Source organism: Aythya marila (genome assembly GCF_965140915.1).
Source record: "Aythya marila genome assembly, chromosome: W".
Taxonomy (NCBI): Eukaryota; Metazoa; Chordata; class Aves; order Anseriformes; family Anatidae; genus Aythya; species Aythya marila.
The window spans coordinates 7362797-7506975 of NC_139081.1; the positions used below are offsets into that span (position 1 = coordinate 7362797).

The 144179-nt window shown below is 43.8% G+C and overlaps 1 protein-coding gene across 1 annotated transcript; it reads left to right on the forward strand.

Annotated features, from left to right (window-relative positions):
• Window positions 1-4881: 4881 nt before the first annotated feature.
• On the forward strand, window positions 4882-89821 carry LOC309889532 (polycomb group RING finger protein 3-like; the record flags this gene model as incomplete). The annotated part of the gene is made up of 8 exons (XM_082782381.1): window positions 4882-5008; window positions 6399-6495; window positions 13622-13677; window positions 15451-15561; window positions 16509-16594; window positions 69653-69790; window positions 75850-75930; window positions 89774-89821. Exons 1-8 carry the CDS (start codon window positions 4900-4902, stop codon window positions 89819-89821), a joined length of 726 nt encoding a protein of 241 aa, XP_082638507.1. The 5' UTR covers window positions 4882-4899.
• Window positions 89822-144179: the final 54358 nt, after the last annotated feature.

Consider the following 144179-nt stretch of genomic DNA (forward strand, 5'->3'; position numbering starts at 1 on the left):
TTTAGCAGTGGATAAAATTAAAGAGCAAGACTCACAGTGAAACAGCACCAGCTACACATGCTAAAAGTTTCAGAAGGAAATGGCAAGTGCTGGTAGTGGGTGACTCCCTACTGAAACGCACCGAGGCGTTCACTGATATGCAGTGAAGTATGCTGCTTGCCAGGAACCAAGGTCTGGGATGTTGCAGAGACACTGCCACAATTGGTAAAAAGTGCAGACTACTATTTCCTACTTCTTTTCCATATGGACACCAATGATATGGTACAGCATAGCCTGGGAAAGATCAAGCAGGACTTCAGGGTCCTGTGGGCACAAGTGAAGGGGATGGGGGCCCAGGTGGTCTTCTCTGTCTTACCAGTCAGAGACAGGGATTTGGGCAGAAGTCAGTGCATCATGCAGATTAACACCTGGCTATGTGGTGTCACGGAATTAGATTTTATACAACACTAATCTAGCAGCAATTTATTATATACCTTTATAGCAAACAGCAAAGTTAGATTACATGATTTTTAACAGCACTTAATCAGTATCTAAGCGTTAGTTAATTAACACAATGATCTAAAGAACTTGCTACAATAAAAACAGCCACTTAGTTAAAGATTCGAGAATGGCAAGGTTCACCTGAGACTTATTGCAGGGTCCTGGGGTGTTTCTAAATCCAGTTGCATGCAATAGATAGAATTAAATCTGACCAAGGATGTCAAAGGCAACAAGAAAAGCTTCTATAATTATGTCAGTGATAAAACTCGATGTGATTGACTTGCTGAGGCAATTGGCTCCAGGGCAGATGTGTTCTGCAGCGGAGCAGGGGATCTCGGCATGCAGGGGGTACTCCTATATCGAGGCCCCTTCGAGGCAGCCAAGGGAGGCTTGGGCTGAGCCAGGAGCAGTGGCAGGCCATTTAAATTGGGCATTACCGCCATTTTACAGTCACTCACCAAGGCTCCGGGGCAGATGCGTTCTGCAGCAGAGCAGGAGATTGCAGCGTGCAGGGGGGTTCCTACATTGAGGCCCCTTTGAGGCAGCCACAGGAGCCATCAGGACCTGGCAGCCCTCGCGAGGGTGGCTGATGAGGCTTGGGTGGAGACAGGAGTGCCCCCCCACCCCCGCCCTGATGTACAAAGGCAGCCCCTAGGGAATGCAGGCAAACAGGGCATGGTGTGCCAGTCAGGGTATGGCGTGGCAGCACCTGCAGTCAGGGTTCAAGGTGGGTCATTTTGTATTCTGGGAGAAGCAGAGGAAGGGCATTCTACTTTAATAGAAATGGTGTTCACCCACCGAGTCTGCTGGTCTGAGGCTGAAACACAGATGGGAGGGCTGCAACCTATAGGCAGATGTCTATACCCAAACAGACCTCCCGAGTATCGAAAGAGCTGCCCTGATCCTCAGTTCCAGGGAACTCCAGTCTCTGGAAGTCTCCCTAGGCCCTGAAGGTAGAGATGGGTGTCATGGGTGCAAGTGTGTCCAGCTGGATGAGCTCTTCAAACAGGTGGTTCTGTTGCAAGAAGGAGCTCACCAGGCAACGTAGCATCCAGGAATCTGAGCGGGAGATTGATAAATGGTATTATGTGCTGACACGGTCCGAGCAACAGCCCTGCCTTAAGTCCTGGCAAGGGGAAGGTAAACAAGCTTGCAGCCCTGAACGAGCACATATGAAAGACTCGCAGGACAAGGGAGAGTCGACCCTTGTCTCTGATTGGAGCCAGAGGAGGAGTCTCCCCCTTGCCCCTGAAGTGCCCTTGCACAATAGAGTTGACGTCCTAAGGCAGGAGAGAGGAGGCTCCAAGAGAACTAGTAAAGACCTCAGAAAGGCCAACCACGCAAAGTTGGCTCAGTCTACCACCTGCATCAGAACCAGTGCCACAAAAAAAGTACGAAGGGCGTTAGTCGTTGGAGACTCCTCTCTGAGAGGCACTGAGGCTCCCATTTTCTGTCCGGACAATCTCTCCAGAGAGATTTGCTGCCTGCCTAGGGTCCATATTTGTGATATTATGAAGAGGCTACCAAGTCTGGTGGGTCCCAAAGACTACCACCCCTTTCTACTTTTTCACGTAGGATCAAATGATGCTGCACCAAGGAAACTTCAAAATAAAAAAAGACCCTCTGGGTGTGACTCTCCGGGTGCGACCTTCAAGACGACTCCTTATCCACTGAATGGTCCACCCTTCAAATACATCTCTCTCCAATTTGGAGACCAGGATGTCATGTGGGACTGTGTCAAAGGCCTTACAGAAGTCCAGATAGATGACATTGGTCGGTCTTCCCTTGTGAACTGATGCAGTCACTCCATCATAGAAGGCCACCAAGTTGGTCAGGCACGATTTGCCCTTGGTGAAGCCATGCTGGCTGTCTCTTTGTCTTGCATGTGCCTTGACATTGCTTCCAGGAGGATCTGTTCCATGATCTTTTCCAGGCACAGAGGTGAAGCTCACCTGTCTGTAGTTCCCTGGGTCTTCCTTTCTACTCTTTTTGAAAACGAGAGTGATGTTTCCCTTTTCCAGTCACCAGGGACTTCACCTGACTGCCAGGACTTTTCAAATACGATGGAGAGAGGCTTGGCATCTGCATCAGCCAATTCCTTCAGGATGCTGGGATGCATGTCATCAAGCCCCATAAATTTGAATTCCTTTGGTCAGTTTGGTTGGGTTAGCTATCCCGGTTGTTTCCCCTCCCAGACTCTTGTGGCTATTTCCCCTCCCAACCCCATGCTCACCTGCAGCCTACCCTCTGTGTGTGTGTGAGATGGGGGCAAGGAGGGGAAGAAAGTCTTGAGGCTATGCAAGTACTGTTCAGCAGTAGCCAAAACATTGGTCTGTTATCAACACTGTTTTAGTGACAAATGCGATGCACCATGTAGGCTGCTATGAAGAAAGTTAACTCCATCCCAGCTAGATCCAGTACAATTAGGAGGAAAAAATAGTTAATGGATGATTATTTAATTCACTTTGCAATATGCGCTTTCCTCTTATATGATATAAACCTGATAAATTCCTAAATACATTTTTTCTAAAGTATTTTTAATTGTTGCTCCTAATTTTAATGTCTCATTTAAGGTGGTAATTTGAGTCCTCTCATTTCTTCTTTATATGTTTCAGTAGTTTGTGTGTTTTGTTTTTTTTTTAGAATTATTTTCTCTTTTCCTCTTTAAACAAAACAGCTCAAATGGGAATAACCTCATGGTTGGCTCAGAACTTCTGATTTCAGATGTTACTTTAAAGAGAAAGGATAAAGGTGACTTAATAGTACTTTGAATGTTAAATCAATGTTCACTTTGCAGATTAAAAACAAAAACAAAGTTGCGAAGCACATCAGTTGGTTAGTATCTCTAGTCTAATCTAAATCTCTATTAGGTTGGTTAGTATCTGTAGTCTAATCAAACTTACATCTTTATAATGTACCATTTTGCTGCAAGTTTCTTCTTGTCTTTCTAAACAGTTACAAATATATCTGGCATTGCTTCTTCTAAAACAGCATTTTAAAGCATTTCTTTGTTTCATTAAGGCATGCATTTTGTAGCCTGTTTTCAGTAACAGTGATAAGCAATGTTGTCAAAAAATATTTTTAAAAAGCTATTTCATTTTTAAATTCCAAATGCCTTCTCTTTAATGGTGGTTGTAGCACCCTTTAATCTGTAAGGGAGGGAAAAAAAAGGTCTGTACTTCACATTTTTTAATAAAACAGGGTGTAGCTCTACTGGTGGGACAACAGTTTTAGTTTGTCATGTTTTCTTTATTTAATTTGATTTTTACCTTTTCAGAAACCCTTTTAATTTTACTTTTCAGATCCCTTTTTCAGATATGAATTAAAAATCATGCTCTAACCATATAGAGATGCCAAAACTTAGTGTGGTTAGACCTCTGTGGGAAGATGTCAGGGACTGCCATGTTCTGGATATAACCATCTCTGCAACAGACCCACCATATGTCAAAGATGAGTCCATCAGCAAGGTTTGTGGCACCTCTGTGAATATATCTTTAAGAAAGGGCAGAAAGCACTACAGAAAGAGAAGTTGGGAACAAAGAGTAAGAAAACAGAGGCAACACCAAAATCAGAGAAGGAGGAGGAGTTGCTTGCTCCATGGCACTGGAGCAGATATTCCCTGCGGTTTGTGGATAACCCATGCCAGAACAGATGGATATTCCTGAAGGAACTGCTGCCTGTGGAGAACTCATACCAGAGTAGAGGAAAAGCATGAGGAAGAAGGAATAGCAGAGAGAAACCATTACTGGTTGTAACTCCCCACTCCGTTTCCCACGTGCCACTCAGGAGGGTAGAAGAGTCTGGAGTGAAGGAGTGAAGTTAGATAAAGGAAAGGGGGATGAGGAAAGGTGTTGTTTTAATGTTTGTCTTTTTGTTTCCCACTACCTGACTTAGTAATTACAATTTTATTTTTGTTGGCTATAAAGTTAATTTTCCACAAGTTGAGTCTGTTTTGCCTGCAGTGGTAATTGGTAAGCAATCTCCTTGTCTTTATTCAAACCACAAGCTTTCTTGTTCCCATTCTTCCTATTTCCCCACCCGTCCTGTTGAGGAGGGGGAATGAATGAGCAGCTGTGTGGAAGGTTGGCTGTTAGTCAAGACTAACCCACCACATTTGGTAAGTAGGAGAGCAGTATTAGTAATGTACTAGGAGTCTTCCATTCTGAAATCTTGACATGTAAAATAGTGTAGATTTCAATTATTTCACCATTAATTTTTATCATCCTTTAAAAGTTTGGTACTCATTCAAAATATGTGCATGAGTATACAAGAACCTGAAGCTCTCTGCATAAGCATATGATTAATGTGAATTATAGTTAATAATTCATTCCAAAACTACTTTTACGTCATTGGTACATCTGAGTTCCTATCTAATGTGTGGGTGATTTATTTTTATTATTTTTTTTACAGATACCAAAGATGATGACTAGAAAGATTAAGCTTTGGGACATTAATGCCCACATAACATGTCAATTGTGCAATGGATACCTGATTGATGCTACCACTGTAACAGAATGCTTACATACTTGTAAGTAGGAATATAATTCTGTGAATAAGCTAAAATTGTTTTTGTACTTGATATACTAGATGTTTTAACAGTTTGTAGTTGAAGTTTCAAAATTTACTGTTTTTCAACCAGAATAATGCAAGCTTTGCTATGCACTTACAATTTTTCAATAAAGCAATATATATTGTCTCATGAGACAAATAGGGAGAGGAAACTTTAAAACATATATATAATCAACAGCAATGTATATTCAGGAATGTAGTTTTCCTGTTGAATACTAGAAGAAATGTGGCATGCTCTACAGAGATTATACATGTATGGTGTTTCAGATTTGCCAGAGATCATTTTTTCCACTGCATTTGATTTATAGATGCTGTTCATCAGCTTTAATGTATTTGCTTTTCTTTTTTAGCTCATTCTTGAGCTCCTTCTCCCTGTGCTCCAAATCTAAAGTTCCTCAGTGTTCTGTTTGGAGTAAAGCATTTAGAAACCTAATCTAGGAGTTGCTTTGTTAGGTCCCAAATCCTGTAAGGCTGCCGTTAAGTATTGCATTTGGTCTTGCTAGAGGGTCACTTTTTCATTGTTCTAAAATGTACTTATTTATTTATTTGCAACCCTAAAACATGCACTGCAAGCATGTTTCACATAGGCCATGCCATTTCTCTAGTTTGTATATAGCAATGAATTTTTAGAGCAAACCTACAGGGCTTTCTTGAGAAGCCAGGGAGGTTTTACTGCCCTCTTCTTTTTCTTTTCTTTGCTTTGCTTTGCTTTTCCTTGTGGATTATGTCTTATGAATTTATGTTTTCAGAAAGTTTTATTGCTTTTGGTTTCATCCTTAGACTTATGGTATTAATTCTGAGGAGACACATAGCCTCATGTTATGAGTGGAAGGGTAGGGGACAGCTTTTTCAAAAACAGATGTTGAAAAAGTGTTTCCCCATTTGTATCTTTTTACTTTGTCTGTGACAAACTGAGCTGACGTGCTGAGCTGAGTTTAGGAGGTTGGTATCTTCTTATTCTGAACTGGAGGATCTGCTGTTGGCAAGTGATTGTGTTTTTTACAAGATGAGTTTGGTTCTTCTGTTTATGTGGTTCAGACAGGTTTGGGCCTCACCCTTGCAACTGGATCTGCTAGAATATTCCACTGGAGTAGATTCCAATGCTCACTCCCTGGGCTTAGTGAGTAAAGCTGCTAGGGTTGGTCCAATGGAGAGTGTCCAGAGAAGGGCTACTAAGATGGTGAAGGGCCTAGAGGGGAAGACATAGGAGGAGGAGGAGCGGTTGAGGTCACAAATTAACTTCATGATTACAGTGCCATGTGGTTCTTAAACTGTATATAGCAAGCTTCTTTTTCTTCAAACTACATCTTGTTTTATTTTTTCTTGTTTATTAATGTTCTTGTTATTAGTCTGTAGAAGCTGCTTGGTGAAGTATTTGGAGGAAAACAACACCTGTCCAACATGTAGGATAGTTATACACCAGAGCCATCCATTACAGTATATCGGGTAAGTGTGCAGTATGAAAGTGTAAAGCACAACCAGTTACTCTCTGGACTGTATAAACCTCTCAAATATAGCAAAGTTTCTCTTTAGATATTTTAAAATTTGCTTATCAGAATTTTAAATATATATAAAGAAGGTTGATTAGAGGATAAAATATTTATATAAAGGAGGTAAGGTATTGAATTTTTCTGTGAATTTGCAGTTCTTCTAAAGTAAATCAGACAAACACAATAGACTTTATTGTTTAATTCCTGAGAGAAGTTTAATGAGATTTAGTCACTTTTAGTGACTTTTAGTTTTGTATGCCTGGATCATAGAAGTTACAAATATGGAACATATACTTGAATTACACTTTTCCAAAATCTTTAGAAAAATAACTGTCAGTTGGACAGTGGTTTTCAGTGACATAGAGGGTATGTTCAAAGACCGTAAATACATAGCATTATTGTTGATTTAGTCTTTCAAAGAACTGTTTAGTTCATAGGTACAGATGAGAAATATGGCAGCAGAAAAGTTAGACTAGTGGCTTCAACCTCTTAAATGGAACAATCTCTGAATATAAGGTTTGTGCCTACTTCTTTTCATTCCCACATAGAACTCCCTTACTGCATGACCTAACATGATTGGGGTGTTATATCTTAATTTCCTTCTTTTTCAGTGTATTTTGTGTTTATTTGTACATTACCTTTATTTTTCTTCAATGATTTCCTCTTATTTTAAATATTTCAAAGATATCAGTCAAATGTTTATACCACCTGTTGTGGTTTAACCCGGCCGGCGGCTAAACACCACGCAGCCGTTCGGTCCCCCTCCCCCTCCCTCTCTGGGACGGGGGAGAGAAATGGAAAGTGAAGCCCGTGAGTTGAGATAAAGACAGTTTAATAAGACAGGAAAATAATAATAACAACAACAATAAAATAATAACAAAATAATAATAATAATAATAATAATAATAATAATAATAACAACAACAACAACAATAACAATAATAATAATAATAACAACAATAACAATAATAATAATAATACAATGGAGATAATAGGAAAATAATAATAATATGTACAAACAAGTGATGCACAATGCAATTGCTCACCACCTGCTGACCGATGCCCAGCCTAACCCCGAGCAGTCCAGCCCCCTCCCCCCGGCTAGCCACCCCTATATATTGTTTAGCATGACGTCAGATGGTATGGAATACCCCTTTGGCTAGTTTGGGTCACCTGTCCTGGGTCTGTCCCCTCCCAGCTCTTACTGCACCCCCAGCCTGCCTGTTGGCAGGACAGAGCAAAAGGCTGAGATGTCCTTGGCTTGGTGTAAGCACTGCTCTGCAAGAATTAAAACATCGGGGTGTTATCAGCACTCTTCTCATCCTAAGCCAAAACACAGCATTCCACCAGCTACTAGGAAGAAAATTAATTCTGTTCTAACTGAAACCAGGACACCACCTGACTTGGCTGGATCTGCACTAGAGATTTGTACAATTTCAACTTCCACTGATATAAATGTATTGAGATAGTGTGTTCACAATAGCTGCTGCATGTTGAATAGACTTGTTTACCTCAATGCAGTTTCTTTTTGTTTGTGACACTGCTTCAAATGTGCCTGTCTTGGTTCTAGTGCAGCTTTTGAAGGAATGGTTGCAGAAAATTAATTTGATTCTCTCCACTTTCACTGACAATTCTGGATGTCCTATAAAAACTTTCCGAATTGCTCAAAACTAAGTCCCCTTCAGGAGTCTGAAATAAGATTTTCCTTATACCTTTTGAGAATGACATAGAGACTATACTAAAGTGTATTCTGAAGTATGACAAAACAGCGATGACAAATCCATGCCAGTAGGCAAGAAGAAACAAATGGCATGAAAACCACACAGTGTGGTTGTCCTCTGTAAAGCTACAGGAATGCTTCCGTGTATTGATTCAGAAGGCTGTTTTCAATGCTAAGAGAGGCCTGAGAACTTGACCTCTAATTGAAAAGTTAGAAGTGGATTTGACAGTTGTTTATGGACACTGAATGTACAGTATTGTCTGTTTAAAAATTGATCCCATTCTTTATTCTATTTTTTTTTCTCTATTGCTTTGAAAAATAAGGATGTCCTCCTAGGGGAAGTATTTTCCTGAGGCAGTTACAAAACACTGCCCCTTCAAGATAAAAACAGATAGCCTTTGTGCAACCTCTTTTGGAAGTTGGTGTTTTTTCAGTAGAGAATTAATAGGGAGGAACTTTGTATTATGTTGTAGTTACAAAAATCTGTGATCTAATTCATCCCCATTGTATTGGGTTTAAATGGCAAGATTTTTTTTTTTTTTTTTTTTTTTTTGGGGGGGGGTGGGGCTGCAGGGTGGCCTCTGTGAGAAGAGACCAGAAACTGCCCCATGTTAGATAAGAACCAGTTCCAGCCAGCTCAAAAAGGGACCTGACACTGAGCAATGGTGGTTGTGCCTCTGTGATAGCATATTTAAGAAAGGCTAAGAAACAGTGCACAGCAGCTGTGAGAGGAACAATCCTGCAGACAAGGTCTGTGAAGAAGGAAGGGGAAGAGGCGCTCCAGGCACCAGAGCTGAGATTGTTGGAACATGGTGACGCAGGTTGTTCCCCTGCTTCCCATGGTGTACCATGTCACTGCAGCCCATGGAGGACCCCACACTGGAGCAGGTGGATATTGCCTGAAGAAAGATGCAGCCCATAGACAGCCCATGCAGGAGCAATTTGGGCCTGGGCAGCTGCAGCCTGTGGAGAGGATCACACACAGAATCACACACAGAATTTCTAGGTTGGAAGAGACCTCAAGATCATCGAGTCCAACCTCTAACCTAACGCTAGCAGTCCCCACTAAACCATATCCCTAAGCTCCACATCTAAATGTCTTTTGAAGACTTCCAGGGATGGTGACTCCACCACTTCCCTGGGCAGCCTGTTCCAATGCCTAACAACCCTTTCAGTAAAGTTCTTCCTAATATCCAACCTAAAACTCCCCTGGCGCAACTTAAGCCCATTCCCCCTCGTCCTGTCACCAGGCACGTGGGAGAACAGACCAACCCCCACCTCGCTACAGCCTCCCTTGAGGTACCTATAGAGAGCAATAAGGTTGCCCCTGAGCCTCCTCTTCTCCAGGCTGAACAAGCCCAGCTCCCTCAGCCGCTCCTCGTAGGACTTGTTCTCCAGGCCTCTCACCAGCTTCGTCGCCCTTCTCTGCACCCGCTCAAGCACCACGATGTCCTTCTTGTAGCGAGGGGCCCAAAACTGAACACAGTACTCGAGGTGCGGCCTCACCAGAGCCGAGTACAGGGGGACAATCACCTCCCTAGCCCTGCTGGTCACACTGTTTCTGATACAAGCCAGGATGCCGTTGGCCTTCTTGGCCACCTGAGCACACTGCTGGCTCATATTCAACCAACTATCCACCATTACTCCCAGGTCCTTCTCTGCCTGGCAGCTCTCCAACCACTCATCTCCCAGCCTGTAGCTGTGCTTGGGGTTATTGCGCCCCTGGTGCAGGACCCAGCACTTGGCCTTGTTGAACTTCATACAGTTGGCCTCAGCCCATCGGTGCAGCCTATCCAGGTCCTCCTGCAGAGCTTTCCTACCCTCAAGCAGATCGACACACGCACCTAACTTGGTGTCATCTGCAAACTTACTGAGGGTGCACTCGATGCCCTCGTCCAGATCATCAATGAAGATATTAAAGAGGACCGGCCCCAGCACCGAGCCCTGGGGGACGCCACTAGTGACTGGCCTCCAACTGGACTTGACTCCATTCACCACGACTCTTTGGGCCCGGCTATCCAGCCAGTTTCTAACCCAACGAAGCGTGCGCCAGTCCATGGACAAGCAGGTTGTCTAGCAGGAACTGCAGCCCCTGGGGTATCCAAGCTGGAGCAGTCCATTCCTGAAGGACTGCACCACATGGTACGGACCCATGCTGGAGAAGTTCTTGAAGAACTGCAGTCTGTGGGAAGCCCATGTAGGATCAGTTCAGGAAGGACTGCATCCCATGGGAGGTACCCCATGCTGGAATAGGGGAAGAGCATGACAATGAAGGACTATGTAGTGGGTTTACGTGGTAAGATTTTGGTAGTAGGGGGCTGCAGGGGTGGCCTCTGTGAGAAGAATCCAGAAGCTGCTCCATGTTAGATAAGAGCCAGTTTCAGCCATCTCCAAAGGGACCCGCCACTTGCTAAAGCCAAGACAATAAGTGATATTGGTTGCACTTCTGTGAGAGTAGATTTAAGAAAGGGGAAAAAACTGCTGCTCTACAGCAGATGGGAGAATGAGGAGTGAGAACTGCAGACACCAAGTTCAGTGAAGAAGGAGGGGGAGGAAGTGTTCCAGTCACCAGAGCTGAATTTCCCCTGGGGCCTGTGGAGAGGACCATGGTGAAGCAGATTGTCCCCCTGCAGCCCATGGTGTACCACAGCAGAGCAGATTTCTATACTGCAGCCTGTGGAGGAGCCCACGGTGGAGCAGATGTATATGACCTGAAGGAGGCTATAGCCTGTGGAGAATTCCCACAGGAGCAGACTCTGGATCAAACCTGTAGCCCATGGAAAGAAGCCCACACAAGAGCAGGTGATCTGGCAGGAGCTGCTGCCCGTGGGGGACCCATGTTGGATCAGTTTGGTCCTGATGGATAGACCCTGTGGTACGGACCTATATTTGGAGCAGTTCTCGAAGAGCTGTTGCCTATAGGAAGCCCATGCAGGATCTGTTCGGGAAGGACTGCGTCCCGTGGGAGGGACCCCACATTGGAGCAGGGGAAGAGACTGACCATGAAGGAGTGGCGAAGGAGAAGACTGACTGCAACCCCCATTTCCCTGTTCCCCTGCACCACTTGGGGGGAGGAGGTGGAAGAGGGTGGATGGGGGGGAAGGTGTTTTCAGTTTTTCTTTGTTTCTCACTTCTCTAGCTTGCTAGTAATAGGTAATAAATTTCTCTCGTCTCCCTATGCTGAGTCTGTTTTGCCCGTGATGATAATTGTTGAGTCACGTCCCTGTCCTTATCTCAACCCTTGAGCCCTTCTCATCGTATTTTCTCCCCCTTTTCCTTTGAGGAAGGAGAGTGAGAGAGCGGTTGTAGTGGAGCTCAGCTGCCTAGCAGTGTAAAACTACCACAGAGTGGCAGAGACAAAGCATTATGGACTGACACCAATCCCCATTCTCCTTTCCCCTGCACCCCTCGGGGGGGAAGAGGAAGAAGAGGGTGGATGGGGGGAAGGTGTTTTTAGTTTGCTTTTAGTTCTCACTGCTCTGATCTGTTGATAATAGGCATTAAATTAATTTAATCTCCCTTTTGCTGAGTCTGTTTTTGCTTGTGATGGTAATTAATGAGCAATCTCCCTGTCCTTATCTCAACCCACGATTTTTTCCATCATATTTTCTCCCTCTGTCCTGCTGAGGAGGGGGAGTGAGACAGTAGCTGCATGGTGCTCGGCTACCTACCGGTGTTTAAACCATAACACCCAGCCATCTGGGGAATACGTTGAACAAACACAGGAGTCATGAAACTCATGTGTCATGGCTAAGAATACTGTTAAATTCTCTCTTCTCTCATGCTGGTGGCTAATATCATTCATTTACTTTGAAATGTTTTGGGAGATGTACCTGCAAACTGTAAATGGCACTTAAAAATCCTAACCTGAGAGTCAAAGCTGGAGATTGGTACTGTAATCTCTTCTGGAGCTAATGCCCTGGTAGCAGCTGAAGATGAAATTTTAGCTTGTATTGAATTTTATTTATAGTTTGGAATTCAGTGTAATGTTCTGGTCCTTTCAGGCAATGACTTGTTTTAGAGTAATCCAGAAAAGGGCAGCTTGTATTTACACTTTGAAACAGGTTGAAAACATCAGAGTGCTACCTAGGTGAGTTGAAGAATGGAAGTTTAGAATCTTAACTAGTCCTGCTCTCCCAGTTCCTGTCTTATGTTTTGGATCAGTCTGTCCTTTTTGTTACACCCTTTTTTGCTAGATGGGATTCTGTGCTACATGATGGTGCTCTTGAGTAAAATTTTGATTAAGAGCAAACACTTTTTTTTTTTCTTTGCTCCATTCCTTTTTTTTCCCCTATAGGCTCCTTTCCTCATGTTTTTTAAAAATCCCAGTATGGATAGCTAAAAACCTAGCAACGTGAGAGATTAATTAAAAGGGATAAGAAGCAGTATAATTTCTATTAAAAGAAAAGTGTAGTTGTGGTTTAACCCAGCCGGCAGCCAAGCACTACACAGCCACTTGCTCACCCGCCCCCCTCCCTCTCTGGGATGGGGGGAGAGAATCAGAAAAATGAAGCCTGTGGGTTGAGACAGAGGCAGTTTATTAGGACAGAAAATAAAGTAATAATAATAATAGTACTACTAATAATAATGTGTACAAAACAAGTGATGCACAATGGAATTGCTCACCACCTGCTGACCAATGCCCAGCCTATCCCCAAGCAGTCAGTCCCCCCACCCTGGCCAGCCTCCCCCCATCTTAATTGTTCAGCATGACGTCAGATGGTGTGGAATATCCTTTTGGCCAGTTTGGGTCACCTGTCCTGGGTCTGTCCCCTCCCAGCTCCTGCTGCACTCCCAGCCTGCCCACTTGCAGGACAGAGTGAGAAGCTGAAAAGTCCTTGGCTTAGTGTAAGCATTACTCTGCAACAATTAAAATATCAGTGTGTTATCAACATTATTCTCATCCTAAATCCCAAACACAGCACCCTACCAGCTACTAGGAGGAAAATTAATTGTATCATAGCTGAAACCAGGACAAGTGTCTAGAGTCTAGAAACAGAAAAGCTAAACATACTTTTGTCAAATTTTTCAAAGAATTTCGAGAGTATGTTACTGATATACATGCTGGTAGAAACGTTTCTTACAGGATTCCTTCCTTTGCAACGTAAAGACCATCCTTCTTAGCATTTCTGTTAAACTTCTGTCAATTTAATTTTTTTTCAGTTCTTGTCTTAGCCTGAACCTTGTCTGCATTCCTTTCCTGTTACTGTCGTCTTCTGTTTGACATTTCAGTTATCCGAAATCAGTATATTTCTTACAAGACTTCGGAGGTTTGTGGAGTCAATTTAATATGGAATCTCTTAAAGAGAAATGTTTTGAATCAAGATGGCTAATTTAAACCTTCATTTTTTTTCCCTGCTAGTCATGATAGAACAATGCAAGATATTGTTTACAAACTTGTGCCAGGCCTCCAAGAAGGTAAGTTTTCTGTATGACCTGTTTTTACTGAATGTTAGATTTACACATAGTTCCTTTTCATTAATGAAAGGAGGAAGTGAGGAAAAGTATTCATGGAAAGATGAAAAATACCATCTTCACTTGTTCCAGTTCTAGCACTACTTCTCTATACTTCAGTGCTTTTTTCTGTTTTAGACTTGTACTAGCAGCATTACTGAAAAGTCAGTAATGAAAATACTAGTGTTTGTTTCGGTGAAAAGTAACATTTTGTTAACCTAAATAGCACTACAAAGTTTTCATGTTGGCATTCTCTATATTGCATACATTCTTCTTTAAACTGTGTATGTATTCATGTCTTTTCTGCCAGGTTTGCAGAGTTCTAAGAGACAGAATATTAATCTAGTGTAATTTTTATTTTCAGTTAAATTTTCTTCTCCTAAAACATACTTAAATACCAAGGTACTTGCTAGCAAAACATTTGTTCTTTCATAATCTATTTGGACCATGCATCTGTTGAACTAAAGGAATGCTTTATATTAATTATTCAGTATTATTTTTCAGTGGTGTGTTGCTACTTTTATTTAAGTAGAATCCAATCAAGCTGTCAAATGAGGACAATATCAGACATTTATAAGCAAGTTTAGGTAAAGGGATTGTTTTTAAATTGTTTCTAAGATATTGAAAAATCATAAATCATAGAATCATAGAATGATTTGGGTTGGAAAGGACCTTTAAAGATCATCTAGTTCCAACCCCTCTGCCATGGGCAGGGATGCCAACCACTAGATCAGGTTGCCCAAAGCCCTGTCCAACCTGGCCTTGAACACTTCCAGGGATGGGGCATCCACAACTTCTCTGGGCAACCTCTTCCAGTGCCTCACCATCCTCATAGTAAATAATTTCTTCCTAATGTCTAATTTAAATCTATACTCTTTCAGTTTAAAACCTTTACCCCTTAGTCCTATTGCTACATTCCCTGATAGAGTCCCTCCACAGCTTTTCTGTAGCTCCCCTTTAGGTACTGGAAGGCCCCTCTAAGGTCTCCCCAGAGCCTTCTCTTCTCCAGACTGAACAACCACAATTCTCTCAGTCTGAGAGGTGTTCCAACCCTCTGATCATATTCGTGGTCCTCCTCTGGACCCACTCTAACAGAACAGGTCCAAGTCTTTCTTGTGCTGAGGGCCCCAGACCTGTATGAAGTACTCCAGGTGGAGTATCAAGAGAGCAGAGTAGACAGGGAGAATCACCTCCCTCAAACTGCTGGCCACTTCTTATGATACAGCCCAGAATATGATTAACTTTCTGAGCTGCAAGTGCACATTGCTGGCTTATAGTCAATTTTTCATTCACTAGTACCCCCAATTCCTTCTCTGTGGGCTGCTCTCAATCCATTCATGCCCTAGTCTGCACTGATACTGGCAGTTGCCCCAACTGAGATGCAGCGCCTTGCACTTGGCCTTATTGAAATAAGCATAAACATTCAAAACCAATGTTTTGACAGAAATACTGAAGGAGGAAATACAAAGTATGGTATAGTATTTAAAATCTATTTTATCTATAATAACATAATGGTGTAATAATAGCTCTGCAAATGACTTGGTAATATTATGCCTCTCAAGAATAAGATCTAGGGTAATGCGATTATGGCAGCAAGAGCGGAGAAGTAGCAAAAAGTGCTAATACTACTTTCTGCCTGACAAGCTTCTTTTACAGGTCAGAGGAGCATTTTAGAATACCTTGATAAATATTGGGCTATAACTTTATTACATAACTAATATGTACAATTGTAAACAGCGGAAATGAAAAAGCAGAAGGAATTCTATCACAAACTGGGTATGGAAGTACCAGGGGACATCAAAGGGGAGACATGCTCTTCAAAGCAACATCTAGATTCATATCTCAGTGGTAAATGGTCTTATGTTTATTCTGTCTTGGGGTAGGGGGGGTGGGAAACAGACTGCCATTAAACTGCTGAAAGGATCTGTCATAGCTAGGTGTCTAGCTAATATTTATTAACACATGTAATTGTATAATACTGTACAATGCTTGTTTGTGCATGTATATTGGACTATATATGTGCTCACCATCTTTGAACTCACCGAGTCCAGTATTGTTGTTTTGCATCAGACTTGTTTATAGAATATGTTCTTTTAGCTGGCTGTAATGCGTTCCTGGTGAAGATCTTCATTAGTATCTATGTGGGAGCTCTATGATGATACTCTGCTTCTGGGCTGCTAGCAGAGCTGGTTATATTGAGCGCTGCACTATATACTTGTTCCCATTTTGACTGTGTGGGCCTATTGGCAGCTGATGTTGCTTAAGTAGATGGCCATGACTTGGAGGCAGGGTTATTTTTTATTAAGTTATTACGTTATTTTTTATTCCAGTACTGAACTGTACTGACATTAATTTCAGAAATGATGTGGTGGTTATATTAAGGTGTGTGTGTATTTATTCTAGGGCAAAAGAATTCTGAAATTTATGACTGTCAGGAGAGCATACCAGTTGTACACAATAGTGAATGATCCCTGATAAATTTATAGCAAGGTGTTTTGAATTGACAAGAAGCCTTTTTTGGGAAGCTTTGGATTAATGTCCAGGAAGGGTAGACGCATTACATACGTTTCTGCTACCAAGAATAAAGCTGTTTTCCAACCTTTTTCCTGGTTAGAAGAGAAGCTGATCATGTTCTGACAAACCTAATTACTTTGAAAAACAAACACAAAAAAAACAACAAACCAACAACAACAACAAAAAAGAAAAAACGAGTTGCTCTTGACTAGTCTTGACTTTGTTTCAGGATTAATTGTCATCTGAGATGTCTAATTTAATGCTCTGCTTTATTCTTGAAGGTGAAACTAAAACAGATGAAAATTCAAACAAAGAAACTTCTGAAGAAAAAGAAGAAGATAATGACTATCATCGAAGTGATGAACAGGTGGGCTTACTTCTGATATAGGTAATTTGTTAGTTTTATTTTCTATTTCAGCTTCAGTCCTGTTCTACTTTAAATTATTATTTTTTTTTCCCTCTGACAGAGACAAGATACAGTGTTCTCCCATGCTTTTGTGTAAACTTGAACTTTGTCTTTTTTTTAGGTAGCTGTGGGGAAATTTGATTGAGGTTTGATAGTTTATAACTAGTTCTTGTTATAAATTAGACCACACAATTTACTGGTCTATTGAAATTATTTTATTAATCAAGTAAGCAGACACAAGCAAAACAGCGCTGGGCGGCTGGGGAGTCTCCGCTCCGCAACAGCACGCACCTTCCCTTTCCAGGGTAGCTATTTTATAGCAGTCGAGTTCCAGCTTATCGAGACCTATTGAACTGGCTGAGGCTGCGCAGTTTATTGTTGAGAGGGGGGGTCGTTGTTCCTCTGCTGGTGTTCACACGTTGTGCTCGTATTCAGGTGGGGGTAATGAAGCGGCAGACAGGATGTCTGGTTTCACTCAAGGATGTGTATCCAATACTCCCTCCTGTTATCTGCTTGCTTTAATCCTCCCCTTTACCAAGGCCGTTAATTTGTACAACCTTATCTCTTCAGCAGTTTCTCCAAATTCCTCAAAGACAATGAACAAACCCCCCACTAATTTATCACAATCCCTCCTTTTTCTTTTTCTAACATATTTTGTTCATTGAATTTTTGCAATATTTGCTTGCTGAGCATTAAAGTTTCTGCGTTGTCCTCCTCCTGCTCAAGAGATTCATAGTTAGCACGCACAAGCATAAGATGAGCAGCTTCTAATCGACTTTTAACAATTGCGATTACTTGATTGAATATACATGGTCCAAAAGTCAGTGTTAATATAAGTAACAACAAGGGGGCCCTGCTATGGTTGATAGCAGGGTAGTAAGCCAAGGTGAGTAATTAAACCAGGATTCATACCAATTCTGACGAGCCTCATTTTCCCTTTTGTGTTTTTCTAATCCTTCCCGCAATTTAGTCATTGTATCTCTTACCACCCCAGTATGATCTTTACCAGATGGTATTCAGCCACTGTGTGATGGGTATACATATACTCTTCAGTGTGGTATAGAATCCTTGGTATAATGACCACCTGTACACAAAAATCATGAGATGTGTTAAACAATTTTAAAGATAGGCAAGGAGTGACTCCCAACAATGAACATACCCACCTAGTATTATTTGCAGGAATTAACCATTTGTGTGTTTGGTCCATTTTTTCAGTGGCATGGCATAGATCATTTTTATCTCTTGGAACTGTGCCGATACATCTACCTTTTCCCGTAACTTGAGTCAAAGTTATCCCAATTTCCTGACCCCAACTGCACTTGGAAGAATTTGAATATGGGGGCTTAACACTTACACATAGCCAGTACCCTTCAGTTATCTCCTCGGGAACAACCCCTTTCTTTTTTCACAATGCTTGGAAGCAGTGTGGGAAAGGATAACTCTGTCAACTTACTAGAAAACACTGTAGTAGGTTGGGCAGTCCCAGGTATATTTACAGTCTGGACAACCAAACCTTCCCTTAGTAACTCTTTATTAGGCCCGACTACCTTGGAAGTCTCGGGTTTTCCCTTCTTTATTAGTATGAGTCCTCCCCTATCTGTTCCGTGTTCGTAAAATCTGACATTTTTCCTAGTACCCAGCTAGTATCGTCCGAGTTTGTTATATTTATATATAGAACCTTGCAAATTTCTTTATTTCCGTGGAAGGTTCCTGTATACCCTATACCATGCCCTCACCACCTGTAACGGGGATCCAATTGTCGGTTACAACTTTGCAGCCCATATCCCACTTGTAAGAATTTATCCCGACCAGCCCCAAGTGTGCAGTCTGTAGCAATGGTTTCACACCCCCGGTATGCACAATAATACACGTTCAGGCATTTACAGTACCCCCTTCCCAGGTTAGAACTTGGGCAGAAATAAAATCCCACATATTCCCAGCATCGGGGCCTCGAGCCCCCCCCGTTGTTATCTGGGTTGCAATAACCTGTTGATCTTCGAATCGACTTAAAGTCCATTTAAAAGGTTGGTGGGGGTGGTGTTGAGTCGCTATGCAGGATGAAACCACTGCGAGAACCCCCAAATACCGATAGGAATGGCTGAGGCCCATGTCTTTCCCCACTTATTCACTCCTCTGCCTCACTCGTCAGTTGGGTTGCAGCCAACTACGAGGTTTTAGTTCTTCTCGGCAGCAGTAGTGTTCTTCAGGGGAGAGCCTCTACCTTAACCCACGGTACCTATCGGGTTCGTCGCAATGTGAGCTTCAGGTCTTTGTTCCCTGGAGCGATCTCCCACTTCTCATCACAGATGGGTCCTTTAACACGGCTGGCATGTGTCCATCCTTTCTCCGCAGTCCAAACGGCTGTTTCTGTAGTAAGCAAAACAACATAGGGGCCTTCCCCATCGTGGTGTTAAAAAGAGTCTCTTTCAAAGTCTTCATTAGAATTGAGGGTGATCAAGTGGCAATTCCAAGTCATAGGGCATACCATATAGCATTTCAAAAGGAGAAATTCCTACATCAGTTCTGGGCTGCATCCATATGTTTAACAGTGCAAGGGGGAAGCATTTTACCCAAGAAGCCTTAATTTCCAGCATAAGTTTTGTTAGTTGTTTCTTAATTTCACCATTCATTCGCTCTACCTTTCCAGAAAAGGAGGGGTGCCAGGGGCTGTGAAAATCCCACTCAATCTCTAAGGCCTGCTTTAATCCTTGCAGTAAAACTTTACACTCATTCAGTCACATGGTCAATTAGGACAAACAAGTAACTCAGTAAAGTCTACCTGTATACTTTGGAAAGGTCAAAGCCCTGGCTCCCGTCCCCCTCTAGATAGGATACAGAAGACCTTTTTTATTTACCTTTTGACATATAGTACATCCTCTGCATGTGTGCTTCCCTAAAGTATATATTCCTACACAGACATGCTTTCTTAGAACAACATCACACATTGCTTGCACCTCCCAATGACTCTTCTGATGTAAAACAGTTAATATTTGCCTCATTATCACTTTATTCAGCATTTCTCTCCCATTGGGGAGTATCCATTTTCCTTAAAATGATCCACATATTTGTAACATTAATACCTCCTTGGGAGGTTGTAATTGCTCCAAAACCTTTTTTAGAATTTACCCAAATAGATAGGTGGCCCTGTAAACCCCTGAGGTAAAATTGTCCACCTATATTGTTGCTTCCACCCCCATTTCAGAGTCTTTCCAGTCAGAGGTGAATATACGTTTGCTCTCAGGGCCTGAGAGCACTCCATTAATAACACTGTTATTCCAGTCTAACAATGTACTATTTGAATGCCCAATTTAATCATCAAATCCCTTCCCAACAAGTTAGTTTCCGCCTTGGATACATACAATAATTGCCCAGTGATCATTTTATCCCCTGGTCTCAGCTTAGTATTCCCCAAAAGTGGCACTGTTATCCCAGTACCTTCTACCCCCATCACATTTAGGGTTTCATTAGTTAATTTAATCCCTGAAGCTTTACAGGTCAGTAATGACTTAGCTGCCCCAGTGTATTGGGTTTGCTGGTAAGGTTCGGGGGGGGGGGTGGGGGGGTGGGAGTGGGAAACTGCAGTGGCAGCCCCCGTGAGAAAAACCCAGAAACCTCCCCGTGGTAGGTAAGGGACAATTTCATCTGGCCCCAAAGAGGACCACTGCTGCCCAGAGCCAAGCCATGAGCAACACAGTCCGTGCCTCTGTGACAGCACATCCACGAAAACAAACAGACAAAGAAACGAACAAAACCCTGCTGCTCAACAGCAGTTGGGAGAGCGAGAAACCCCCCCGCAGACACCAAAGTCAGTGCAGAAGGAGGGGCAGGAGGCGCTCCAGGCGCTGGAGCTGAAGCCCCCCTGCGGCTGCTGGAGAGGCCCCTGGTGGAGCAGGCTGTTCCCCCCCCTCCCCGATGCTTGGGAAACTGAACAAACATCACAGCAAATATGCAAATATACCAAAACTTCTAGACTGTTACTTAGATAATGCCTACATCACCTTTCCCTGCTCATTCAACTTCGAATACCTTTAACACTTTCCACAAACCTTTTAACACTTCCTTTATCTTTCTCTAGCCCGTACTTTTCTAATACCAACACCAAAGGCTCAGTCAGAGTCCAACTTAATTCCATACCTTTTCCCTCCAAGATACTGAAACAACATATCAATCAATATACCATATTTCATCCCATTTTTCTTCTTTCCACAAAAACAACATTAACTGTAATATGGTGTTATAATTAATAGTTCCATTTAGGGGCCACTCCGCTCCATCCTCTAGTTTATAAAGTGGCCACCATTGATTACAATATTTGATAAGAGTTCTTTTACTTTCTGTACCCTCTCACCCCACTATATCCCTCCAATGTGTTAGTATACATCCTAGGGGGCTTTTCCTCGGGGTTTCTTTGCTTTGAACATTTCCTATTGTTATCTACAGTGGTTAATATTCCACTGTTTTCCTAGAAGCTCTTTACTAGTCAATCCCAATCCCTCCAAAATTCACAATATATAGATACACAAATAAAATCAAACCACTGTAAATTAACTGCCTGTTGACAATTACACTGAGGACATTTAAACCTGATGAGCCAATAATATGCCTGGGCAAATTTTGTTCCCTTAGACATACACCTCAATGGCAGTTCTTATATTTACATATTTACATATTAACATATGAATAAAAGAATACTTTAACAAAAATGCCCGGGCTTTTATATATACAATATACAATGTACAGTTATTATTCCAGTTAGAATTATTCCTCAGCAGCTGCAAACATCATGCCAGTTGCCATTAAAGCTTGCTTACCGTCCTCCTGTCCTTTTCTTAAAATCTCGGACATCCCCAGAGTTAATGGGGATGGCCACATATTCCATTCCTGGCTGGGGTCCCCCCATCACTATTTCTCGTAGAGGATATAATCCCTCCCTTAAAGCAGATTTCTGATTTCTTGCCCTGCTTCTGGTTACCGGCCCCTGTGTTTCATGATCCGATTCCGATTCTCCTGGATTAGCTAATTCGGGGAGTCCATTAAGGACGGGAGCCGTTGGTGCGGGCGGTGGAATATAGGGCGGGGGTGGTGTCGGGACTTCTAAGTCTTTTCTCTTTTTATCCCGCCCTCCTTTTTCTTTTAGAGGATATAGATGCATCCTCACATCCAAATTTATCCAGAGGTGCACATACTCACTTTCTTCTAGACTAAAGGGTTCCTTTGAGTTTACATAAATATTTAGGCCTGACAAACCCAATCTTCAAAAGACCCAAATACAGGCCAGTAAAGGTGGTCTCCTCGAATCTGTTTACCACCCCAAACTTCAACACAATAATGTATCATTTTTACTTTATTCCTTCCCCGCCTAAAAGGGGAATCATCCCAATTCTTAATCATTTGTCCTAACGGACTATCAGAAGGAACAGAGGGTATCCCTACAGCATTGGATCCCTCCCTCATGGGGCCAGAAGGCTTACTTTTCTTCTGTCCCATCTTCCGGAGCACCTTCACACACACACACACAACGCTTCCCCCTTTTCGTGGCCCAGTCCCTCGCGGGAGGTGGGAACCGCACTACCGAGGGGTCCGCACTCGCTTCGTCCGCACTTGGACGTCTCAAATGTCGTGCTCCGGGATACCCAACCCCAACCGAACGGAACACTGGCCTATACTTACCCACCCCGTGGGTCTTCGTTCGGGCTTCGTGCACAAAGGTTGCCTGGGGTTTACCGGTTTTATTTGCTTGTGTCTAATTTTGGGTTCGTCGGTGAAGGATTTGAATGAAAGTAGTCCTAGCGAAGGCCGCTGAAATCAGCGGGGCGCCCCCTCCGAAGGTCTTTCAATCAGATTTGCCTTCATCCGAGTCACGGCACCAAATTGTTATAAATTAGACCACACAATTTACTGGTCTATTGAAATTATTTTATTAATCAAGTAAGCAGACACAAGCAAAACAGCGCTGGGCGGCTGGGGAGTCTCCGCTCCGCAACAGCACGCACCTTCCCTTTCCAGGGTAGCTATTTTATAGCAGTCGAGTTCCAGCTTATCGAGACCTATTGAACTGGCTGAGGCTGCGCAGTTTATTGTTGAGAGGGGGGGTCGTTGTTCCTCTGCTGGTGTTCACACGTTGTGCTCGTATTCAGGTGGGGGTAATGAAGCGGCAGACAGGATGTCTGGTTTCACTCAAGGATGTGTATCCAATACTCCCTCCTGTTATCTGCTTGCTTTAATCCTCCCCTTTACCAAGGCCGTTAATTTGTACAACCTTATCTCTTCAGCAGTTTCTCCAAATTCCTCAAAGACAATGAACAAACCCCCCACTAATTTATCACAGTTCTGAGTTTTTGGACTATCAGCTAAATTCTGTGTTGGTTTTCATCTCAACTAGATTTCAAGTACTTTGTGCCCTTTTTCTGAAAGGGTCTACTCTCATGCCACTCTGATGCATCAGGACTGAATATGTTTCAATAACTAGAATGAAAAGTCTTTTTTAATTTACTATTTATTTTAATCCTTATCATGTTAAGGGTATATGTGGACTTCCCACTTTTGATATTCTCTGTCCTTCCTAACTCTCCAACACTTGATGTATTTCTTCACTGTCATTGATGGACTGTGATAAGAGTCTTTTGTCCTGTTCTCTGTGCCTGTTGTAGGAGGCTTGCCAGGTCAGGATGGTGGAGGGGTCGCTTGACTAGGGTCAAATACATTCCAATAGGTGCTGGTTGCAGTTCATGATATAGCATATAGTCAAAAGACAAATCTTCATGAGTAATTATGGGTGCAGAGAAATTAAAATCACAATCTATGATTATGGAAAAGTTAGAAATATCAGAGTGATTAGTAACACTATTAACAATATCATCTATTAACAAGGATTTACATAATGTTTGTATACATACACACCTTTCCCAATGTATAGAACTACCGTTCCAGGAATCTCATTGGGATGTATTTCAAAGCAGCAGATATTCTGTTCTGTATCTAGACAGGTATCTTGAGCTTTAAGGGTGTTACTCTCACAAATGAAACCTTGTTGTTCTCGAACAACACATGTATTAACATCAACAGTTTGCCATTTATTTACATTTCGTTGGGCACATGCTCTGGGTTCTAATCCTAGCACAGTAATTGGGTATATGGTATATATCGAAGCATTGCATATAGTAAAGACAAAGCCAACATTTTTTTTTGTACTTTGAATGATAAGTGAAGTTGATTAATTGCCACCAGAATTGAAACTCCTTTTCAAACTCTGATGCATTATCCCAGATTTCTTTGCGAATTTCAGTGGGTAAGGTTCCTCCTTCCCCTTCCCTAATGATGGCTGGTATTACAGTTTTGGTTTACAGATAAGACAAAAAACAGAAATACCCAACAAATAAAATCAACTCTGCTTGGGAACACTCTAGATTGGTATAGGGGAGTCTGTGATCCCAGGTGTAGAAAACAGCATTTAGAGTAACTGGGAACAGACAAAAGAAAAGGTGCTCGGTTGTTATCCAACCAGCAGATATTAGGTTAAAAGGTGGGTACTACCATCTAGTGCTGATTCGATGTAGTTTCCTGGAACTATCTTTCACTTCCCAAGTGTAAAGGTTCTTTGGGGTTGTTAATACCATTAACACTGTCCCAATCTGAGGCATTTTAACCAGCACAAGCTGACCTGCATAAAAGCCAGTAGGGTATTTCCTCAGTTTTACATCTGCCTTTAGTACCAAAAATGTAGCAGAAGCACAAAAAGCTTTCATCTTTGGACAACTATCTCCACTCCATCTATTATTTAATTGATAGATGACACTGGACAGTCGCAGATGCCATCCAGATTCATGGGTTTTAGCAAATCGCTTGACTAACCCATTAGTCCGTTCAACAATACCATTGGCCTGGGGATAGAATGGAGTATGGAATACCCACCAGATCACTCCTCCTTGTCCCAGTCTTGTATAACTACAGCTGTAAAAATTGATCCGTTATCACTCTGAATCTCCTCTGGAAGGGGGATTGTAGTAAACCATTCCTTTAAGCTATGGACTGTACTTTCTCCAGTGGAAGCTGCAACTACTGTGGCTATGTGGCTAAGGTAATTCCTGAGATGACATCTACCCCCACCAATATGTATTTTTTACCCCCTGAGGGTCACAGTGGACCTACATAGTCGATCTGCCAGGTGTGCCACAGTGTTTTTCTGTCCTGGATATGCAGGGGAGGCACTTTACTCAAATGTTTGATGTGGGTTTTTTTTCAGTCTCAAAAGACATTGTGAACAGGCAATGGCCACTTGTTTGCACAACTTCACTGATACAGGCCATCCTCGGGCTATGCCTTCTTGATACAAGTTGGTTTGTTGGGTGTGGCCTCATTTTACATGCAACCATTCGAGTAAGTGTTCCCATTAGTGGTCATCACTCATGACATCAATTTTCCATAGTCATGTAAGGCTATCCACTTGTTGGTTCAATTGGCAGTAGTGGAAGCTGACCAATCATGCTCTTTTACCAGACCAATGTGCAGCACCCTTTGTTCTCTTATTTCTAGCAATTGCTTCCAGCTGTCAGTTTGCCAGACTGGGACTCTATTTACTTTCCAGTCATTGGCTGCCCAGTGGCCTATCCACTCTGTGGCTCCCTTGAAAGCAGTGTATGAGTCTATGTAGATATGGCTGGCGCCATATTGTGCAGCTAATAGCATGCCCTAAGCTCTCCTATTTGCACACTTCCTCCACCTGTTTCACTTAACCTTTCCCCTGTGGCCGCTTCCAGTGCCACAGACTTATAATTCCACTCACTGTTTTGCCTATAGGATGATACACTGGTGAACCATGCTCCTTCAAGGTCACTGCCTTCCCTCAGATGAGGTGCCTCCTGAATTGGAGATGGTTTGCTTGTCTGGTTTTGGAATAACAAAGTGCTGTCTATATCTTTCTGCAAATTACATACTTTAATGTTGTCTTCTGTAATAGGCATAATTTCATTGATACCTTCCAGATAGGCATACCATTTACAGCCCAGGTTTCTGGGCAATGCCTGCAGGTGGCGGTGTAACTTTACGAACTATATCTAGGAGAGAGAAAGGTCCCTGGATGAACATGTTCTGTCATAGAATCATAGAATATCTGAGTTGGAAGGGACCCATAAGGATCATCGAGTCCAACTCCTGGGTTCCCAGAGGAACACCAAAAAAAAATATTTAAAAAATCAGATCATGTGTCTGAGATTGTCCAAATGCTTCTTGAACTCTGTCAGGCTTGGTGCCATGACCACTTCCCTGGGGAGTCTGTTCCAGTGCCCAACCACCCTCTTGGTGAAAAACCTTTTCCTGATATCCAGCCTGAACCTCCCCTGTTGCAGCTTCAAGCCATTCCCTTGGGTCTTATTGCGGGTTACCAGAGAGAAGAGATCAGCACCTGTCCTTTTCTTCTCTGTTCCACCTGTTTCACTGCTTGCATTAGGGACAGCAAGCCTTTTTCAAGATCTTGTGAGAAACACTCTGTAGCCAATAACATAGGCTCAGGCGAGTATCTCAGTGAAGTAGCATTTTTATTTGCAATTGCAGTGGTGGGCGTCCTGCAAGTAGAAGAGCACAGTAAAAGTATATCATAACCTTATATTCCCTATTACCTGATACTTGATTCCTTCCCTGTTTCCTCATTGGCTGAGTACTACAGGTTCACAAGCTACTCGACACATTGCTATATCATATATGTACAATTTAATTTGACTAACCATTAATTTCTCCTTTTCTTTTTTTTTTTTTCTTTCTCTCATGACTAGAGGGCCCATGATTTTTGTTTTTACTGATTTCTCAGTGCTTGTCCTGTTTTTCTTAGCTATCCTCCTTAATTTGGGACAGTGGGACCTTCCCCTTACTGCTTAACATAGTCCCCACTGCTATGCCACTGTCATGCCTGCACAATCAATTTTGAATATGCAAGGTTAGTGGAATTTGAATATGCAAGGTTAGTGGAATTTCCAGCACTGTGCCCTTGTGGCCAAGAAGGCCAATGGCATCCTGGGCTGTATCAGAAGGGGTGTGGTTAGTAGGTTGAGAGAGGTTCTCCTCCCCCTCTACTCTGCCCTAGTGAGACCACATCTAGAATACTGTGTCCAGTTCTGGGCCCCTCAGTTCAAGGACAGGGAACTGCTTGAGAGAGTCCAGCACAGAGCAATAAGGATGATTAAGGGAGTGGAGCATCTCCCTTATGAGGAAAGGCTGAGGGAGCTAGGTCTCTTTAGCTTGGAGGAGACTGAGGGGTGACCTTATTAATGTTTATCAATATGTAAAGGAGTGTCAGGAGGATGGAGCCAGGCTCTTCTCGGTGACATCCAATGATAGGACAAGGGGCAATGGGTGCAAGGTGGAACATAGGAGGTTCTGCTTAAATATGAGACAAAACTTTTTTACGGTGAGAGTGATGAAACACTGGTACAGGCTGCCCAAGGGGGTTGTATATGCAAGGTTAGTGGAATTTTCCACTGCAAAAACACATTCTACTGCAAAAACACAACTTTGTTTCTTACAATCAGAATATGTCATTTTGGTGTCATTCAAAGAGTGGGAACTAAACTCTAGTGGTCTCTCTGGTCCTTCTAGTCCCTTCTGCCAGAATTACAATGGGAACCATGCTCACTGAATCCCCATTCTACACGCATAAGGTTAGGTGTAAAGGACCTAGCTGCTGGAATAGCCTCAGTTCTTTTATTAATAATTCTAATGTGTTCTCATGCTGTTCAGTCCATTCTCATGATTTTCCCTTTCTGAGCAAATTGTATAAGGGATGAGCAATAATAACCTAAAATTCCCAGGACTTGCTCTAACTCCCTCATGCTAGATGGATTTTGCCCATGCTCTATTTCCTTCAAATTAGAGCATTTCTCTTCTTTTCTGGGGGAATAGAAGCAGCTCCTTTAATCCACCAGATCCTCAGGAACTTTAGCTCTTGTGCGGGTCCCTTATATTTGGACAGAGGAATTTCTAATCCTAAATTTAACATTTTTTTCTCATACACCTTCCATGGTATGTCCAATTTCCTTCGAGTTTTCTTCTCCTATCAAGATGTCACCGACATATTGGTATACTGTAACACCTGGTAGACTGGGGACTTCTGTTAAAACCTTTGATGAGGCATTATGAGCAATGGTAGAGGAGTGTTAATATCCCTGAGGCAGTCTATTAAAGGTATACTGTATCCCTTTCCAAGTAAATGCAAATTGGGTCTTATCGTGGTCCTGGAGGGGTGTTGTCTGAAAAAGTGGATCCTTTTACCCTGCGTGCAATAAGCCAATTCAAACACTAAGGAGAGATATTGCATTTATTCAGGCCTGGGTGCTCAGTGGATTCTCCACAAATCAAGCACACCCAATGCCAGTTTCTTCATTACATTTATACATTGCATGCACACATATTCTATATCTAATGAATATTCATGATAACCTATATAGGCTGTGTAATTGTGCTGTGCCATTCTTCTTGGCTCCTTTTTAGGCTCTTCTGTGCATGCCTAATTACAACTATCTCCCCCCTTTTGAGACTTAAGGTGATATAACATCCTTAAGTCTCAACATATTTATTTCGTCTTCTTGGGATACAGAAAAGTATACATTGAATTAAGTAGCAAGCGACTATAATCATTAAAGCAATCAACAAAATAATTACAAATAAGTGCTTAAGCCATCCTAGATTAGGGAGCCACGAGGTTAACCAAGAGAGATCCCATCCTTCCCTTTCATAAACTTCCAAAGCCAATTTCTCTAACTGTTGAATAGCTGTGAATTATCAAAGAGATTAAAACAACACATTCCTTTGAACTCTTCACAGCCATGATTATGTCTTAATAATAACTAATCGATAAATGCCCGATTCTCTAAACTAGCTTCTCATATTTGCATCATTTCAATTGAATTCACTGGATAATTGATGAGTACTCCTCCTTATTTTTGATCCATGTTCTTTTGAAGAGAAACTCTTTTCTGTGGCACTGTAGCTAATACTTCTTTTTCCTTGCCTTTTTCTGCAGACTGTTTCACAGTTAAATTAGACAGCTTATTTCCTCTTTCTTGGGTGGTTCACCCCGATTGGTGAGGTTTACAATGCATATCAGCTACAACAACAGGGACTTGTATACTTTCAAGTAAACTCAAAATTTCTTCCTTATGCTTTATCTCTGTCCATTGTGCATAGTAGTACTCTCTCTTTCCAAATGGCTCCATGTGCATGGACTACTCCGAAGGCATATTTTGAATCAGTCAAATATTTATGTGTTTGCCTTTGCTTAACTGCAAAGCTCAAGTGAGGGCAATTAATTTGGCCTTCTGGGCTGATGTGCTGGGAGGCAACATTTGAGCTTCCACTACCATCTCAACAGTAGTGACTACATATCCAGATACTCTTTTTACTTCCTTCATAAAACTGCTACCATCTGTATACAATTCCCAATTTGTGTCTTGCAAAGGGGTATCACTCAGGTCAGGTCTACTTGCATAGACTCCTTAGTTGTTTATAAGCAGTCATGCTCAGGTTTACTTTCTTCATGTCGAGTTGAAAGAAACATGACAGGGTTGACCACAGCTGTAGTCTTGATGGTCACATCATCTGGTTCTATAAGTACTGAAGGGATGCATGACACACAGACTCCTGATGGCTCTTGAACAGGAGATGTTTATTGCCCTTTTTCACTACTACATATAATTTCCACGTAGCCCCACGCACTGTCCATGCGCCCGAATCTATCATACAATTGGTTAGAGACCCTCAGACACGCGCCTGGAGCCAGCCAGAAATTGGCCACTGCCCAAAGCTCATCTTTAACACTGTAGCCAATTTACTTTATCTCAACCTTGCTCAAGTTTTTGTTTCTACCACTTGTTTCCTCATTACCTCTAATTCAGGGATGTGTGAAACAGCACGAAGCCACCTGCGAATTCCTTTCCCACAAAGTACCACTTTAAAATTATGCTGGGGAGAGCCAGTGTCCCCCCTTCTGATCCAATACCGTAGTTACCACGTGCAGAACATAAACAGTTATTTTTTGTCCCATGGTGAGCTTCCAGGACTCTTGTATTAGCAACACTGTAGCAGCCATTGCCCTCAAGCATCCAGGCCATCTCTGACTCACTGGATCCAATTGCTTGGAAAAGCATGCCACTGCTAACATAGTCCCCTAAGCGTTGGATCAGGACATCGAGGGCTACAGCCTGCTTTTCGTAGGTGTACAGTTTGAAAGGCTTTTCTAAATTAGGCAGCCTGAAACCCGGGGCTTTCATCAAGGCTCTTTTAAGCAGACTCCGATTGTCATTGGTCCACTGAAGGGAGCCCTTGGATAACTTCAACAATTCATATAAAGGTTTCATCATCAGTCCATAATTAGGAATCCACATGCAGCACCATTCCCAGGAAAGTTCTTAATTCATGAACATTTCAAGGTTCTGGGAGCTGGCAAATATCTTCCTTCCTTTCAGTACTTTACTGTCTCTGTCCGTTTAAGATTTCAAAACCTAAATATGCTACAGTTTCTTGTGCAATTTGAGCCTTCTCCTTTGACGCTCTATACCCACTAAGTACGAGGAAATTTAATAGGCTAATCGTCAGTTCCAGACATTGTTCCTGGGAGTTGTTAGCTCAACATATTGTAGTATTATTCCCTTTCTGTTGTCTTGTCTCCATAATTCTAATTCTTTTGCCTTTTTTTTTTTTTTTTTAAATCCTTGTGAAAATGCTGTCCAAGTACACTGAGTTTTCCTTCCCATCTCGGGGTTCTCCCATTCAAAGGAGAACATTTCCAGTGCCCTTCCTTTTAACAATAGGCACACTGAGTTTCTCCTATCAGGGACTTTGGCATTCCTTTACCACGTCCCATAACCTCTTCTAAATCCACCTCCAGGTCCTCTTTGAGAACCATAAGTTCCTTCTAGTATAGCAATTAATCTAGCAGTCCATTTCTCTTTCTGCTGTTCCATATTTCTATAAACCACCCAAGCTGTATCCAACAATTTTGTGAAATCTCTAGCATCTGCCCCCTGCAGCTTAAGTAACTTCCTCCGAATTTCATTGTTTCCAAAGCACTAGCCATCCTATCCGGGTCATCCCTGTAACTTCTGGCAGCTATTTTCCAGTTATTTAAATCTGTGATTGAAAAAGGCACTTTTCACCACAACCAGACCATCATTCCCACCTGCCTGTCTCAACAGGTCCCTTCCCATTAGGGGTGTGGTATGGTAGGGGCATGTATAGAAACTTATGCACAAACATTTTGTTGCCAGTTCTGCATGTAATGGGTTGGAAAAAAGGTCTTACCTCCTGCCTTCCCGTCGCACCAATTCTGGTTGCAGAATATTTACTCATAGGTCCTTTATAGCTATTTAACATGGAGTAACTTGTTCCTGTATCAACTAGAAATTTAACTACATCATTCCCTAGCTTAATGTCAACCAGGGGGTCAGCTGTGGATGTCATTTCTTCAACCCCCTGTCCCCATCAGTCTTGAGTCCCCTTTCACTACTCCAGTCATTTCTCCAGGTACTGGGGTTGTAGTTGGAATGGGAACCCAATTGGACTGCCTTTTTGGACATTCGTTTTTCCAATGTCCCTTCTCCTTGCAATAGGCACCCTGATCTTTTGCCAAGGAAGTCCTCACATCTAGTCTTTTCCCTATTCTTCTACCTCTCCCCTGTCCTGGTTTTTCTTTCAAATCCCAGTCCCTAGATGGAGCTTGAACCCTTGCGAAACTGTCTGCCAATATTGCTGCATTTTGTTTTCTGACCCTCAATTTTTCCTTTTCATTTTCCTTTTTTTCAGCCTCCTCCCTATTATATAATTTCTATGCAATCTCATTCACTTCAGATATGGTCATTCCTGACATCCCATCTACCTTCTGCAACTTTCTTCTAATATCAGGTGCTGACTGCCTCACAAATAGAGTAGTAAAGGTCATTCTATTAGCCTCATCCTCTGGATCCAGATCTGTCCATTTTCTAGTCACCTCACACAATCTTTCAGAGAAAGCAGACAGATCCTCCATCTTACCACTTACCACTTGGTATAACTTGGTAAGGCTCTTTGATCGAGATATTCTGTTTTTAATTCCATGCAAGATTAGCTGTTGACATTGCTTAATCATTAATCTCCCTGCACTCATATTCGGGTTCCAGTTGGGTTCCTGGGTTGGCATAAATTGACCGGGACCATCTCTATCATTCTGCCTCTCATTCTCTTCCCTTGCCTTTTCCATAACCATTCTGTTTTCTTCTGGAGCGCATAAATTATTCAACAATACTTGAATACCCTGCCAATCTGGGTTATGATTTTCAACAATCATCCTAAAGGATCAAAGCATCTTATCAGGATTATCTCGATAGGACTCAGCAGATTCCTTCCAGTTCATTATGTCTGATGTTGTAAATGGTACTTTTACATATACTGGTGATCCATCTGGGCCCACTGACTGGTGAAGGGGGGGCTTGGATCACAGGATGCTGTTGTGCTTGAGTTCTTCCGGCCACCGGGCTAAAGGTTTCGCTGCCCTGATCTCCACCCTCCATTCCAGTCATAACACTTTCCCCCCTGGAGCTATCAGCATCTGGATACCCTCCTCTTCATTCTCTAGCTTTAAATATCTTTCCTGTGTTACAAGCGGAGCAACGCTGCGAAGGCTTCTTCATATCATCCATCATCATTATTACATTAGAATCTGAAGTCAATAATCTACATTTATTTTGATTCACGTTATCATTCCTCAAAGTAAAGAATACATCCACATAAGGTACCTCATCCCATTTATCTAATCTTCGACAAAGCATCAGCTGCAAAATAGTATTATAATTCAAAGTCCCATTTTCAGGCCATTTTTTCTTCACTGTCCAATTTGTACATCAGCCACAAATTATTACAATATTCAGTCATTTTTCTTTTCATCAGGGGATCCCCTCCAAACTTGTTCCAGTGTTTTGAAACACAACCAAAAGGGGAGCAAGGGGTTATTGTAGATCCTTTTGCCCATATCTTTAGGCAAAAAGAATCTTTTTAACCAAAATCTCATATCATCAGAATACCTATTCCCAAAATGTACCCATGCTTATATCCAGATACCGTATACTCCAGTCATAACTGTCGAGCGCATACAATTACAGATTAACCAAAATATACCAGAGCATGCTTTACCTGAATATCGTAGATTCCACTTGTCACTGTTATAAATGGCTCAGGATTCAAATTAGGATTAAATAAAAAAATAGGATTTATTGAAAGAATATAAAGGAATAGAGGTAAGCAAACAGCGCTGGGTGCACCGGGAGTCTCCGCTCCACCAGGACGCACACCAGTTACATCAAGCAGCTGATTTTTATGCTCCTAGACTAATACATATTCATTACTACTTCTAAAAAAATAGATTATTAAAATTAGCTTCCGGGGTGCAGTCCCTCCTACTGGAGCATGCGCGGTCTCCTCTGGGGTCTCTTCTGGGGGTCTCTAGGGGTCTTCCATGCTGAAGGCTCGCAGTCTTCCTCTTCCCCTTTGTACTTACTGGGCACCATCCCAAGTTTACAGAACACCTTCTTCAAAACACCTTCTTCAAATCTTGTCTCCCAGCCGCTTTTCAGCTTCTTTCTCGGCCCCCCCCTAACCAGATACCAAAGATCCACATAGTATCCCATAACAGTCACTAGTTGTTATCAGTTGTTCTGAAACTCCCAGACACACGGGTAATTAAAACATTCTTCCCCAGCCATTCACAGACACATCTATAGCAGTGTTAGAAATAGAAGTCCGGAATAACAAAAGCAAACAGGTTCATAAATTTAAGAAGTGATAAATTGGCTAGAATGAGGAATGAGGGGGAGACTGGGACACACTGCAGCTGTGGTTCAAGCATTGAATTGCCAGTGCAGGGCCCAGAGGCAGACAGGATTCAAACATTTCAAACAGAATTGTTCTTTATGGACACGAATTGTTAAAACATTCCTCACAATCCCTTATCTTCTTTTTAACATCCCCAATTCGTGTCACTTCTGTTGTTAATAACTGGATTTCATCAGTCCGTTCTTGGAGGGTCCAATTCTTAAACATCATAATTGACATATCCCCTTCCCTTTTTAATGAAGTTATTACAAATGTACTATTTATCACCCGGTGTATTAATAACGTAAGGCAAGGTATCATACAAGGTATATACAATAACATAATTACACCACATGACAATAAAAATAACACTCTTTTAACCCATGGTCCACCAGGCAGCCATGAAAATAAATCCCATTCCATATCCTTCCAGGTTTGTGTTTGCTCGCTCACCTCCCCCCCTTCCTTCTCTGGGATGGGAGAGAGAAACGGGAAAGTGAAGCCTGTGAGTTGAGATAAAAACAAGAAAATAATAACAATAATAATAATAACAATAATGATGATAATAGTACTACTAGTAATAATGTGTACGAAACAAGTGATGCACAATGCAATTGCTCACCACCCGCTGTCCGACGCCCAACCTAACCCCGAGCAGTACGGCCCTCCTCCCAGCCTGCCTGCTGGCAGGACAGTGAGAAGCTGAATTTGGCTTGGTCCTTGGCTTGGTGTAAGCACTGCTCTGTAACAATTAAAAACAATTAAAACATCAGCATATTATTAACATTCTTCTCATCCTAAACCAGAACATAACATTCTATCAGCTACTAGGAAGAAACACCCTTTTTATCAATCTTTAAACAGCAATTACTAAAGCTAAATTTTCCACAGACTTCTCCTTCTTGTGCTAGTAAATAATCCAAAGCTAGGCAATTTTGATACAAAGCAGTTCTCATCTTTATAATTCATTTAGATCAGTTCTCATCATTTATAACTATTTCTATTACAGCTAATAACCTAATTATTCTATTAAGTATATATACTGGGGTCCTATAGTCCCAGGATCAGTCTTCTGCCCACGTAGCTGGATCATAATAGGCAAACGCCTTCAGTCAAGGAGTTAGGCCCGCTTTCAGGGTCACTTCAGGCTTGTGTTACCGTTCGGCCTGTCAGGGTGATCCAGCTCCTGTAAAACGAATCACAATTTTATATAGGTTTAAAAAAAAAGTTTTTTTTATGTTATTTTCTCGGGACAACCTGATCTTAGTGTGGGAGAAGTCCGGTCGAGGCCCTCTCACTCGGCAGTCAATACCCATAGGGGTTGCCTCCCTCGGTAGACCATACACACCGCAGTGGAGGGTCCTGCCCCGGTCTTGCCTTCTCCCTTTTCTCCCTTTAGGCTTGTCCCCTTTATTTAGCATCCTTCATTCATGCAGAGCCTCGTTGCCAGAATATTAGTTCTCCCTTAGCTTGAGTTTCAGTTTCCCAGGAGCGGACTCAACCCTCCAAGTTTCAGTAGTTACTGGTCCTTTTATTCTGGATGCGTGGGTCCCTTTCTGCAGTTCTCACAGCTGTTTCAGTAGTCAGTAAAACAAGGTACAGTCCCTCCCATCGGGGGTTCAGTGATTCTTCCCTCCCATGGCTGCTTGTTGAAACACTTTCTTTTTTATCTTCTGACAAGTTAAATAACAGTTATCTAATTTGCTTTGCCGTATGGCCCTTTCCAGGTTCCTGTAGCAGGATTCATCTGATAGCCACGGCTACATTCACATTTGTAGCCACATTTCAGGTTGATACAGATTTGACTACAGATACCAGGGTTTTGGCATTCATCAATGTCTCCACGGTTTCTCTTGTCTACAAACTCAAACTCAGCTGGACAGTCACATTCATTTATGTTGCATTCCTTCAGGGGCTCATCACCCCAGTCCTTGTAGTCTCTCTGCTGGTTACACACTTTATTGATATCAATGCATTCTCCACTTCTGCACTTGAATTTGCCAGGTCCAGAGCACTGAATACAGTTTGCTTCATCAGTGCCATCCAAACAGTCTCTCACACCACTGCACTGCCTACTCCTATGGACACAGTTCCCGTCTTCACATCTGAACTGGTCTGGTCCACAGGTCCAAGAAGGGCAGTTAATTTCATCACTTCCATCCTTGCAATAAGGATCTCTGTCAAATCGCCACTTCTTGTAGATACATTCACCTGAGCCGCACTGCACCTCACTCACAGAACACTTCACCGGAGGTGCAGGCTGGCAGCCACACTGCTCCAAAGATTCATCCGAGTGGTCGGAGCAGTCACCTTGACCATTGCAGACAAAGCTTTTGGAAATACATTGTCCACTACTGCATGTGAACTCTGCTGCACTACAAGTCACATTGCCACAATTCTCTTAATCTTCTCCACTGTCACAGGCTTTTTCACCATCACATTTCCATGACACTGTTCTCATATGACACAGCTCAGCACTTTCGTCAGACCCATCTTCACAATCCGGGTCCCTATCACATTGCCATCTGTTTGGCACACACTGACCACTGTTGCACACAAAGATTTAGCACACATCTTTTTCACACAAGCACTCTCATCACTGCCATCTGAGCAGTCTTCACATTTTAATCTAGCACCGTCGGCAGCAGTGCACAGTCAGGCGAAGGCGAGCAGCAGGCAGAGCGCCCCGCACCGTCACCTGTGTCACTTATACTACTCCTATTACCCATGCTGTTAGTGTCAGTGGCATCCTCCTTTTCTTTTTGCCACTGACCATTTACCACAAATGGATGAGACACATGATTACTAGTTAGGAAAGAGAGTGTAACGTCTGTTATACGGCTGCAGGCAGTGCCAGCTGCAACCTTAGGTTTGTGAAAGAGCCTGCCGGTGGTCATTTGGCAGTGTAATCTGCGTCTCTGCACTCCTGCCCTTCAATAGAGCTAAGTCGTCACTAGTAATGGTTATAACACCAATCTGGGGACTAATAGTCTTTTTTGCATTGCAAGATAAACCTTTTATAAAAAGAATGCCAGAGAGAAGCAGCACAGCCGCTGCTGCCGCTGCCTCCATGGTTACGTCAGACAGGCTGCAGGGTCCTGATGTCCGCCCCTCTGCTCTGTGCCGACTCGCCTCACGATGAGAGTCGACTGCCGGTGTCCACTGACGGCTCTGGTCTCCCGTAGCAACTCGATCTCGGATGTTCCGCAATTACTTCAATTTCCCCGTGTTTTGCAGCTTCTGTCAGGTCTATTCTTTGTCTCTCAGAGCCGTCCGTGGCTCTGCAGTGTCCCAGGGCTCTCTCCGTCCAGCGGTAGTCCCTCCGTAGTTTCTCTGGTCTCCCAGCACCGCTCCAGTCTCTCGGCCTGTTCAGGTCTCAGCGAGTCCAGGTCTCGGCCTGTGCGGGCCTCATATGTTGCAGGAAGCACAGCCGAAAGCACCAGTAGAGTCAGATCATGCTCCTGCCTTTATCTTGTCACAGTCAAAACATTTAAGAGCAAAAATAGGATACACGAGATACACAAGATACACCGGGCCCATATATTAGGCACCACCACTCAAACTTGGATAAAACAGCACTTCTTTTCAGTCTGTCAAGCACTTCGTTCATCTCTGCCCACTCCCCTTGCGGAGAGTACAGAACCACGGATCGGAACTCTGCACTCGCTTTGCAGCAACGCTGCGTCTCACTCACACAGCACAATCGCACACGGAGGCCTCCAGCACATCTCATTCATACCACAGGAATATAACTTAGAATGATAACCAACCAAATAAGTATTGTCTCTGACTGTGTTCTTCGTGAAGTGACTTGTAACACTTTGTTTCAAACCCTTACACAAATACTTTCAACACAAAATACATACATAAAAACACATACAATTATTAACACTCCAGTTAGTATCCCTCCAGCAGCTGAAAACATACCATTTGTCTGCAGTTTCAGGAGATCTTTGCTCCTGCGGTGAGCAGCTGAGAGTGGAGTCCCCTCTGAGCAAAACGCTCAGGGTGCACCTAGGGGTGTCCATGCTGCAGCCGATCCCACAGCCGAGCAGAGTGTCTCCTGCCTGGCTCACCAAAATGACTCACAGAAAGCTGACTCCACAATCCGTAAGATTGTAAAGTAGGTATGTTTACTCAGTTCCATGCAGCACGGGGCGGGTAGTCCCACCAAAGTCGTACACGCCTAACATGGCAAATTGCTTTAGTAAAGAGTTACATATACATAAACATTCCTATACATATGCATATTCCTAACCTGTCCCTTTGTGAACAGTCGTCCTTATCTCAGACCCCTTGATTAAAGTCCGAACCGTGAGGTTGTTTTTGATCTGGTTCTCGGGGTCCGAGAGGCTCCTGTTATCTGGTGGTATAAGTGCAGCACAGGCACAAATGTAGCACATATTCATTCTTAATCAATTGCTCTCTAATTCCAATGTTTCAGCTTGCTCTTTTCCGGATCCACAGGTATTCTACTATTAATGTTCAAAGCCTGACAGACCCCGTCCTCCGTGGATCAAAATACATGGGATCTTAAGGGTTCTTTTGGTCATTCTATCATATAATACTGGATCATTTTTAATTTACTCTTTAATTTTCTGGGGCCCCTATTGTTCCAATTTCTAATCATTATTCATAATGGACTTTTTGGTCATATATCTGGTAATTTGCTCCCTTTCTGGTCCTTGGTCTTCGATTTTATCTGACCCATCCGGGAATTTTACTAGTGGCAATTCCCACAGCCCTTGGTTGCCCCCAGTGAGAGTGTCTTGCAGGGGGTTTAGGACGTATCACCCACCCACGTATCACTCCATTCACCAGCCCAGCCCCCCCCGACAGGAGATTAGAACCGGTGAGAAAACAAAAAGACCTCCACGCTGACTTTAGAAGTCTCAGTTACACTCTCACACACAAACACAGGCAACCGTACCTTTACCCAACCGGACGGTATCTTACGAATCAGTCGTCTTCGTCCAGAGTCCAACCGGACGGTATCCACAAGCGTCTTCGTCTGGGATCGAACCAGACGGTATCCAAACGACTGTCGTCTTCATCCGGTTCGATCCCGGACACCGGAACCCAACCGAACGGTATCCAAACGACCCTGTCGTCTTCGTCCGGATCTTCGCGCGCAGAATTACGGGCAAAAAACAGCCGGCAAGGGAGCTCAAAAAAAATCAAATTCTTTGCTTACCTTTATTCAGGTTCAGGATGGCATTAGTCCCGATCTGACTCAAACAGGAGCCACCAAATGGTGGGGCGCCCCTCCTAGATTAAATCAGAATTCAGGAACTATAGCCCTCCCGGACGAGCCCCCAAATTGTTATAAATGGCTCAGGATTCAAATTAGGATTAAATAAAAAAATAGGATTTATTGAAAGAATATAAAGGAATAGAGGTAAGCAAACAGCGCTGGGTGCACCGGGAGTCTCCGCTCCACCAGGACGCACACCAGTTACATCAAGCAGCTGATTTTTATGCTCCTAGACTAATACATATTCATTACTACTTCTAAAAAAATAGATTATTAAAATTAGCTTCCGGGGTGCAGTCCCTCCTACTGGAGCATGCGCGGTCTCCTCTGGGGTCTCTTCTGGGGGTCTCTAGGGGTCTTCCATGCTGAAGGCTCGCAGTCTTCCTCTCCCCCTTTGTACTTACTGGGCACCATCCCAAGTTTACGGAACATCTTCTTCAAGTCTTGTCTCCCAGCCGTCCTTCAGCTTCTTTCTCCTTCCTCTTTATCTCTCGGCCCCCCCTAACCACATACCAAAGATCCACATAGTATCCCATAACAGTCACTAGTTGTTATCAGTTGTTCTGAAACTCCCAGACACACGAGTAATTAAAACATTCTTCCCCAGCCATTCACAGACACATCTATAGCAGTGTTAGAAATAGAAGTCCGGAATAACAAAAGCAAACAGGTTCATAAATTTAAGAAGTGATAAATTGACTAGAATGAGGGGGAGACTGGGACACACTGCATCTGTGGTTCAAGAATTAAATTGACAGTGCAGGGCCCAGAGGCAGACAGGATTCAAACAGAATTGTTCTTTATGGACACGAATTGTTAAAACATTCCTCACATCACTGTCAAGTGTATACAAATACTGATTAACTAAGATAAGCAATATCTCCTGCAAGTGTTACACTACTGTGTCACTTACCCACTGTGACTCAGGGAGAATACTTGCAGAGTCCCCATTGAAAAGCTCAGTGCACACTGGAGTCTGGAGAACAGTGTCTCCCCATTGGCAGCCAGTAAGTTGATCCAAGCAAGGCCTTACGGCAGTCCCATCTGGGTCACCAAAAACTGCTGTCCAAAAAAGTGGATTCTTTTACTTGGTGTGCAATAAGCCAATTCACACACTCAGGAGAGATATTACTTTTATTCAGGCCTGGGTGCTCAGTGGATTCTCTAAAAATCAAGCACACCCAATGCCAGCGTAATAGTTAATATATTTATACACTGTAATTATGCATATTTTATCCATCTAATACATATTCATGCTAATCTACATATGTTGCATAATTGTGTTTCACCATTCTTCTTGGCTCCTTTTCAGGAACTTCTGTGCATGCCTTCCTTTCTTTGGAGGTCCTTGGTGGTCTTTTTTGATGAAGTACCCTTTTATCCATATATGGTAATGTGTCTTAGGTAAATGTTAAGCAATTTTTTTTGTCCTGTACTACATAAATAATATCTGATGATAGAGATGCTCATTTAAACAGATAATACATCTATTCCAAGGCAGAGTTTCTTCCATTACAGATGCATCATGAAAAGCATACAAATAACAACCAAAGTTGCCATCCACGGGTGTGATGCTCCCTGAATTTGTTACCATCTCTGTAATATTTGGTACAGCTGAAGTTAAAGGGGCAGTGTTAGCATTCAGTCGCCTAGAATCAATTATAAGATGCCACGGTCCATTTGTCTTTTAAAGTGGCCAGACAGGAGAATTGTAAGGGGAATGAATGCGAGTAATGATGCTTCTTTTCTCCAAATCTGTTACCAGCCTATTGTTATAAATGAAGTCTCAACTCAGTCTGAATTTAGTAATATTTATACTTATAAAAGGTATAAAAGCTATAAAAGGTATAAAAGGTATAAAAGGCAAGTAAACAGCGCTGGGTGTTCAAGGAGTCTACGCTCCACCAACACGCACACACGAACATCGAACATTCTAAATATACAGAACATTGCTTTACATACTAAACCCAAGTATGCCTATACATACGTACAATCAGGAAAGGTAACAAACAATCCTTTAAGTTCTATGACTTAAAAGTCTCCATTTTCCATTCCTTTTCTTGATTACAAATAAGTCTCCATTTTCCATTCCTTTTGAACAATATCTCTTGCTTTAAGTTGTCAAGAAACTCAGTCTTCAGACCTTATGTCCTGTTCTTCCCGGAATGAAGAAAAGCATATCCATCTCCTTTTCAAGGCCAATAGGCCTGGGTCAAAAGGCACGTCCACGTCAGCAGGGGGCATAACAGAAAAAGCCTTCGATGGCTGTAGCAGCAGAGGGGCCGATGGCGTAGCAGTTCAGTAAAGGAGTCCGCAGCTCCCTCACTGTCTGGTAAACCACACGTGTCTGACTGTGGTCCCATAGGGCTCTTTAAGGCCTCAGAGACTGCTCACCAGGTGCTGAGCAATCCTGCTGCAACCTTGTCGTTTTTAGTTGCAGAGTCCCACACTTTGACATCAATTTGGTCCCATATTTCAGGATCATTAACTGTCCAATTGTTAAGAAGGAGAATAAGCTGTAAGGTTACCAGGACAGTCTGTTTCTAAGGATGTATGATTCCCCATAATGTGAAACTGCTTACCAGCGAGGGGCAGTTGTGTGCATGAGTCCACTTCTCTCAGCTTGAGCTTCTTTCCAGCTCCAGTGCCGCCTATTTCCAGCGACTTTCTGTACGAGCTTCTCTGAGCGGTTTGCTGCGTTTGGCCAAACCTATCTTCGTGAGGCAATCAATGTGCCTGTTCCCGTCCTGGTCTCCATTCTCCTAGCCTGTTCTTTTTTTTTTTCCTTCTTTCTGCTCCTTTATTGATGATATAACTTCATCACATCGTGTTGCCTTTTTTTTATCTTGAGGGCAGGCTCCCCTCTTATACCCTTCTCTCCACAGCAGTTCTTTTCAAAACAACTTTTCATTGGTCAAACAACTTTGCAAATAACAACAACAGCAAACACTCAGAAACATCCATGCCTTAACGGCTGGAGAACAAGAAACCAGCTGGAGAACAAGAAACCAGAGACTGCATGGAGTCTCCTGAATCATCCTTATTTGTTCCCAGTTAGCAGTTATTCTGACACCCCCTCCCCAGATATGAGAGACTTCAAGGAAAAACCTACAAATACATTTCCCTTCAAGCTCTCTATTGACACGAATTGATAAAACATTCCTTTGCAAGATACGAGAACTATATACATTAACCACTCTGTTTTTCTTAGATTTGTGTTTATACAAGGGTATGTATGACAGAAGGTCACATTCATCATACCATGCGGCCCTAGCATAGTTCCATATTGACACGAATCAGATGAACACATTTCACAATCCCCCATCTCCTTTTTCAAGGCATTGATTCGTGTTTTCCTTTCCAATCAAGTCAATACTTGCCAAATTGATATCAATTTTGGATCTTTGTTTGGTTTTATTATCATCAGGGAATGGGTTTTCTCTTTCCCTGGTTCTGGGTCAACAGGTACCGCAGATATTTGCATTCCTTGTATAACTGAGTGTATTAGTCTGGTAATACCAGGTATTAAACATGGAATTATTAACAATCCTCCACATATCCCCAATACAACTATCCTTATTTTAGCAAACCAATCACCGCCCATAAAGCCCTCTCCCATAATCCTCTTAGATCAATTCCATTCCAAGTTTGAACTGGGACATATGCAATTTTCTTCATTTCTTTTAAAAGTTCATTTACAGCTTTTCTGTTGTGGTTTAACCCAGCTGGCAGCTAAACAACACACGGACGCTCGCTGGGAGAGAGAAACGGGAAAGTGAAGTGAAGCCTGTGAGTTGAGATAAGGACAAGAAAATAATAATAACAATAATAATAATGACAATAATGTGTACAAAACAAGTGATGCACAATGCAATTGCTCACCACCTGCTGTCCGATGCCCAGCCTAACCCCAAGAAATCCAGCCCTCCTCCCAGATATTGCTGCACCTCCAGCCTGCCAGCTGGCAGGACAGAGTGAGAAGCTGAAACGTCCTTGGCTTGGTGTAAGCACTGCTCTGCAACAATTAAAACATCAGCATGTTATCAGCACTCTTCTCATCCTAAGCCAAAACATAGCATTCTACCAGCTACTAGGAAGAAACACCCTCATCATCAATCTTTAAACAGCAATTACTAAGGTTAAATTTTCCACAGATTTCTCCTTCTTGTGCTAGTAAATAATCCAAAGCTAAGCGATTTTGATACAAAGCAGTTCTCATCTTGGTATTTTGCTTTGCAATTAATCCAAGTGCATCTCCGGTTTTATTTACTACCATTTCTACTACAGCTTGTAACCTAATTATTCTATTAAGCATATATATCGGGGTCCTATAGCCCCAGGATCCATCTTCTGCCCACGTAGCTGGATCATAATAGGCAAATGCCTTCAATAAAGGGGTTGGCCTGCTTTCAGGGTCGATTCAGGCTTGTGTTACCGTTCGGCCTGTCAGGGTGATCCAGCTCCTGGAAAACGAATCACAATTTTATATAGGTTTAAAAACAAAGGTTCTTATATTATTTTCTCGGGACAACCTGACCTTAGTGTGGGAGAAGTCCGGTCGAGGCCCTCTGTCGTGGTTTAACCCGGCTGGCAGCTAAATACCACGCAGCCGTTCGCTCACCCTCCCCCCTCCCTCTCTGGGACGGGGGAGAGAAATGGAAAGTGAAGCCCGTGAGTTGAGATAAAGACAGTTTAATAAGACAGGAAAATAATAATAATAATAATAATAATAATAATAATAATAATACAATGATGATAATAGTACTACTACTAATAATATGTACAAACAAGTGATGCACAATGCAATTGCTCACCACCCGCTGACCGATGCCCAGCTTAACCTCGAGCAGTCCGGCCCCCTCCCCCCGGCTAGCCACCCCTATATATTGTTTAGCATGACGTCAGATGGTATGGAATACCCCTTTGGCTAGTTTGGGTCACCTGTCCTGGGTCTGTCCCCTCCCAGCTCTTACTGCACCCCCCAGCCTGCCCGTTGGCAGGACAGAGCAAAGGCTGAGATGTCCTTGGCTTAGTATAAGCACTGCTCTGCAACAATTAAAGCATCGGGGTGTTATCAGCACTCTTCTCATTCTAAGCCAAAACACAGCATTCCACCAGCTACTAGGAAGAAAATTAATTCTGTGCTAACTGAAACCAGGACATCTATCCACCCCTTATTCCATACCATTTATGTCATGCTCAGGTTACACTCTTTTCCATACATTCTAATTAGTCACCTATAGTAATCATGGTAGTGATAACATACAGTATAATATACTATTTAACATGGTGCAATTCAGTTCATGGGCTATTCTCACCCAGTATTAAATCTCCTTGAGGTACACACCGGACCTCTCCGTTCTTTTGCATCACCCACCAAGTATATCCAGGTCCCTGAGCGAAAACAATTCCACGAATAGGTTTGCCTTTTCCTGAGGCAGGAGTAGCCCAGACTGTTTTACCCAGCATATTTTTTACATGCACTACAGGAACTTTATCCCCATCTACAGTACGTAACAGGTTTGATTGGGCAGGTCCAGCTCGGTTGGTAGATCCCCTAGTATTGACTAACCAGGTGGCCTTTGCCAAATGCGTATCCCAGTTTTTGAACGTCCCAGCGCCCATTGCTTTCAAGGTAGTCTTTAACAGGCCATTGTATCGTTCAACTTTCCCGGAGGCTGGTGCATGATAGGGGATGTGATACACCCATTCAATACCATGTTCTTTGGCCCAAGTGTCTATAAGGTTGTTTCGGAAGTGAGTCCCATTGTCTGATTCTATTCTTTCTGGGGTGCCATGTCGCCATAGGACTTGCTTTTCAAGGCCCAGGATGGTGTTCCGGGCGGTAGCATGAGGCACAGGATATGTTTCCAGCCATCCGGTGGTTGCTTCCACCATTGTAAGTACGTGGCGCTTGCCATTGCGAGTTTGAGGGAGTGTGATGTAATCAATCTGCCAGGCCTCTCCATATTTATATTTCAGCCATCGTCCTCCATACCAAAGAGGCTTTGACCGTTTTGCTTGCTTGATTGCAGCACGTTTCACAGTCATGAATAACCTGTGCTATAGCGTCCATGGTCAGGTCCACCCCTCGATCACGAGCCCATCTGTATGTTGCATCTCTACCTTGATGGCCTGAGGTGTCATGGGCCCATCGGGCTATAAATAATTCACCTTTATGCTGCCAATCCAGGTCCACCTGAGCTACTTCAATCTTAGCAGCCTGATCCACCTGCTGGTTGTTTTGATGTTCTTCAGTAGCCCGATTCTTGGGCACATGAGCATCTACGTGGCGTACTTTCACAGCCAGGTTCTCTACCCGAGCAGCAATATCTTGCCACAATGCAGCAGCCCAGATGGGTTTGCCCCTACGCTGCCAGTTGTTTTGCTTCCATTGCTGTAACCATCCCCACAGGGCATTTGCTACCATCCATGAATCGGTGTAGAGATAGAGAACTGGCCATTTTTCTCGTTCAGCAATGTCTAAAGCCAGCTGAATGGCTTTCACTTCTGCAAACTGACTCGATTCACCTTCTCCCTCAGCAGCTTCTGCAACTCGTCGCGTAGGACTCCATACAGCAGCCTTCCATCTCTGATGCTTCCCCACAATACGACAGGACCCATCAGTGAACAGGGCATATTTCTTTTCATTCTCTGGCAACTGGTTGTACAGTGGGGCTTCTTCAGCACGACCCACCTCCTCCTCTGATGATATCCCAAAGTATTTGCCTTCTGGCCAGTCCATGATCACTTCCAATATTCCTGGGCGACTGGGGTTTCCTATTCGAGCCCGCTGAGTAATCAGTGCAACCCACTTGCTCCATGTAGCATCAGTTGCATGATGCGTAGAGGGGACCCTTCCCTTGAACATCCAGCCTAGTACCGGTAATCGGGGTGCTAGGAGGAGCTGCGCTTCAGTACCGACCACCTCCGAAGCAGATCGAACTCCTTCATATGCTGCCAATATCTCCTTTTCAGTTGGAGTATAGCGGGCCTCAGATCCTCTGTATCCCCGACTCCAAAACCCCAGAGGCCGACCTCGAGTTTCCCCAGGTTCTTTCTGCCAGAGGCTCCAGGTGGGGCCGTTCTCCCCGGCTGCAGTGTAGAGCACATTCTTTACATCTGGTCCTGTTCGAACTGGCCCAAGGGCTACTGCATGGACTATTTCCTGCTTGATTTGTTCAAAGGCTTGTCGTTGTTCAGGGCCCCATTCAAACTCATTCTTCTTACGAGTTACTTGGTAGAGTGGGTTTACAATCAGACTGTAATTTGGGATGTGCATTCTCCAAAACCCCACAACACCTAGGAAAGTCTGTGTTTCTTTTTTGTTAGTTGGTGGAGACATAGCTGTTATTTTGTTGATCACATCCATTGGGATTTGACGACGTCCATCTTGCCATTTTATTCCTAAAAACTGGATCTCCCGTGCAGGTCCTTTGACTTTATTTTGTTTTATGGCAAAACCGGCTTTCAGAAGGATTTGGACTATTTTCTTCCCTTTCTCGAAAACTTCCTCTGCTGTGTCACCCCACACAATAATGTCATCGATGTACTGCAGGTGTTCAGGAGCTTCCCCCTGCTCTAGTGCAGACTGGATCAGCCCATGGCAAATGGTAGGGCTGTGTTTCCACCCCTGGGGCAGCCTATTCCAAGTATATTGGACTCCCCTCCAAGTGAAGGCAAATTGTGGCCTGCACTCTGCTGCTAGAGGGATGGAGAAAAATGCATTAGCGATATCAATTGTGGCGTACCACTTGGCTGCCTTCGATTCAAGTTCATACTGAAGTTCCAGCATGTCCGGCACTGCAGCACTCAGTGGTGGCGTGACTTCGTTCAGGCCGCGATAGTCCACTGTTAGTCTCCACTCGCCATTAGACTTTCGCACTGGCCATATGGGACTATTGAAAGGTGAATGAGTCTTGCTGATCACTCCTTGGCTCTCCAATTGACGAATTAGCTTATGGATGGGAATCAGGGAGTCTCGGTTGGTGCGATATTGCCGCCGGTGCACAGTTGTGGTAGCAATTGGCACTTGCTGTTCTTCGACCCTCAGCAACCCCACAACAGAGGGGTCCTCTGAGAGACCAGGCAAGGTAGATAATTGTTTAATGCCCTCTGTCTCTAAGGCAGCAATACCAAAAGCCCACCGGAACCCTTTTGGGTCCTTGCAGTATCCTCTTCTAAGATAGTCTATGCCAAGGATACATGGAGCATCCGGACCAGTCACAATGCGGTGCTTTTCCCACTCATTCCCAGTCAGACTCACTTCAGCCTCCAATACAGTCAACTGCTGAGATCCCCCTGTCACTCCACAAATCTGGATGGGCTCTGGTCCTTTATAGCTCGATGGCATTATAGTACATTGTGCACCGGTGTCTACTAAAGCCTTATACTTCTGTGCGCGTGATGTGCCAGGCCATCGAATCCACACAGTCCAATAAACTCGATTGTCCCTTTCCTCCCCCTGGCTGGAGGCAGGGCCCCCCTAATCCTGGTCAGAATCTTCCTCGTTTCTGTGTTTGAAGGACTGTCTGCTGGAAGTTGGAGCAGCAAACTTTTCGGAGAATCCCTTTTTCCTGATTGTTTTCTTTTGCAACTCACGTACCCGTGCCTCTAGGGTCGCGGTAGATTTTCCATCCCACTTTCTCATGTCCTCTCCATGGTCTCGTAAGTAAAACCACAGGGTGGCACGGGGTGAGTACCCACCATATCGTCTTCCTTGTGTGGGTGAACGCCTACCCCTGACAGCTGAGACACTGCTTTGTACAGGTGCGAAGGAGAATAATCTCTCTTCAAGTTGGTGAACCTTTTCAGAAAGTTTCTCCCAAGTGTTCTCCTTTGGTCGGTGGGCACTGGTTGGTTCAGGTGGGGAGGACAATAGATTCTCTTCAAGTTGGTGAACCTTTTCAGAAAGTTTCTCCACAGCTGAGACGCAGGCCTGTAAGGAAGAGGAGAGACTTTCTTCGTACTGCCGGAGTTGTTTAGCCGCTTCACCCACTGTGGGTTCCTCATCCTCTTTCCAGGCCATTATTGCCAATGAGCTGGCATATGATGATGGTGCACTCCGTACAAACTTCCGCCACATGGGTCGTGTACACTTGACTTCATCTGGATCTGTGGATGTTTGTTTGAGGTCTGGATCCTCATAAATCACTTCCCGTACGGCTAATTCCCTCAGGTACTGGATTCCCTTCTCCATAGTGGTCCACTTGCCTGGTAGACATAAAATATCTTCCTTGAAGGGATACCTTTCCCTCACAGCTGAGAGGAGACGCCTCCAGAGGCTGGTGGGTCGTGCTCCATCTGCAATTGCTTTGTCAATGCCGGCGTCTCGAGCAAGGGATCCCAGCCGCTTGGCTTCCCTGCCGTCTAATTCCACACAATTGGCTCCAGAGTCCCAGCACCGGAGCAGCCAGGTGACAAGCTGCTCACCTATACAGCGACCAAAATCTTTTCGCACATCTCGTAGCTCGCGCTCGTTTAGGCTTCGGGTAGTTACTGTTGCTCTTTCGGCATCCTCATCTTCCTCCTCCTGAATCCTTGACGGCCCAGCGTCGTCATCATCTTCGTCATCTCTATACTTAGTTTTGGCAGAAGCCTTACCTGGATTGGCAGAAGACTCTCTGCGTTCTAAACGACTTGAATTTCTATACCATATTTTCACCTTCTCTACAGGGGCAGCTTGCACTGCTACTGCTCGTTTCTCTGACTTTGTTACAGGGTCTGCCACAGGGGTTGGAATGCCCTCTGCAGGGTCAACTTGCACTGCTACAGCTCGTTTCTCTGGCACGGCCACAGGAGCTGGAGCGGCTACAGGAGCTGGAGCAGTTGCAGGAACCGGAGCTGTAGCGGCTACAGGAGCTGGAGCTGGAGCTGGAGCAGTTGCAGGAGCTGGGACTGGAGCAGCAGTAGGAGCTGGAGCTGGAGCGGCTTCAGGAGCTGGAGCTGGAGCGGCTTCAGGAGCTGGGACTGGAGCAGTTGCAGGAACTGGGACTGGAGTAGCGGCCGGAGCTGGAACTGGAGCGACTGCAGGAACTGGGACTGGAGCAGCTGCAGGAGCTGGAGCTGGAGCGGCTTCAGGAGCTGGAGCTGGAGCAGCTTCAGGAGCTGGGACTGGAGCAGTTGCAGGAACTGGGACTGGAGTAGCGGCCGGAGCTGGAACTGGAGCGACTGCAGGAACTGGGACTGGAGCAGCTGCAGGAGCTGGGACTGGAGCGGCTGCAGGAGCTGGGACTGGAGCGGCTGCAGGAGCTGGGACTGGAGCGGCTGCAGAATCCACCGTAGGGGTCACAGTGGCCGTTGGATCTGTCACAGGGTTTGGAGTGGCCGCAGGGTCTGTCACTAAGTTGACAGCAGTATCAATGGCAGCTCGATAGGCATGAGCCAGGCCCCAGCACGTTACAATGATTTGTGTTACTTTGGAACTGCCAGAATCATTACACCTTTTTTTCAAGCATTCTGCCAGTTTTTGAGGATTTTGCCATTGTTCAGGGGTGAATTTCCAACACACTGGGGGTGCTAACTGCTCTAGATGCCTGCCCATATCCACCCATACTCCCTGCCACCCACAACTATACTGCCTCCGGGCAGATCTCCGGATGAGCTTCATAAGTAGTTGTTTAACTTTAAGCAGAATCTGAAGTGCATTCATGAGGCAGAACAACAAGACTATGGTATTCTGAGTATTCCAGAAATATTCAATATCTTGGAGAGCTATTGTAATAAACTCGGAGGATAAGAGGGTGGTGAAGGAGGAAGGGAGAGTGATCAAGGAGGGTACAGGGGTGGTGAAGGAGAAAGGGAGAGTGATCAAGTAAGAAAAATTATCTTCCCCTTTCCCCTCCACAGATTGACTCCCTAATGAAAAAAGGCAACAGATACAATTGCTAATAGTTTCCAAAATACAGTTTGCAAAGTACAGAATCGAAGATGTTACTGAGTACAAATACCAGGTTAGAGTCATGGCCAGGTATTTCATCATCTCATAAGCCACTGATACAACACACAGTACCATAATGGTCTGAAACCAGGGCCCGGAGAGGATAAACAACATGACAGAGAGCACATACAGAAAATAACGTGCTATAATACTCAATTTGGAAAACAGGCGCAGCACAGTTGAGATTAAAGCAATCAGCATTATGACAAGTGACTATTAAGCAGGTCTAATACTTATACCAATTTTATTTTAACACACTCTGGTCAGATCTGCCGTTATCTCAACCTTTCGAGCCCCACGTTGGGCGCCAAAAAGACTGTCGTGGTTTAACCCGGCTGGCAGCTAAATACCACGCAGCCGTTCGCTCACCCTCCCCCCTCCCTCTCTGGGACGGGGGAGAGAAATGGAAAGTGAAGCCCGTGAGTTGAGATAAAGACAGTTTAATAAGACAGGAAAATAATAATAATAATAATAATAATAATAATAATAATAATAATACAATGATGATAATAGTACTACTACTAATAATATGTACAAACAAGTGATGCACAATGCAATTGCTCACCACCCGCTGACCGATGCCCAGCTTAACCTCGAGCAGTCCGGCCCCCTCCCCCCGGCTAGCCACCCCTATATATTGTTTAGCATGACGTCAGATGGTATGGAATACCCCTTTGGCTAGTTTGGGTCACCTGTCCTGGGTCTGTCCCCTCCCAGCTCTTACTGCACCCCCCAGCCTGCCCGTTGGCAGGACAGAGCAAAGGCTGAGATGTCCTTGGCTTAGTATAAGCACTGCTCTGCAACAATTAAAGCATCGGGGTGTTATCAGCACTCTTCTCATTCTAAGCCAAAACACAGCATTCCACCAGCTACTAGGAAGAAAATTAATTCTGTGCTAACTGAAACCAGGACACCCTCTCACTCAGCATACCCATAGGGGTTGCCTCCCTCGGTAGACCATACACACCGCAGTGGAGGGTCCCGCCCTGGTCTTGCCTTCTCCCTTTCCTCATTTCAGGCTTGTCCCCTTTATTTGGCATCCTTAATTCATGCAGAGCCTCGTTGCCAGAATATTAGTTCTTCTTTAGCTTTAATTTCAGTTCCCCAGGAGCGGACTCAACCCTCCAAGTTTCGGTAGTTACTGGTCCTTTTATTCTGGATGCGTGGGTCCAACCCCTTTCTGCAGTTCTCACAGCTGTTTCAGTAGTCAGTAAAACAAGGTACAGTCCCTCCCATCGGGGGTTCAGTGATTCTTCCCTCCAGGTTTTTATTAAGACCTTGTCTCCTGGTTGTATCTTATGAATAGCAAATCCTAAGGGTGGTGTTTGAACCATCATTCCAATTTCTCTTAGCTCTTGCAATCTCCTTCCAATAGTAATTATATATTTCTGGATGCTACGATCCTCAACTACATTGTTCCCTAGAGGCATCCCTTGAGAATAAGGCATACCATATAACATTTCATATGGTGATAATCCAGTCTCACTGTGTGCTTTAGTTCTTATGTTTAAAAGCGTCAGTGGTATTTCTTTCAGGGCATTTGTGTCTCGATCATTAATTTAGCCAATTGTTGTTTTATTGTTTGATTCAGTCTTTCTACTTTCCCTGAGCTTTGTGGGTGCCGCGGAGTATGGTATTTGCACTGAATACCTAATGATTGACATAATAATTTTATTATTTCACAAGTAAATTGTGTGCCCTGATCAGAATCAATGTACTGGATTATCCCATATCTAGGCATCAGGTGTTCTAATAGAATTTTTACCACCCTTTGTGCTGTAGCTTGTGCTATGGGATAAGCTTCTACCTATTGTGTTAAATGATCTACTATTACCAATAGATATTTTATCCTCCCTACCTTGGGCAATTCAGAGAAATCAACTTGTACTTTCTCAAAAGGCCTATAAGCTGTTTTTTCTCCCTCCCGTGGCTGCTTGTCAAAACAATTTCTTATTTATCTTCTGTCAAGTTAAGCAACCTTGTGTAATTTGCTTTGCTATTTCAAAAAAAACAATGCAACCAAATTGTTTTAGTAAATGATCACTTAATGCCTTTGTACCCCAATGTGTTTGTGCATGCGAACATCCCAATATTTGCCTCGCATAAGCTTCTGGCAATATCTCTCGCCTGTCTGGCAGTGTCCATTTTCCTTGCCCCTATTTTCTCCAGTTTCGTTAGTTTGTTTTGTTTTGTTTTCCATTGTATTTCATAGTCAGTCCAAAAATTCCATAGGGGTTTCTTTTGGACCTTGTTGAAACAGATTCTCAATTCCCAATTTAACCAGATTTTGGTATTTACCGTTCTTAATTTCCGGGGTGACTATGGTCTCAGTGTGGGGTCGGTTAGGGGAATGCAATTGTCAACAGTTCCCTGAGCGGTCCCATTGGCAATCTGAGCTCACTCATCAACTCAGGTTGTTTTAAGAGTTAACTGCTTCTCTGTTTCCATGACAACTCTCTTGGACCCATCATGGTCCCTCTGCCCCAGAGGGCTCACACAGGGGATTTTGAGATCACAGCCTCCTGCTGAGGCAGAACTATTAACATTCCTACATCCTCTTCCCCTGCTCATTCAACTTCAAACAGCTCTGTTAAATACTACATGCCACGCCTTTAACACCTTCAACAACTCTTTTAACCCTTCCTTTATCTTTCTCCAGCCTGTACTTTTCTCATGCCAACACCAAAGGCTCAGTCAGGGGCCAACTTAATTCCACTCCTTTTTCCTCTAAGATGCTGAAACAACATATCAGTATACTACATTTCATCCTATTTTTCTTCTCTCCTCAAAAACAACATTAATTGCAAGATAGTGTTATAGTCGACTGATCCATAAAGTGGCCGTTTAGTTTATATAGTGGCCACCACTGATTGCAATACTTAGTGAAAGTCCTCTTGCTTCCTGTGCCCCCAGTTCTAACAATATCTTTCGAATGTGCCAATATGCACCCAAGGAGGCTTTCTTTAAAACGTCATTGTTTTGGATATTACGCATTTCCTTGATTTCCCATTCCCTTTTATTTATTTATTTATTTATTACGATTCCTTACTAGTTACTGTCCTTTGTTTCAATTTCCACGCAAACCTTTTTACTATCTTTTCCTAATCTTCTTCCCCAATGTCCCAGTTCTCTGGGATTAAACGCTTCTTCCCACATACAAACTTTACTATTTCAGATTATTAATGAGCTGCGTTTCAACCATAAATCCACGGAACTTCAGGAAAAGAGCTGAAGCATTCAGCCTTCTGTCTTCTAGACAAACATTACCACCTTTGCCACAAAAACGTACATTTCAACAGGACCGAATTTCAAGGCGAATGCCAATTTTTCTCATGCACTTTGTTAGTAAACGCATACAAAACAAGGAATCACTCCTGTGTATCCGTCAATATGGGGGTTTAAAAGGTATTGACTCCTAAATAAACTCCCTCTCCCCCTTCTTACCAAATTCCCAGGGCTCAAGCCGGAACCACCGAAGAAATGACTCTCTCCGTTCTACCGCTTTGATAATCAGTCAGCCCCCTCCCCCCAGTACTTGGGAAACTGACGAAACACCACAGCAAATACACCAACACTTCTCAACTGCTAGTTACTTAGATAATGCTCCCGCCTTTTTCTTGTCACACTCAAAGCATTTAAGAGCAAAAATAGGATCACAAGATACACCGTCAGGCCCATATATTGGGCACCACCAATCAAAACTTGGATAAAACAGCCCTTATTTTCGGTCTTTCACGCACTTCGTTCGTCTCCGGCTGCTCCCCTCGCGGAGAACACAGAACCGTGGATCGGAACTCTGCACTCCTTTTGCAGCAACACTGCGTCTCACTCACACAGCATAATCATGCAATCACACAGAGAGGCCTCTAGCACATGTCATTCATACCACAAGAATATAATTTAGAATGATAACCAACCAAACAAGTATTGTCTCTAACTGTGTTCTTCGTGGAGTGACTTATTCCACTTTGTTTCAAACCCTTACAGTTACTCAAATACTTTCAACACAAAATACCCGGACATTTAAGAATAAGACATACAATTATTAACACTCCAGTTAGTATCCCTCCAGCAGCTGAAAACATACCATTTGTCCGCAGCTTCAGGAGGTCTTTGCTCCTGCGGTGAGCTGCTGAGTGTGGAGTCCCCTCTGAGCAAAACACTCAGGGTGCACCTAGGGGCATCCGCTCCGCAGCCGATCCCGCAGCCAAGCAGAGTGTCTCCTGCCTGGCTTACCAAAATGACTCACAGAAAGCTGACTCCACAATCAGTAAGATTGTAAAGTAGGTATGTTTACTTAGCCCTGGGCGGCACAGGGGAGATAGTCCCACCAAAGTCGTGCACGCCTAGCGTGGCAACTTGCTTTGGTTATATCCAGTAAAGAGTTACATATACATGAAGTTTCCCAATACACCTATACATATGCATAACCTGTCCCTTTGTGAACAGTCCTCCTTATCTCAGGTTAAAGTCCGAACCATGAGGTTGTTTTGACATGGTTCTCGGGGTCCGAGGGGCTCCTGTTATCTGGAGGTCTAAGCGTAGCACAAACACAGTACATCGCAAATGTAGCACATATTCATTCTTAATCGCTCTCTAATTTCTAATTCCATGTTTCAGCTGCAGCATACTTGCTCTCTTCTGGATCCACGGGTATTCTACTATTAACATTAATGTTCAAAGCCTGACAGACCCAGTCCTCCGTGGACCCAAATATCGGCCAAAATACATGGGGTTTTAAGGGTTCTTTTGGTCTTTCTATTATATAATACTGGACCATTTTTAATTTATTCTTTCATTTCCTGGGGCCCCTATTGTTCCAATTTCTAATCATTATTCCTAATGGACTTTCTGGTGGTATGTCTGGTAATTTGCTCCCTTTCTTCTGGTCCTTGGTCTTCGATTATGTCTGACCCATCTAGGAATTTTACTATGGCAATTCCCACAGCCCTTGGTTACCTTAGTAAGAGTGTCTTGCAGGGGGTTTAGGACCTATCACCCACCCACGAATCCTATAGGAATCACTTCAGTCCTTCACTGGCCAAGTCCCTTGCGGGAGATTGGAACCACGGTTAGAAGACCTCCACACTCGCTTTGGAACTTAGTTCCGTCTCAGTCACACTCTTACACACACAGTCAGCCAAATCCCACCCAACCGAACGGTATACGCTTTAAATGCTTACGACTCCATCTTCTTCGTTCAGATCTTTGCACGCAGAATTACGGGCAAAATACAGTGCTGCAGCCGGCAAGGGAGCTCATAAAAAAAATCAAAATCTTTGCTTACCTTTATTCAGGTTCAAGATGGCATTAGTCCTGACCTGACTCAAACAGGAGCCACAAAATGGTGGGGCACCTCTCCTAGATCAAATCAGAATTCAGGAACCAAAGCCCTCCCGGACGAGCCCCCATTTGTCAGGCTCATGGCTCAGTCCTCAAAATAGGACTATAATCAAAGTTTACAATTTCTTAAAGGAATAGAGGTAAGGAAACAGCGCTGGGTGCGCCGGGAGTCTCTGCTCCACCAAGACGCACACCAGTCACATCAAGTAGCTGATTTTTATGCTCTTAGGCTAATACATATTCATTACTACTTCTAGAAAAAACAGGGTTGTTATAATTAGTTTCCGGAATCCAAACCCTCCTACTGGAGCATGCCTATCAGTCTCCGGTGGTCCCTCTGGGGGTCTCTGGGGGTCTCTTGTGCTGAAGGCTCATAGTCTTCCTCCCTCTTGTCCTTCTCCTTTGTCCAACTTGGCTGTATGTCAGAGACTTGTGCAGCGTCCCCTGCAAGCTTTGTCTTTTAGTCGTCCCTCAGCTTTCCTCTTCTCCTTAATCTCCTGGCCAGATATCAGAGACTTGCATAGTGTCCCATGCAATAGTCATAATAGTTAGCAGTTATTCTGACACCCCCCCCCCCAGATATGAGAGACTTCAAGGAAAAGCCTGCAAATACATTTCCCTTCAAGCTCTCTATTGACACGAATTGATAAAACATTCCTTTGCAAGATACAAGAACTATATACATTAACCACTCTGTTTTTCTTAGACTTGTGGTTATACAAGGGTATGTAAGACAGAAGGTCACATTCATCATACCACGGGGCCCTAGCATTGTTCCATATTGACACGAATCAGATGTACACATTTCACAACCTCGTCCTACAAAACTCCAGACTGACCCATTGTTCTGCCATACAACAAATCAAACCCTAAAATACTGGTATTAGCAGCACCAGCCAATACTTCAGTGTGGGTCCATTTTTTTTCACCTGGGTGCCACAAGGTGTTTTTTCATAGAATCATAGAATATCCCGAGTTGAAAGGGACCCATATGGATCATTGAGTCCAACTCTTGGCACAACATAGGTCTACCCAAAAATTCAGACCATATGACTAAGAGTACAGTCCAAATGCTTCTTAAACTCCAACAGGCTTGGTGCTGTGACTACTTCCCTGGGAAGCCTGTTCTAGTGCTCAGCATCCCTCCCGGTGAAGAACATTTTCCTGATGTCCAGCCTGAACCTCCCCTGTCACAGCTTGACATCATTTTCTTGGGTCCTATCACTTGTGATTAAAGAGAACAGATCGGCACCTGCCCCTCCATTCCCCCTCGTGAGGAAGCTGTAGACCACAATGAGGTCTCCCCTCAGCCTCCTCTTTTCCAGGCTGAACAGGCCAAGTGACCTCAACCACTCCTCCTCCTCATACGTCTTCCCCTCTAGGCCCTTCACCATCTTTGTAGCCCTTCTCTGTACACTCTCCAATAGCTTCACGTCCTTTTTGTACTGTGGTACCCAAAACTGCATAAAGTACTTGAGGTGAGGGTGTACCAGCGCAGAGTAGAGCGGGACAATCACTTCCCTCGACCGACTAGCAGTGCCTTTCTTGATGCACCTCAGGATATGGTTGGTCCTCCTGGCTGCCAGGGCACACTACTGGCTCATACTTAGCTTGCTATCCACCAAAACCCCCAGATCCCTCTCTGTGGGGCTTCTCTCCAGCATCTCATTGCCTAGTTTGTATGTATAGCCATGGTTGCCCCTTCCCAGGTGCAGGACCCAGCACTTGCTCTTGTTAAACTTCATGCAGTTGGTGATTGCCCAGCTCTCCAATCTGTCCAGATCTCTCTGCGAGAACTTTCCACCCTCAACAGAGTCAACAACTCCTCCAAGTTTAGCATCATCAGCAAATTTTCTCAAAACACATTCTAGTCCTACATCCAAATCATTTATAAAAGCATTGAAAAGAATTGGCCCTAAAATGGAGCACTGGCGGACCCCACTGGTGACTGGCCGCCAGCCTGATGCAGCCCCATTTACCACAGCACTTTGAGCACTGCCCATCAGCCAATTGTTCACCCATCATATGATGTTTTTATCTAGCTATATGCTGGACATTTTGTCCAGTAGGATCCTATGGGAAACTGTGTCAAAAGCCTTGCTGAAGTCCAAAAAGATCACATCATCTGGTTTCCCTTGATCGACTAGACAGGTGATCTTATCATAAATGGAAATCAAATTTGTTAAACAGGACCTACCCCTTGTGAACCCATGTTGGCTTGGACTAATGACTGCATTGTCCCCCAGGTGCTCTTTACTAACTCCCAGGATAATCTTCTCCATAATTTTACCAGTCACTGACCTGAGACTGACAGGCCCATAGTTTCCAGGGTCTTCTTTCTTGCCGTTCTTGAAAATTGGCACAACATTTGCCAGCTTCCAGTCTACTGGGACCTCTCCAGATTCCCAAGCCCATTTAAAAATAATTGAGAGAGGTCCCATGATGACATCAGCCAGCTCTATGAGCATCTGGACCCATGGACTTGTATGGATCCAGGTGGAGCAGCAAATCCCACATACATTCAGGGTTGGCTTGGAGTTTGTCATTCCCACCGTCATGATCCTCCAGCTCAGGGCACCTGGGGTCCCAAAGCCCATCATCAGCATTGAAGAAAGAGGCGAAGAAGGCATTAAACATCTCTGCTTTGCCTATGTCCTTGTCTGTGATGTGACCTTCCCCATCAAGTAGTTATCAGTAGTTAATGAGGACCAGTTTTCTCTGGTCCTCATTTTACTCTTCACATATGTTAAAAAGCACTTTTTATTGTCTCCCACAGACATGGACAGCTTCAACTATAAATGGGCTTCGGCCACACGAATTTTCTCCCTACAAAGGCAAACAGTGTCCCTGTAGTCACAGAATAACAGAATCACAGAATTTCTAGGTTGGAAGAGACCTCAAGATCATCGAGTCCAACCTCTGACCTAACGCTAACAGTCCCCACTAAACCATATCCCTAAGCTCTACATCTAAACGTCTTTTAAAGACTTCCAGGGATGGTGACTCCACCACTTCCCTGGGCAGCCTGTTCCAATGCCTAACAAGCCTTTCAGTAAAGAAGTTCTTAAGATCCAACCTAAAACTCCCCTGGCGCAACTTAAGCCCATTCCCCATTGTCCTGTGACCAGGCACGTGGGAGAACAGACCAATCCCCACCTCACTACAGCCCCTTTAAGATAGCTGTAGAGAGCAATAAGGTTGCCCCTGAGCCTCCTCTTCTCCAGGCTGAACAAGCCCAGCTCCCTCAGCCGCTCCTCGTAGGACTTGTTCTCCAGGCCCCTCACCAGCTTCGTCGCCCTTCTCTGGACTCGCTCGAGCACCTCGATGTCCTTCTTGTAGCGAGGGGCCCAAAACTGAACACAGTACTCGAGGTGCGGCCTCACCAGAGCCGAGTACAGGGGGACAATCACCTCCCTAGCCCTGCTGGTCACACTGTTTCTTATGCAAGCCAGGATGCTGTTGGCCTTCTTGGCCACCTGAGCACACTGCTGGCTCATATTCAGCCGACTATCAACCATCACTCCCAGGTCCTTCTCTGCCTGGCAGCTCTCCAACCACTCATCTCCCAGCCTGTAGCTCTGCTTGGGGTTATTGCGCCCCTGGTGCAGGACCCGGCACTTGGCCTTGTTGAACTTCATGCAGCTGACCTCAGCCCATCGGTGCAGCCTATCCAGATCCTCCTGCAGTGCCTTCCTACCCTCAAGCAGATCGACACACACACCTAACTTGGTGTCATCTGCAAATTTACTGAGGGTGCACTCAATGCCCTCATCCAGATCATCGATGAAGATATTAAAGAGGACCGGCCCCAGCACCAAGCCCTGGGGAACGCCACTAGTGACTGGCCTCCAACTGGACTTGACTCCATTCACCATGACTCTTTGGGCCCGGCTATCCAGCCAGTTTCTAACCCAAAGAAGCGTGCCCCAGTCCAAGCCAAGAGCAGCCAGTTTCTTGAGGAGAATGCTGTGGGAGACGGTGTCAAAAGCCTTGCTGAAGTCAAGGTAGACCACATCCACAGCCTTTCCCTCATCCACCCAGCGCGCCACTTTGTCATAGAAGGAGATCAGGTTCGTCAAGCAGGACCTGCCTTTCATAAACCCATGCTGACTGGGCCTGATCGCCTGCTTGCCCTGCAAGTGCTGCGTGATGACTCTCAGGAGGATCTGCTCCATGAGCTTCCCTGGCACTGAGGTCAAACTGACAGGCCTGTAGTTACCCAGGTCAGTCCTCCAGCCCTTCTTGTAGATGGGCGCCACGTTTGCTAGCCGCCAGTCAACTGGGACCTCCCCCGATAGCCAGGACTGTTGATAAATGATGGACAGTGGCTTGGCCAGCTCCTCTGCCAGTTCTCTCAGTACCCTTGGGTGGATCCCATGTGGCCCCATTGACTTGCGTACATCCAAGTGCATTAGCAGGTCACCAACCATTTCTTCACGGATAGTGAGGGCCACATCCTGCTCCCCATCCCCTTCCACCAGCAGGGTACTGGGTGTCCAGAGAACAACCAGTATTGCTGCTAAAGACTGAGGCAAAGAAGGCATTAAGCACCTCCACCTTCTCCTCATCTCTTGTAACTAAGTTTCCCCCTGCATCCAGTAAAGGATGGAGATTCTCCTTAGTCCTCCTTTTTGTGTTGATGTATTCATAAAAACATTTTTTGTTATCTTTAACGGAAGTAGCCAGATTGAGCTCCAGATGAGCTTTGGCCTTTCTAATTTTGTCCCTGCACAGCCTCACAACAGTCCTTCCATGTTGCCTGACTGTCGTGGTTTAACCTGGCCGGCAGCTAAACACCACACAGCCGTTCGCTCACCCTCCCCCCTCCCTCTCTGGGATGGGGGAGAGAAATGGGAAAGTGAAGCCCGTGAGTTGAGATAAAGACAGTTTAATAAGACAGGAAAATAATAATAATAATAATAATAACAACAACAACAACAACAATAACAATAATAACAATGATGATAATAGTACTACTACTACTAATGTGTACAAGCAAGTGATGCACAATGCAATTGCTCACCACCCACTGACCAATGCCCAGCCTAACCCCGAGCAGTCTGGCCCCCCTCCCCCTGGCTAGCCACCCCTATATATTGTTTAGCATGAAGTCAGATGGTATGGAATACCCCTTTGGCTAGTTTGGGTCACCTGTCCTGGGTCTGTACCCTCCCGGCTCTTGCTGCACCCCCAGCCTGCCCATTGGCAGGACAGAGCAAGAAGCTGAGATGTCCTTGGCTTGGTGTAAGCACTGCTCTGTAACAATTAAAACATCGGGGTGTTATCAGCACTCTTCTCATCCTAAGCCAAAACACAGCATTCTACCAGCTACTAGGAAGAAAATCAACTCTGTCCTAACTGAAACCAGGACACTTACCCAGCTTCCAGCAGCCATATACTTTCATTTTGTGTCTAAGCTCCAGAAGAAGATCCTTGGTCACCCAAGGCCTTCTGCCCCACCTGCTTGACTTCCAGTGTTTTGGAATTGCTATTTGCTGTAAGGCATTCCATGATGAATCCATCAGTCCCTGTAAATTTTACCTTACAGTGACTGTGCTTTATATTTAATCGTCTTCTATTTCATTAGTAATTACTGATATCAGTCTTTGTCGCGTTAAGGGGTGTAGCTGATTAACCATTATGGGCCCAGTCGGATTCAGGGTACTGAACTATCAATCACAGATTTCACCAATAACCCATTAACCGTTAGGGGTCCAGTTGGATATTCACCAATAACGCATTAACCATTAGGGGTCTGGTTGGATTCAGAACACTGAACTATCACGGTCACGGATTCAACAATAACATATAACCACCCTTACCCTAGTTGCACTTAATGAGAGCTATAACAATACAATCAGGTGTGATTTATTACAGCAACAGGTACACAGGTTCTTTGGATTGCCGGCGATAGTGACTGTCTGCAAAAGCAAGCTAGCATGCATGAAACACAGGTGTTACAGGTGCACAGCCTAGAAATTAACATGTTAGAAGGATCAAAGACTCTAGAGAGATTTATAACCAAGTGTTCAAATCTCACCCAAAGGCGTCCCAATGGGGGGGGGGGGGGAGAGAGGCTCAGCCCGTCGACTGGTCTCAGGAGTCAGGAGGTCCTAAGGATGTTGTATTCCCTCGGGATGGTATCTTCCCTGACGGTGGTATCTTCCCTAACATCCCCTCTCTCTTAGGCCAATTTATATTATTTTCTATCTTTTAGGTGGAGCTTGAATGACTCTAGTCAAGCATATCTTAGTTATGATGGGTGAAAAGTTCTCCCGTCTCTGTTTAAAGTAATAGGCTCTGAGAAATTCAGAGCGCATGCTCAGTGAGGGGTGGCACCCTGGAGGTGGGTAGCTTTTGGGATGGAGGTGTGTTTTGGAATTATAATGATATTATAATGAGCAAAAGTACACTAGGGTACAGCATTTGTCAAAACATGACAGGTCCTTGTCTCATGGTAGCAAAAAAATGCAGCTTATCGGTCTCGGTGTGCACAAGAACAATCGAGTCCCCACCTGATCACAGAGCCTAGCCGTGGTGTCTCCACTCCACTCTACGCTCCGTACTGTTCCTTAGAGCTAGCATACCAGGTTTCCCCAGCACGATAGCATCTAAGGTTGGAAGCCTAGGGAACACTCAGGTAATGCAGCTACGCCCTACCCTGAAAGCCTCTTCAGTGCTGTACATTTTCTTTAAAATGTGAATGTTCGTTTTATTTTCCTAGTTGCTTCAGGCAATTACACCACATTCTTATCAGGATAAAAATTACAAGTTTGTAGTATTTATCAAAGAGCCGTTGTATAGCTAACAACCACCGAGCAGGGTGTCTCACTGCCTTCCCTGAGTGATTCATGGAAACACGGAAACGGACTCCACAATCAGTAAGATTGCAAAGTATGTATGTTTATTCAGCGCTGGGCAGCACAGGGTGTAGTTCCACCAAAGTCGTGAGCACCTACTAGTTGCAAAACACAGTTTATATACTTTTTGATGACAGGACCCTCCCCTGTTTCCCCACTGAGTGTGTAATCCAGGTTCACAATCTATCTGATGCTTTACAGACAATGTATGGCCTTCAGTTGCCGGCCTGTTAAATTTCAAATTTCTTTTGACTTTTGTTACTTTTTGAAGTGGTAATATTTCTTCACTTATCTGACTTGACTTAACACCGTGATTTTCACCTAATTGTTCTAAGGAGTCTGGTTGTCTGCATTTTACAAGGTCTCCTGCTAAATTTTCTTATCACTGCAAGCATATCTCAATACCACATTGCTTATCTTTAAACAATGTAACTCTGAAAAAAAAAAACCACAACATTTTTATTCCCACAATCGCAAATGTAGCACTTATTCGTTCTTAATCAATTGCTCTCTAATTTCTAATCCTGTGTTTCAGTCCCCCCTTCTCTGGAAAATATAGTAAATTCTTTTACTTAACACAAAAATTCTTCTTCCCGGTTTCTATGATATGTTCCCCTCAGTGCCTTGCTGTGGTGGTTTTACTCAGGTGGGCAGCCGAGCTCCACCACAGCCTCTCTCTCACTCCCCCTCTCCTCAAAGAGGAAGGAGGAGAAAATACAACACAGAGAACTCGAGGTTTGAGATGAGAAAGGTTTAATTAAAGGGAAAGGGAATGGGGAGGAAAAAAAAGAAACAAAAGAAACAATCAGTCCGCACGGAAGCACAGAGGGAGGGAAAAAAATTATTCTCTACTTCCCATCAACGAGTGATGTTCGGCCACGTCCTGGGAAGCAGGGCCTCAAACGCGTAGTGGTTGTTCATGAGGAACAGCCCCCTCCCCCACAAGAGCCCCCCCTTTTATTGCTGAGTGTGACATCAGGTGTTATGGAATATCCCTTTGGTTGGTTTAGATCAGCTGCCCCGGCAATGTCCCCTCCCCATCACTTGCCCACCCCCAGCCTGCTGGCTCTTGGGGGCTTGGAAGGAGTCCTGATGCTGTGCCAGCACTACGCAGCAATAGACACAACACTGGAGTGATATCAGTGTTGTTCCAGCTACGAGTGCAGAGCACAGCACTGTGTGGGCTGCTGCAGGGAAAAGGTGACTCCAGCTCAGACAGACCCAACACACTTGCCATGTACTTTTATCAAGGAAGCTAATATCGCCATTCATTGTAACAATTTCTGATTCCAAGAAAATATTACAAAAGACAATATTAAACTTATACCAACTAATATCAGTAAAACAATAATTGGGTGACACAATGTGTTCAAAATCCCAATTGCAGTTGGCAACCATCCATAGAGTGCGTCCCACCAGTTGTGATTTGTGTCTTGTTTTACTCTTTGCAAAACTCTGCTTATTTCCTTTGTATCATGATTGACAGTGATTAGTCTTCTCTCCATTTTCCATAATGCCTTTTAAAATTTTGATCAGGTCTTGATGTTTAACTAGTTGCTTCACTAATGTGAGGTTCATCCCAATAGGTGTAGGTAATAACTTGTGATACATTGTGTTGTTAGGCTTGATCAACTGGTGGGACACCATTGATGCCAAATAGAGAAAATCACACCCGACTATTCTAACAAAGTTACAAATACAAAAGTTAGAATGATTTCTGCTAGGGAGAGATGTTTTCCTTATCTACTTCTACAAAAGCACAAGCAGTTCTTAAACACACACAGCCTTGACCAATATATACAAGCACAGTTTTTTGACTAGTATTTGGATGAATTTCAAAGTGGCAAACACCTTGCTCCATGTGAAGACATACATCCTGAGCATCAATTGTATTGCTTTCACAAATCCCTGTTGTTTCCAGGTAACACATGGTTCTAGATTTACAGACTGCCATTTCCCATTCTCCATCCGTGCCCATGTTCTATGCTCTGAAGGACAGAGCACTGTCTTCTCATGGTTTAATCCTAGTGCAATGATCGGGTGGGTAACATAAGCTGTGGCATTATGTATAGTAAGCACAAAGGCAGTAGCCATGTTAACAATGGGATCATAGGTAAAATTCACCAGAGTCCACCAAGGTTGGAACTTCTCAAAATCATTGGTATTGTCCCAAACAGTCTTTTGGACTTCAGCTGGAAAAAATTCCTTCACTTCCTTCCCTAACGATCAAGGCAGCCGTTGCCTGCATCCATAGCTGTGCTTGCATACAACTAAGAGCTAAAGATCTAACTTTCCATTAATGCTCTTATCCTCTGTTGTTACAGCTTCAGACCAAGGCCACTCACCATTCTCTATTATCATAGAGGCACCTTCTTGAATCACAATTAAAACTTATAAGCCATAGAAATAAAACAATTCTGTTAACTAAATTCCTGCTAACTATATTACTAAATACTCCTGACCGTAATGTCCTCATTTTGCTCGACTGAGCTTTAGTTTCAGTTCACCGTCACCTGGCGTTACTTTCCAGGGGGCTTCTGGAGCTTTCTTCACTTGAGAATGGTGAATCCAGGCACTCTGTTCCTTGATCTCAATTGCGGTAGAGGTTGTAAGGAGCACCTGGTATAGTCCTTTCCACTGTGGTTTCAAAGTTTTCTCTACAAGAGACTTAGTTACCTCTCAGGCTTTGGCAGTCCTAGTGGGGAAAGCCTCTGGCCATCCCGAAAAGGTATCTGTCAACACCAGTAAATATCGACACCCCCCTTTTCTTAGAAGTTCAAAAAAGTCAATTTGCCACTGTTTCCTGGGCTCATGGCCTTTTCCAATTTGACAGTTTTGGTTTGGGGGCATTTTTGGGGGTAGTCTGGAGACAAAGATCACATTGTTATTTGAGTGATGGTAGCATATAAGTTCCTGGCAATATTTTTTTTCAATTAGATAATTATGCAAAGCATCTATTCCCCAATGTGTTTTCTGGTGTTCTTTCTTTACCGGTGACCACAATAAATTGGAGGGCATGACTGGCTTCCCTTCCCTTTTTGGTAATAGCCCATCCCTCTTGGTTATATTTTCCCTTTTGTCTTTTGATTAATTTTCTATCCTTTTTGTTATATACAAGGTTACCTTCAAGGGGAATTTGCCTGTCTGGAGTCAGGGCTCCCTCAGTTGCTACCTCACCTTCTGCTGCTTCTTTTGCCTCTCTGTCCGCCAGATCATTTCCTTCCTCCAATTCTGAGCTCACCTTCTGGTGTGCCTCAGTGTGCATGATTGCTACCTTTTCAGGCAGCTGAACTGCTTCCCATAATCTCATTATTTAGTCCGTATAGATGTTTATTTTCCAGATTCTATTATGTCTTTGCAAGTGCTAACTGCATACCCAGCATGTCGTTTTCCGCTGATGACGTAGCTGCTCCCATATTCCCACATCATCAAAAGGAGTGTCTTTCAGATCTGGACGGCTGGAGTAGGTAGCTTCAATGGTCTCCAGGCAGTCATGGTGTACTGGCTCTCCTTGGTTTCTGCTGATTTCAGGAACCTTTGTGGGGAAAGCCAGTGACCGCCTTTCACTTCCAGCACTGTGGACACTGTGTGAGACACTAGTACAGTTATTTTCTGTCCCAAGGTGAACTTGCGTGCTTCCTGGATGCCCAAATTTCTTACATAGGGCACATTGCTCCTTGCCTAGCTGGGGCTGTTCCTGTCTGGGCCTCCTTTTTCCTTCTTCCCTAATAACTGCTATCAGCCTCTTCTGCATATTTAATTGAGGAAGATAACAGTCCTCTCTCCTTCCAAATTGCCCCGTGTGCATGCACCACACCAAAGGCATATTTCAAATCTGTCCAAATGTTTGCCAGCTCAAGAGCTCTTATCAAGGCGATGATTTCCACCTTTTGGGCTGATGTTTGTTACCGCATATCCTGTGAGGCGAAATCCCTGGCGGACGAAGCTGCTGCCATCTATATACCAATCCTCCGCATCTTCTAGGGGTGTTTCCTTTAAATCTGGTCAGCTGGAGTGTACCGTGTCTTGATGCAATCATGAATGGGTGATCTGGAAACTCTGTTACTGAGGAAAAAGGCTGGGTTTACAGTATTAGTGCCAAAAAAAAAAAAAAAGTAAACTAAGAGTCCATTGTACACATTCCTTTTCTTCTTCAGTAGCTATCATTTGCATATTGCAGCAGTGTCCCCTTTTCCTGAAGGGGTCTTTCAAGCTTCAAGATCACAGTTCCCAAATATGGTGGGGCTATTCTTGAACCCCTGTGGTAACACTAAGTAAGCTGAGTTTTCCGTCCTCTATTATTATTTTCCCATCCAAAGGCAATATTTTGGTATAACCATCCGTAATTTCCGGGGTGATTAGGGTCTCACTTGGGGGGGTTGGTCAGGGGAATGCAATCATTGAAAGTTCCCTAAGCGGTCCCATTGGCAATCTGAGCTCACACATGAACTCAGGTTGTTTTAAGAGTTAGCTATTTTTCTGTTTCCATGACAACTCTCTCAGACCCATCATGATCCCTCTGCTCCAGAGGGCTCACACCGGTGATTTTGAGGTCTCTGCCTCAACCCTGGAATACATCCTCTTTCCCTGCTTATTCAACTTCAGACATCTCTGTCAAATACTACATGCCACACCTTCAACACCTTCAACAACCCTTTTAACACCTCATTTTATCTTATTGTTATAGGTTTTCATATTAGATCTCTCACTTTGGCTTTTACCTAGTCTCCTTCTGAACTACTTGTAACCTTTTCAGTTGGAGTAAAGCTCTGGAACAAGGCAGCCCTCATGTTCTGCCTTGAACTTTTGTCCAGATCCATTTTGTCCTTTTCAGGTATCTGCTTGGAAGAATTCCATGGGTTAGGGACCTGGAAGGAAAGGGGATCCAAGACAGCTGGTCAGTATTCAAGTATCACTTTCTCCAAGCTGAAGATCAGTGCATCCCTATGAGCAAAAAGACAAGCAAAGAGGGCGGGAGACCTGCATGGATGAGCAGGGAGCTCCTGGCAAAGCTCAGACAGAAGAAGGAAGTTTACAGCATGTGGAAAAAGGGGCAGACTACTTGGGAGGAATATAGAGACACTGTCAGAGTATGCAGGGATACAACAAGGAAGGCCCGTGATTTTAAGATCTCAGCCTTGGGTTGAGGCAGAACTATTAACATTCCTACATCCTCTTTCCCTGCTCATTCAACTTCAAACAGCTCTGTTAAATACTACATGCCACACCTTTAACACCTTCAACAACCCTTTTAACACTTCCTTTATCTTTCTCCAGCCTGTACTTTTCTCATGCCAACACCAAAGGCTCAGTCAGGGGCCAACTTAATTCCACTCCTTTTTCCTCTAAGATGCTGAAACAACATATCAATATACTACATTTCATCCTATTTTTCTTCTCTCCTCAAAAACAACATTAATTGCAAGATAGTGTTATAGTCGACTGATCCATAAAGTGGCCGTTTAGTTTATATAGTGGCCACTATTGATTGCAACACTTAGTGGAAGTCCTCTTGGTTTCTGTGCCCCCAGTTCTAACAATATCCTTCGAATGTGCCAATATGCACCCAAGGAGGCTTTCTTTAAAACGTCATTGTTTTGGATATTACTCATTTCCTTGATTTCCCATTCCCTTTATTTATTTATTTATTACTATTCCTTACTCCTGGCAAAGCTCAGACAGAAGAAGGAAGTTTACAGCATGTGGAAAAAGGGACAGACTACTTGGGAGGAATATAGGGACACTGTCAGAGTATGCAGGGATACAACAAGGAAGGCCACAGCCCATTTGGAATTAAATTTGTCAAGGGATGTCAAGGACAACAGGAAGGGCTTCTTCAAATACATCAGTAGAAAAAAGGAAGACTGGGGAAAATGTTGGCCCGCTGCTGAATGGGGCAGGTGCCTTGGTGACAAACAATATGGAGAAGGCAGAGTTGCTGAATGCCTTTTTCGCTTCAGCCTTCAGGAATCTCAGACTCTGGAGACAAGAGAGGAAGTCCAGAGAAAGGAGGACTTTCCCTTGGTCAAAGAGGATCAGTTCAGAGATCATCTAAGCAAACTTGACATCCACAAATCCATGGGCCCTGATGGAATGCACCCACAGATGCTGAGGGATGCTGACCGATGTTATTGCTAGGCCAGAATATGGTGTGGAGAATAGGAGAGGTGCCTGAGGACTGGAAGAGAGCCAATGTCATGCCAGTCTTCAAAAAGAGCAAGAAGGAGGACCCAGGCAACTACAGGCCAGTCAGTCTCACCTCCATCCCTGGAAAGGTGATGGAACAGCTCACCCTGGATGCTATCTCCAAGCATGTGGAGGATACGAAGGTGATCAGGAATAGTCATCATGGGTTCACCAAGGGGAAGTCATGTTTGTCCAATCTGATATCCTTCTATGATGAGATGACTGGTTGTGTAGATGAGGAGAGAGTGGTGGATGTGGTCTACCTTGACTTCAGCAAGACTTTTGACACTGTCTCCCACATCCTCATAGACAAGCTCAGGACGTGCAACCTAGATGAGTAGACGGTGAGGTGGATTGGCGATTGGCTGGACAAAAGAGCTCAGAGGGTTCTGCTTAGTGGTACAAAATCTAGTTGGAGGCCTGTAGATAGCGGTGTCTGCCAGGGGTCAGTACTGGGTCCAGTCTTGTTCAATTTATTCATCAAGAGCCTGTACGATGGAACAGAGTGCACCTTCAGCAAGTTTGCTGAAGACACAAAGCTGGGAGGAGTGGCTGACACCCCAGAGGGCTGTGCTGCCTTTCAGAATGACCTCAAGAGGCTGTAGGGTTGGGCCGAGAGGAACCTCATAAAGTTCAACAAAGGGCAAGTGCAGGGTCCTGCACCTAGGGAGGAATAACTCTAAGCACCAGTACAGGCTGGGGGGTGACCTTCTGGAGTGCAGCTCTGCAGAGAGGGACCTGTGAGTCCTGGTGGATGGCAGGCTGACCATGAGTCAGCAATGTGCCATTGTGGCCAAGAAGGCCAATGGTATCTTGGGCTGCATTCGGAAGAGTGTTTCCAGCAGGTCAAGGGAGGTGATTCTCCCCCTCTACTCAGTCCCAGTGAGGCCACACCTGGAGTAGTGTGACCAGTTCTGGGCTCCCCAGTACAAGAGGAATATGGAACTACTGGAGTGAGTCCAAAGGAAGGCTATGAAGATGATTAGAGGACTGGAGCACCTGCCATAGGAGGACAGGCTGAAAGAACTGGGCCTGTTTAGCCTGGAAAAGAGAAGACTGAGGGGAGACCTCATCAACATGTATGAATATCTGAGGGGAGGGTGTCGAGAGGATGGATCTGGTCTCTTTTCAGTTGTGCCCAGTGAGAGGACGAGAGGCAATGGGCACAAACTGAAGCACAGGAGGTTCTGGCTTAATATGAGGAGGCACTTTACTGTGAGGGTGACAGAGCACTGGAACAGGTTGCCCAGAGAGGTTGTAGAGTCTCCTTCTCTGGGAATATTCAAAACCCACCTTGATGCCATCCTGCACAGTATTCTCTAAGTGATCCTGCTTGGCAGGGGGGTTGGACTAGATGATCTTCATAGGTCCCTTCTAAACTCGGCCATTCTGTGATTCTGTGATTTTGAATTGAATGGTGCTTAATAATAAGATGACAAAATACTAGAGAACCTTTTCTTTAGTGAGACTGTATGTTTTTCAGTTTAAACAATACTGTTATTCTACATTTTCACCTTTTTGTTGGACTCATGAAGGCTGGATGTGCAATGCTTAATGGGGATTGCTGAAAATTCTGTCAACCAGCCCTGACTGTTTGCTTTTCCCCAAAGGTGAGCATCTGCTTGGAATGCAATAGCAGCAAATTACGTGGATTGAAACGAAAATGGATCCGCTGCTCAGCACAAGCAACGGTCTTGCATCTAAAGAAGTTCATTGCTAAAAAACTTAACCTTTCTTCTTTTAATGAGGTAATTGTTTTAATGTTTTAATGTTTAAACATGATTTTGTAAATCAAAATCTTATGGATTATTTTCAAAACAGTGTATTTCTTTCCAAGTAGATTTTCAAAAAACAAAAGCATACTGTATTTCCTGATATAAAGGAACAGAAAATGGCTATTTAAATTGATGAGCTTAATGCAGAGAAATAGTTTTTTTTCACACACACACATACACACACACTTTAATTTAGGAATGCTGGTCATCTTCCCTTTTATTCCTCTCCCCCAATACAATGGAAATGTAGCTCTTACTGATTGTTGGCTTTATACAGAGTTGGCAGTGCAGCTCTGTGTGTTGTTCCATGATCAGTTTTAAAATATACCAAGAGGCTTGGTTATGTATTTCCACCTCTGTTCTCCAAGATGCTTTGGTGGCCTGTCCTGGTTTCAGTTAGCACAGAATTAATTTTCTTCCTAGTAGCTGGTGGAATGCTGTGTTTTGGCTTAGAATGAGAAGAGTGCTGATAACACCCCGATGCTTTAATTGTTGCAGAGCAGTGCTTATACTAAGCCAAGGACATCTCAGCCTTTGCTCTGTCCTGCCAACGGGCAGGCTGGGGGGTGCAGTAAGAGCTGGGAGGGGACAGACCCAGGACAGGTGACCCAAACTAGCCAAAGGGGTATTCCATACCATCTGACGTCATGCTAAACAATATATAGGGGTGGCTAGCCGGGGGGAGGGGGCCGGACTGCTCGGGGTTAGGCTGGGCATCGGTCAGCGGGTGGTGAGCAATTGCATTGTGCATCACTTGTTTGTACATACTATTATTACTTTCGTATTATCACCATTGTATCATCATTATTATTATTATTATTATTATTTTCCTGTCTTATTAAACTGTCTTTATCTCAACTCACGGGCTTCACTTTCCATTTCTCTCCCCCGTCCCAGAGAGGGAGGGGGGAGGGTGAGCGAACGGCTGCGTGGTGTTTAGCTGCCAGCCGGGTTAAACCACGACATGGCCTTAAATGAAGGGATACGCTGCTTCACCTGAGATTTTTCACTCAGTGCGGAGAATAGATGATAACACTTGGGGACTACTGAAAGACTGATTTAATGGAAAGCAGCATATATACTTTCTTCTGCTTCTCTACTCTGAGTGAAACTCAGCTGGTGCTGCCTACTCTGAGAAGAAGGGCAGTAAATAACTATTTTACCTTGTCCTGGTTTCAGTTAGGATAGAGTTAATTGTTGTGGTTTAACCCAGCCAGCAGCTAAGCACCACACAGCTGGCCAGCAGCCAAGCACCACAGAGCTATTCTTTCACCCTCCCCCTTCCCTCTCTGCGATGGGGGAGAGAAATGGGAAAGTGAAGCCTGTGGGTTGAGATAAAGACAGTTTTTAAAGACAGGAAAATAATAATAATAATAATAATAATAATAATAATAATAATAATAATAATAATAATAATAATAATAATAATAATAATAATAATATATACGGAACAAGTGATGCACAATGCAACTGCTCACCACCCACTGACCGATGCCCTGACAATCCTCGAGCAGCCGCCCCTCCCCCACCCCGGCTAGCCACCCCTATATATTGTTTAGCATGATGTCAGATGGGGTGGAATATCCCTTTGGCCAGTTTGGGTCAGCTGTCCTGGGTCTGTCCCCTCCCAGCTCCTGCTGCACCCCCAGCCTGCCCACTTGCAGGACAGAGTGAGAAGCTGAAAAGTCCTAGGCTTGGTGTAAGCACTGCTCTGCAACAATTAAAACATCAGCATGTTATCAGCACTCTTCTCATCCTAAGCCAAAACATAGCATTCTACCAGCTACTAGGAAGAAAATTAACTCTATCCTAACTGAAACTAGGACAACTTTTTCCCTGCAGGGAGTACATAATCAGACTGATCCTCAAAGAAATCTTGGTAAGGGAAGAAAGAGGCATTTCTATCCTCTGCAAGTTCTGCCATTTCAGGTTCTAAAACTAGAACACATAATGGCAGGCATGTGAAAACTCAGCCTCTGTTCCTCCCTTTGTTGGTATTAGTCAAAGTCCCTTCCATTCAGTCTGACTCTCAAACTTCCATCTCTCAATCTTGAAAACTTCTAAAGATGGTGATGCCATGACCTCTTTGGACAACTTTTTCTGTTGATTAATTATCCTCGTATTGATTTTTTTTCTTATATCCAGTCAGAGCTTCCTTTTTTTTTCCATTGAAGACCATTGTCTCTCATTCTCCCACCATGTACCTAGGCAAAGACCCTAGCTCTATATTCTCTATAGGCTTCTCTTAGGTATTGGAAGTCTGTAACTAGGTTCCCCTTAAGCTTTCTCTTTTCCAAGCTAAACAAGCCCAGTTCCCTCAACCTCTCCTCATAGGACCTGTGTTCAAGCACCCTGACCATCTTGGTGGCCATCCACTGAACTTGCTCAAGTTTATCAACATTTCTTCTACTGGAGGGGCCAAAACTGGATGCAGCATTCTATATGTGGTCTAATAAGTGCTGAGTAAAGGGGAATAATCACCTCCCTCAATCTGCTGGCTCTGCTTCTATTGATACAGTCCAGAATGCTGTTAGTCTTCATCACTGCAAGAACATACTGCTGACTGATGTTCAGCTTGCTGTCAACCAGAACCCCCAGGTCCTTTTCAGCAGAGCTGCTGCCCAGCTTGTACCATCTCATGACTTTTCTAGTATTCTTGTTGAATTTCATGAGGTTCTTGTCAGCCCATCCCTCTAGTCTGTTTAGGTCTCCCTGAAAGGCAGCAGCTTCCTCAATTATGTCAGCTGCTCTCCCCCAGTATGGTGTGTAGTGGGTTTACGTGGCAAGGTTTTGGTAGCAGGGGCCATGGGAATGGCTTCTGTAAGAAGGATCTAGAAGCTGCCCCATGTTTGGTAAGGGCCCCACTGCTGACCAGAGGCGAGCCAATAAGAGATATTGTTTTGTGCCTCTGTGAGAGTATATTTAAGACAGGGAAAAAAACGCTGCGCCACACAGCAGCCGGGAGAGTGAGAGGAGTGAGGAACAGCCTTGCAGGCGCCAAGGTCAGTGAAGAAGGAGGGGGAGAGGTGCTCCAGGCGCCGGAGCAGAAGTCCCTTGCGGCCTGTGGTGAGGACCATGGTGAAGCAGGATGTCCCCCTGCAGCCCATGGAGTACCACGGTGGAGCAGGGTTTCACGCTGCAGCCCGTGGAGGAGACCACAGTGGAGCAGGTGGACCTGCACCGACGGAGGCTGCTGCCGGAGCAGATTCTGGGCTGGACCTGTAGCCCGTGGAGAGGAGATCACGCAGGAGCAGGTGACTTGGCAGAAGCTGCTGCCCGTGGGGGACCCAGGTTGGAGCAGTTTTCTCCTGAGGGATGGACCCCGTGGTACAGACCCATATCTGGAGCAGTTCTGGAAGAGCTGCTGCCTGTGGGGAGCCCACGCCGGATCAGTTCATCAGGGACTGCATCCCGTGGGAGGGACCCCACAGCACAGGGGACGAGAGTGACCGAGAAGGAGCGGCAGAGAAGAAGTGCTGTAGACTGACCATAACCCCCATTCTCCCATTCACCTGTGCCACTTGGGGGGAGGAGGTGGAAGAGAGTGGATGGGGGGGGAAGGTGCTTTTGGTTTCTTTCCTTTGTTTCTCACTTCTCTAGCTTGTTAGTAATAAGCAATAAATCTTACTGTCTCCTTATGCAGAGTCTGTTTTGCCTGTTACAATAATTGCTGCGTGATCTCCTTGTCCTTATCTCGACCTTTGAGCCCTTTCCATCTTATTTTCTCGCCGTTCCTCTTTGAGGAGGGGGAGTGAGAGAGCGGCTGTGGTGGAGCTCGGCTGCCCACTCGAGTGGAACCACGACATGGTGTCATACACAAGCTCGATGAGATGGATTCTGTCCCCTCTTCCAGATCACTGATAAGGACAATCAACAGGACAGGTCCCAGGATAGACCCCTGCAATACTCCACATGTCACTGTTCTCTGTGTAGAGTACAACCCATTAACCACTGCCCTCTGAGCCCAACGATCCACCCATTTTTTCACCCATCAGGAAGTCCACCCATCCAGCAAATTTGGATACAAGGATGCTGTGCAAGATGGTGCTGAAAGCCTTGCTTCCGTCAAGGTGGACAACATCCACTGTTCTCTACTGATCCATGGATCTAGTTATTTCATTAAAGAAGAGAATCAGGTTGGTCAAGCATTATTTTTCCCTTGGTGGCTGGAAATAGCCAACACCTTCACCTTTATGTGCCCAGAAATGGCTTCCAAGATGACTCTCTCAGAGATCAACAAAGTGAGGCTGACTGGTCTCTAGTTCCCTAGATAGTCCTTAATACCATTTTTAAAGATGGGTGCAACATTTCTCAAGTCATTGGATACCTTTCCTGATCTCCATGACCTTTCAGTGATGATAGTGTGGCCTTGCAATTATATCAGCCAACTCTTGTGGCACCCTTGGATGCATCCCATCTGGACTACTATGGGTTGAGATTTCTCAATACATCCCTGGCTCAATCCTCCTCTACTACTGGTAGTTCTTCTCCTCCTTGAAACCTGTCTCTAGGCACAAAGACATGGGAGACCGTGTTGGTGAAAAACAAGGCAAAGAAGGAACTGAGTACCTCAGCTTTATCTGCAGACACTGTCACTAAATTGTCTAGCCCATGCAGCAATGGGCACACATTTTCCTTGTTTATTCTTTTATTGGTAATATAGCAGTAGAAGTTCTTGTTGCCTTTAATGTCTCTTGCCAGTTTCAATTCCAGATGAGCTTTCCCCAAACCATCTCTGTATACCCAGGCAATGTTTCTATATTCCTTCTATGTAGCCTGTTCCCATTTCCACCTCCTGTATATGTTCTTTTTGCATTGGAGTTCAGTCATGAGCTTCCTGTTGAGTCAAACTGATCTCCTGACACATCTACTCATTTTGCTGAGTATTGGGATGAACAGTTCTTGTGGTTGGAAGAGGTTGTCTTTAAAGACCTGTCATCTCTTGAGCTTCTTTGCACTTCAGAGCTGTCTCCCATGGGATTCCACCCACCAGCTCCCTGAAAAGCAAAAATCTGCTCTCCTGAAGTCTGGGATCTATACTCTGCTACTTGATTTCCTCACTCCCTTCAGAATCTTGAATTTCACTATTTCGTTGTTCCTATAGTCATGACTGCCATCGATTATCATGTCCCCAGAAAGTTCTTCCTTTTTGGTGAGTAATAGATCCAGCTGTATATCACCCCTGGTTGGCCCATCTAGTATCTATGTTAGTCTCCGATACCTTTCAGAAACCTGGACTGCTTTCTTACCAATTGCACCATTCCTTTTGTGTTTAAACTTACTATTCCACTGCAGCAATCTCTGTTTTTACAACCTACCTGGCTCTTATTGAAATGCAAGAATGTTCATGTATTTGAGTTTCGGGAGTCTTTCCCCCTTAAAGGGCACACAGCATTTTTGTGGAAACAGTGTATTGGTATGTCCAGTGAAAATATGTGTTGAGGAGGAAAGCTATAAGGATGTGAACACTTGGTTGAATGCTATAGACAAATCCTGATTTGAGTCTGTCAGCTAAGCCATGTTAATGGATTGCATGCACATTCTTAGCTTTCTCAGGTTGTGGTAAAGTGCCACTAGCATATGTCACTGTCACGGTGACTTATCCTTTCAGTACATGTCACCTTGCAGTTCAAGTAAGATAAGATCATGTGCGTGATCATCTATTGAAATTCAGCTGATGGCTGGTCACATGATTTCACATTTGCTCATGTATCCATACCCTCGCTGTTTCCAATATCAAGATCTTTCAAAGCTGACATAGAAAAGAAAAAACAACTATAAAGTCTCTGTAAAACAAAAACCCCACTGATGTGTAAGGGGGAATAGCCTTTTTAAAAATGTATCTTCAAAGTAGAAAGTCACTTCCTGGGCACTGTGTAAGCAATTTTCATAGCATGTCAAACAACAAAGCTGTCTTTACCTGAGAATTGTTCTGTTTCTTTGATCTTTTTATCGGGCCTTGTATGAAGTGTATTGTTTCAAGGCCATGTTCTGTGTATCAGTGAATTAATTATTTCTTCTTTTTTTGTCAGCTGGATATATTATGCAATGAAGAGATTCTTGGCAAGGACCACACACTCAAGTTTGTAGTCGTTACTAGATGGAGGTTTAAGGTATGACACAACTGCTTTTCAGCAAAATTTTCATGTTCCATATAAATTGTTAGCTGACTAAAGAACAAAGTTCATAAAACATATATCTCACATGTCTATACTGCAATAACTTCAAAATGGTTAAAACATATTTTTAAAAATGTCTAATAAACTACCTTTAAAAGCAGGTATTTTTCTTGGTTTGAAAGAGAAAAGGGAGGAAAATTTTAAAATATGCCACTAAGGAAAAGGGGAAGTTAATGGCAGATGTCAAGTTGATAGCAATTAAAAATTATAAGGTAAAAGAGGCTGAAGCCATTGAGAAGGGCATTTTTCTCAGCCATGTAAATCATATACAATTAATATTACTTTGTGTAGGTTGTGAAACTGGTTACAATGCAGAAGAGACAAATATTTAGTATATTCGTACCCTGTAGTTTGGTAGAGAGAGGGTGAATATACTCATTAAAGGATGAGGATGAATTAAATTTACTCCCCACTTTAAGTTCAAGAGACTTGTATCAACATTTAGTAGTCTGGGGAAAGCAGTTGAGTGGGTCTCTGAGTTACTGATGTTAGTATCTTTAAACAAAATAAAACCAAAACCCTGCACAACAAAACAGAACTGAATAGCAATGATGGGGCATTCATACTGAGAGATTTATACTGGATTCATGAGGATTCATACTGTGCATTCATGTGATTTATACCCACACAAATAAAATGGGTTTAAGTATCATGAAATGTCAGGTTAAAAATCTAGGCTACAAGTCACACCTAGAAGTGTGTGTGGTTTGGGAGAGAGAACCTATATAGAATAATAGGTTCAGAGAATAGTTTGGATTGGAAGGGACCTTAAAAATCATCTAGTTCTAACCCCCCTGCCATGGGCAAGGACACCTTCTATTAGACAAGGTTGCTCAAAGCCCCATCCAACCACTTCCAGGAATGGGGCATCCACAGCTTCTGTGGGCAACCTGTTCCAGTGCCTCACCTCCCTCAGAGTAAAGACTTTCATCTTAATATCTAATCTAAATCGACCCTCTTGTAGTTTAAAGTCATTCCTCCTTGTCCTATCAGTACACTCCCTGATAAAGAGTCCCTCCCCAGCTTTCTTGTAGGTCCCCTTTAGGTACTGGAAGGCTGCTATGAGGTCTCCCTGGAGCCTTCTCTTCTTCAGGCTGAAGAACCCCAACTCTCTCAGCCTGTCTTTGTAGGAGAGGTGTTCCAGCCCTCTGAGCATCCTCATGGCCCTCCTCTGGACATGCTCCAACAGGCCCATGTCCTTCTTATATGGGGGGCTCCAGAGCTGAATGCAGTACTCTGGGTGGGGTCTCACAAGATCAGAGTAGAGGGGGAGAATAATCTCCCTCAACCTGCTGTCCACACTATTTTTGATGCAGCCCAGGATATGGTTAGCAATGTGCTGACTCACGCTGAGCTTCTCATCAACCAACACCCCCAAGTCCTTCTCCTCATGGCTGCTCTCAGTCCATTCTCTGCCCATCCTGTATTTATGCTTGGGATTGCCCCAACACAGGTGCAGGACCTTGTACTTGGCCTAGTTGAACTTCTTGAGGTTCATACCTCATGAGTTTGAACTTTGAAGAGGGGTTAGTGTTCATAATGAATATGCAACACAAGCTTCCTAATACTTTTGGATGCATAAATAGAAGGGATGAGTGAGAATAGGTAGGCAATTTTTATCCATGTATGAGGAAATAATTGATTTCAGATTAGGAAATAGAGGATATGAGACTTAGGTCAGTTATGACATATTCGTGAATGACCTGGAAGAGAGGTGAAATAGTGAGGTGACACTGGCACCAATAAAGTTATTCAAGACAGTAAAGATAAATGTTAGTGATGAAAGGTCGCAGGAGACCTTTATAGTACTGGATGACCAGATGATAAAATGGCACCTGAGGTTCAGTAAGGGTAAATCATGTATCTGGGCATAGATACATAGATAAATCATGTATCGAGGGCAAAACATGTATCTGAACTTTATATATAAAAATGGTGGGCTCTGAATTGACTGACATCAAACAGTAATCAGGCTTTGGGGTTAGACATAAAGATATTGGCTCAGTAATGGTCCAAGAAAAACACAGAAGAAATGCTAGAAATTATTAGGAAAAGAATAGAGAGCTAAACAAGAGCACTGCTGTGCTTCTGTATAAATCCACTATTTACCTGTATCATGTGCAGTCGTGATTGGCATGGAAAAAGGAAAAACTATAAACTGTCATATTCTATGAAAGAGATGAAGGGTGGCAAGTGAAACTAGTAGGTATGAAGTTTGGAATGAACAAAGAGGAAAAGCAATTTTGTTGTAAATTCTATTTACCCTGATGGGGGATTGAGTTGGGAGAAACAAAGATCACAACCAATATTCATTAATAACAGAATTTATAAAGCTGTTATTAATAGGGTCAAACTATTATTAATAGCAGATGATAACTCATTTATTCCCTCACACATTTGCTCATAGTTACCCAGTTGGAAAAACAACAGGGAGACCAACTCCATCTGTGTATTCAGAAGCAGAGGGTCATACAGACATGCCAGTGGCTTCTAAGTAGGTGTTCAAACAGTCCTTTATGACACAACTCTCCACGTTCATACCTAAGTTAAACAGTATTGTCAATTTTCATTCATAGTTTACATAATCACAGAATGTTTCATTAACTGTATAATAATTATAAGCATAAACATTTTGATTCTATAGTATTTTATGATTATCACAATTAATAAAACTATACATTCAAATGTGATTAATCATACAACGGGGAGGGGCTTAAAAGATATACAAATATTTCCTTCAGCCTTATCCCTTAAATGTTTTCCCCAATATCTCCCCATGACATGTTGGTAATGTTGAAATGTTTCTCATTCCTCATATAATTGTTTAGTTAGCCAATATGTTCTCTTTTATCATGAGTAAGATTACATTTACAGTAGATCTTTCCCAATTCTATTATACATGTACATTTTACATATCTTGTTAGGTATCCTAATATAATTGTCACATAATGTAGCCCTGGTACAAGAATAGTGATATTCCTGGTCACTACTGAAAAAGTGAACATGATCAAACCAGTTTCATCTAGCTTTCACTGTTGATATTAGTGGCTTGATCTGATCCAAAGTTCTCAGCTAGCCTTGCTCTAATTTTGCCCTTCTTATCTTCTTGCAGGCTCTCTCATAACTTAGTGATTTTCTCAGAAATGTGTCCCCAGGCTAGGCAGCTGTGTAGTATCAGAGCTGGGCTTTGGATCCTTGGGACGCAGGTGACTAAACAGTTGGGGAGGGAGAAGGAGAAATAGCAAGGGGGAATTACACAGAGCTGTTCACATTCATTACATTCATGTATAGACTTCTACCATTCTCTTTCTTCTTTTACAGAAATGCTAGGTTTAGTGGTTAAGTTCTGATTATTAGATATAAGTAACATCCAAAACAGGTCAGGTCCAAGATCAAGCCAGAAAGTTAGGCCACAGGTCAGGATCTATGAGGGTATATGATCAGCAACAGCTGTGGAGATCAATACTCCCACAACACATCTCAGACAAGAAGTGAAGGCTCAGCTCTGAGATGGACAGATGAGGGGAGGCCCCAGGTGATGTTGTTCAGGTCCATTAAGGCCTATTAGTGCCCTCAAAGTCCTGACATATTTGCCATTACCTTCATCTATTTGATGTTACAGGGTTCATCCTATCTATTATATAATTGGACCCTTTCTATTTCAGCTCTAAAGCATGTTCCTTTTTATCCAGTTTCAAATACATCACTTGGTCCCCTTTTCTATAGGATATACATGAATTCAATTCTTCCTTTCTTATTTTCCATATTTTTCTTGTATTACTTCCACGTGAGACTTGATTTCTTCTTCATCCTGTTGTAATGTTTTCACTTTTTCACACTGATCTCTTTTCAGGAGCTCTAGGGGTCACCGAGGTATGGGCTGTGCAAATGTTATATGGTACAGTTTTAAACCACTACTTAATCTGTCACCATTCCTTAAAGCTGCTAATATAAAGGGTATTTTTCCAGCCCATTGTTTTGGATATTGTCCTACAATTTTTGTTAGACTATTTTTTATAGTCTGATTCATTCTTTCTACCATTCTGGATGATTGTGGGTGGTAGGATATATGCAGTCTTTGTTTAATCCCCCGGTCACTCATTCAGGCTCGAGTACCTTCATTTACAAAAGTCCCTTTGTTTTCTGATCCTCTGTCTGCTGGTGTTCCATATCTACACATAATTTCCTTAAACAGATTTTTTACAGTTACAGTGGCTGTGTTCCTTTTAGTGGAAAAAATTTCAACCCATCCTGATAATATATCTATGATGACAAGGAAATACTTATATCCTCCTTTAGTTCATGGAAACTTATCTTTATAATCCATTTGAAGTATTTGCTAAGATCCAATGCTTTTCTGATACAATAGAGGTGGCACCTTAGTTTTACTAGTTTACTTTTGTATCATTGAATATCTTATATAATTTTTAATTATGTGCTCAATTTTTTGCTTCATTTGTGGCCAAGTATAAATTCCTTGAACTCTTTTTAGAGTGCCTTGTGCTCCTTCATGTAACTTATTATGACAATCTAAGATGATTTGTTTTCTTTAAGACAACACTGCTATCCATTTCCTCTTATCATTACCTGTTTCCTGGTTTAAACTGTGGCAATTGTTGACTGATCTATTTGATCATTGAACTGTTTCTCAGTGTTGTTTTCAGTCTTCTCATGTGCTTTAACATGCTTATATATTTTTCCCACTGTCTCTCTGAGCTTGTAAAATGAACCTCTGGTTTTCTTCCATTCTGGTCTTCCATTCCCCTTTCACCTAGTCATTAGTCTACTATTTTACTCCAATAATCACTGTACATAAAGAGATTTAATGGGTTCTGTTTAGAGGGTTTGCCTTTTAATAACTTCTATGGTAGCCTATACTTCTGCTGTTTTGGATAATCCTTTGTTGTGGGTTGACCCTGATCAGCCACTAAACACCCGCACAGTCACTCACTTATTCCCCATCAATGGGACAGGGAACAGAATAAGAAGAGTAAAAGCAAGAAAACTCAGGGGTCCAGATAAAGACAGATTAATAAGTTAAGGGGGGTGTGTGGGTGTGTGTACTGTATTGGTTTGACATGGAACTTTTTTTTTTTTTTTTTTTTTTTTTTGGGGGGGGGCGCTGCAGGGGTGGCCTCTGTGAAAAGAGGCCGGAAGCTGGCCCCGTGTCAGACTGAGCCAGTTCCAGCTGACTCCAAAAGGGACCCACTGCTGGCCAAAGCTGAGCCAATGAGTGATGCTGGTTGTACCTCTGTGAGAGCATATTTAAGAAAGGATAAAAAAAAAAAACACTGCACAGCAGCACCTTGGTGAGATGGGTGAGGAAAATGTGAGAGGAACAACACTGCAGACACCAAGGTCAGTGAAGAAGGAAGGGGAGGAGGTGCTCCAGGCACTAGGTGCTCCAGGCACTAGAGCAAAGATTCCCCACAAGCCCTAGGAGAAGACCATGAACCTGAAGCAGGTTGTTCCCAATGCAGCCCATGGAGGGCCACGTTGTTGTCTGATAAGAAGTTCAGATTTGTTACCTGGTGTGCAATGAGACAATCCACACACTAGGTTGAGATATTGTTTATTTCAGAATTGTGCAAGTCTGGGTACCAGGTGGATTACCACTAAGCTGGCACACCTAAGGATTTTCTGTGCCACTCTTTATACAATCACTTATCAATACATTTACATGTTTTTACAATCCCCTAGCCTCTGATTGGTTACATAATTAGCATACTGCTGACATGACATAATCATTCTGCACATCCTCAGAGAGGAAGGGTTCCTTGTTGGGCCAGGGTCTTCCAGACAAGGGGCATGATTTTTACTATTATAATGAGGATAGTTCACAGATAGATTATATTAGAATACTCCTGATCTTTGTTTTACAGGGAACTATTCACATTACATTGATTGGCGACCTATTTCCCTCAAGAATGTCAACATAATGGTCTTCCTGATTAGCAGTTCCTCAGTTCATCATCCTTTAGACATCTCCAAGGCCTGGGTCATCTTGTCCTTTCCTCAAAGTACATATTTTATCTCTTTCACACAAAACAGAGTTAACTGGATCCTAGGACAGTCTGCAGGGGACCAACAGCCCACAGCCAAACAGCCCAAAACTCCCTCACTGACACTCACGGTCTTCCCCCCAAAGCCTGAGGTACCCTTACAGAACTGCTTCACCCCTCTCTGCAGACTGAAAAGGAAAGACCCATTGCAGGGAGGGTGGAGCTGAGAAAGCCCGATCTGCTCCCCGCGTAACAAGTAGTCTAACTAAGAAAAGGCAATGGGTGATAGTAGTATTTGTTGCATACTGTTATTTCTTTAAGCAGTCTGGGACATTTAGTAGCTGAGTTTGCACTTGCCTTATGACTCTGCCTGGTTAGCAGTTTGCCTCTGAAGATTCTAACAACGCATGACAAGCGAAAAATGAATTATCACTAAAAATCTCTAAATCATCTATGATTGATCTTTGTGTACCTCAGTATAGTCACACAGAAATTTTCCAAGTAAGAGTAGTATGTTTGGATTGTAAACTAACTGTTCAGTATATGCAAATGCTTTTCATGTGCCCAGAGTAGTCTCATCTAGAAAATATTTTGCTTAATTTATTACGTTGTTCTGTACCATTGCAGTGAACCAAACTTCCTGCACTTAATTTTTAAATTATTACAGTTGCAATGGCAACTGACAGAAACAGTTTCCTCCTTTTTTTTTGCTCTTTGCAAGCAATCTGCTTCTCCCAGACATCTACAGAAAAGTATAGGTTCGCATAATGAGGTTTGAGTAGTTGTCTGACTTCCTCCTTATCGGATAGCTAACTTATTATGTAACCTTCCCACTTGGTCAAACTTGACTGAATAATATAGTAAGCTGAAACGTTTAAGATAAACAGTTGTTAGTGTACTCTAGCATTTCATAGTTTTGACTTTTGGTAATAGTACAGTTCTGAGTTAAGAACCTGATTCTTGGTGCACCAGGAACCCCCGCCCCTTTTGCAGAAGGATGTTTTGATGTACCTGTGGTGTTAAAAGTACGCTTATCAAAATATTTCACACAATTACAAAACTGTTGAGGTTAGATGAAAACTCTGGAAATCAGCTAGTTGTGTGAATGTCCATCTCCTCCTCCACCTTGCCATGCACTGCTCAGAGTAGGCTCAACTACAGCAGGTTCTCCAGGGCCACATCTAGTTGGATTTTGAATATCTTCAAGGATAGAGACTCCACAACACTTCTAGGGAAGCTGTTTCGTTATTTGACCATTCTCATAGCAAAGAAGTTTACTCTTATGTTTAAATGGAATATGCTGTATCTCAACTTCTGTATGCTGCTGTTTGTCATGTCACTAGATACCTCTGAGAGTCTAGCTCCATCTTCTTTACTCCCTGCTTCCCCCATTCATTCCTAATCAGGAGTATATATACATTGATGAGATCCCATACAGCTTTTTCCTCCAGCCTGAGTGATCCCAACATTCAGTCTCTCATATCTGGTGCTTCAACAAGCCCTTAGTGGGCCTTGTTGGGGCCCACCCTTTTTAATATCTTTACTGATTTGGATGAGGGAATAGAGTGTGCCCTCAGTAAGTTTGCAGACGACACCAAGCTGGGGGGAAGGGTCGACCTGCTGGAGGGTTGGAAGGGCCCTGCAAAGGGACCTGAACAGGTTGGATAAATAGGCAGAAATTAAAAATGGGATGAGGTTCAACATGGCCAAGTGCCAGGTCCTGCACTTTGGCCACAACAACCCCATGCAGCGCTACAGGCTTGGGGCAGAGTGGCTGGAAAGCTGTGCAGAGGAAAGGGATCTAGAGGTGTTGGCTGATGCTCGCCTGAACATGAGCTGGCAGTATGCCCAGGCGGCCAAGAAGGCCACTGGCATCCTGGCTTGTATCAGGAATAGTGTAGCCAGCAGGACCAGGGAGGTCTGATCCAAACTGATCCTGCGTGGGCTTCACACAGGCAGCAGCTCTTCCAGAACTGCTCCAGATATGGGTCCGTACCATGGGGTCCATCCCTCAGGAGCACATTGCTCCAACCTGGGTCCCCCATGGACAACGGCTCCTGCCAGGTCACCTGCTCTTGTGTGGGCTCCTCTCCATGGGCTACAGGTCCGGCCTAGAATCTGCTCCGGCAGGGGTCCTACACAGGCCGCAGCCTCCTTCAGTGCAGGTCCATCTGCTTCTCCGTGGTCTCCTCCACAGGCTGAAGTGTGGAACCCTGCTGCACTGTGGTACTCCATGAGCTGCAGGGGGATAACCTGCTACACCATGGTCCTCACCACAGGCCACAGGGGACTTCTGCCTGGAGCGCCGCTCCTGCCCTCCCCCTCTTTCACTGACCTTGGTGCCTACAAAACTGTTTCTCACTCCTCTCTCTGCTGCTGTTCCCCAGCAGTTGTTTGTTTGTTTGTTTATTTGTTTTCCTGTCTTAAATATGAGGCGCTAACAACACCACTTATTGGCTCAGCTCTGGTCAGCAGCGGGGCCCTTACCTAACATGGGGCAGCTTCTAGATTTTTGTCACAAAAGCCACCCCTCTGCCCCCCCCACTACCAAAACCTTGCCACATAAACCCACTACATCGTCCCTGGGGGTATTTAAGGAAAGGTTGGATGTGGTGCTTAGGGACATGGTTTAGTGGGTGATACTGGTGGTAGGGGTATGGTTGGACCAGATGATCTTGGAGGTCTTTTCCAACCCTAATGATTCTATGATTATGATTCTAGTAGGAGATTCTCTTCTGAGAGGTACAGAGGCACCCATCTGTTGACCCGATCTGCTCTTGAAGTAAGTCTGCTGCTTACCAGGGGCTCGTATCCGGGATGTTACCAAGAGACTGCCAAGCCTTGTACGGCCTAAGGACAATTATCCGCTGCTGTTGTTTCACAAGGGCACCAATGATGCAGCCAGGAGCAGCCTGAGGAGTGTCAAGAGGGATTACAGAGCCCTGGGAGCAGTAGTAAAGGACTCAGGAGTGCAGGTAGTTTTATCATTAGTCCTGCTGGTCAAAGGGGAGAAGATTGAAAGGGCCAGTCAAAGCTGGAAAATTAACAGATGTTTGCAGGACTGGTGTGACAACCAAGGGTTTAGCTAGTTAGACCATGGGACTTGCTTTGAGAAACCTGGTCTACTTGGGGCAGATGGCATCCATCTGTCAGAGAAGGGGAAGAGCATCTTCGGTCATAGGCTTGCCAAGCTAGTGAAGAGGGCTTTAAACTAAAGTTGCTGTTGTAGGGGAACCTCAATCCATCCAGCTCCTACCAGTTTGATGCCAGTGCCAGTAATAGATGCCCAAAGCCTGGAAAAGTATCACAGGTCAGCAGGAAAACACCTGAAGAGCAGCACAAAGGAAGTCCAGCCACTCCAGCCAGTAAGTTAGCTTCATCAGAGGCCCAAGTCAAATGTCTCTACGTTAATGCACGTAGCATGGGGAATAAACAAGAGGAGTTAGAGATGTATGCGTGCCTGCAGGGCTATGATCCTATTGGCATCACGGAGATGTAGTGGCTTCTATGACTGGAGTGTTGGAATGGAAGGATACAGGTTCTTTGGGAAAGACAGGCAGGGGAGATGAGGAAGGGGTGTCACCCTCTATGCCAATGACCAGTGCATAGAGCTCTGCCTGGGAATGGATGAGGAGAGGAGCTGACTGAGAGCTTATGGGTCAGGATTAAAGGGAGGGCAGGAACAAGGGACATTATAGTTAGAGTGTGCTACAGGCCACTCAACCAGGAAGATGGAGCAGATGATGCCCCAAACAGACAGATAGGCGCAGTCTCACACTCACAAGCCCTGGTCCTCATGGGAGACTTCACCACCACGATATCTGTTCGAGGGACAACACAGAAGGACACAGGCAATCCAGGAGGTTCCTGGAATGCATTGATGATAACCTCCTTCTCCAAGTGATAGAGGAGCCAACGAGGAGACATGCTCTGCTGGACCTCATTCTCACCAGCAAGGAGGGGCTTGTGGGGAATGTGAACCTCAAGGGCAGCTTTGGCTGCAGTGACCATGAAACGGTGGAGTTCAAGACCCTTAGGGCAGCAAGGAGGGTGCACAGCAAGCTCAGCACCCTGGACATTGGGGGGACAGACTTTGGCCTCATCAGGGATCTGCTTAGTAGAGTCATGTGGGATAAAGCCCTGGAAGGAAGAGAGACCCACAAAAGGCGGCTAATATTCAAGGATCACCTCCTCCAAGCTCAGGAGAGATGAATCCCAACAAAATGGAAATCAGGCAAAAATACCAGGCAGCCTGTATGGATGCACAAGGAGATTCTGGAGAACCTCAGACACAGAAAGGAGGCCTACAGAGGTTAGAAGCAAGTACAGGCAGCCTCAGAGGAATACAGAGACATTGTCTGAGCAGCAAGGGATCAAGTTAGGAATACTAAAGGCCTTTTACAATTAAACTTGTCCAGGGACATCAAGGGCAACAAGAAAGGCTTCTATAATTATGTCAGTGATAAAAAGAAAACTATGAAAATTGTGGGCCCTCTCCAGAAGGAAATTGGAGACCTGGGTACTCAGGATATAGAGAAGGCTGAGGTACTCAATGACTTTTTTGCCTCACTCTTCACTGATGAGAGCTCCAGCCACATAGTCCAAGTCCCAGAAGGCAAAGACAGGGACTAGAAGAATGATGAACTGCCCAGTGTAGCAGAGGATCAGGTTTGAGACCATCTAAGGAAACTGAAGGAGCACAAGTCCATTTTACCAGGTGAGATGTATCCAACGGTTCTGAGGGAACTGGCAGATGAAGTTGCTAAGTTACTATCCATTATATTTGTGAAGTCGTGGAAGTCTGGTGAAGTTCCCAGTGACTGGAAAAGGGGAAACATAACCCCTATTTTTAAAAAGGGAAAAAAGGAACACCCAGGGAACTACAGGTTGGTCAGTCTCACCTCTGTGTCCAGCAAGATCATGGAACAGACCCTCCTGCAAACTATGAAAATAAGGGCATGATTGGTGGCAGCCAGCATGGCTTCGCTAAGGGCAAATCATGCCTGACAAATTTGGTGGCCTTCTACAACAGGGTTATAGCATTGGTGGATAGGGGAAGAGCAACTGACATCGTCTACCTGGACTCGTGCAAAGCATTTGACGCTGTTCTGCACTATATCCTTGTCTTAAAATTGGAGAGACATGGATTTGATGGACAAACCACTCGGTGGATAAGGAATTGGTTGTGGTGATGCAAATTGAGCTGCCTTCAACTTGAAGCAATTGAACACCGTACACCATCCCTCCTGCCCTGATGGAGCATTATGACAGATGGGGCCCAAAGTCGTGGACTAAATGAACTCAACAGACATTTTAGAGGGATGGTCCATAGCCTAAGAGAATGGTATCTGTGTGTATATATCAAAGAACGGGAAGGGTGGTAGTGATTAATGAAGATGTATAGTGTTATAAATTAGACCACACAATTTACTGGTCTATTGAAATTATTTTATTAATCAAGTAAGCAGACACAAGCAAAACAGCGCTGGGCGGCTGGGGAGTCTCTGCTTCGCCACGGCACGCAACTTCCCTTTCCAGTGTCGCTGTTTTATAGCATTCAAGTTCCGGCTTGTCGAGACTTGTCGACTTGTCGAGACCTGTCCTGAGACTGCGCAGTCTGTTGTTAGGGGTCGTTATTCTTCCTCCGGTGATAATGCGTTGTGCTTGTGTTCAGGTGGGGGCAAAACAGGATGTCTTGCGGTGGGTGGGTGGTATCTTACAAAATCTTTGTTTTAACAAGGATGTTTACCCAACCCCCCTTCCCCATTTGTCCCCATGTTACAATGCCGTGAGTTGTGAAACCTTATCTCCTCAGTAGATTCTTTAAATTCTCAAGGACAATGAACAAACCCCTACTAATTTATCACATATAGGAAAGTGTGAGACGTGATCATGATGTAAATGGTATAGAATAAGGAATAGATATTGATCTGGTCTTTGGTTGGAACATGTGGCGTAATGACCACAAGGACACCATCATTTCTTTTAGGATCAATAACTTCAACTACTTTATTGAGGACAGGCTCCCTTCTTATATCATTAGCTCTACCAGTAGTACTTTTCCACTAACTATTCATTGGTTAAATATTTGCTCGGCAAAAGCAAATATTTAGCAACTTCCATATCTTAATGTTTGAGAATAAGCAGTTTGAGACAGCAAGGTGTCTCCTGAATCACCCTTCTTTGTTCCTTCTTACTTGTTTACATTCCTCATGGCTTCATCATCAGGAGTCCAACTTATCACCAGTCATGGGGCTTGTCGACTCCCATGGCAATACTCCCACAGGGATAAAGTTAATTTTCTTTATAGTGGCTGGTATGGTGCTATGTTATGGATTTGTAATGACAGTAGTGCTGATAACACACTGATATTTTAGTTTTTGCTAAGCAGTGCTTACATAGTGCTTCTCATGCTGCCTCGCCAGTGAGTAGGCTGTATGTTCACATACAGAGTTGAAGTCAGCGGCTCATTGTCCAGGTAGAGACCAGTGACTAGTGTTGTCCCTTAGTGGTCTTTTTTGGGACTGGTATTATTTAGCATTTTTGTTGGTGAAATGGACAATGGGATTGAGTACACCCTCAGAAAGTAGGTTGAGAGAGTTGGGTTATAGCCTAGAGAAGAGAAGGCTCAAGGAAGACCTTATAGCAGCCTTTCAGCACTTAAAGAAGGCCTACAGAAAAGATGAGGGACTTTTTACCAGGTTATGTAGTGATAGGAGAATGGGTAAAAGTTTTAAACTAAAAAATGGTAGATTTAGATTAGATATAAGGAAGAAATTCTTTACTATGAGGGTGGTGAGGCACTGGAACAGGTTGCCCAGAGAACTTGTGGATGCCCGCCCCATCCTTGGAGGTGTTCAATGTCAGGTTGTATGGGACTTTGAGCAACCTTTTCTAGTGGTAGGTGTCCCTGCCCATGGCGGGGGAGGGTTGGAAATTGATGGTCTTTAAGGTCCTTTCCAATCCAAACCATTCTATTATTCTATGGTATATAATACTCTTAGTTTTCACCTGCTTATAGTAGCCACCACTGTCTGGAATGTGGTCCAAGTATGCAACCCATTATTGATGCCAGTGTGTGCTCATGGCCATGACATTCAGCAGACCTTTGGTGTTCTGAGTTTATCGGTTCTTGTGGATTCAACAGGATTGCTAGTTTTAGGAGCTTATCAGTCCTTGGGAGACTTTCACATATTATCTTCTCAGCATGGGTTTTTCTTCTTTGGCCTGCTCTTTTCTGGTAACTATTGCTCCATCCACATACATATGTACCTATAGAGCCAATTCACACAAATTTGTACGGAAGAGGCTTTTATAACAGTTCTTTATGTTGTGTATACTTACACTATAGAACTCTGTACTGCAGGATGATGTGGGTATTAGACATTTACATAGCTTTTAAAAAGCAATTGGTAAATTCTCAGAAAAATTATTGGCTGAGGATTATTAATACAAGGCCCCACATCTGGTTTAGGAAAGTCCTGAATTGTTTGTAATTGGGGAGCATTCTGGAGGCTATTGTTATTTATTTGCCATTCTTATGCCTTTCCTCAAGGATCTGCAGTTGGCCCCTGCTGGGAACAGATTGCAAACAAAAATAGAAGGATTCTTTGGGGGAAGCTCGATAGGTGGGATATTTTGGTTGCATTTTGGAATATAGCTACACTGATAGTCCCTCTAAGCTTTAATTTATGAAACAGATAAGTTTTATTTACAAAGTAGTTTAATTCATTTTAATTTTGCCTCTTAACCTGTCCGATGATTCTGTCTTGCAGAAAGCACCTCTACTTCTACATTACAGACCCAAAATGGAATTGCTGTAAGAGATCTTTATTGTCCTTCTGGACAGGTTTTTTTTTTTGTTTTTTTTTTTTTTTGTTTTTTTTTTTTTTGCAGAGACTATCATTTGACACCTTAGTGCAGCATTTAACTCTTATGTGATGTGAACCAACAGAATCATTTTGGAAGTCTGTAGTGCTTTTATAGCAGACTGTCCTTCTGAATATTTCTAGTGATTTGCTGCATGGATTTTTGGACAAATATATATATATATATTTTTGTACAAAATAAAATAATTCACAACTCAACAGTACTCTACCAGCACTGAATTTACAGGTAGTGAACACTTCACAGTTCCATGGAGCTCAGCCTGATTCATCTATTTGTAGCCATACAAAAATAAGTTAGAATGTCGTGGGAATGATTTAAAATGTTGCTTTTAACACCAAATTACTACATTTGCTTATTTTTTTCTTGAAACTTTACAACTTATTTCCGTATATCTTTCTGAGTTTTTCTTGTTTTATATAATATGTCCAGTTTTGTCACCTTTAATCAAGCCATTCTATAGAACATTGAATATAGTGAATCATAGTGTATCATTGAATTAATGATACAGTGACTGGTAATATTTATTATGCTGCATTATAAACTTCCAAAAAGCCTGGAGATCCAATTAGTTCATTAGTTTTATGCAATGTTTGATCTTTATTTTGTATTTCAGTAATGTTTTAATATCCCCACATTTATGTGTTGTTTTGGGTTTAATAGAAATGAGTTCACTTGACTTTTTCTTTAATCTTTTTTTTTATTTTTTTTAAATAAGTCTTAATATTTTTGCCATGGAATACATTAGGTCTGATTGTAACAAATACTCAGAAGTACTGAACTTGTGAAATTGTTTTAAAACAAATATGTCATGTAATCAGAGATTGCAAAACTCAAATTTTACTTTAGGGAGTATTTGCTGTTTCATAGCTGTAAAAACTATGGTTGTTAGGCACCTTTTATTGATGCTGCAGAAGCTTCCATTTCACTAGATAAAAATTCTTCAGTTAACTGCAAACCAGTTCTGTGTTTCTTTCCGTTTTCTATATGAAACCATAACTATTTTAAGCGCAACTGATAGTTATCTTTGAGGTCAGATTAGATTACAGGGGTACCTTCTGACCTTATCTGATAATTTTGATTGTGTCAACCCCTGAGAGATACAATATGTGTATGGGTGTCTATGTACAGATGTGCATGCACCTTAGAGAATCCACCTTCAGTAGTACTTAGCAGAGTATTGATTACACAGCTTGAAAGACTTTTTAAAATAGTCAGCTTCATAAAATTGTGGTAGTAGTTGAAAGTGATTTCTGCAAGCTTTATGCTGCATAGCATTATATATAGCATGGGTGTGTGTGTTTGACATGGGGTCTTAAGTCACTGAAAAGAAGATAAGTAGTATTATTGGCAGCTGGTGGCTGCCAGTAGTTTTTAACTCTTGGATGAGTTTTCCTGTCAGCTGAAAATGGCAGTTTTATCAAACACTTTATTCTTTCATAAAATGTCAATGACTCAGAAAATCAGTATGCCAGTTAGCACTGTCCTGTTTCTTTCAGATGTATTCTCCTACTTTGCAAGAAAGCATTGCTTAATGTTACTTGATAATGGGAGGTTGATCCCACAAGAGGCTTATTCGAGTATTCTAAATCCTATCGTCTCTTTTTGAATTTTTCAAACATGTTGTTCTGTGCATCTCCCATGCTTTTCTTAATTGGGCTTTTTAGTTCGTTCCTAGTTTTGCTGTTGCTAGAGTGAAGTGTTAAGTTTTCTTGTTTTTCTTTGGGAATGGGACCCTTGTTTTCATTTCAGTACCCATATGTGAATGGTAAGGAAGTTGAAAGAAATACAAAGAGAAAAAAAAAAAAGTCTACTGAACTATGGGGATGACCAAGAAAGACACAGTAAGGCCAGTGGAATACTGCCATCTCTGCAAATAGTGATGTGAGACCACTAATTTTGAACACCTGGGTTAGACAGGACTTCTTTATGTCAAAGGTTAGAGAATGTGCATGATGGAATTAGAAGTTTGGTCCAGTTTTGCTGTATTGTTTCTATACTTGCTTACCTACAATTTAGCTTTTAGCTCATTTTAGCATTAATAGAAGTGGCAGAAGAGGACAGATGAGATCTAATTAATCTATATTATTAGTAGTTTTTCTACAGAACAGTGGATGCAGGTGACATGGATGTGTGTGCAAGTTGACATAATAGGCCTTTCTGGAGCTGTTCATGTCACTATCATTGTATACTTCCCAGTGTAAATCAGGGTCTGGTTCCAGTTATTGAAGCCCCCAGAGAGTGCAAATATGGTTCTAAATACCCATCCTCCATGTACCCGATGTAGACATGGAGCTCAAACCCACAGACCATGTAAATGCCTAATTCTTCAGGTGCAATGTAAGGGTTTAATAAATACATTTGTGATTGGTCTACCTCAGTATATGTACACCATGGAAACTTATTGCAAGATCAGATGCTGATGCAGTGTTGTTGAAGTTTATTGAGATTTTAGTGTTAGTTCTACAACTGAAAGAGGTTAGCAGTTACAAACGTAATTTCAGAAACCACTCAGCCATTCAGTTCTAACTCTTGCTCTAACAGTCTATAGTACAGAATATGTAACTACATTTGGAATCACTTGAATTTGTTATGGTGCTATATCAATATATTTAAATCTGTTTATATAGGTATGCACCTGTAGCCAGTGTTAATACTTATAGCTGGTGATTACTCATAATTCTATCTGTGTTTAATCTGATAAAACCTCAGCAATGTTAAAAAAACAAAACAAAACAAAAAAAAAACACACACACACAAAATAAAACAAACAAACAAACAAACAACCCACACCTCACAGCCCTATTTTTTCTCATCATTTCACAATATATTCATTCCAAAAACTTATTTCCCATAGGGAGGAATGGGAGGGTGTCTACACAATTTGTTTGCTTTCTAGCTTTATAGGAAGACTACACAACAGCTGTTAATTAAAGTCAGAGGCAAGCCTTGGGGTCAAAATTCAGTTTTATTTCTTTGAAGCTTAAGAAACCGTTGGTTTAATGTCAAAATTATATTGGGTAAAAAAAAATACTGACTTTTAAAACTTTAAAATCTTAAAGTTGGGCTTGGTATTTCTTGAAACTTGCTGAGGTCATGATTAATTTATTTTGATCTTAATAAAGATAGCATTATTGTGAAGCAATTTTTGCATCCACTTATGCTGGTAAATAATTGAGATAAAAAGTATCTCATATCATCCTCAGCAGCAATGAGACTGAATTATCCCAGGTTCAGAGCTTCTGTAGATATAGTTTTCATTAAAAATAGGTAATTCACAGAAATATATATAATATTGTATTTAAATAAGATTTGTGAACTTTAAGTTAACTTTATAAAAATTATTCTTTATATTAAGCATTCTGTTTTGTCATCTGAGTATTTTTGGTTTCAAAGGTCTGGTTTTATTTGCATATAAGAACAAAAAAGGTTTTAGAGATTCTTTTTATATGAAGTTTGAATGCCTTTTATTTGTATGTCTTTGAGTTGTATGGCTAAAGAGCATTGATTATTCTTTTGTCCAGTGGGTCAGAAACATGCATTTATAAGGTATGTGTTTAAATTGTAAATTTAGCATCTACTCCTAAACTGAAAAGGAATGTAGGAGGGAATTTTCATATATATATTCAGTGGGTTTTTGCTTTGGATTGTCATTTGTGGCTTTTGTCGTTCTTTTGTGTTTAAGAACGAAGTTTGGAATTTTATGGGGTTGTAAAATATGTAAGTGCAAGAACTACCCATCAGCAATATTTTAAAATGAATTATCTAGCAAGAATTGTGGAAGTAATCTGCAAAAGATGCAGCCTATCTAAAATTGTATTTTGCCATAGTTATGTTTGGTATCTTTGTGTATCATCTAAACTGGGAATATGTATTTTTATTGGTTGTGCAATAATATACACAGCACTTGTAACCTCTGATAACATGCAACTGCCAAAATAATACTACAACTATGATGGTACTATTGTTTTTTCAATAGACTATGAAGCTTTGAAAGCTTTTCTGGCTCTATTGTTATAACAGTATAATTAGTCTTAAGAGATTCACTTTTTTGTTGTTGTTCCTACTGGATGGTAAAAGTGACTATGCAGCTAGCCTATTCTCCAATTATATGAATCTTAGTTAAGTATAATAGGAAAGAGCCAACTAGTCTGTACATCAACACATTAAACTTAATAAATGTGTTTTCTCAGCAGTACTTAAGAAATGTGTTTAGTACATAAGGCTGAATTGTATAGAGAAATTTAGTTTATGTATTCCCTATGGTGATTGATTCAGTTTGGACATTTCACCCGGAGATATTAATACAATTTATACTTTAGTTCTTCTGCCAGAAGGTAGTAGTTAATAACAAGAAAAAATGTCATACGCATTGGAATCATTGCATAAGATTCACTTAGATACAACTGAGAGGTATTGACTTCTGTCTCTTTTAAAGGTACAGAGAGAGCATTACGGTAATATCTGCTTTCCTCAAAATTTGTAATCAGGTACAGACACTCTCTGGGTACCTGCCTTTTATGGAAAGCCAACAGTTAAATTTCTACAACATAGTTTGATATGCGTATATACAAATCTAAAACTCCATTTCTGCTCATTGAGCCACTTGAGCGGATCCTCAAGGCTTCTTGGAAACCTTCTGAAGCTGTCATGACCTGCTAAGGTTAGATTACAGAACAGAGGTTAAAAGTCCAATTCTGCAAATTCTAACACTGGTAACTTTATTACTAACCTGGATGATTCCACTGAAGGCAGTGGAATTGCTTAAATGTGCGTCTGCAAGATGGAGTCCCAATTTTTGAAGGATGGATTGATGTTTCTGTAACATTTAACTTAAAGCATTGGTTTAATAGAGTTTTTATCGAAGTAGTTTAATTGGACAAAAAGAGTTTGTTCTTTCTGCAACAGTATTAAATTAAGGTTAAATACAATAAGCTAGTGCAATCACTAAACCTTTATCCTCAATATGTGGCATAATAGAAATACTAAAACTATCACAGTGTAAGACCATATTTTTTACTTGGTTTCACTTGAGAGTTTACTTTTTATACTGTTTCCTCTGTGATTTTTGTACTATTGGTGTATAGTTTTGGTCTGAAGAAGTCTTTTGGGATTATTGCTTAATGTTTTGATTTTATGATAGTGATGCTTGTATTCAGTGTTTTGCCAAATAATATTATATGCTTGTTAATAAAAGTAAAAAAGCTAATTGAAATCCTGCAAGGCTGGTGGTAGTTGTTCCATTCCCCCCCACCCCTGCCCCCGCCCCCAGTACTATATTATGTGAGCTAGTCCTTTATGTTCTTAAACACACAACTATTGGAACAAGAATGACATACATGATTCCATAATCAATTTTTATCCCCATACTTCACTACTTATCATGCTGAAATTAACTATTAATGTCAGTTAATATCTTCTATTGGGGGGTTGTAGGTGTTTTGCCATCTATATGTATTTGTGTATCTAAATATACTTACCCTACATGTACATGTTACTTTAAGTTTAGCTTGCAACTGATGATGCTGATGTAGAGGGGTAGACTGGACTGTGACACAAGTAAAAGTGAAATGCATACCAACCCAAATTCTGTTTGTTCTCAAATAGGGGGGAAGGGGTCATACCTGTCCCTGATGATTTTCTTACAGCATCTTTCTACAGTACTGCAAGTTTACAGACTATTCTATTGCTCTTTGTATTGAGGAATGCAAAAGGGTTCTTTTCCTGCTATCAATTTAGGAACTGTCAAGAATTTTTGATAGGTTCCAAGTTAGAGGTTTGTTCTTACATGCAATTCTCACACCAATGGTAGCCATATATAATCATAGAATCATAGAATGAATCATAGAGTCATTCAATCATAGAATAGCTTGGGTTGGAAGGGACCTCAAAGATCATCTAGTTCCAACCCCCCTGCCATAGGCAGGGATGTCACCCACTAGATCAGGTTGCCCAGGGCCTCATCTAACCTGGTCTTCAATACCTCCAGGAATGGAGCATCCACAACCTCTCTGGGAAACCTGTTCCAGTGCCTCACCACCCTCTGAGTGAAGAATTTCTTCCTAACCTCTAATCTAAATCTCACCTCTTTTAGCTTAAACCATTCCCCCTTCTCCTGACATTATCTATTTGAGCAAAGAGTCACTCTCCAACTTTTTTATGGCCCCTTTAAGTACTTAAAGATTGCAATAAGGTTGCCCCAGATCCTTCTTTTGTCCAGACTGAACAGCACCAACTCTCTCAGCCTTTCTTCGTAGAAGAGCTAATCCAACCCCTTAATGATCTTTGTAGTCCTCCTCTGGACCCGCTTTAACAGATCAACATATTTCTTGTGCTGGGGGCTCCAAACCTGGATGTACTCCAAGTGGGGCCTCACAAGGGCAGAGGAGAGGGGCACAATCCCCTCCCTCGATCTGCTGGCCACTCGCCTTTTGATGCAGCCAGGATGCAGCTGGCCTTCTGATCTACAAGCATGCACTGCTGGCTCACATCGAGCTTTTCATCCATCAGAACCCCGAAGTCCTTTTCATGCTGGTCTGCTCTCAATGAGTTATTTTCCTAGTCTGTACTCATGTGCAGGATTGCCCCAATCCAAGTGCAGCACCTTGCACTTGTGAGTCATGGAAAACTGACTCCACAATCAGTAAGATTGTAAAGTAGGTATGTTTATTCAGCGCTGGGCAGCATGGGGGGTAGTCCCGCCAAAGTCGTGTGCGCCTGACGTGGCAACTTGCCTTAGCTATATGTAGTAAACAGTTACATATGCATGAAGTTTCACAATATGCCTATACATATTCATAACCTGTCCCCGCTTTGTATTAAAATTAGTTCCAGAGTCATTTCCATAAACTCCTCCCATCTGCGCTTGCACAGTGTATTCTGGTGGTGGTCGTCGGGGATCATGGGGACGAAGATTGATGACTCTTCCTCGTCACCGCTAGTTGACCTCTTGTCTTTGCGCAGACTCAGTTGCTCCTTGGCTCTTGTCGATCCGCAGGAGCAGTTTCTACCAGTTTCTTAAAATAGGCTCACACATTAGGAGACTGACCTTGGTAAGGGGCCCAAGGCTTCTTGCTTTAGTTAATTTGCACAATGCACCATAGTTAGCAAAGACACTAAGTAGCATCCTAGTTTAATGCCGTCAGCGCTTTATCGCTACTTGGTAAGATTCTCCTAACTCCCTCTCTCACGAGGGGCTCCTGTTATCTCAAGGCCTTGCTTGTTTGACATCCCTTTTTAAGAATAGTCCTTCTTATTTCTGAGCCCTTGATCACAGTCCAAACCATAAAGTTGGTTTCATCTAGTTCTCGGGGTCCCAGGGGCTCTTGTTATCTGGAGGCCTAAGCGCAGCACAGGCACAGTACATCAGAAATATAGCACATATTAAGCAATGAGTGTTGCCTACATATTCACTCTTAATCAATCACTCTCTAATTTTTAATCCCATGCTTCACTTGGACTTTTTGAACCTCATTAGGTTCATGTGGGTCGAGTTCTCAAGCTTGTCCAGGTCCCTTTGGATGGCATCCCTTCCTTCTCTTGTATCAACTGCACAACTCAGCTTGATGCCCTTTGCAAACTTGCTGAGGGCACGCTCGATCCCACTGTCTATGTCATTGATAAAGATTTTAAACAGTACCAGTCCCAGGACAGTCCCCTGAGGGACACCACTTGTCACTGGTCTCCACCTGGACATAGAGCCATGGACATGATGGATATGCTTTTCTTCGATACGGGAAGAATGGGATACATAAGGACCGAAGGCCTAGTTGCTTGACAACTTAAAGCAAGACATATTGCTCAAAAGGAATGGAAAATGGAGACTGTTAAGTCATGGAACTTAAAGGATTGTTTGTTACCTTTTCTGATTGTACATATGTATAGGTGTACTCAGGTTTAGTATGTAAAAGCAATGTTTTGTATATTTAGAAAGTTTGATGTTCGTGTGTGCATGTTGGTGGAGCGTAGACTCCCCGCTGTCGCGTTAAGGGGTGTAGCTGATTAACCGTTATGGGCCCGGTCAGATTCAGGGTACTGAACTATCAATCACAGATTTCACCAATAACGCATTAACCGTCTCGGGTCCAGTCGGATTCACCAATAATGCGTTAACCGTCTGGGGTCTGGTTGGATTCAGAACGCTGAACTATCACGGTCACGGATTCACCAATAACGTATAACCACCCTTACCCTAGTTGCACTTAATGAGAGCTATAACAATACAATCAAGTGTGATTTATTACAGCAACAGGTACACTCGTTGGATTGCCGGCAATAGTGACTGTCTGCAAAAGCAAGCTATCATGCATGAAACACAGGTGTTACAAGTGTTACAGGTGCGCAGCCTAGAAATAAATGCGTTAAAAGGATCAAAGACTCTAGAAAGATTTATAACCAAGTGTTCAAATCTCACCCAAAGGCATACCAGTGGGGGGGAAGAGAGGCTCAGCTCATCGACTGATCCCAGAAGTCAGAAGGTCCCTCACGACAGTATCTTCCCTGACAATGGTATCTTCTCTAACATCCCCTTTCTCTTAAGACAATTTATATTATTTTCTATCTTTTAGGTGGAGCTTGAGTGGCTCTAGTCAAGCATATCTTAGTTATGACTGGTGAAAAGTTCTCCCGTCTCCGTTTAAAGTAATAGGCTCCAAGAAATTCAGAGCGCATGCTCAGTAAGGGGTGATCGCACCTTGGAGGCAGGTAGCTTTTGGGATGGAGGTGTGTTTTGGTATTATAATGATATTATAATGAGCAAAAGTACACTAGGGTACAGCATTTGTCAAAAAATTACAGGTTCTTGGCTCAGGGTGGCAAAAAGTGCAGCTTATCGGTCTCGGTGTGCACAAGAACAATCGAGTCCCCACCTGATCACAGAGCCTAGCCGTGGTGTCTCCACTCCACTCTATGCTCCGTACTGTTCCTTAGAGCTAGCACACCAGGTTTCCCCAGCGCGATAGCATCTAAGGTTGGAAGCCTAGGGAACACTCAGGTAATACAGCTATGCCCTACCCTAAAAGCCTCTTCAGTGCTGTACATTTTCTTTAAAATGTGAATGTTAGTTTTATTTTTGTAGTTACTTCAGGCAACTGCACCACACCCGCACACTCAGCGCTGTTTATTTGCCTTTTATAAATATTACTAAATTCAGATTGAGTTGAGACTTCATTTATAACAAATTGGTGACCCCGACATAATCTTCTTGGACTTTGGATCTGTGACCGGTAAAGGTAGACGCCCCACATAGTGGCCCTTGCCGATAGTGGTGCTAGAGTCCAACAAGATTTCAAACATAAGAGGCAAGTAAAGAACCAAGAGCTCTCCCTTTGTGACCCATAATTCTGCGCGCAAAGACCCGAATGAAGATACCATTTGGTTGGGTGGGATTCGGCTGTGTGACTGTGTGTAAGGGTGTGACTGAGACGGAACTTAGTTACAAAGCGAGTGCAGAGGTCTTCTAACCGCGGTTCCGATCTCCCGCGAGGGACTCGGCCGGTGAAGGACTGATGCGATTGGTCTAGGAATTCATGGGTGGGTTAACCACTTGCAAGACACCTCTACACAAACGCAGCCAGGGATTCAGAACCTCTTTAAGGGTTCCAGGGATTCGGAACTTATTTGAAGGTTCCAGGATGGGTCTGGGGGAAAGTAGATTCTCTGACCTGGGAGACTCAGAGAGCCCAGACATTCCACCAGAAAGCCCATTAGGGATAATGTTAAAATATTGGGATGTTTGGGAATCGAGGAAAAGGAAAAAATAAAGAGAAAATGGCTCAATTTTGTATGATAAAATGGCCAAAGGAACCTTTAAGGCCACATGTTTTTTGGCCAGCTTTTGGATCCTTTGAGGATTGGGTATGTCAGGCATTAAACCTCTATGTTAACTCTAAGGAGCCTTTTAACCAAGAAGAAAGAGATTATGCGGCTCTATGGGTAGGAGCCTCAAACGCATTTCCCCCAAAACAAATATTACAAGAACTGACGGGGAAAGGAAGAATGGGAACCTCTGGATAATTTACCCCCTCCCTATTCATGGCAACCAGAACCGCCACATTTCGAAAGTCAATTGCCCACAGCCCCTGTTCTCTATCCCTCTCCTCCTGCACAAAGGACTAGAAGTAAGATAAGGGCCATAGAAAGGGAGGAAAGTGAAACACGAGGCCGGACTGACGATTTAGGAGGCCTTTACCCTTTGAGGGAGGTACCCCTTGGGGAGAACCAGGGGGGAATAGGGTTTGTAGTGGTTCCTTTGAACACGTCAGATGTAAGAAATTTTAAGAAGGAAATGGGAAACCATTTAGATGACCCTTTAGGAGTTGCCGAAAGATTGGACCAGTTCCTAGGTCTGAGCACGTATACCTGGGAAGAAATGCAGTCCATATTAGGAATCCTCTTCACTATAGAAGAAAGAGGAATGATCAGGCAAGCAGGAATGAGACTGTGGGAAAGACAAAATCAGGGAGGTCCTCCAGGGGATGTGAAATGGCCAAATACCAACCCTAACTGGGATCATCAGGCTGCTCAGAGGAGGCAAAATATGAGGAATCTTAGGACCATAATGATACAAGGGATAAAGGAATCGGTTCCAAGGGGACAAAATATAAATAAAGCTTTTAATGAGTGTCAGTGTAGAGATGAATCTCCAACTGAATGGTTAGACAGGCTGAGAAAAAGCCTTCAGATGTACTCGGGTATAGATCCTGATTCCCCTGCAGGAGGGGCACTGTTGAGAACACAGTTTGTAGCAAAATCCTGGGAAGACATCCAAAAGAAATCGGAGAAACTTGATGATTGGCATGAAAAAGGATTAGAAGAATTATTGAGGGAAACATAAAAGGTCTATGTGAGGAGAGATGGGGAAAAACAGAAGGCAAAAGCAAATGTTTTTATGGCAGCAATAAGGGAAACTGAAAAACCAAGTGGACAGGAAAGCAGGAAAGGATCAGGAAAAAAACAGGGTGAAAGAGAACCCAAGGAAAGAAAAAATTGGATACTGACAGGGTATCTGGGATTTTAGCCCTGTCATCACCCAAAATGAAGAAGGAAGTGAGGCAAATGCTCGGCCTCTTGGGATATTGTAGGCCCTGGATTGAAGGGTTTAGTGAAAAGGCAAAGTTTTTATATGAAAAATTGACTGGAGAAAAAATTAAGTGGAACGAGGAAGATGAGGAAAAGTTGAGGTTGATCAAGAAAACGTTAATACATGTAGAAGCTCCAGTGCTGAGCCTCCCAGATTTAGAAAGACCCTTTTATTTATTTGTAAATGTTTCTAACCAAACTGCATATGGAGTACTAACTCAAGAATGGGCAGGAATCAAGAAACCTGTGGTATATTGTTCCAAACTATTAGACCCTGAGTAGGGGGTGGCCAGTGTGCTTACAGGCAATTGTGGCTACTGCCTTACTGATTGAGGAAGCTAGAAAAGTCACTTTTAGGGCACCTCTGACGATATATGCTCCACATAATGTTAGGGGAGTACTCCAGCAAAAGGCTGAAAAAAATGGTTAACTGATAGTAGGATGCTGAAGTATGAGGCCATCCTGATCGACTCCCCTGATTTAGAACTAAAAGTAACTGCTGCACAGAGTCCTGCACAATTTCTATATGGGGAACCCCTAACAGAACTACAGCATAACTGCGTGGAAGTGATTGAATTGCAAACCAAAATCCGACCCGATCTCGAGGAGACAGAATTAGAAACAGGGGAAAAATTATTTATTGTTGTATCTTCAAAAGTAGTAGATGGAAAAAGAAGATCAAGGTATGCCATCGTAAATGTGGAGAGAAGGGTATAAGAGGGGAGCCTGCCCTCAAGATAAAAAAAAAGGCAACATGATGAAGTTATATCAATAAAGAAGCAGGAAAAAGAAGTGAAGAGGAACAGGCTGGCAGAATGGAGACTAGGACGAGAACAGGCACTTTGATTGCCTCATGAACATAGCTTCAGCCAAACTCAACAAACTGCTCAGAGAAGCTCGTACAGAAAGTCGCTGGAAACAGGTACACTGGAGCTGGAGAGAAGTTCGAGCTGAGAGAAGCAGACCCGCGCACAGAGCTGCCCCTCTCTGGTAAGCAGCTGCACATTATGGGGAATCATACGTTCTTAGAAACAAAGACTGTCCTGGTAACCTTACAGCTTATTCTCTTTATTAACAATCGGACAGTTTATGAGCCTGAAATATGGGACCAAACTGAGGTCAAGGTGTGGGACTCTGCAACTAAAAACGGCAAGGTTGCAGTGGAATTGCTTGGCACCTGGCGAGCAGTCTCTGAGGCCTTAAAGAGCCATGTGGAGCCACAATCACAAAAGTGTGGCTTGCCAGATAGTGAGGGAGCTGCGGGCTCCTTTACTGATCCAACTGCTACGCCATCGGCCCCTCTGCTGCTACAGCCATCAAAGGCTTTTGCTGTTATGCCCCCTGTTGACCTGAACGTGCCTTTTGATCCAGGCCTATTGGCCTTGAAAAGGAGATGGATATGCTTTTCTTTGATCTGGGAAGAACGGGATACATAAGGTCTGAAGACCAAGTTGCTTGACAACTTAAAGCGAGACATATTGTTCAAAAGGAATGGAAAATGGAGACTTGTTTGTAATCAAGAAAAGGAATGGAAAATGGAGACTGTTAAGTCATGGAACTTTAAGGATTGTTTGTTACCTTTTCTGAATGTGAATATGTATAGGCATACTTGATTTTAGTAAGTTATGGAACGTAAAGGATTGTTTGTTACCTTTCCTGATTGTATGTATATATAGGCATGCTTGCGTTTAGTATGTAAAGCAATGTTCTGTATATTTAGAATGTTTGATGTTTGTGTGTGCCTGTTGGTGGAGTGTGGACTCCCCACACATCCAGTGCTGTTTACTTGCCTTTTATACCTTTTAGAAATATTTCTTTTATAAATATTACAAAATTCAGATTGAGTTGAGACCTCATTTATAACAAAAAGGAATGGAAAATGGAGACTTGTTTGTAATCAAGAAAAGGAGTGGGAAATGGAGATTGTTAAGTCATGGAACTTTAAGGATTGTTTGTTACCTTTTCTGAATGTGAATATGTATAGGCATACTTGATTTTAGTAAGTCATGGAACTTAAAGGATTGTTTGTTACCTTTCCTGATTGTATGTATGTATAGGCATACTCGGGCTTAGTATGTAAAGCAATGTTCTGTATATTTAGAATGTTTGATGTTCGCGTGTGCGTGTTGGTGGAGCGTGGACTCCCCGCACACCCAGCGCTGTTTACTTGCCTTTTATACCTTTTATACCTTTTATACCTTTTATACGTTTTATAAGTATAAATATTACTAAATTCAGATTGAGTTGAGACTTCATTTAAAACATTATATATGGAGTGGTAATTCATGTCAAGAAAATGGTTGATATTAATAAAGAAGGGGGAGATTTGGGAGTGTGGCCATGGGGGTCGGCACAACAGACTCTTAAGATGAGGCCATCAGGAATGTAAAAGAGTTTAGGGGGAACAAAGAAGGGTGATTCAGGAGAGGCCATGCAGTCTCGGGTTGCTTGTTCTCCAGCCGTTAAGGCATGGAAGTTGCTGGGGATATGCGAGTTGCCTAGCAAAGTTGTTGACCAATGAATAGTTAGTGGAAAAGACCTGCTGTGGAGAGAAGGGTATAAGAGGGGAGCCTGTCCTCAAGATGAAAATGCAATACTATATAAGTAAATAAAGTATATAAGTATATAAAGTATATAAGTATATATAGTACATATAAGTATATAAACTCAGCAAACCGCTCAGAGAAGCTCATACAGAAAGTCGCTGGAAATAGGCGCACCGGAGCTGGAAAGAAACTCAAGTTGAGAGAAGCGGACCCACGCACACAACTTCACCTAGCTGGTAAGCAGTTGCGCATTATAGGAAATCATATGTCCTTAGTGTGATAAATTAGTAGGGGTTTGTTCATTGTCCTTGAGAATTTAAAGAATCTACTGAGGAGATAAGGTTTCACAACTCACGGCATTGTAACATGGGGACAAAGCAAGACATCCTGTTTTGCCCCCACCTGAACACAAGCACAACGCATGAAGAATAACGGAAGAATAACGACCCCTAACAACAGACTGCGCAGTCTCAGGACAGGTCTCGACAAGTCGACAAGTCGACAGGTCTCGACAAGTCGACAGGTCTCGACAGGTCTCGACAAGTCTCGACAAGCTGGAACTTCAATGCTATAAAACAGCGACACTGGAAAGGGGAAGTTGCGTGTCGTGGTGGAGCGGAGACTCCCCAGCTGCCCAGTGCTGTTTTGCTTGTGTCTGCTTACTTGATTAATAAAATAATTTCAATAGACCAGTTAATTCTATTGTCTAACTTATAACAATTTGGTGCCATGACTCGGATGAAGGCAATCTGATTGAAAGACCTTTGGAGGGGGCGCCCCGCTGATTTCAGCGGCCTTCGCTAGGACTATTTTCATTCAAATCCTTCACCGACGAACCCCAAATTAGACACAAGCAAATAAAACCGGTAAACCCCAGGCAACCTTTGTGCACGAAGCCCGAACGAAGACCCACGGGGTGGGTAAGTATAGGCCGGTGTTCTGTTCGGTTGGGGTTGGGTATCCCGGAACACAACAAACGAGACGTCCAATTGCGGACGAAGCGAGTGTGGACCCCTCGGTAGTGCGGTTCCCACATCCCATGAGGGACTGGGCCACAAAAAGGGGGAAGCGATCCATGCGTGTGTGTGTGAAGGTGTTCCGGAAGATGGGACAGAAGAAGAGGAAGCCTTCTGGTCCCATGGGTGGGGTAACGTCTGATGTTAGGTTACCCCGGGATTAATGATTAAAAATTGGGAGGATTCCCCTTTTAGGCGGGGAAGGAATAAAGTAAAAATGATACATTATTGTGTTGAAGTTTGGGGTGGTAAACAGATTCGAGGAGACCACCTTTACTGACCTGTATTTGGGTCTTTTGAAGATTGGGTTTGTCAGGTCTAAATATTTATGTAAACTCAAAGGAACCCTTTAGCCTGGAAGAAAGTGAGTATGCGCACCTCTGGATAAATTCAGATACGAGGACGCATCTATATCCTCTAAAAGAAAAAGGAGGGCGGGATAAAAAGAGAAAGGACTTAGAAGTCCCGACACCGCCCCCGCCCTATATTCCACCGCCTGCACCAACGGCTCCCGTCCTTAATGGACTCCCCGAATTAGCTAATCCAGGAGAATTGGAATCAGATCATGAAACACAGGGGCCGGTAACGAGAAGCAGGGCAAGAAATCAGAAATCTGCTTTAAGGGAGGGATTATATCCCCTACGAGAAATAGCGATGGGGGGACCCCAGCCAGGAATGGAATATGTGGCCATCCCCATTAACTCTGGGGATGTCCGAGATTTTAAGAAAAGGACAGGAGGAGGGTAAGCGAGCTTTAATGGCTTCTGGCATAATGTTTGCAGCTGCTGAAGAATAATTCTAACTGGAATAATAACTGTACATTGTATATTGTATATATAAAAGCCCGGGCATTTTTTGTTAAAGTATTCTTTTTACATATGTTAATATGTAAATATGTAAATATAAGAACTGCCATTGAGGTGTATGTCTAAGGGAACAAAATTTGCCCAGGCATATTATCGGCTCATCAGGTTTAAATGTCCTCAGTGTAATTGTCAACAGGCAGTTAATTTACAGTGGTCTGATTTTACTTGTGTATCTATATATTGTGAATTTTGGAGGAATTGGGATTGACTAGTAAAGAGCTTCTAGGAAAACAGTGTGTCCTGGTTTCAGTTAGCACAGAATTAATTTTCTTCCTAGTAGCTGGTGGAATGCTGTGTTTTGGCTTAGAATGAGAAGAGTGCTGATAACACCCCGATGCTTTAATTGTTGCAGAGCAGTGCTTATACTAAGCCAAGGACATCTCAGCCTTTGCTCTGTCCTGCCGACGGGCAGGCTGGGGGGTGCAGTAAGAGCTGGGAGGGGACAGACCCAGGACAGGTGACCCAAACTAGCCAAAGGGGTATTCCATACCATCTGACGTCATGCTAAACAATATATAGGGGTGGCTAGCCGGGGGGAGGGGGCCGGACTGCTCGGGGTTAGGCTGGGCATCGGTCAGCGGGTGGTGAGCAATTGCATTGTGCATCACTTGTTTGTACATACTATTATTACTTTCGTATTATCACCATTGTATCATCATTATTATTATTATTATTATTATTTTCCTGTCTTATTAAACTGTCTTTATCTCAACTCACGGGCTTCACTTTCCATTTCTCTCCCCCGTCCCAGAGAGGGAGGGGGGAGGGTGAGCGAACGGCTGCGTGGTGTTTAGCTGCCAGCCGGGTTAAACCACGACAGTCTTTTTGGCGCCCAACGTGGGGCACGAAAGGTTGAGATAACGGCAGATCTGACCAGAGTGTGTTAAACTAAAATTGGTATAAGTATTAGACCTGCTTAATAGTCACTTGTCATAATGCTGATTGCTTTAATCTCAACTGTGCTGCGCCTGTTTTCCAAATTGAGTATTATAGCACGTTATTTTCCGTATGTGCTCTCTGTCATGTTGTTTATCCTCTCCGGGCCCTGGTTTCAGACCATTATGGTACTGTGTGTTGTATCAGTGGCTTATGAGATGATGAAATATCTGGCCATGACTCTAACCTGGTATTTGTACTCAGTAACATCTTCGATTCTATACTTTGGAAACTGTATTTTGGAAACTATTAGCAATTGTATCTGTTGCCTTTTTTCATTAGGGAGTCAATCTGTGGAGGGGAAAGGGGAAGATAATTTTTCTTACTTGATCACTCTCCCTTTCTCCTTCACCACCCCTGTACCCTCCTTGATCACTCTCCCTTCCTCCTTCACCACCCTCTTATCCTCCGAGTTTATTACAATAGCTCTCCAAGATATTGAATATCCTTGGGATACTCAGACCAGCATAGTCCTGTTGTTCTGCCTCCTGAATGCACTTCAGGTTCTGCTTAAAGTTAAACAACTACTTAGGAAGCTCATCCGGAGATCTGCCCGGAGGCAGTATAGTTGTGGGTGGCAGGGAGTATGGGAGGATATGGGCAGGCATCTAGACCAGTTGGCACCCCCAGTGTTTTGGAAATTCACCCCTGAACAAGTGCAAAATCCTCAAAAACTGGCAGAATGCTTGAATAAAAGGTGTCGCGATTCGGGAAGTTCCAAAGTAACACAAATCATTGTAACATGCTGGGGCCTGGCTTACGCCTATCGAGCTGCCATGGATACTGCTATCAACTTAGTGACAGACCCTGCGGCCACTCCAAGTCCCGTGACAGATCCAACGGCCACTGTGACCCCTACGGTGGACTCTGCAGCCGCTCCAGTCCCAGTTCCTGCAGTCGCTCCAGTTCCAGCTCCGGCCGCTACTCCAGTCCCAGTTCCTGCAACTGCTCCAGCTCCAGCTCCTGAAGCCGCTCCAGCTCCAGCTCCTACTGCTGCTCCAGTCCCAGCTCCTGCAACTGCTCCAGCTCCAACTCCAGCTCCTGTAGCCGCTACAGCTCCGGTTCCTGCAACTGCTCCAGCTCCTGTAGCCGCTCCAGCTCCTGTGGCCGTGTCAGAGAAACAAGCTGTAGCAGTGCAAGTTGACCCTGCAGAGGGCATTCCAACCCCTGTGGCAGACCCTGTAACAAAGTCAGAGAAACGAGCAGTAGCAGTGCAAGCTGCCCCTGTAGAGAAGGTGAAAATATGGTATAGAAATTCAAGTCGTTTAGAACGCAGAGAGTCTTCTGCCAATCCAGGTAAGGCTTCTGCCAAAACTAAGTATAGAGATGACGAAGATGATGACGACGCTGGGCCGTCAAGGATTCAGGAGGAGGAAGATGAGGATGCCGAAAGAGCAACAGTAACTACCCGAAGCCTAAACGAGCGCGAGCTACGAGATGTGCGAAAAGATTTTGGTCGCTGTATAGGTGAGCAGCTTGTCACCTGGCTGCTCCGGTGCTGGGACTCTGGAGCCAATTGTGTGGAATTAGACGGCAGGGAAGCCAAGCGGCTGGGATCCCTTGCTCGAGACGCCGGCATTGACAAAGCAATTGCAGATGGAGCACGACCCACCAGCCTCTGGAGGCGTCTCCTCTCAGCTGTGAGGGAAAGGTATCCCTTCAAGGAAGATATTTTATGTCTACCAGGCAAGTGGACCACTATGGAGAAGGGAATCCAGTACCTGAGGGAATTAGCCGTACGGGAAGTGATTTATGAGGATCCAGACCTCAAACAAACATCCACAGATCCAGATGAAGTCAAGTGTACACGACCCATGTGGCGGAAGTTTGTACGGAGTGCACCATCATCATATGCCAGCTCATTGGCAATAATGGCCTGGAAAGAGGATGAGGAACCCACAGTGGGTGAAGCGGCTAAACAACTCCGGCAGTACGAAGAAAGTCTCTCCTCTTCCTTACAGGCCTGCGTCTCAGCTGTGGAGAAACTTTCTGAAAAGGTTCACCAACTTGAAGAGAATCTATTGTCCTCCCCACCTGAACCAACCAGTGCCCACCGACCAAAGGAGAACACTTGGGAGAAACTTTCTGAAAAGGTTCACCAACTTGAAGAGAGATTATTCTCCTTCGCACCTGTACAAAGCAGTGTCTCAGCTGTCAGGGGTAGGCGTTCACCCACACAAGGAAGACGATATGGTGGGTACTCACCCCGTGCCACCCTGTGGTTTTACTTACGAGACCATGGAGAGGACATGAGAAAGTGGGATGGAAAATCTACCGCGACCCTAGAGGCACGGGTACGTGAGTTGCAAAAGAAAACAATCAGGAAAAAGGGATTCTCCGAAAAGTTTGCTGCTCCAACTTCCAGCAGACAGTCCTTCAAACACAGAAACGAGGAAGATTCTGACCAGGATTAGGGGGGCCCTGCCTCCAGCCAGGGGGAGGAAAGGGACAATCGAGTTTATTGGACTGTGTGGATTCGATGGCCTGGCACATCACGCGCACAGAAGTATAAGGCTTTAGTAGACACCGGTGCACAATGTACTATAATGCCATCGAGCTATAAAGGACCAGAGCCCATCTATATTTGTGGAGTGACAGGGGGATCTCAGCAGTTGACTGTATTGGAGGCTGAAGTGAGTCTGACTGGGAATGAGTGGGAAAAGCACCGCATTGTGACTGGTCCGGATGCTCCATGTATCCTTGGCATAGACTATCTTAGAAGAGGATACTGCAAGGACCCAAAAGGGTTCCGGTGGGCTTTTGGTATTGCTGCCTTAGAGACAGAGGGCATTAAACAATTATCTACCTTGCCTGGTCTCTCAGAGGACCCCTCTGTTGTGGGGTTGCTGAGGGTCGAAGAACAGCAAGTGCCAATTGCTACCACAACTGTGCACCGGCGGCAATATCGCACCAACTGAGACTCCCTGATTCCCATCCATAAGCTAATTCGTCAATTGGAGAGCCAAGGAGTGATCAGCAAGACTCATTCACCTTTCAATAGTCCCATATGGCCAGTGCGAAAGTCTAATGGCGAGTGGAGACTAACAGTGGACTATCGCGGCCTGAACGAAGTCACGCCACCACTGAGTGCTGCAGTGCCGGACATGCTGGAACTTCAGTATGAACTTGAATCGAAGGCAGCCAAGTGGTACGCCACAATTGATATCGCTAATGCATTTTTCTCCATCCCTCTAGCAGCAGAGTGCAGGCCACAATTTGCCTTCACTTGGAGGGGAGTCCAATATACCTGGAATAGGCTGCCCCAGGGGTGGAAACACAGCCCTACCATTTGCCATGGGCTGATCCAGTCTGCACTAGAGCAGGGGGAAGCTCCTGAACACCTGCAGTACATCGATGACATTATTGTGTGGGGTGACACAGCAGAGGAAGTTTTCGAGAAAGGGAAGAAAATAGTCCAAATCCTTCTGAAAGCCGGTTTTGCCATAAAACAAAATAAAGTCAAAGGACCTGCACGGGAGATCCAGTTTTTAGGAATAAAATGGCAAGATGGACGTCGTCAAATCCCAATGGATGTGATCAACAAAATAACAGCTATGTCTCCACCAACTAACAAAAAAGAAACACAGACTTTCCTAGGTGTTGTGGGGTTTTGGAGAATGCACATCCCAAATTACAGTCTGATTGTAAACCCACTCTACCAAGTAACTCGTAAGAAGAATGAGTTTGAATGGGGCCCTGAACAACGACAAGCCTTTGAACAAATCAAGCAGGAAATAGTCCATGCAGTAGCCCTTGGGCCAGTTCGAACAGGACCAGATGTAAAGAATGTGCTCTACACTGCAGCCGGGGAGAACGGCCCCACCTGGAGCCTCTGGCAGAAAGAACCTGGGGAAACTCGAGGTCGGCCTCTGGGGTTTTGGAGTCGGGGATACAGAGGATCTGAGGCCCGCTATACTCCAACTGAAAAGGAGATATTGGCAGCATATGAAGGAGTTCGATCTGCTTCGGAGGTGGTCGGTACTGAAGCGCAGCTCCTCCTAGCACCCCGATTACCGGTACTAGGCTGGATGTTCAAGGGAAGGGTCCCCTCTACGCATCATGCAACTGATGCTACATGGAGCAAGTGGGTTGCACTGATTACTCAGCGGGCTCGAATAGGAAACCCCAGTCGCCCAGGAATATTGGAAGTGATCATGGACTGGCCAGAAGGCAAATACTTTGGGATATCATCAGAGGAGGAGGTGGGTCGTGCTGAAGAAGCCCCACTGTACAACCAGTTGCCAGAGAATGAAAAGAAATATGCCCTGTTCACTGATGGGTCCTGTCGTATTGTGGGGAAGCATCGGAGATGGAAGGCTGCTGTATGGAGTCCTACGCGACGAGTTGCAGAAGCTGCTGAGGGAGAAGGTGAATCGAGTCAGTTTGCAGAAGTGAAAGCCATTCAGCTGGCTTTAGACATTGCTGAACGAGAAAAATGGCCAGTTCTCTATCTCTACACCGATTCATGGATGGTAGCAAATGCCCTGTGGGGATGGTTACAGCAATGGAAGCAAAACAACTGGCAGCGTAGGGGCAAACCTATCTGGGCTGCTGCATTGTGGCAAGATATTGCTGCTCGGGTAGAGAACCTGGCTGTGAAAGTACGCCACGTAGATGCTCATGTGCCCAAGAATCGGGCTACTGAAGAACATCAAAACAACCAGCAGGTGGATCAGGCTGCTAAGATTGAAGTAGCTCAGGTGGACCTGGATTGGCAGCATAAAGGTGAATTATTTATAGCCCGATGGGCCCATGACACCTCAGGCCATCAAGGTAGAGATGCAACATACAGATGGGCTCGTGATCGAGGGGTGGACTTGACCATGGACGCTATAGCACAGGTTATTCATGACTGTGAAACATGTGCTGCAATCAAGCAAGCCAAACGGTCAAAGCCTCTTTGGTATGGAGGACGATGGCTGAAATATAAATATGGAGAGGCCTGGCAGATTGATTACATCACACTCCCTCAAACTCGCAATGGCAAGCGCCACGTACTTACAATGGTGGAAGCAACCACCGGATGGCTGGAAACATATCCTGTGCCTCATGCTACCGCCCGGAACACCATCCTGGGCCTTGAAAAGCAAGTCCTATGGCGACATGGCACCCCAGAAAGAATAGAATCAGACAATGGGACTCACTTCCGAAACAACCTTATAGACACTTGGGCCAAAGAACATGGTATTGAATGGGTGTATCACATCCCCTATCATGCACCAGCCTCCGGGAAAGTTGAACGATACAATGGCCTGTTAAAGACTACCTTGAAAGCAATGGGCGCTGGGACGTTCAAAAACTGGGATACGCATTTGGCAAAGGCCACCTGGTTAGTCAATACTAGGGGATCTACCAACCGAGCCGGACCTGCACAATCAAACCTGTTACGTACTGTAGATGGGGATAAAGTTCCTGTAGTGCATGTAAAAAATATGCTGGGTAAAACAGTCTGGGCTACTCCTGCCTCAGGAAAAGGCAAACCTATTCGTGGAATTGTTTTCGCTCAGGGACCTGGATATACTTGGTGGGTAATGCAAAAGAACGGAGAGGTCCGGTGTGTACCTCAAGGAGATTTAATACTGGGTGAGAATAGCCCATGAACTGAATTGCACCATGTTAAATAGTATATTATACTGTATATTATCACTACCATGATTACTATAGGTGACTAATTAGAATGTATGGAAAAGAGTGTAACCTGAGCATGACATAAATGGTATGGAATAAGGGGTGGATAGATGTCCTGGTTTCAGTTAGCACAGAATTAATTTTCTTCCTAGTAGCTGGTGGAATGCTGTGTTTTGGCTTAGAATGAGAAGAGTGCTGATAACACCCCGATGCTTTAATTGTTGCAGAGCAGTGCTTATACTAAGCCAAGGACATCTCAGCCTTTGCTCTGTCCTGCCGACGGGCAGGCTGGGGGGTGCAGTAAGAGCTGGGAGGGGACAGACCCAGGACAGGTGACCCAAACTAGCCAAAGGGGTATTCCATACCATCTGACGTCATGCTAAACAATATATAGGGGTGGCTAGCCGGGGGGAGGGGGCCGGACTGCTCGGGGTTAGGCTGGGCATCGGTCAGCGGGTGGTGAGCAATTGCATTGTGCATCACTTGTTTGTACATACTATTATTACTTTCGTATTATCACCATTGTATCATCATTATTATTATTATTATTATTATTTTCCTGTCTTATTAAACTGTCTTTATCTCAACTCACGGGCTTCACTTTCCATTTCTCTCCCCCGTCCCAGAGAGGGAGGGGGGAGGGTGAGCGAACGGCTGCGTGGTGTTTAGCTGCCAGCCGGGTTAAACCACGACACAGTGGAATATTAACCACTGTAGATTACAATAGGAAAAGTTCAAAGCAAAGAAATCCCGAGGAAAAGCCCCCTAGGATGTATACTAACACATTGGAGGGATATAGTGGGGTGAGAGGGTACAGAAAGTAAAGAACTCTTATCAAATATTGTAATCAATGGTGGCCACTTTATAAACTAGAGGATGGAGCAGAGTGGCCCCTAAATGGAACTATTAATTATAACACCATATTACAGTCAATGTTGTTTTTGTGGAAAGAATAAAAATGGGATGAAATATGGTATATTGATTGATATGTTGTTTCAGTATCTTGGAGGGAAAAGGTATGGAATTAAGTTGGACTCTGACTGAGCCTTTGGTGCTGGTATTAGAAAAGTACGGGCTGGAGAAAGATAAAGGAAGTATTAAAAGTCTTGCCGAAGGTGTTAAAGGTGTGGCATGTAATATTTAACAGAGCTGTTTGAAATTGAATGAGCAGGGAAAGGTGATGTAGGCATTATCTAAGTGTCGTGGTTTAACCCGGCTGGCAGCTAAACACCACGCAGCCGTTCGCTCACCCTCCCCCCTCCCTCTCTGGGACGGGGGAGAGAAATGGAAAGTGAAGCCCGTGAGTTGAGATAAAGACAGTTTAATAAGACAGGAAAATAATAATAATAATAATAATAATACAATGATGATAATAGTACTACTAATAATAATATGTACAAACAAGTGATGCACAATGCAATTGCTCACCACCCGCTGACCGATGCCCAGCTTAACCCCGAGCAGTCCGGCCCCCTCCCCCCGGCTAGCCACCCCTATATATTGTTTAGCATGACGTCAGATGGTATGGAATACCCCTTTGGCTAGTTCGGGTCACCTGTCCTGGGTCTGTCCCCTCCCAGCTCTTACTGCACCCCCAGCCTGCCTGTTGGCAGGACAGAGCAAAAGTCTGAGGTGTCCTTGGCTTGGTATAAGCACTGCTCTGCAACAATTAAAGCATCGGGGTGTTATCAGCACTCTTCTCATTCTAAGCCAAAACACAGCATTCCACCAGCTACTAGGAAGAAAATTAATTCTGTTCTAACTGAAACCAGGACATCTATCCACCCCTTATTCCATACCATTTATGTCATGCTCAGGTTACACTCTTTTCCATACATTCTAATTAGTCACCTATAGTAGTCATAGTAGTGGTAACATACAGTATTATATAGCAATTAACATGGTACAATTCAGTTCATGGGCTATTCTCACCCAGTATTAAATCTCCTTGAGGTACACACCGGACCTCTCCGTTCTTTTGCATCACCCACCAAGTGTATCCAGGTCCCTGAGCGAAAACAATTCCACGAATGGGTTTGCCTTTTCCTGAGGCAGGAGTAGCCCAGACTGTTTTACCCAGCATATTTTTTACATGCACTACAGGAACTTTATCCCCATCTACAGTACGTAACAGGTTTGATTGGGCAGGTCCAGCTCGGTTGGCAGATCCCCTAGTATTGACTAGCCAGGTGGCCTTTGCCAAATGCGTATCCCAGTTTTTGAATGTCCCAGCGCCCATTGCTTTCAATGTAGTCTTTAACAGTCCATTGTATCGTTCAACTTTCCCGGAGGCTGGTGAATGATAGGGGATGTGATACACCCACTCAATACCATGTTCTTTGGCCCAAGTGTCTATAAGGTTGTTTCGGAAATGAGTTCCATTGTCTGACTCTATTCTTTCTGGGGTACCATGTCGCCATAGGACTTGCTTTTCAAGGCCCAGGATAGTGTTCCGGGCGGTGGCATGAGGCACAGGGTATGTTTCCAGCCATCCGGTGGTTGCCTCCACCATTGTAAGTACGTGGCGCTTGCCATTGCGAGTTTGAGGGAGTGTGATGTAATCAATCTGCCAGGCCTCTCCATATTTATATTTCAGCCATCGTCCTCCATACCAAAGAGGCTTTGACCGTTTGGCTTGCTTGATTGCAGCACATGTTTCACAGTCATGAATAACCTGTGCTATAGCGTCCATGGTCAGGTCCACCCCTCGGTCACGAGCCCATCTGTATGTTGCATCTCTACCTTGATGGCCTGAGGTGTCATGGGCCCATCGGGCTATAAATAATTCACCTTTATGCTGCCAATCCAGATCCACCTGAGCTACTTCAATCTTAGCAGCCTGATCCACCTGCTGGTTGTTTTGATGTTCTTCAGTAGCCCGATTCTTGGGCACATGAGCATCTACGTGACGTACTTTCACAGCCAGGTTCTCTACCCGAGCAGCAATATCTTGCCACAATGCAGCAGCCCAGATGGGTTTGCCCCTACGCTGCCAGTTGTTTTGCTTCCATTGCTGTAACCATCCCCACAGGGCATTTGCTACCATCCATGAATCGGTGTAGAGATAGAGAACTGGCCATTTTTCTCGTTCAGCAATGTCTAAAGCCAGCTGAATGGCCTTCACTTCTGCAAACTGACTCGATTCACCTTCTCCCTCAGCAGCTTCTGCAACTCGTCGTGTAGGACTCCATACAGCAGCCTTCCATCTTCGATGCTTCCCCACAATACGACAGGACCCATCAGTGAACAGGGCATATTTCTTTTCATTTTCTGGTAACTGGTTGTACAGTGGGGCTTCTTCAGCACGACCCACCTCCTCCTCTGATGATATCCCAAAGTATTTACCTTCTGGCCAGTCCATAATCACTTCCAATATTCCTGGGCGACTGGGGTTTCCTATTCGAGCCCGCTGAGTAATTAGTGCAATCCACTTGCTCCATGTAGCATCAGTTGCATGATGCGTAGAAGAGACCCTTCCCTTGAACATCCAGCCTAGTACCGGCAATCGGGGTGCTAGGAGGAGCTGCGCTTCAGTACCGACCACCTCTGAAGCAGATCGAACTCCTTCATATGCTGCCAGTATCTCCTTTTCAGTTGGAGTATAGCGGGCCTCAGACCCTCTGTATCCCCGGCTCCAAAACCCCAGGGGCCGACCTCGAGTTTCCCCAGGTTCTTTCTGCCAGAGGCTCCAGGTGGGGCCGTTCTCCCCGGCTGCAGTGTAGAGCACATTCTTTACATCTGGTCCTGTTCGAACTGGCCCAAGGGCTACTGCATGGACTATTTCCTGCTTAATTTGTTCAAAGGCTTGTCGTTGTTCAGGGCCCCATTCAAACTCATTCTTCTTACGGGTTACTTGGTAGAGCGGGTTTACAATCAGACTGTAATTTGGGATGTGCATTCTCCAAAACCCCACAACACCTAGGAAAGTCTGTGTTTCTTTTTTGTTAGTTGGTGGAGACATAGCTGTTATTTTGTTGGTCACATCCATTGGGATTTGACGACGTCCATCTTGCCATTTTATTCCTAAAAACTGGATCTCTCGTGCAGGTCCTTTGACTTTGTTTTGTTTTATGGCAAAACCAGCTTTCAGAAGGATTTGGACTATTTTCTTCCCTTTCTCGAAAACTTCCTCTGCTGTGTCACCCCACACAATAATGTCATCGATGTACTGCAGGTGTTCAGGAGCTTCCCCCTGCTCCAGTGCAGACTGGATCAGCCCATGGCAAATGGTAGGGCTGTGTTTCCACCCCTGGGGCAGTCGATTCCAAGTATATTGGACTCCCCTCCAAGTGAAAGCAAACTGTGGCCTGCACTCTGCTGCTAGAGGGATGGAGAAAAATGCATTAGCGATATCAATTGTGGCGTACCACTTGGCTGCCTTCGATTCAAGTTCGTACTGAAGTTCCAGCATGTCCGGCACTGCAGCACTCAGTGGTGGCGTCACTTCGTTCAGGCCACGATAGTCCACTGTTAGTCTCCACTCGCCATTAGACTTTCGCACTGGCCATATGGGACTATTGAAAGGTGAATGAGTCTTGCTAATCACTCCTTGGCTCTCCAATTGACGAATTAGCTTATGGATGGGAATCAGGGAGTCCCGGTTAGTGCGATATTGCCGCCGGTGCACAGTTGTGGTAGCGATTGGCACTTGCTGTTCTTCGACCCTCAGCAACCCCACAACAGAGGGGTCCTCTGAGAGACCAGGTAAGGTAGATAATTGTTTAATGCCCTCTGTCTCTAAGGCAGCTATACCAAAAGCCCACCGGAACCCTTTTGGGTCCTTGCAATATCCTCTTCTGAGATAGTCTATGCCAAGGATACATGGAGCATCCGGGCCAGTCACAATACGGTGCTTTTCCCACTCATTCCCAGTCAGACTCACTTCAGCCTCCAATACAGTCAACTGCTGAGATCCCCCTGTCACTCCACAAATATAGATGGGCTCTGGTCCTTTATAGCTCGATGGCATTATAGTGCATTGTGCACCGGTGTCTACTAAAGCCTTATACTTCTGTGCGTCTGATGTGCCAGGCCATCGAATCCACACAGTCCAATAAACTCGATTATCCCTTTCCTCCCCCTGGCTGGAGGCAGGGCCTCCCTAATCCTGGTCGGAATCTTCTTCGTTTCTGTGTTTGAAGGACTGTCTGCTGGAAGTTGGAGCAGCAAACTTTTCAGAGAATCCCTTCTTCCTGATTGTTTTCTTTTGCAACTCACGTACCCGTGCCTCTAGGGTCGCGGTAGATTTTCCATCCCATTTTCTCATGTCCTCTCCATGGTCTCGTAAGTAAAACCACAGGGTAGCACGGGGTGAGTACCCACCATATCGTCTTCCTTGTGTGGATGAACGACTACCCCTGATAGCTGAGACACTGCTCTGTACAGGTATGGAGGAGAATAATCTCTCTTCAAGTTGGTGAACCTTTTCAGAAAGTTTCTCCACAGTGTTCTCTTTTGGTCGGTGGACACTGGTTGGTTCAGGTGGGGATGAAGATAGATTCTCTTTAAGTTGGTGGAATTCTTCAGAAAGTTTCTCCACAGCTGAGACGCAGGCCTGTAAGGAAGAGGAGAGACTTTCTTCGTACTGCCGGAGTTGTTTAGCCACTTCATCCACTGTGGGTTCCTCATCCTCTTTCCAGGCCATTATTGCCAATGAGCTGGCATATGATGATGGTGCACTTTGTACAAACTTCCGCCACATGGGTCGCGTACACCTGACTTCATCTGGATCTTTGGATGTTTGTCTGAGGTCTGGATCCTCATAAATCACTTCCCGTACGGCTAATTCCCTCAGATACTGGATTCCCTTCTCCATAGTGGTCCACTTGCCTGGTAGACATAAAAGTTCTTCCTTGAAGGGATACCTTTCCCTCACAGCTGAGAGGAGACGCCTCCAGAGGCTGTGAGATTGTGCTCCATCTGCAATTGCTTTGTCCTAGGGAAGGGAGAGTGATCAAGGAGGGTACAGGGGTGGTGAAGGAGAAAGGGAGAGTGATCAAGTAAGAAAAATTATCTTCCCTTTTCCCCTCCACACATTGACTCCCTAATGAAAAAAGGCAACAGATACAATTGCTAATAGTTTCCAAAATACAGTTTCCAAAGTATAGAATCGAAGATGTTACTGAGTACAAATACCAGGTTAGAGTCATGGCCAGATATTTCATCATCTCATAAGCCACTGATACAACACACAGTACCATAATGGTCTGAAACCAGGGCCCGGAGAGGATAAACAACATGACAGAGAGCACATACGGAAAATAACGTGCTATAATACTCAATTTGGAAAACAGGCGCAGCACAGTTGAGATTAAAGCAATCAGCATTATGACAAGTGACTATTAAGCAGGTCTAATACTTATACCAATTTTAGTTTAACACACTCTGGTCAGATCTGCCGTTATCTCAACCTTTCGTGCCCCACGTTGGGCGCCAAAAAGACTGTCGTGGTTTAACCCGGCTGGCAGCTAAACACCACGCAGCCGTTCGCTCACCCTCCCCCCTCCCTCTCTGGGACGGGGGAGAGAAATGGAAAGTGAAGCCCGTGAGTTGAGATAAAGACAGTTTAATAAGACAGGAAAATAATAATAATAATAATAATAATAATACAATGATGATAATAGTACTACTAATAATAATATGTACAAACAAGTGATGCACAATGCAATTGCTCACCACCCGCTGACCGATGCCCAGCTTAACCCCGAGCAGTCCGGCCCCCTCCCCCCGGCTAGCCACCCCTATATATTGTTTAGCATGAAGTCAGATGGTATGGAATACCCCTTTGGCTAGTTCGGGTCACCTGTCCTGGGTCTGTCCCCTCCCAGCTCTTACTGCACCCCCAGCCTGCCTGTTGGCAGGACAGAGCAAAAGTCTGAGGTGTCCTTGGCTTGGTATAAGCACTGCTCTGCAACAATTAAAGCATCGGGGTGTTATCAGCACTCTTCTCATTCTAAGCCAAAACACAGCATTCCACCAGCTACTAGGAAGAAAATTAATTCTGTTCTAACTGAAACCAGGACACTAAGTAACAGTCTAGAAGTTTTGGTATATTTGCATATTTGCTGTGGTGTTTGTTCAGTTTCCCAAGCATCGGGGAGGGGGGAACAGCCTGCTCTACCAGGGGCCTCTCCAGCGGCCGCAGGGGGGCTTCGGCCCCAGCGCCTGGAGCGCCTCCTCCCCCTCCTTCTGCACTGACTTTGGTGTCTGCGGGGGGGTTTCTCGCTCTCCCAACTGCTGTTGAGCAGCAGGTTTTTGTTTGTTTCTTTGTTTGTTTGTTTTTGTGGATGTGCTCTCACAGAGGCACGGACTGTATTGCTCATGGCTTGGCTCTGGGCAGCAGTGGGCCCCTTTGGGGCCAGATGAAAATGTCCCTTATCTACCACGGGGAAGTTTCTGGTTTTTTTCTCACGGGGGCTGCCACTGCAGTTTCCCACTCCCACACCCCTCACACCTCCCGAACCCTGTCATCAAACCCAATACACTGGGGCAGTTAAGTCATTACTGACTTGTAAAGCATCAGGGATTAAATTAACTAATGAAACCCTAAATGTGATGGGGGTAGAAGGTATTGGGATAACAGTGCCACTTTTGGGGAATACTAAGCTGAGACCAGGGGATAAAATGATCACTGGGCAATTATTGTATGTATCCAAGGCGGATACTAACTTGTTGGGAAGGGATTTGATGATTAAATTGGGCATTCAAATAGTAAATTGTTAGACTGGAAAAACAGTGTTATGAATGGAGTGCTCTCAGGCCCTGAGAACGTATATTCGCCTCTGACTGGAAAGACTCTGAAATGGGGGTGGAAGCAACAATATAGGTGGACAATTTTACCTCAGGGGTTTACAGGGCCACCTATCTATTTGGGTAAATTCTAAAAAAGGTTTTGGAGCAATTACAACCTCCCAAGGAGTTATTAATGTTACAAATATGTGGATCATTTTAAGGAAAATCGATACTCCCTGATGGGAGAGAAATGCTGAATAAAGTGATAATGAGGCAAATATTAACTGTTTTACGTCAGAAGAGTCATTGGGAGGTGCAAGCAATGTGTGATGTTCTAAGAAAGCATGTCTGTGTAGAAATATATACTTTAGGGAAGCACACATGCAGAGGATGTACTGTATGTCAAAGGGTAAATAAAAAGGTCTTCTGTAACCTATCTAGAGGGGGACGGGAGCCAGGGCTTTGATCTTTCCAAAGTATACAGGTAGACTTTACTGAGTTACTTGTTTGTCCGAATTGACCACATGACTGAATGGGTGTAAAGCTTTACTGCAAGGATTAAAACAGGCCTTAGAGATTGAGTGGGATTTTCACAGCCCCTGGCACCCCTCCTCTTCTGGAAAGGTAGAGCGAATGAATGGTGAAATTAAGAAACAACTAACAAAACTTATGCTGGAAACTAAGGCTTCTTGGGTAAAATGCTTACCCCTTGCACTGTTAAACATATGGACGCAGCCCAGAACTGATGTAGGAATTTCTCATTTTGAAATGCTATATGGTATGCCCTGTGACTTGGAATTGCCACTTGATCACCCTCAATTCTAATTAAGACTTGGAAAGAGACTTTTTTTTTTTTAACACCACGATGGGGAAGGCCCCTATGTTGTTTTGCTTACTACAGAAACAGTCATCCGGACTGCGGAGAAAGGATGGACACATGCCAGCTGTGTTAAAGGACCCATCTGTGACGAGAAGTGGGAGATCGCTCCAGGAAACAAAGACCTGAAGCTCACATTGCGACAAACTCGATAGGTACCGTGGGTTAAGGTAGAAGCTCTCCCCTGAAGAACACTACTGCTGCCGAGAAGAACTAAAACCTCGTAGTTGGCTGCAACCCAACTGACGAGTGAGGCAGAGGAGTGAATAAGTGGGGAAAGACATGGGCCTCAGCCATTCCTATCGGTATTTGGGGGTTCTCGCAGTGATTTCATCCTGCATAATGACTCAACACCACCCCCACCAACCTTTTAAATGGACTTTAAGTCGACTCAAAGATCAACAGGTTATTGCAACCCAGATAACATCGGGGGGGCTAAGCTTTACTTCTACACTATGTCAGCTGATCTCGAGGCCCCGATGCTGGGAATATATGGGATTTTATTTCTGCCCAAGTTCTAACCCGGGAAAGGGGTACTGTAAATGCCTGAACTTGTATTATTGTGCATACCGGGGGTGTGAAACCATTGCTACAGACTGGACACTCGGGGCTGGTCGGGATAAATTCTTACAGGTGGAATATGGGCTGCAAGGTTGTAACCAACAATTGGATCCTTGTTACAGGTGGCGAGGGCATGGTATAGTGTATACAGGAACCTTCCACGGAAATAAAGAAATATGCAAGGTTCTATATATAAATATAACAAACTCGGACGATACTAGCTGGGTACTAGGAAAAATGTCAGATTTTACGAACACGGAACAGATAGGGGAGGACTCATACTAATAAAGAAGGAAAAACCCGAGACTTCCAAGGTAGTCGGGCTTAATAAAGAGTTACTAGGGGAAGGTTTGGTTGTCCAGACTGTAAATATACCTGGGACTGCCCAACCTACTACAATGTTTTCTAGTAAGTCGACAGAGTTATCCTTTCCCACACTGCTTCCAAACATTATGAAAAAAAAAAAAAAAAAAAGGGGTTGTACCCGAGAGTAGTATGTGGAAAGTTATAAATGCTAGTTTCCAGGTACTAAATCAAACTAATCCTGAGATAACTGAAGGGTGCTGGCTATGTGTAAGTGTTAAGCCCCCATATTATGAAGCTACAGGAGATATGGTGAGGTCTGAATATTCAAATGAGTTAAATCCTTCCAAATGCAGCTGGGGTCAGGAAATTGGGAGAACTTTGACTCAAGTTACGGGAAAAGGTAGAGGTATCGGCACAGTTCCAAGAGATAAAAATGATTTGTGCCATGTCACTGAAAAAAATGGACCAAACACACAAATGGTTAATTCCTGCAAATAACACTAGGTGGGTATGTTCATCATTAGGAGTCACTCCTTGCCTATCTTTAAAATTGTTTAGCACATCTCATGATTTTTGTGTACAGGTGGTCATTATACCAAGGATTCTATACCACACTGAAGAGTATATGTATACCCATCACACAGTGGCTGAATACCATCTGGTAAAGAGGGAGCCTATTACGGCCGTCACCTTAGCCACTTTAATGGCTCTCGGGGCTGCAGGTGCAGGAACTGGAATTGCTTCCCTGATAAAACAAAGCCAGGAATTTACTTCTCTACGCATTGCCGTAGATGAGGATCTGGCCCGTATAGAGCAGTCAATAACAGCTCTGGAAAAATCGGTTAGGTCATTATCCGAAGTGGTACTCCAAAACCGTAGAGGGTTGGATTTGATTTTCTTACAACAAGGAGGACTGTGTGCAGCCCTACGTGAAGAATGTTGTGTATATGCAGATCATACTGGGGTGGTATGGGATACAATGACTAAATTGCGGGAAGGATTAGAAAAACGCAAAAGGGAAAATGAGGCTCGTAAGAATTGGTATGAATCCTGGTTTAATTTACTCACCTTGGCTTACTACCCTGCTATCAACCATAGCAGGGCCCCCTTGTTGTTACTTATATTAACACTGACTTTTGGACCATGTATATTCAATCAAGTAATCGCAATTGTGAAAAGTTGATTAGAAGCTGCTCATCTTATGCTTGTGCATGCTAAGTATGAATCTCTTGAGCAAGAGGAGGACAACGCAGAAACTTTGATGCTCAGCAAGCAGATATTGCAAAAATTCAATGAACAAAATATGTTAGAAAAAGAAAAAGGAGGGATTGTGATAAATTAGTGGGGGTTTGTTCATTGTCCTTGAGAATTTAAAGAATCTACTGAGGAGATAAGGTTTCACAACTCACGGCATTGTAACATGGGGACAAAGCAAGACATCCTGTTTTGCCCCCACCTGAACACAAGCACAACGCATGATCACCAGAGGAAGAATAACGACCCCCAACAACAGACTGCGCAGTCTCAGGACAGGTCTCGACAAGTCGACAAGTCGACAGGTCTCGACAGGTCTCATCAAGTCTCGACAAGCTGGAACATCAATGCTATAAAACAGCGACACTGGAAAGGGGAAGTTGCGTGTCGTGGTGGAGCGGAGACTCCCCAGCCGCCCAGCGCTGTTTTGCTTGTGTCTGCTTACTTGATTAATAAAATAATTTCAATAGACCAGTAAATTGTATGGTCTAACTTATAACACTTAGGAACAAAGACTGTCCTGGTATCCTTACAGCTTATTCCCTTTATTAACTGTAATAATTGACTGAGTCCCAAATAGGATTGAAATTAAAGTTTACAACTTATTAAAGAATAGAGGCAAGCAAACAGCGCTGAGTGTGCCGGGAGTCTCTGCTCCACCAAGACGCACACCTATTACATCAGATGGCTGTTTTTTATGCTCCTAGGCTAATACATATTCCACACCACTTTTTGGAAAAGGCAGGGTTATTATAATTAGTTTCCCGGGATCCGAACCATCCCACAGACACTTGCGTATCAGTCTCCGGTGGTCCCTCTGGGGGGTCGTTCATACTTAAGGCTCATAGTCTTCCTTCCAGGCTTTGTCTTTCAGTTGTTCTTCATCTTCCCCCCCTTTCTCCTTATTCACTCATCTCTTAGCCGGATATCAGAGACCCGTGAAGCGCCTCATGCGATAGTTATATTGAAACTCCTTTGTTCTCTTATCCCCTAGACCCGAGTCTCAAGGTTTACCTTTCAAACCCTCTATTGACATAGTGAGACATATTGTTCCCACGACTAGCCCTGGAATTCTCCGGTGTTTGTAATCAAGAAAAGGAATGGAAAATGGAGACTGTTATATGATCTGAGAGAAATTAATGAAGATATGGGAGCACTTTGTGGGAATATAAATGTTGTTTTTGCAGAGTTACATTGTTTAGAAGGAGGGAATGTGGTACTGAGATATGCTTACAGTGATAAGAAAGCTTAGCAGGCGACCTTGTAGAATGCAGACAATCAGACTCCTTAGGACAATTAGGTGAAAATCACAGTGTCAAGTCAAGTCAGATAAGTGAAGAAACATTACCACTTCAAGCAGTAAAAATGTCAAAAGAAATTTGAAATTTAACAGGCCGGCGACTGAAGGCCATGCATTGTTTGTGAAGCATCAGATAGATAGTGAACCTGGATTACCCACTCAGTGGGGAAACAGGGGAGGGTCCTGTCATCAAAAGGTATATAAACTGTGTTTTGGAACTAGTAGATGCCCTCTCTCCTGCTTGTGGGGCGCCCGCCATTGCAATCGCGAATAAATTACTACTTCACTGAGATCCTCACCTGAGCCAAGTTATTGGCTACAGAGTGTTTCTCACTTCAACCAGGATTACCAACTCCAACTATGCTTCCCCAGTCATGGACATTAATAGTAATAGAATCTTAGGATTGCTTGTTAAACACTTGCCTTTAAAAACTTTGCAATGTTTATGTTTCAATTGTTACCTTTTCTGCTTGTACATATGTATAGGCGTACTCGGGTTTAATATGTAAAAGCAATGTTCTGTATATTTAGAAAGTTCAATGGTTGTGTGTGTGTGTTGGTAGAGCGTAGACTCACCGTGCACCCAGCACTGTTTACTTGTCTTTTATAAATATTACTAAATTCAGATTGAGTTGTATCTTCATTTATAACAGAGTGTATCGCTTTCCTCTTGCACGGAGCATTAGTGCATGTCAGCACCAAGCCTGGCAACACAGCTTCTTTAGACACTTCTCAAATACCTAAACAGTAATAAAACTTTCCTAGATAATCTATCTATGATCAGCCATGAAGCCAGTCACAAAGCTAAACTAATAACGTTATGTCAACTGGTCTCTGATTCCAGGTATTCTTGAACACAAAAGAGTACAAAATGCAATTACCAAACAGTGCATAATAAAATTAAAAATCAAATCTCACAGTAAGCTTTACAATTTCTTTCCTTGAAACAAGTTTAATCTCTATTTTTCCCCTCCTTCTTGCCATGAAGTAAAACAGAGCTCGTAAACAATTTAGCTATTTAAACTCAAGAGATAACACTATCTCAAATAAGATACATTTGGTCTGCAACTTCAATGCACTTACATTTCAAGACAAAAAAACAGCACATTCACAGTCAAAGTCACTTGATATGTATAACAACACATTTTTATCCATTTTTAACAGCAAAACTGAACCATTAATGACTAAATATCAATTCTTCCAGACTGCAATGGAAGGAGGATACATACAGGGGAGTGGCAGGTAGACCTAAGGAATGACCTTTCATTTTCTCTTTTAAGAATCAGGGATGTGGAAGTGTCAGGAGGTTTAATGCTTAAGCAGTTAAAAACTGTAATCTCTCCAGTCCTCTAAATGCAGTGGAATCTCCTGAAATTTCTTTCTCTTCCTTTAAAACAGGACAGAAAGACAGGAAGAAATTCTTTACTCTGAGGGTGGTGAGGCACCGGAACAGGTTGCCCAGAGAAGTTGTGGATGCCCCATCCCTGTAAGAGTTCAAGGCCAGGTTAGATGGGGCTTTGAGCTGTAGTGGGTTTACGTGGCAAGGTTTAGGTAGCAGGGAGCCATAGGGGTGGTTTCTGTGAGAAAGATCTAGAAGCTGCCCCATGTTTGGGAAGGGCCCCGTTGTTTTCCAGATCTGAGCCAATAAGCGATGTTGTTTTGCGCCTCTGTGAGAGCATATTTAAGACAGGGAAAAAAACGCTGCGCCACACAGCAGCCGGGAGAGTGAAGGGAGTGAGAAAACAGCCTTGCAGGTGCCAAGGTCAGTGTAGAAGGAGGGGGAGAGGTGCTCCAGGCGCCGGAGCAGAAGTCCCCTGCGGCCTGTGGTGAGGACCATGGTGAAGCAGGATGTCCCCCTGCAGCCCATGGAGTACCACGGTGGAGCAGGGTTCCACGCTGCAGCCCGTGGAGGAGACCACGGTGGAGCAGGTGGACCTGCACCGACAAAGGCTGCCGCCTGTGGAAGACCCCTGCCGGAGCAGATTCCGGGCCGGACCTGTAGCCCGTGGAGAGGAGCCCACGCAGGAGCAGGTGACCTGGCAGGAGCTGCAGCCCGTAGGGGAGCCAGGTTGGAGCAGTTTTCTCCTGAGGGATGGACCCCGTGGTACGGACCCATATCTGGAGCAGTTCTGGAAGAGCTGCTGCCTGTGGGAAGCCCACACCGGATCAGTTCATCAAGGACTGCATCCCGTGGGAGGGACCCCACAGCACAGGGGACAAGAGTGACCGAGAAGGAGCGGCAGAGAAGTGCTGTAGACTGACCATAACCCCCATTCCCCCGTTCCCCTGCGCCGCTCGGGGGGAGGAGGTGGAAGAGGGTGGATGGGGGGGAAGGTGCTTTTGTTTTTTTTTTCCTTTGTTTTCTCACTTTGCCCGTTACAATAATTACTGTGTGATTTTCTCGTCCTTATCTCAATCCTTGAGCCCTTTTCACATATTTTCTCCCCATTCCTCTTTGAGGAGGGGAAGTGAGAGAGCGGCTGTGGTGGAGCTCGGCTGCCCACTCGAGCGGAACCACGACATGAGCAACCTTTTCTAGTGGAGGGTGTCCCTGCCAATGGCAAGAGTGCTGGAACTAGATGATCTTTGAGGTCCCTGTCAACACAAACCATTCTATGATTTTGTGAACTACCCAGGGCACAGGAATGGTTTGTAAAATGGAAATTGTGGCTGAGGAAGAGAATAGAAACAAGAAAGGGGAGGAAAGAAAAGGATGTCCTTAGAAACAGGTTAGACAAATACCTTTTGGAAATACCAGCAGTTACAGTTTATCTTAAAGAATGATCTAAAATGAATGCATTTTAGACCATTGTGTGGCTCTCTATATTTGAGAGTCTTTCGAGGTTGTAGAACTCGAGGCTGGGAATGACAAGGTCGAGTCCCTTTGGGTTAGGATCGGCAGGGACAACAAGGCTAGTGTCCTGGTCGGGGTCTGCTATAGACCGCCGAACCAGGATGAGGAGACGGATGAGGAACTCTACAGGCAGCTGACAGAAGTTGCGAAATCTTCAGCGCTTGTTCTCGTGGGGGACTTCAACTTCCCTGACATATCCTGGAAGCACAACACAGCCCAGAGAAAGCAGTCTAGGAGGTTTCTGGAGAGCGTGGAAGATAGCTTCCTTACGCAGCTGGTTAGTGAACCTACCAGGGGTGTATAATAATAACAATAATGATGATAATGATGATAATAGTACTACTAGTAATAATGTGTACGAAACAAGTGATGCACAATGCAATTGCTCACCACCTGCTGTCCGATGCCCAACCTAACCCCAAGCAGTCCGGCCCTCCTCCCAGCCTGCCTGCTGGCAGGACAGTGAGAAGCTGAATTTGGCTTGGTCCTTGGCTTGGTGTAAGCACTGCTCTGTAACAATTAAAAACAATTAAAACATCAGCATATTATTAACATTCTTCTCATCCTAAACCAGAACATAACATTCTATCAGCTACTAGGAAGAAACACCCTTTTTATCAATCTTTAAACAGCAATTACTAAAGCTAAATTTTCCACAGACTTCTCCTTCTTGTGCTAGTAAATAATCCAAAGCTAGGCAATTTTGATACAAAGCAGTTCTCATCTTTAAAACTCATTTAAATCAGTTCTCATCATTTATAACTATTTCTATTACAGCTAATAACCTAATTATTCTATTAAGTATATATACTGAGGTCCTATAGCCCCAGGATCTGTCTTCTGCCCACGTAGCTGGATCATAATAGGCAAACGCCTTCAGTCAAGGAGTTAGGCCCGCTTTCAGGGTCAATTCAGGCTTGTGTTACCGTTCGGCCTGTCAGGGTGATCCAGCTCCTGTAAAACGAATCACAATTTTATATAGTTTTTTTAAAAAAAGAGGTTTTTTATGTTATTTTCTCGGGACAACCTGATCTTAGTGTGGGAGAAGTCCGGTCGAGGCCCTCTCACTCGGCAGTCAATACCCATAGGGGTTGCCTCCCTCGGTAGACCATACACACCGCAGTGGAGGGTCCTGCCCCGGTCTTGCCTTCTCCCTTTTCTCCCTTTAGGCTTGTCCCCTTTATTTGGCATCCTTAATTCATGCAGAGCCTCGTTGCCAGAATATTAGTTCTCCCTTAGCTTGAGTTTCAGTTTCCCAGGAGCGGACTCAACCCTCCAAGTTTCAGTAGTTACTGGTCCTTTTATTCTGGATGCGTGGGTCCCTTTCTGCAGTTCTCACAGCTGTTTCAGTAGTCAGTAAAACAAGGTACAGTCCCTCACATCGGGGGTTCAGTGATTCTTCCCTCCCATGGCTGCTTGTTGAAACACTTTCTTTTTTATCTTCTGACAAGTTAAATAACAGTTATCTAATTTGCTTTGCCGTATGGCCCTTTCCAGGTTCCTGTAGCAGGATTCATCTGATAGCCTTTCAGGTTGATACAGATTTGACTACAGATACAGGGTTTTGGCATCATCACCCCAGTCCTTGCAGTCTCTCTGCTGGTTACACACTTTATTGATATCTATGCATTCTCCACTTCTGCACTTGAATTTGCCAGGTCCAGAGCACTGAACAACATTGTTACAGTTTGCTTCATCAGTGCCATCCAGACAGTCTCTCACACCACTGCTCCTATGGACACAGTTCCCATCTTCACATCTGAACTGGTCTGGCCTGCAGGTCCAGGAAGGGCAGTTAATTTCATCACTTCCATCCTTACAATAAGGATCTCTGTCACATCGCCACAATTCTCTTCATCTTCTCCACTGTCACAGTCTTTTTCACCATCACATTTCCATGACACTGTTCTCATATGACACAGCTCAGCACTTTCATCAGACCCATCTTCACAATCCGGATCCCCATCACACTGCCATCTGTTTGGCACACACTGACCACTGTTGCACACACAGTCAGATTCAGCACACGTCTTCTTCATACAAGCACTCTCATCACTGCCATCTGAGCAGTCTTCACATTTTACTCTAGCACCGTCGGCAGCAGTGCACAGTCAGGTGAAGGCGAGCAGCAGGCAGAGCGCCCCGCACTGTCACCTGTGTCACTTATACTACTCCTATTACCCATGCTGTTAGTGTCAGTGGCATCCTCCTTTTCTTTTTGCCACTGACCATTCACCACAACTGGATGAGACACATGATTACTAGTTAGGAAAGAGAGTGTAACATCTGCTATATGGCTGCAGGCAGTGCCAGCTGCAACCTTAGGTTTGTGAAAGAGCCTGCCGGTGGTCATTTGGCAGTGTAATCTGCGTCTCTGCACTCCTGCCCTGCAATAGAGCTAAGTCGTCATTAGTAATGGTTATAACACCGATCTGGGGACTAATAGTCTTTTTTTGCATTGCAAGATAAACCTTTTATAAAAAGAATGCTAGAGTGAAGCAACACAGCCGCTGCTGCCGCTGCCTCCATGGTTACGTCAGACAGGCTGCAGGGTCCTGATGTCCGCCCCTCTGCTCTGTGCCGACTCGCCTCACGATGAGAGTCGACTGCCGGTGTCCACTGACGGCTCTGGTCTCCCGTAGCAACTCGATCTCGGATGTTCCGCAATTACTTCAATTTCCCCGTGTTTTGCAGCTTCTGTCAGGTCTATTCTGTGTCTCTCAGAGCTGTCCGTGGCTCTGCAGCGTCTCTCAGGGCTCTCTCCGTCCAGCGGTAGTCCCTCCGTAGTTTCTCTGGTCTCCCAGCACCGCTCCAGTCTCTCGGCCTGTTCAGGTCTCAGCGAGTCCAGGTCTCGGCCTGTGCGGGCCTCATACGTTGCAGGAAGCACAGCCGAAAGCACCAGTAGAGTCAGATCATGCTCCTGCCTTTTTCTTGTCACAGTCAAAACATTTAAGAGCAAAAATAGGATACACAAAATACACAAGATACACCGGGCCCATATATTAGGCACCACTCAAAACTTGGATAAAACAGCACTTCTTTTCAGTCTGTCAAGCACTTCATTCGTCTCTGCCCACTCCCCTTGCAGAGAGTACGGAACCATGGATCGGAACTCTGCACTCGCTTTGCAGCAACGCTGCGTCTCACTCACACAGCACAATCGCACACGGAGGCCTCCAGCACATCTCATTCATACCACAGGAACATAATTTAGAATGATAACCAACCAAATAAGTATTGTCTCTGACTGTGTTCTTCGTGAAGTGACTTGTAACACTTTGTTTCAAACCCTTACACTTACACAAATACTTTCAACACAAAATACGTACAATATGCAAATATTACAATATACAAAATTTCAACACAAAATACAACACAAAATACATACAATTATTAACACTCCAGTTAGTATCCCTCCAGCAGCCGAAAACATACCGTTTGTCTGCAGTTTCAGGAGATCTTTGCTCCTGCGGTGAGCAGCTGAGAGTGGAGTCCCCTCCGAGCAAAAACGCTCAGGGTGCACCTAGGGGCGTCCGCGCTGCAGCCGATCCCGCAGCCGAGCAGAGTGTCTCCTGCCTGGCTCACCAAAATGACTCACAGAAAGCTGACTCCACAATCAGTAAGATTGTAAAGTAGGTATGTTTACTCAGTTCCATGCAGCACAGGGCAGGTAGTCCCACCAAAGTCATGCACTCCTAATGTGGCAAATTGCTTTAGTAAAGAGTTACATATACATGAACATTCCTATAGATATGCATAACCTGTCCCTTTGTGAACAGTCCTCCTTATCTCAGACCCCTTGATTAAAGTCTGAACCATGAGGTTGTTTTTGATCTGGTTCTCAGGGTCCGAGAGGCTCCTGTTATCTGGTGGTATAAGTGCAGCACAGGCACAAATGTAGCACATATTCATTCTTAATCAATTGCTCTCTAATTTCTAATTCCAATGTTTCAGCTTGCTCTTTTCCGGATCCACAGGTATTCTACTATTAATGTTCAAAGCCTGACAGACCCCGTCCTCCGTGGATCAAAATACATGGGGTCTTAAGGGTTCTTTTGGTCATTCTATCATAAAATACTGGATCATTTTTAATTTACTCTTTAATTTTCTGGGGCCCCTGTTGTTCCAATTTCTAATCATTATTCATAATGGACTTTTTGGTCATATATCTGGTAATTTGCTCCCTTTCTGGTCCTTGGTCTTCGATTTTATCTGACCCATCTGGGAATTTTACTAGTGGCAATTCCCACAGCCCTTGGTTGCCCCCAGTGAGAGTGTCTTGCAGGGGGTTTAGGACCTATCACCCACCCACGTATCACTCCATTCACCAGCCCAGCCCCCCCAACAGGAGATTAGAACCAGTGAGAAAACAAAAAGACTTCTACGCAGACTTTAGAAGCCTCAGTTACACTCTCACACACAAACACGGGCAACCGTACCTTTACCCAACCGGACGGTATCTTACGAATCAGTCGTCTTCGTCCAGAGTCCAACCGGACGGTATCCACAAGCGTCTTCGTCTGGGATCGAACCAGACTGTATCCAAACGACTGTCGTCTTCGTCCGGTTCGATCCCGGACACCGGAATCCAACCGAACGGTATCCAAACGACCCTGTCGTCTTCATCCGGATCTTCGCGCGCAGAATTACGGGCACAAAAACAGCCGGCAAGGGAGCTCAAAAAAAATCAAATTCTTTGCTTACCTTTATTCAGGTTCAGGATGGCATTAGTCCCGATCTGACTCAAACAGGAGCCACCAAATGGTGGGGCGCCTCTCCTAGATTAAATCAGAATTCAGGAACTATAGCCATCCCGGACGAGCCCCCAAATTGTTATAAATGGCTCAGGATTCAAATTAGGATTAAATAATAAAATAGGATTTATTGAAAGAATATAAAGGAATAGAGGTAAGCAAACAGCGCTGGGTGCACCGGGAGTCTCCGCTCCACCAGGACGCACACCAGTTACATCAAGCAGCTGATTTTTATGCTCCTAGACTAATACATATTCAATACTACTTCTAAAAAAAATAGATTATTAAAATTAGCTTCCGGGGTGCAGTCCCTCCTACTGGAGCATGCGCAGTCTCCTCTGGGGTCTCTTCTGGGGGTCTCTAGGGGTCTTCCATGCTGAAGGCTCGTAGTCTTCCTCTCCCCCTTTGTACTTACTGGGCACCATGCCAAGTTTATAGAACATCCTCTTCAAGTCTTGTCTCCCAGCCGTCCTTCAGCTTCTTTCTCCTTCCTCTTTATCTCTCGGCCCCCCCTAACCAGATACCAGAGATCCACATAGTATCCCTGTAGTGGGTTTATGTGGCAAGGTTTTGGTAGCAGGGAGCCATAGGGGTGGTTTCTGTGAGAAAGATGTAGAAGCTGCCCCATGTTTGGGAAGGGCCCCATTGTTTTCCAGATCCGAGCCAATAAGCGATGTTGTTTTGCGCCTCTGTGAGAGCATATTTAAGACAGGGAAAAAAACGCTGCGCCAGACAGCAGCCGGGAGAGTGAAGGGAGTGAGGAATAGCACCAAGGTCAGTGTAGAAGGAGGGGGAGAGGTGCTCCAGGCGCCGGAGCAGAAGTCCCTTGCGGCCTGTGGTGAGGACAATGGTGAAGCAGGATGTCCCCCTGCAGCCCATGGAGTACCACGGTGGAGCAGGGTTCCACGCTGCAGCCCGTGGAGGAGACCACGGTGGAGCAGGTGGACCTGCACCAACGGAGGCTGCCGCCTGTGGAAGACCCCTGCCGGAGCAGATTCCGGGCCGGACCTGTAGCCCGTGGAGAGGAGCCCACGCAGGAGCAGGTGATCTGGCAGGAGCTGCTGCCCGTAGGGGAGCCAGGTTGGAGCAGTTTTCTCCTGAGGGATGGACCCCGTGGTACGGACCCATATCTGGAGCAGTTCTGGAAGAGCTTCTGCCTGTGGGAAGCCCACGCCGGATCAGTTCATCAAGGACTGCATCCCGTGGGTGGGACCCCACAGCACAGGGGACGAGAGTGACCGAGAAGGAGCGGCAGAGAAGAAGTGCTGTAGACTGACCATAACCCCCATTCCACCATTCCCCTGCGCCGCTCGGGGGGAGGAGGTGGAAGAGGGTGGATGGGGGGGAAGGTGCTTTTGGTTTGCTTTTTCCTTTGTTTTCTCACTTCTCTCGCTTGTTAGTAATAGGCAATAAATCTTACTATCTCCTTATGCCGAGTCTGTTTTGCCCGTTACAATAATTACTGCGTGATTTTCTCGTCCTTATCTCAATCCTTGAGCCCTTTTCACATATTTTCTCCCCATTCCTCTTTGAGGAGGGGGAGTGAGAGAGCGGCTGTGGTGGAGCTCGGCTGCCCACTCGAGCGGAACCACGACAATCCCATAACAGTCACTAGTTGTTATCAGTTGTTCTGAAACTCCCAGACACACGAGTAATTAAAATATTCTTCCCCAGCCATTCACAGACACAGCTATAGCAGTGTTAGAAATAGAAGTCCGGAATAACAAAAGCAAACAGGTTCATAAATTTAAGAAGTGATAAATTGACCAGAATGAGGGGGAGACTGGGACACACTGCATCTGTGGTTCAAGAATTAAATTGCCAGTGCAGGGCCCAGAGGCAGACAGGATTCAAACAGAATTGTTCTTTATGGACACGAATTGTTAAAACATTCCTCACATTACTAACAAGCTAGGGAAGTGAGAAAACAAAGGAAAAAAAAGGAAAAAGCACCTTCTCCCCCCATCCGCCCTCTTCCACCTCCTCCCCCCGAGCGGCGCAGGGGAACAGGGGAATGGGGGTTATGGTCAGTCTACAGCACTTCTTCTCTGCCGCTCCTTCTCGGTCACTCTCGTCCCCTGTGCTGTGGGGTCCCTCCCACGGGATGCAGTCCTTGATGAACTGATCCGGCATGGGCTTCCCACAGGCAGCAGCTCTTCCAGAACTGCTCCAGATATGGGTCCGTACCACGGGGTCCATCCCTCAGGAGAAAACTGCTCCAACCTGGCTCCCCTACGGGCAGCAGCTCCTGCCAGATCACCTGCTCCTGCGTGGGCTCCTCTCCACGGGCTACAGGTCCGGCCCAGAATCTGCTCCGGCAGGGGTCTTCCACAGGCGGCAGCCTCCGTCGGTGCAGGGCCACCTGCTCCACCGTGGTACTCCATGGGCTGCAGGGGGACATCCTGCTTCACCATGGTCCTCACCACAGGCCGCAGGGGACTTCTGCTCCGGCGCCTGGAGCACCTCTCCCCCTCCTTCTACACTGACCTTGGCACCTGCAAGGCTGTTTTCTCACTCCCTTCACTCTCCCGGCTGCTGTGTGGCGCAGCGTTTTTTTCCCTGTCTTAAATATGCTCTCACAGAGGCGCAAAACAACATCGCTTATTGGCTCGGATCTGGAAAACAATGGGGCCCTTCCCAAACATGGGGCAGCTTCTAGATCTTTCTCACAGAAACCACCCCTATGGCTCCCTGCTACCTAAACCTTGCCACGTAAACCCACTACACACACTCAGCAATAAAAGGTGGAAAGAGGAAGAAGAAGAAGAGGGGTGGGCTCTCGTTGTGAAAATGTTGGTCCTCCTCCCGAACACCAGCTACGTGCGTTGAGGCCCTGCTTCAAGGATGTGGTCAATCATCGCTCATTTGTGGGAAGTAGAGAGTAATTTCTTTCCTCTGCACTTTCACATAGCCTTTTTTTGTTGTTTTTTTTTTTTTTTTTTTTCTTCCCCCTTCCTTTTCCCCCTTTCCCTTTTTTTTCCCTTTAGTTAAATTGTTTAGTTAATAATAATCTTTCCTTAATAATTATTATTTTTTTCCCTTTAATTAAATTATCCTTATCTCAACCTGTGAGTTGTTCTTTCCTTTGCTTCTTCCCTTCCTCATCTAAGGAGGGGGAGTGAGAGAGCGGTTGTGGTGTTTAGCTGCTTAGCACGGTAAAACCACCACAGTTCTTGAAATGTGTTTCCTGTTTTCTATCAGGAACTGTTTTTTGTGAGGAATCCCAGAATTTCTTGCCACAGTTTCTTTGCACAATAGGTAGCGGAAGATATAGTACATGTCCCTTAGCCTGTCTTATTTACTAAAATTCTTTTGGCTTCCTTTCACATGCCCATTAGGCTATCTTATCTACTAAAATTCTTTCAGCCTCCTCTCACCCCTTTAAGAAGGGTATATATACCTATATCAAAATAAGCTAAGTATATGTGCAATAAGTCTGCAGACAGGGTTTTTTGACCTGTAATGATTTACTTAAATCCAGTATCTTTTCAAGAGCAAGAAAAGCCAAGTAATGTTCAATTTCAAAAAGGAAAATTAAACAGAAATACAAAACCTTTCTCAAACAATAATTATGAGTAAAATCTGTACAAGCAGCGTGAAGACTACTTAACATATTGGACACTGAGAACAGATGTACACCACCTATCAAAATTTCAGGAGTTAGTAAAAGGAATCCAAGCAAGGCTAAACTGCACGGAAATGGAAATTATAAGATGCAAGAGAGTATCCTAAAAAGCAGAAGTTGTGTCTAATTGCGGAAGATATAAAGTCTCAAAATCCATTGGATTAAATGTAAAAACACAATAAAAAGACAGCAATGTACAAAATGCAAAAAATGCTTGGAAAAGCACAGATTAAGAGCAGAAAGTGCAACACAGTTTGTAGAACTAACATTAAAGTATAAAGCTATTTTAAGATCCTTCCTACTACCTTCCATTATTGCTGGTCTAACGAATTCCTCAGATTCATGATATATTTGCTTGGAGAAAGATGCACAATGTATCTATTGCAAACTGATTTTACTGTTAGCCTTAAATTAATCCAAAGATTTAAATAAGACAATTCATGGTATTGAGAGGCCCTTGCTAAATTCAAACCTTCAAATGTCCTTAATATATTAACTGACTGAAGAAAAATTGAGAATTCATCAACCTTGAAGCCTGCCAAACAAAAAAGTCAAATCTTCATTTGAACTTTAGTTTGACCTATTGCGATTTTCATTGTCAGCCAACTACCAAAGTCTGGATGAAATGAGAGGCTCTTCTCACAGTGACCCTCTACAAACAGGCATATATATGCTTTATTGAATGTTTAGAGAAGAAAATAATAATACCCTAATTACTAATAATTGTTTTCACCATGAAAGAAAAAACTTCACAAAGAAAGGAAGAATAGATGAAGTTCACAGAACTGTAAGTAGAATTGGCAAACCAATCCAAAGGTGGTACCAGAGAAACAGGAATGACGACTCTGAACTGAAAATAATGAAGCATGATCAAAATCATAAAAGCCCTATGCTCTTGGGCAGACTTGCAAAGCCTGTGCTTATAGCATCACAGCTTTGTTTATATTTGTATTTAAGATGCATTAAATGCAGTTTGGATAGGCTTCAAAAACACTTCAGTGACAACATTTAATTGCAGTGCAGATAAAGCACAAATTAGAATTATTAATATATGGTTAGATATACTATTCCGATGTTTGTGGGTTTTTTTGGTCTTAGTTCAGTTTCACTCTTCTCTGATAATGTTCTCTAAATTATCTTGGTTTCCCAAATAATACAGTAGCAATGACAAATTTTTCCACTAGGGTTTGAATGATAAATGAGTAAAGATATACCACATAACACATATGCACATCAAAAATGTAGTAAAAATGTATATTTTTGTTATCATAAGTTTTATTGATTCTACAGAACCACTACATGCAACACACATGCCCTTGTTATTTCCTGTCATTGTGACAACAAAAGCATTTTAAAAAACATTTTCAAAAAACAGAGGTTCGTATCAGAGGTTCATACAAATCAACCTCTGTACAGCTTTGTTTTGCAGTAGGTTGTGAAGTCCATTTCTGTATTTCACCAAATGTCACATACATAATAAATGCATTAGAACAAATATTATGGAAAACCCTTTTAACCATCAGGACAGTCAGGAAGTGGAGCATAGGAATCCAGAGAAGTTGTGTAGTCTCCATCCTTGGTGGTTTTCGAGACCTCAGCAACCTGGTCTGGCATCATAGCTGACTGCTTTGAGTAGGAGGTTAGACTAGAGGCCTCCTGAGGGTCCTTCCAACCTGAATTATCCTATGATCTTGAAATCTCTGGATTGTTTTTTATTAAAATTACTCTTCTCTTGCAAGGTTTGTAGTTAATAATTTAAACTTCCTATTATATGTTATATTAGATTTGATTTTTTAAAACTATAATAACAATTGTATTTCTCCAGAATGAATTCACATCCTTCCTTTACATTTTTAATGCCAAGAAGTTATAAAACAATAAAATATTTTGTCCAAATCACTCCTGTTATCCTAAATTTAAAAACAACACTCAAAACAGATTCGCATATGCTTGAAGAATACCCACCCCACCCCCCCACCCCCCCGATCAAGAAGGCCAATGGCATCCTGGCTTGTATCAGGAATAGTGTAGCCAGCAGGACCAGGGAGGTGATCGTCCCCTTGTATTCTGTTCTGATGAGGCTGCACCTCGAGTACTGTGTTCAGGTTTGGGTCCCTCACTACAAGAAAGACATCGAGGCCCTGTATTGTTGTCCAGAGAAGTGCTATGAAGCTGGTGAAGGGCCTGGAACTCAAGTCTTATGAGGAGTGGCTGAGAGAACTGGGGTTGTGTAGTCTGGAGAAGAGGAGGCTCACGGGAGACATTATTGCTCTCTACAACTACCTGAAAGGAAGTTGTGGGGAGCTGGCGGTCAGCCTCTTCTTTCAGGTAACTAGAGATAGGACTAGAGGGAATGGCCTCAAGTTGCACCAGAGGAGGTTTAGTTTGGGAATTAGGAGACATTTCTTTTCAGAAAGAGTAGTCAGACATTGGAAGGAATTGCCCAGGGAGGTAGTGGCATCACAATCCCTGGGGGTGTTCAAGGAAATAGGTTGGATGTTAGGAAGAACTTCTTTTCTGAAAGGGTTGTTAGGCATTGGAACGGGCCTACATCTACATTAGATGTAGAGCTTAGCGATATGGTTTAGTGGAGGACTTGTTAGTGTTAGGTCAGAGGTTGGACTTGATGATCTTGACGTCTCTTCCAACCTTGAAATTCTGTGATTCTGTGATTCTGTGAAATGTTGAATGTGGTACTTAGGGACATGGTTTAGTCGGTGATATCAGTGGTAGGGGGATAGTTGAACCAGACTTTTATAGCAAACTTAACAGGGGCGGATAGTGTCTCACACAAGATTATTGGTCAAAAGCACTCAAACAACTGCAAGAAAATAACCCCACCTGCAAGAAAACAACCCCCTTGTGATCTTGTGATTAGCAGTCACGTAGATCTCATCCTTGAAGCCAGCTGCTGGCAACAATATTTTTTTTTAATTCCTCAATTGGGAGATGTGGGAACGCTGTCATGGGAACTTCTCATAGTCATCCTGGTAGCTCGGTTTGCTCAGAGGAAGCAAGTCATAGCCTCCTTGCTGTTTCAAAAATCCCTCAACACCTTAAGCAAAATACCAGAAGATGAGGATTGGTAAATATACAGGGATGATTTACTTATATATTTTCTCATTCTAAACAAGGTACCTCTTTGTTATTTGCAACTAGAGGAATTGCTGAAGAGCTTTTATATTTCTGGTATATTTTTCATCCTTGTACTGTATGTAAACATATTTACATTTTATGTTAAGATTTTATTTATAAATATAATTCATAAACTATTAGTATTAAGCATTATTGATCATTATAGAATTTCAAAAATAATCTTGTTCAGTTTATGACATCTGTGATATTAACTGATGTTATTAGACTTTACCTACAGTGGTGCTTCCCCAACCTTTTGTTTTATTTCAGCTTCACCGTTGCTTCTCCTTGAATCCTTTTCTTTCACCCTTAGTCTCAGCCCTTGTTGCTGCCTCCTTGTCTTTCCCTTATTCTATATTCCGCATTTTTCCTACTGTGAGAAAAACACTACCTTACTCCTCCCCATTTCCAGTAACTCTATCACCACCAGGAATAAACCCAAACTAGTAAGCCTTTTTGGACTCAGCTAATTGTATTCTGAGCTGATTCTGCATGGAGCCAGCATCAGCCCACTGAAGCCTTTCATCTTGAGCTCCATGCCACATCTCAGCTGTATCAGTTACGTGAAACTCAAACCATCTGTACTTATAACCTGCTTGTAGCATACATTAAATGTTAATCTTTAATCTTTTATAAGTGACTTACATTTATAACTTCAGAATTGTTTTCCATTATGAATACATCAGTAGATGTCTATGGACAAGTTTTATAGAAATGCTTTGAAGTGTACTTTGTGATAGATTTTAGTGGAACTACACACTGCAAATAAATTATATTAATTACTTTAGAAGTTTTAACATTCTATGGAAGTAAATAACTTCGTGTACTATGCTACAGTAGCTGCTTCATATTGAGTAAGTTTGTTTATTGTTGTGTCTAATGCTCTACCATTTTTTTTTCTGGGTTCTGCAGATGGAAATGATATGCACTTCACTTGGAAGAGAGAAGCAGCAATATGTTTATTGATATAAAGTAGTGATTTAACAAAGCTTATGTGATGTAACAAAGATTTGATGATGGTAAAGTACACTAGGTCATTTACTGTATAGAGGAGAGGGTGTGCCAAACACATCGGGGAGACCTTCCTGTTGAGTCACAATGTTCAGAGAGGACCCTCTCGCTTTCTAAACTCCTGCTGAGAGGAGTGTAGGTGCAACTGGATCCAGTCCTAGTCCCAGACTTGGTCAACGGTTTATGTCTAAAGGATTATATGTACACAATTAATCTAAGATATAATCTTAGTGAAGCTTACAAAGCAAGCTAATAGGCACTTGACAAGGGTCTGTTGCGGTAAGCAATCTCTCAGTGTCAAGGAGTAAGGGATCTCTGCAGCAAGTATAACCTCTAGAGGCGTCCCTACTCAAAGGGAGACCCTGCTATGTAGCCTGCTGCCATGAAGGAGAGCTCAAAAGGCTCTTGGGCTGCTCACTATTTACAGGGTAAGATAGTATGATAAGTATGCAAATATGACTTACACTCATATTTGCATACCAAGTGCAGATGTTAATTTCTTCCAAATTTGCCTTGAGTGAGACATTCTTCCAAATTTGGCTTGACTCAGACAGTGGCCAGCACTGTGGTTAGGTGGGCGCATTGCTATTGTGTTCTTATCTGTCTCCCCTGAATCCACCTTGAGCTGGATCACAACCAGACACACCCATTACTACAGCCACTGGTGGTTATTGCTTGAGCAGGGTTATGGGAAATAAAGGTCAGGGTGGGGGAGTGGGGGGAAACACCATCACACTGGGTCCTTTTCTCTAGACTCTAGTTATATTTATACCTATGTTTAACTTAGGTTGAGACATTCAGTGAGTTTTTTTTTTTTTCATTGTGCATACGTGCACAATGAGATGTTTCTGCTGATTTAAAAAGAAATAGCCGTTTCCTTTTGAATTTCCTGAACTGAAAGGAATTTTACTCATATTTGCTTCATTTGGAGAAACTGCTGACTTAGAACACTATCTAGAAAAAAAACTTCTAATACACATTGTAAATATGTATGAGTTGTTTTGTTGGGTAGCATGTGAATCCCCAGGTTTTCTACTTTTGTGCAGAGAAGATTAATATGCCTCAACATCCATTCACTTCCTAGCAATTGCTATTGGAAATGAGAAGATCTTATTGGAAGACCTTAGTGCTTCCAAATAATGTGTTGGAAAGCCTTCTCAGTGCTATAATGCTTTAGAGTTGGTCACTGCCCTTTAACAGGGTTCTTTTGTGACTGTGCTTGACTTTTGGTTATAACAGCTGAGAATTTTTTTGACTACAGTCATCCAGAACATTAAGGGAATTATTATTTATGATCTGTCCTCTGAAAGTTCAGATCTGTTTAGTGTATCCATTCTTCTTCAGGTCCTTACTCACAAAATACTCTATAAACAGTACTCCAGCAGCAAAAAGTAATTTTGTGTTCCAATATTAATCACAACAGAGGTTGCAAAAAAAAGAAAATATAGGTGCTCCAAGTTGTTTGTTTGTTGTTTGTTGTTGTTGTTGTTGTTTTTAAAAAAAGAACAACCCTCAAAATACCCTTGTCTCTCCTAGTAAAAATTTTTATCCTGATTTATTCTGCATCATCAAGCATTGAACAGGTTTTTTAGATATATCAGGAATGCTGATACTAAAATCTCACCAGTGTCTCTTTAGTTTGCACTAGGATTATTATGGACTGTTGAGTGCTGCAAATGATTTTCAAGATTATGTAATACAGTTCTGGTCTTTACTGACAACCTTTCTGTTTCAGAAGCACTTATTATGAGACACTCCTGTGAATTATGATTCTTCTGTAGCTCTGAGAATGAAAAAGTTAAAAGAATACAAAGGTTGTCAAAGTATTGCAATTATTCTTCAGTTAGGTCTCCTTACACTTTTCCAGTAATGTGACTCTAACTGCTTTGTGTATAATCCCAGGAATGTTATCCTTCATGCAGAAGGCTTGGTAAAGGCCCAGATAAGAAGTGAACTGACTAACAGGTGGGATTTTAAAGGCCCTCAAGTTGGGGTTAAGTGCATCTAAAAATGTTTATAAGCCTTTCCACTTCCTTTCCTAGCCAAAAGGTTATTAATTTCCACACATAATAGAAGCTAAATCCATATGGTTAAAACATTCTGAAGAACGAACAGATGTTAAGCTATTTTACTTAATTCAGTTTGCTGTATAAAAATAAGAGCTTTAACATTGTACTTGGCTCTGGTGAGGCCGCACCTCGAGTACTGTGTTCAGTTTTGGGCCCCTCACTTCAAGAAGGTGCTCGAGCGTGTCCAGAGAAGGGCAATGAAGCTGGTGAGGGGTCTGGAGAACAAGTCTTACAAGTAGCGCTGAGGGATCTGGGGTTGTTCAGCCTGGAGAAGAGGAGGCTCAGGGGTGACCTTATCGCTCTCTACAGGTACCTTAAAGGGGGCTGTAGTGAGGTGGGGGTTGGTCTGTTCTCCCATGTGCCTGGTGACAGGACTAGGGGGAATGGGCTAAAGTTGCTCCAGGAGAGATTTAGGTTGGATATTAGGAAGAACTTCTTTACTGAGAGGGTTGTGAGGCATTGGAATGGGCTGCCCAGGGAAGTGGTGGAGTCACCATCCCTGGAGGTCTTTAAAAGACATTTAGATGTTGAACTTAGTGATATGGTTTAGTGGAGGACTTGTTAGTGTTAGGTCAGAGGTTGGACTCGATGATCTTGAGGTCTCTTCCAACCTAGACAATTCTGTGATTCTGTGATTCATTCATGTAAGTAGATAGATGGTTCTGTGGATGATGTCAGTGGGTGGGAGTGGATCTGTCTCCTGATAGCTAATTTTGGGATATACAGCAATGCCAGCCCTATGCAGTCTTAATACTTTCTAGTCTTAATGCATGTTGTCTGTAAAAGGACTCAAATTATTCAAGTGCAAAAGAAGAACAACTCTTTATTCTATATTCTTCTTGCATATCAGCTAAGGGTCATTGCACAGTCTGGTCCCTAGTTTGTTGCTAGATTTTTGTTTGGTTTGTGGTGGGTTAACCTTGGCTGGCAGCCAGGTGCCCACCAAGCTGTTCTCTCACTTCCCCTCCTCAGCAAGACAAGGGGAGAAAATGCAATGAAAAAAACTTGTGGATTGAGATAAGGACAAGGAGATCACTCAACAAATATCATCATGGACAAAACAGACTCGACTTGGGAAAGATTAATTTAATTTATTGCCAATTAAAAATAAAGTACGATGGTGAGAAACAAAGACGAAACTAAAAACACCTTCTCCCCACCCCTCACCCCTTCTTTCCAGGCAAAACGTCACTCCCAACTCTTCTGCCTCCTCCTCTCCCACTGAGCAGCACAGAGGGGATGGGGAATGGGGGTTGTGGTCATTTCATAACTCTTTGTCTCTGCTGCTCCTTCTTCACTCTTTACCCCTGCTCCAGCATGGGGTCCTCCCATGAGCTACAGCCCTTCATGAACTGCTCCAACATGGATCCTTTTCTGTGGGGTACAGTCTTTCAGGAACAGACGGCTGTGTTGGGTCTTTCCCCTGTTTTAAACTCCAGCATTAGTATTTGCAGTAAATTGTGTTGGGTCTGTCTGAGCTGGAGTCACCTTTTCCCTGCAGCAGCCCACACAGTGCTGTGCTCTGCACTCGTAGCTGGAACAACACTGATATCACTCCAGTGTTGTGTCTATTGCTGCATAGTGCTGGCACAGCATCAGGACTCCTTCCAAGCCCCCAAGAGCCAGCAGGCTGGGGGTGGGCAAGTGATGGGGAGGGGACATTGCCGGGGCAGCTGATCTAAACCAACCAAAGGGATATTCCATAACACCTGATGTCACACTCAGCAATAAAAAGGGGGGCTCTTGTGGGGGAGGGAGCTGTTCCTCCTGAACAACCACTACGCGTTTGAGGCCCTGCTTCCCAGGACGTGGCCGAACATCGCTCGTTGATGGGAAGTAGAGAATAATTTTTTTTCCCTCTCTCTGTGCTTCCGTGCAGACTTATTGTTTCTTTTGTTTCTTTTTTCTCCCCATTCCCTTTCCCTTTAATTAAACGTTTCTCATCTCAAACCTCGAGTTCTCTGTGTTGTATTTTCTCCCCCTTCCTCTTTGAGGAGAGGGGGAGTGAGAGAGCAGTTGTGGTGGAGCTCGGCTGCCCACCTGAGTAAAACCACCACAACGGCTCCAGTGTGGGTTCCCCACGGGATGCAGTTCCTGCCACGAGCCTGTTCCTGCATGGACTCTCCATGGGCTGCAACTGCCTTCAGGATATATCCACCTGCTGCAGTGTGGATATCTGCTCCAATGTGGTCCTCCATGGGCTGCAGGTGGACAACCTGCTTCTCCATGGTCTTCTCTGTGGGCTGCAGGGGAGTCTGCTCCAGTGCCCAAAGCACCTCCTCCCACTTCTTCTCTGACCTTGGTGTCTGCAGGGTTGTTTCTCTTGCACATTTTCTTACTCCAGTCTCTTACAGCTGCCGCACAACATTTTATTTTTTTTACCCTTTCTTAAATATGCTATCACAGGGGCACAACCAGTGTCACCGATTGCCTTAGCTTTGGTCTTTGGACAGTGGTGGGTCCATTCTAGAGACAGCTGGAACCATCTCTGTCTGGCACAGGGGCAGCTCCTAACCTCTTCCCACAGAGGCCACTCCTGCAGACCCCCTGTTACCAAATCCTTGCCATGTAAATCCAATATATTTAGCTCTTGGCCTTTGTGAAAAACAAATTTAGGAATTATCATTAAAATATAAATTCATCACACAATCTTCAGAAACTCACATCAACAAAAAGAATTCCCCACACAAAAGTAAACATCATTATGAAACTGACAAATTTGGGAAGTTAATATACACAATATACC